Source organism: Paramisgurnus dabryanus, chromosome 15, assembly GCF_030506205.2.
Source record: "Paramisgurnus dabryanus chromosome 15, PD_genome_1.1, whole genome shotgun sequence".
In the NCBI taxonomy this organism is placed as follows: Eukaryota; Metazoa; Chordata; class Actinopteri; order Cypriniformes; family Cobitidae; genus Paramisgurnus; species Paramisgurnus dabryanus.
The window spans coordinates 19,883,563-20,003,800 of NC_133351.1; the positions used below are offsets into that span (position 1 = coordinate 19,883,563).

Sequence of the window (120,238 nt, forward strand, 5' to 3'; positions counted from 1 at the left end):
GATAAAAGCAGTTTAAGGCTCTATATATCAACAGAGCTTGGCTGCAGTTTTATATACATGCACTAGTTTAAATCTCACAGCGATGTTGTGTAGTAGTTAATGCATGCTGCTGTTAACTTGCTTATACAACACTGACTGTTGCACTGTTGAATCTCAGTCATCAGTTTATGCTTTTATACTCCATTTTTTGACATTATTCAGCGACTGCCATCTGGGCAGAATTAGATGTGCGTTACATTTCAATTTAAACAACAATCCCTCAGGATTGAACCCTTACTTTGATCTACTCAACTTGGGATAATAATAAGTTGGGACATCATGTGAAATTGTGTACATGGTGTTTACTAGTCACATGTGATATAGGGCTGAGCGATTTAGCGCATGGGATTGTCATGCGCATCTCGTCAATGAAGCCGGTTCCTTGATCAGTAGTAAATTGCCATCACCTGCTTACAAATGGAGTGCCATTTGCTGTACAGGGGTGCGTTTCCCAAAAGCATCGTTAGCTAACTTTGGTCATTGTCAACATCGAACTCTATTGGTAACGACAGAACTTGCGACCATAGTTTCTTTCGGGAAACGCACCTCAGAGGTATAGTTCACTGACAAGCTAGGCAATGTCTCATTCATTATCGCAGGTGTTATGTCCACGATATTGAATGCGATATTGCCTAGCTTGACAGCAAACTTGGGAAAATTGTATTCCATTATAGTTACAAATTACTTCATAAACAAAGTATTAAGTAACTTAATCCAAGCACCAAAATATAAAGGTTTCCTTCTAAAAGTAACCTTTGTTTCCTTCAAGGGTAGTTCAGGCTGCTTTCCAAAGCTAAGGTAGCTTAATTGTTGCCTCATGAGGCAATGACCTCGGCGACATGAAGGCAGCTCCGGAAAAAACGTTTTCAGACAGACTTCATAGGCACCGTAATGGAATTCAGTTTGAAATATAAACAGAGAGCGCCTATGTGATTTCTAATCCTATATTTGAAAACTACAATACTAATTTCTCACCAGAAATGCAATCAAAAGATGAAAAAAGTGTAAATCAAACTTTATTTACACTAAATTTGTGCTTCAGCATTTTTTTTTTTCGAACTCGACCAGGCTCAACCATTCACATTCAATGAGACAAGATAATGAAAGTATTTCAGGAGTCAGGAAGTAAACCAAACTTTGGATTCGGACGTGCCTTGATGCCTTCCTGCTTTAAAAAGCTGCCTCCGAAAGAGCTGAAAGAGTGAGCAGATTGTAGACGTGTGTTTGCACATACATCAACAGGTGGCTCACGTGAGTCATCACCGGCTTTACTGCGGAGATGCACATAAAAATCCTGTGCCATGTTTGGCCTTCATTATTAAATCCACTTTTAAACATTTTGTTCAATATTCATTTTTAAAGGAACAGTATGTAGGATTGTGGCCAAAACTGGTATTGCAATCACAAAACTTGTGGCTAAAACTGGTACTGCAATCACACAACTGGTGGCCAATACACAAAATGACAACGTAAACATCAGTTGAGGGCTGCAACTCCACTTTTTAAATGACAATATCCTGGCCAGACCACTGTTGTCAGTGATATAAGTATTTGAAATAAAAATGATTTCTTAATGTCTAGTGAAATATCAGGGCCATTTTACGATTAATTGATATAAATTTCTTACATACTGTTCCTTTAAGTGTGTTTTGCTGATTTACATTGTTTTATCCGGTATGTCTTTTTTATCCTGTATAGCTGGTAGAGCCTTGCATTAGCACGCAAAAGGTCATAGGTTTAAACCCAGGAAACACACATGCTGATAAGAATGTATACCTTGTAATACACTCTGGATAACTTTAGGTAAAAAGCATCTGTCAAATGCATCAATGTTTTATTCCACTCAATACAGCAAGTACAGAAATAATTTTATGATGAATCTTTATGCTCACCAAAAATTGTATTTGCTTTTACAAAATGTGAATTTAATAAATGTTATACTCTTAACAGGCACCTTTAAGAAACTTTCAAAAAAGTTAATTTATAACTGTATGTGTTTGTGATGTTTTCTTCAGTGGGTAGCCAAGGATACAAATCAAAAGGGGCGTACATCACCTTCCCTATAAGGGACAGCCATACCAAATACGGCCTTGTGTCTGTTTCTCATTTCTGACTCTCTTTTTTCTCTCTGTGTGTTTCTTCTTCTCTCTTCCCTTCATAGGAAAGTGGGAGGCGTGGAAAAATTTAGATGGCTTTTCTCCAGGAGTCTTGGAGTTGTGTGTTCTGTCCCAGGCTGGAGTGAGTGGTACTGCTCCTCTGGAGAGCACGCAGTCAGTTAAACTAACCAGCGTCTCCAGGACCCGAGTTAATTAGCATCATCCTTGCCTGACGCACCCAGCACAGTTCACTGAGGGGATTACCAGGAAGATAATGACCTAAGAGTTGTCTTTTTGCAGATATTTGAGAGACCGTAGAAAATCAGCACTCGGAATTCTGTATTCCAGAGGTAAGAGATTTTTTTCATATTCTTTATGCATTTGTAAAACGAGCATTTGTGCATGAGTGCAATGGTACCGGATGGTGTTTTTAAGTGTGGTTTGTTAAATGCATTATAAAAATGTTAAAAATGCATTTTACTAAAGCATCCCGCACACACCCTTTTCTCCACTGTAAGTCTTGGTTTGTTTGTATTGTTTGTTCAATGAACATAACATAAGCGGTTTTGCATCATAATTATGGTTTTGTTGTAAAGAATAGACGGGGTATGGCAAATTCCTGTGCTTTGAGAAAAGGAATGAATTTTTAGTTGCAGCACAGGAAGAGGAGTTGGAGAATAAGCAAAGTGCTCTGATAAGAGGGATATATAAGGAGGGGCTCTATTCACCCAAACTTCTCCAGAAAGCTTTGCCGTTACAGTTTGTGATCAAGTGTTTGTTTTTAGCCACAGTATGTGATTTTTTTATGGGCTAAAAGTGATTTTAAAGGTGTTTGTTAAAGGTGTAACATGCATGTTTTTTAAGATGTTAAGCTGAGTTATCATCCTAACAATCTGGTTGGGAAGTTGTGCAGCACTTTGTTTTGATTAAGATGATATCCAAAATTAGATATAAGTGGTTTGTTTAAACAGAAGCAAGAAGCAGAACAAATCTGGAAGCTCCAGTTTAATCATGCACTTTTCTACCAGCGTACAATACAATATATTCAAATCATACCACCTGCCCAGCACTGTAAAGCGCGGGTGATGTGAAACACTTTTTCCACAGTCACTGCCAGATGGACAAAGAGTGCTGGGAGAGTTAGAGCTTAGACATTAAACTAAGGCGAAGCAGTACCAGATGTGGGCCCTTGCAAATACCAGAACCTCAGATACAGCGCAGTCCATTCTCAGACTTGCTGTACATATACATCCATACCCTGTATGAGCAGCGCAACTACAATCACCATATTTGTATGTACTGTGAATGAATTAAACATTGTTGGGTGACTTCAGTCCACCATTCTGAGAGAGACTATTCATGAGAGACTTTACATTACCATTTTTCCAATAAGCCTTTTCTTCACAATCCTGAAACTTTTTTGTCTTGTAATACTGGTCAATTGACATCACACATAACCTTCCGGGGTCTTGGGTTTCCCCTGTTGAGGCAGCTTTGAGCAAGACAGGCAAGGAGAAGAGCTTTTTCCCACTAATATCACTAGAGGACAGTGTTGAGATGCCATGTAAAACTTGTTGGGTTTTTCGGACTGAGTTTAGGTGGATATGCTATGTATATAATAGTACACTAATGCGATTTATATATGAATCTATTATTATATATCACTATTAACTAACTATTAACTACTTTTGCCTTAATATTATCCTAATTACTGCTTTTTTAATGCTTAGTAAAGTAGCTGTTACATTTAAATATTAAGGATTAAGAATATAGTTTTGCAGAATCAGGCATTAATATGTGATTTTCAAGTATTAATAAACAGTCAATTTCTCAGTTATATTAATGCTAATAACCAACCAGTTTATAGTGAGAACTGGAAACTACACTAGAGTGTTACCATTATACTTATAACTCACCAAAATATTTAAAGTGAGAGGAATACAATAAAAAAGCATGCATTTTAATGTTAGACTTTAAATTTTGATTTTAAATCCACTATTGTATTGTATATGATTGTTTTACAGTCCATACACACCATTTAGTTCCAGTAAATCAGCAGTGACTGTAATTAAATTACTGGGAAAAATAATACTATCCATTACTTTACTTTTAAAGGAAAAAGTTATTAAATTGCTGTAACTATTTACTAAGTAACTAGTTACACCCAATACTGAATATATGAGTATCATTAGTGTTCATTAAGTTTCTGAATCTTAAAAGCTTTTAATGAGTAATGCAGCAAATTATGCAGGAAAAACTCATTATTGTTACTGGTTTATGACTCTAAACTTTAATAACGGTTGGCTGCATAATTTTGTTTATAGACCAATTAAATGTTTATAGAAAATAGTAGAATGGGACAAAAAAAGACTAAGCAACTTTGTAATATCAATTTATTTGCAAAACTTTCCACTAATGCCAGTAAAATTAAAATTCTTTACTTTTACTAATTTTATTGATAAAGTTATCTTGTGGTAAGGTTAAGGTTTTGTTTAATCTTCCGGCAGTTTTATGTTAATTGTGCTTGTTCTATGCACAGTTCATTTTGAGTTTTTTCATTCAAAAACGAATCCATCTCTGTGTTCCTATTGCTTAGTTGGTAGATTGTTAGCAGCACAAATGTCATGTTTTTTCCCCAGAAAACACAGACTGACTTATAAAATATCTTGAATGCACTTGTAAGTCAATTTGGCATCCATTTTTTTGAAAATAGTCTCATTTTCCAGCTCCCCTAGAGTTAAATGTTTTTTACCATTTTGGAATCCATTCAGCCGAACTCTTTTAGCATAGCTTAGCATAATCCATTGAATCTGATTAGACCATTTAGCATCACGCTCAAAAATAACCAAAGAGTTTCAATATTTTTCCTATTAAAAACTTAAGAAAGACTCTTCTGTAGTTACATGACTAATGGAAAATTTAAAGTTGTGATTTTCTAGGCTGATATGGTTAGGATCTATACTCTCATTCTAGCGTAATATTCAAGGACTTTGCTGTCGTACCATGGCTGAAGGAAGCGCAATGATATTACGCAGTGCCCAAAAATAGTCCCCTTGGTAACTTTCAATAGCAGGTGTGCCTTTAAAGATCTCTAAAACCAATTACTTATCTTTTACTTATTTTCTCAATGCCTTTTATCAAATCTTGATCAATTTTTAAAAGTTGTGTTTTAAATATTTATTAAATTAGTTAATCTATTTATAATTAAAAGTATGACTTAAAGACATGTTTTATTGGATACTCACTAAAATGTGTCTAGATTGTTTGACTTTGGCCAATAAATAAGTTTTTGCGGATGGTTTTGCTTAGCATAAATCAAAGGGAGCTTTTATGGAGGCCATAGCTATGTCAGTTTATTTAACAGTAATGACACAAATCGAGTATTCTGGCAAAGTTGTCTCTTAAAATAAATATGTAAGAACCCCCAAGATTTTAATATTCGCTAGTATGGTAACATGGCAACCTACCACCAAAACTAATTTAGAATAATTTGTACTGTGACTCAAGGCTTCCTAGTTTAACTCTTGAGCCTGCTGTGATGGTAAGAACGGTATTTTCCTTTACTCACAGTTTTACAATAGACCCTTTCACACCCATAATGAGCTCAGTAGGTGATATTTTGTTTTCTTGTTCCTGTCCTTCAGTGTTCTTTTGCAATGTATTTTTGTTAATGTCCAGTACTCTGCACAGTGGTTTTAACTGGCAAGTGAGATATGTTGATGTGGGAACAAATCATTTTGAACTCCTGAAATCTAACAGCTGTGTGGATTTAGTGCATGGCGTGGAAACAGGTCACAAATCTCAATGTTCTGCCAAAGCTTCCTCTCCTCCTAAAATAAGTGTAAACAGTTATGTGGCTTTCAGAGAATGTTTATGCCATAATTAATGAGTTACGATGAAAACAAAAACAATTCTGTAAACAACTATACAGTAGGTGGCTATATTGATCTTTTTGAAATGTATCTTTCCTCTGTAGTTAAAATTTAATTAGCTAATGATTTTTAAAGTGTATAAAATTAGTTTCTCCACAGAATTGTAAGTAAAGGGTCTTATAAAGGCCTTGTGTGCTCCAGAGGTGTATTAAGTAAACTGTGCATTTCCTCAAAATGTAAAAGTACTTGTGTCTTTTTTCAGCTGTCCATTCCAATGTGGACAATGTGGAAGCAGAGGGTAGCACTATGCGCCCTTGTGGGTGTGATGGTTTTTGGCCTATTCCCAAATCTTGAAGCTCAGGATGGTAAGTTTAATCCATGTATCTTTTTCGGTATTGGTGGCAACACTTAAAGGAACAGTTTGTAAGAAATGTATATCAATTAATCATAAAATGGCCCTGATATGTTTCTAGACATTAAAGGAGACATATCATGCTAAATCCACTTTCTTGGCTCTTAAATGCATTTTGTTGTATATTTGTAGTGTTTATAAGTACATAAAAGTTGAAATTAGTCTCTTCAGGTGCTTTGTTGATATCTTTATATTCTGTTTTGGTCATATTTTCCAACCGGTTCTGATTTTTCTATTATCTATTACGTTTTTTGAACAATTACGTCACAGTATTTGCAGCGGAACTGCTAAATAAGGACATCGACTTCCAGCCCAACACTACGAGCAATCCGCCATTTTATATTTCTCGCTGCGATATTGTAGTCCAAGCTCAAGGATGCAGAAGTTACGAGAGCGTAAGAAATGTACTCACATCTGTGGATAAAGTCATTTTTGTGTGCCCGAGGCACTTTAAGGATAACTACTTCACCAATCTCCGCCAGTATAAAGAAGGATTTACCGATAGACTTCGTCTGATTGAGGGGTCAATTACTTCTTTCTTTGGAGACGACGAGCAGAGCACTTCGGTAAGCAGTTTATAACTTAAAGTAAAAAAGTAAAGTACACGGTGGTCATGGTTTAGCAGTGCTGTTTCTCACTCCGAAGGCTGCAGCCTGCGGAGATCGCTTTTGGGCATCAAGCCTGGTTTAAGTTAACTGAGCATTACATTTGCAAGTCATGAGCATATTACAACAACTTACGATTAACTAAGAATAATAGTAAACTTTATAATTGTTAATATTCTGAAATAAGACCGTCTTGATGACGCATGCAGCCTAGATATGCGACCTCCGGAGGCTGCAGCCTCACACCATTGCGATACCTCAATATGAAGACGTTGTTCTGCAGGTTCGTCGTCTTCATTTTCCTCTCAGTCCGTTTCCGACTCTGGCGCGAACATATAAGGCTGGATGGACAAGTCTTCCGTTGTTGACATTTTGTGAATAACGAGTAAATAAAAAGTTTCTGTGCAGCTAGATAATCGTATCTCTGCTATAAAACTACAAAAATGGCCGAACGGGGTGGAGTTTAACCGAGTGTCACCTCTGCAACCTGGAGAGGGGGCAGGGTATGACGTGCATTTAAAAAGACAGTACCAAAACGAGTTGCTCTCAGATGCACATCAGAAAAGGGGTAGAAAGGGGGCCTGTGGGGCTATAATAATGAGGAATTCAGACCCAAGCATTGCAGTTTCGCTTTACATAGACCACAAATAGATGATTTATATGTAAAAAGGACAGATTTAAAAGCATGATATGTCTGCTTTAAGAAATCATTTTCATTTCAAATACTTATATCACTGACAACAGTGGTCTGGGCAGGATATTGTCATTTAAAAAGTGGAGTTGCAGCCCTCAACTGATGTTGATGTTGTCATGTTGTGTATTAGCCACTAGCTGTGTGATTGCAGTACCAGTTTTAGACACAAGTTTTGTGATTGCAATACCAGTTTTGGCCACAATCCTACATACTGTTCCTTTAAAAGTGGCTTCGTTATTTTTAACCCATAATGGGTAAATATTGGACAGAACACGTGCTGGGTTAAAAATTACCCCATGCTGGGTTAAACATGACCCATAAAAACTGAGCAGTTGGGTTAAAACAACCCAGCATTGGGTCAATTTTAACGGTGTGTTCTGTCCAATATTTACCAATTATGGATTAAAAATAACCCAACCATTTTTAGAGTGAGTGCAAGCAAAAATGTATTCGAATAACTTCCAATACAGAGTGAATATAAAAGAAAGAAAAAAACATAAATGAGGTCATACTTTATTTGCCAAGCGCTATTATTAAACATTTAGGTTCTTTTTTATGCTAGGTTACAACAGCAGCATAAATGGTGATTTTACAAGACACTTATCACATCAGTGCTGGTCACTTTGGTGTAAGATAGCTTTGGTGTGAGATAGCACATCTGTGATGGTAAAAAAAGAAACATTGAGAAATGGGAAACTTGATAAATCAAACACAGCTGGTTACTGATTTAAATACTGTGAAGCCTTTCATTGACAAATACAAAATACCAGTGTTCTTTAAGATCCATTAAACTCTTTATGAATAAAAACATTCAACAAATAACTGAATTTTATGTTTTCATCATTAATCCTGATGGGACTCGAGAGCTACTGTCAGCATCAGGAACGGTCACAGCCAGTTTATATTGACCAAGGGTAATCCATGCAAAACTGTCCCAGAAATAACCCAATTAACTATTCCCCGCACTGTTAACATCACTAGTTTCATCACCAAATCATATTTGCTGCATGTTGTGATTTCTTCTGTTTTCTCAATAAGATAAGACATACTAGATTTACAGTAAGAATAAATTATAACACCCAAGTTCACAACCGTCAACTTCTCTCCAGTTATCTTTCTGTCTCACCATGATCCATTCATTCTTCTATCCATCCATTTCTTCATTACAGTTTTTATTTCTTTTAAGTTAGATTACAGAAGAATAATTCTTTAAAATATGAAGGATAAATGTGTCATTAATTTGTCTTTAAGACATTAGAGATCATCAGCAACTACTGATGATGGCTAACCACCCAACACAGCTTGTGTCTTGAGAGCTCAATGTCTGATTCTTATGTGTTCGTGTTCTGACTGTTTTCACTGTGTAACCATAAAAAAATGTCCCACCAAAATCAATACAGTGATGAACCTGTATGTTCTCATCTTTGTAATGTCCATGCACAAGAACATTATGCATAAATAAATTATAAATGCCAGATGAACTTGTCAGTACATTCTCTGTATTGACGTAACCTTATATTTGTTCTGTGCATACTGAATGTCCAAAGATGAGGCAGAAGGGTCATTACTGGTGCTGTTACCACTGAATACTGTAACATGAGTCTGCATGATCTGACTGAACACAAGAAGATGACAGTTGGCCAAACCGCATATTACAGATACAAAAAAACCTGATTAATTCTTCACAATTTTTTATGAGTATTATATGCAGAAGCAAGCATCTTTCTTGGTTCAGCAGACATGCAGTATATTGTTTTTGTGTTGTGTTTTTATAATGGATTGTAATTATCCATGATAATTGTTTATGCTTGCACCCCCCCCCCCTTTCCCTGCCCTACCCTATATTAACCCACACGTTTTGCATTATGTTTTGTCTCTCTATCCTCTCTCCATTTCTCCTCTCCAAGCCCCTGGGCCAGTCGACCTTGTGCTCTTAATTGATGGATCAGAGAACGTTGGAGCTGACAACTTTCCCTACATCCGCAATATGGCTGTCCAAGTGATAGAGGGGCTTGCCGTGGGCAAGGACGCAATCCGCGTATCCGTTATACTTTACGCTGATGACCCTGAGATTCAGTTCTATCTCAATAGCCATGACAACAAAGAGAGCATTCTCACTTCTATCCGGGGAATTGAGTACCCTGGCGGTATTGAGGCAAATCTCGGGAAAGCCTTGGAAGAGGTGACAAGCAGTCTGTTGGGTCCAGAAGTAGGGGGAAGGGCGGATGAAGGGGTGCCACAGACACTGGTGGTGATCAGTGCTGGGCAGTCCAGTGATGATGTCAGTCAGGGCGATAAGGACCTAGAGCAGGCCAACGTGTACACCTTTGGCATTGCTGTAGGTGGTTTTGATGCTGCCCAATTGGAAGCTATTGCTACAGACAAAAGTTTTGTTCTGTCTGCACCTGATGTCAGAGCGGTGGCAAACGTGGGTAACCAGATGCTTCAATACATTAATGGGGTCGCCCGGCGCACCATTGTGATTGAAACAGAGGTCATAGAAGGTATGTCATTACAGATTGGTGGATTCAAAAGAAAACTGAGGAGCAGGATCCAATAATCAGTAGATTAGCACCATAAAAAAAATTATATAAAGAAAACACAAAACTTTTTATTAAGTGGAAGGTGAAAAAGAAAACTTATATGTATGTATGTATGTATCAAATGTATGTTAAAAACACTTTGGTATAAGGTTCTATTTGTTAATATTAATTATTGTATTAACTAACGTTAACTTACAATTATTTATAGTTCTACAGTATTTATTAACCTTAGTGTCGATTCCAGCATTTACTTTTAACATTATACATTTTAACTCATTCCCCGCCAGCCTTTTTTTTAAAAGTTGCCCGCCAGCATTTTTTTTTTGTGATTTTCACAAAAGTTTAACAAAATGCCTTCCAGGAAACAAACAATAAACAAACAAGCAAATCTTTATTTTTTCTCTGTTTATTATCTCCTAAATGTGGGTAATTTTCTTCAAAAATAAAAAATTTTGAGCTGAAATAATTGCATTTTTGTGAAGGAATTTTGTTAGAGATCAGATTCAGAACGATAATCAAAACATACACAATGTGTAAAATTAACAAATAATTTTTTGCTTCAGTTTTTTTTATAAATTGGGTAAGAGCCCATCAGGAAACTCATCAGGAACACATTTTTTCAGCCAAGTAAATACAATGTAAAAAAGTATAGATTAAACACACTGTGAGACACAGAAATAAAAGTATCTGCCAAATGCATTAATATAAATAAAGACTTATTGGGGTGGTTTCACAGAGATGGCTTATCCTAGTCCCAGACTAAAGCTACCATTGAGCTAAAGTTTGAGCAGCCATTGTTTTGCTTAAAGATGCATGCCAGTATTGTTTTGCTTAAGGTATGTTTGTAAATACAACTTAAATGTCCTGATATAACTAAGGTCTAGTTCTAGACTAATCTAAACCCTGTCTGGGAAACTGTCCCTATATGTTTAAGGGGCGGTTTCACAGACATGGTTTAGATTAATCCAGGCATTAGTTAAATTAGGACAAACATACCTTACAAAAACAATACTGGTGTGCATCCTGAGACAAAATAATGGCACTGATATATGTTAAGATATGTCAGTGCAAGATGTTTTCAAAATAATGCAGCTCAAACATGGAATTTTAGTCTGGGTCTAGAATAAGCCCTGCCCAGAAAACCGCCCCTAAATGTTTAATTGAAACAATTAGAAGTTATGTTGGTACCTATGTTTAGATGGAAATGTTTACTTACAGAATAATCTGAATATTTTTGCATAATTCTAAGCTTTTATATTGTTTTTGGCAAGTATACCTTTACAACTTTCTAATCTAAATTGAGATTTTATAAAACAACAACAAAGATTAACCGTTTCATAACATGATTTTGATTCTTAAATGCAGAACCATTTAACACATTTCTCTTTTTTTTTTAGCTTCGGCTGTTGGACCAAGAGATATTGTTTTCCTCATTGATAGTAGCATGGGTTCCACCCTTATCAATGCAGTGCGAGAATTCATCAATAAGTTTATTGGCACCATGCCAATTGGCCCCAATCAGGTTCAGATCGGAGTAGCCCTGTTTGGCACTACCCCAAAGATGGAGATCAACCTCAACTCATTCAGTTCAAAAGAATCCCTAACCTCTGCCCTTGCCAGAATAAAACCCAGACCTTCCACTGATGTCAACATTGGTGCTGCCCTGGATTTCATAAGGACCGACATGTTTACAGCTGGGAGTGGGAGCCGCATTCAACAAGGAGTGCCACAGCTTGTGTTGCTACTGACTAGTAAAAAATCTAAAGACAGCGTCCAGCAGCCAGCTGAGGCACTTCGTCAGATGGGTGTACTGACTTTGGCTGCAGGGTCTCGAGCCGCTAGTGAGGATGAGCTCAAACAAATAGCTTTTGATGATAGTCTGGTTTTCATGCTCAGGGACTTCAGAGCTTTGATACGCAATCCCAGAGAAATCATCTCCCCTCTCTCTACATTATCTGGTGTTGTTGTGATAGAGACTCCAACTGAAACAGGTAACAATTAGTTCAATCATTGATTTCACTTTAATTTCAATCTTTGACATGGATTATTAAAGAATATTAAAGATATATGTCAATTACATAATGATGTTGTTTATTATGCCTTGTTTAACAAAACTATGGTCTCAAACTTTCAGACCCACTTGTGGAGGTCACTACAATTGAGACCCAAAAAGTTGTCAGAGACATTCTCTTCGTGGTGGATGGATCCGTTCATGTTGGAAATGCCAACCTACCATTTGTTCGAGACTTTATCACTGAGGTGGTGAACAAACTAGACGTACGACCTGAGCGTGTACGCATCGCCCTAATGCAGTTTGCTGAGAAACAGCGTACAGAGTTTTATTTTAACACCCACAACACCAAACAGGATGTGCTCTCTAGCATTGCTCAACTACGTCTAATGGGGGGACGTTCATTAAACACTGGTGCCGCTCTAGAATATGCCCTTAATAACCATTTCCAGGCATCAGCTGGGTCTCGTAGGGGGCAGGGGATCCAGCAGGTACTTGTGCTGCTGACAGGAGGTCCTTCACAAGATGAAGTCAAGAGAATTGCAGACCGTGTAGCTTTAGCTGGAGTTTTGACTTTTGCTGTTGGAGCTGGCCGAGTGGAAGAGAGATTCCTGAAAACAGTTGCTTTCGTAGAAAATTTGGCATACTTCAGAGGAAGGTTTAGCGAATTGTCAAGCGTGGTTGACGAAATAATGACACCTCTGATCACTGTTGTTGGAGAGACTGATACAGTTCCAATAGGTACGTTAAAGCATCTGTGAAAATTCATCAAAGACAGCAGGTGTTACATTAATAGTCATTTAGTTATATTATTAAAGATGCACAAAGTAATTTTCCACTTTTAAAGCAAAACTCAAACAAATTAGCGTCGCACACCTGAAGTCAATAGATAGGTGCGTAGGATAAGACGACAAAAAGTCTCAAAATGTACAAAGAACAATTCCCGCACACTATCTGCTTGCTGAAAAAATGTATTTAATTAAAGTTGCGTTGCAACGTTTCGATCAACTGATGAAGATCAGTTGATCGAAACGTTGCAACGCAACTTTCATTAAATACATTTTTTCAGCAAGCAGATAGTGTGCGGGAATTGTTCTTTGTCCACTTTTAAAGCAACACTATGTAGTTTCCATGTAAAAATGACTTACAGCTCCCCCATGTGGTTGAAAAGCGCAACAGTGCCTGGTATCAGACACTCTTCTGCAGGCAGGGGGAGGGGCGGGGCTGTGTTTCCTACCCTCCACCGCCACTTTCAGAGTGTGCTTGTAGCAGCTAGGAGGCTGCTCAGGTTGCAGCAACAGTACAATTTGTCCAGTTAAAAGTTGTTCTATCACTGAAATAATTTTAAAGACATTATTTAAAGGTAAAAAAACTACATAGTGTTGCTTTAAATGAAAAATTAAAAATGTTATATATACATATATATATATATATATATATATATATATATATATATATATATATATATATATATATATGTATGTATGTGTATATGTATATATATATATATGTATATGTATATGTATATATATATATATATATATGTATATGTATATGTATATATATATATATATATATATATATATATATATATATATATATGTATATGTATATGTATATGTATATGTATATATATATATATATATATATATATATATATATATATATATATATATATATATATATATATATATATGTATGTATATATATATATATATATATGTATATGTATATATATATGTATATATATATATATATATATATATATATATATATATATATATATATGTATGTATATATATATATATATATGTATGTATATGTATATATATATATATATATATATAGGTCATCTTTAACCACAAAACCAAAAACATTTTCTTGTGCTTTAAGTTTTAATTTATATGCTTTATGCTTGCAGATCATTCATTATTTTATAATTTTCAATTTTTTTACAGTGATTGAAACTTCTGGTGGTGAAAGAGATGTTGCATTCCTGATTGACGGCTCTGATGATGTCAGAGGGGACTTTAACCATATCCGTGACTTCATTTCCAAAGTCATTGCGCCTCTTGACATTGGCCCTGATAAAGTACGAGTCGCTGTGGTCCAGCATAGTGAAAGACCAACCCCTAACTTCTACCTGAACACTTATCAAACCAAAGATGAAGTGTTGAGAGCTGTAAATGGACTTTCTCTGGCTGGTGGCAGAAGTTTAAACACTGGTGCTGCCCTGACCTTCATGAAAAACAACATCTTAACACCAGGATATGGGAGTCGAGCAGCCCAAAACGTTCCCCAGTTTTTGATTGTTCTGACTGGGGGAAGATCAAGAGACAGCGTCAGGGAACCTGCAGTTGCTCTAAAGACTGAGGGAGTTGTACCCTTCGGTGTCGGAGTGAAAAATGCAGACCGGAAACAGATTGAGGCCATATCGCACAATCCATCATTTGCTTTCAATGTGAAGGAATTCAGCGAGCTCAGCACTGTTAATGAAAAAATCAAGAACTATGTGACTCTTCCAAAGGCACAACTAGAGGTCGTTCTAGAGGAAGGTAAGAACAATTCGCTTTTAATATTGCTGTGGTTGATGTGCTTGATCAGGCAGCAGTGTACTTGTCTCTTTGTTTTTTTTTGTGGCTGTGCTTCTTTCTGTTTCTATATATTTCTCATGTATGTACTGTGTACTGTGTCATAGCTGATGACAAAGACATAGCAAAAGATGTAGTATTCCTGTTGGATGGGTCTGATGGTACTAGAAATGGATTCCATGCAATGTGTGATTTTCTCCAAAGAGTTGTTGGTAAACTCAATGTGGAGGAGAGCAAATACAGAGTATCTGTGGTTCAGTACAGTGACAACCCAAAGGTTGAGTTTTATCTTAAAACATACTCAACAAAGATGGAGGTTCTAAATGCAATAAAGTTGCTAAAACACAAAGGTGGAAAAGATGCCAACACAGGGGCAGCCATCCAGTTTGTGAGGCACCAGGTTTTCACTTCCTCTTCTGGGAGTAGACGACTTCAAGATATTCCTCAAATGCTAATATTATTGAGTAGCAGACCATCTAGCGATGAAGTAATAGAACCTGCCATGGCCATAAAAGATCTTGAAATAGGAATAATAAGCATTGGTATAGAAAATGCAGATTCAGATGAGCTGAAAGAAGTGTCATTCCAATCCCAATTTGCATATCTTAGTAGATTTGATGACCTCCATTTAATTGAGCCACAACTAGTTTCTGCTATTAAGAACTCCAAACAATTTGAAGAAATTTCAATCACAGGAGTTCCAGAATCAACTGGTAAGATTTTTTAATTATAAGCATTCAATATGCAAACTTAAAAATTAAGTTATTTCTGTTTAAGTTCAGGTATTTTTTATTGGTAGCGGTATAGTGTACCTTTCTACTGTGTTTTAATACTGTATTTAATTGAAATGACTGAATATATTTTCTTATCTTTCTGTCTTCTTGCATCCCTTCCATGTCTTCAGTTAACATCTTTTGTACATAAAAGATGTTCATTCCATGGAAGTTTATGAACTACAATGGACTCGCAGGTGCTTTCGTGTTTTCAACACTATTCACATTCAGACCCACAAAATTATATTTGAAGGGTCAATTTCACTTACATTCTTTGCTTTGCTTGCACATTTCTTTTCAGACACTTTGAAACATGTTTTGGCTCTTGTACACATTGAAAGTCTTTACAATTCAATTTGTACATTGAATGAGAAAGATGTATTCCAATATCCTTTTTCTTTTTTCTTGGAAACTTGCTTGATACAGGAATTAACAAACGGGATATAGTTTTTCTTCTTGATGGCTCCGATGACTCCAAAAATGGACTCCTTGTCATCCGTGAATTTATTCGGCGGATGGTAGATGTTCTTGACATTGACCAGGATATTGTTCGAGTTGCTGTAATACAGTACAGTGAAGATGCTTTGGCCCATTTCCTACTTAATACTTACACAAGTAAGAAGGCTGTAATTTATGCCGTTAATGGCCTCACAGCAAAAGGTGGACGAATCCTAAATACCGGGGCAGCCCTACAGTATGTCAGAGACCATGTTTTTACCACTGCCTTTGGAAGTAGACATCAACTAGGAATCCCTCAGATATTGATTATCATGACTGGTGGAGAGTCCCGTGATGATGTGGCAGGTCCTGCTGAAGATCTCAAAAATTTTGGAGTTCTGTCCATTGCCATTGGATTAAAGAATGCGGTAGAGGCTGAGCTTCAAAGCATAGCATTTTCAGCTAGATTTCTTTTTAACCTTCCAGACATTAATGAACTTTTACTCATACAGCCTGATATCCTCTCCTTTATCAAATCCAAAATGGAAATAGAACCCCCTACTATCATCGGTAAGAATAACCAAACTTGCTTGGCGTTTTTCTCAAATTCATGCTTCTTCATTTGACTTTGATATTTGGATATGAAACATGATGGAAAATCTCCTTTCACTAAATTGCTTGCCTAACCATAAGGCCATTTTTTTGATTCAGCTTTCTTGCTGTTGGTAAAGACTGACAAATAATGGCCTTTGTCTTTGAATAGTTATTATTTTCATGCGCTGTTCATCTTTTGCTGATTCAGAGAACTTCCATGACCGTCCACAGATCCTCTTCACCATGGAAGAGTCTCTGCGCTTGTGAAGATTCCATTTCCACTTTAAGCTCTTGTTTGGGCCAATGATTTCTCAATCATTGTTGGTATTTCATCAATTGAAAACTTCTTGTTCTTTGCTTTTTCTGTTCTTGTTGCGTGATTGATCTTACTCTTCTTTGAACATAAAAATACACAATACAATTATTTTATAATGAAGAATATATGTTTTTTTTTTTCTTAAAAACAGAAAGCATATGTTTCTTTGTTTATATTTGAATTTCATAGTCATGTAGTTGCATAGCAAACAGTGCTTCAGACATTAACATTAATTTTGTGTTGATGATATTTTGTGTATTTCACAAAAGTAAATATTTTTATGAATCCATTCAATTTTTATCCCAGTGGAATTAGATGCAGCACAAAGAGACATTGTCTTTCTCCTGGATGGGTCTGATGATACTAGGGATGCATTTAAACAAATATGTCAGTTTGTTAAAAGAGTGGTTGACAAACTTAATATTGGACCGAGCACAGACAGAGTGTCCGTGGTCCAGTACAGCACAAAGCCACGCATCCAATTTGATTTGAACACATATGCCACAAAGCAAGACGTTTTAAGGTCAATTGAGAGCCTACAACACCTGGGAGGAAGTCCCCTTAACATAGGAGGAGCTCTTGACTTTATAAAAAACATGTTTGTTGCCTCCTCTGGGAGCAGAATAAATGAGGGGGTTCCTCAGATTCTTGTCATTCTTACTGGAGGAAGGTCTCAAGATGATGTTAGAGCACCTGCTGCTGCCCTGAAACAGAACCATATAGTCCCGTTTAGTATAGGCACTCAAAATGCAGATGTTATTCAGCTGCAGACCATGTCATATGATCCTGATCACACCCTTATTGTCCCTCAATTTGATGACCTTCAAACCATCGAGCAAAAACTTGTATCATATGTAAAAAGAGTTCCTCGTCAGCCTAGGAGGCTTCAACCAACAACAGGTAAGAATTAAATTTCCCATTTTGAATGTTTGGAGTTATGCTTTAAATATAATATGTCTGAAATTAGGGTGTTTTCAAAAGTGAAATGAAATAATCATGTGTATATTTATACTGTATGTTGCAGCAGATACCGGAAAGAGAGATATTGTTTTTTTAATTGATGGCTCTGATGACACAAGTGAAAGTTTCTCAGAAGTGCAAAACTTTGTACAGACCCTGGTTAAGCAACTGAACGTAGCACCAGATAAAGATCGTGTTTCAGTGGTCCAGTACAGTGATGACACAGCTGTTGATTTCAAGCTGAATGCCCATTCATCCTTAGATGATGTTTTAAACCATGTGAAACGCCTAAGTCATAAAGGAGGAAAGCTGCGTCACACAGGGGCAGCTTTACAGTATGTTAAGGACAACTTGTTTACTGCTGATGCAGGAAGTAGACAGGTGGAAGGTGTGCCTCAGGTTTTAATTCTGATGAGTTCTGGGAGGTCTAGAGATGATATTCGTGGTCCAGCTAAAGCTTTGAGAGACACTGGTGTCATTTCCTTAAGTATTGGTACCCCAAATGCTGATACGCTTGAGTTACAAACAATATCCCATCAACCAAATTACTTTTTTATTTCTGACTTTGAAAACCTTCATGAAGTTCAAAAGAATATTTTACCATTAATAAAGGGGTTATCTTACCAACAGCCGCCAACAATGAGATTTCGGGTCTCTGGTAAGAAAAAATCATTTTATAATGTATTGTGCATGCAGTGTTTTAAAGCAGTGTACAACCTACTATTTGGTAGCATGAACTAGCATATGTAGGATTTATATGTTCTTGCTAACACTATGTTAACACTATGCAATAGTGTTATTAATTATGAATAAACAAAAGGAGGTAAACCTTTCATCGTGATAATCTTTGACATGCCATTTTTGTTACAGAAACTGTCAAAAGGGATGTTGCATTTCTTATTGATGGATCTGATGATTCTAATAATGGTTTTGAGGCAATTCGCAATTTTATGCAAAGAGTGGTTGAAGGTCTATATGTGGATGAAGACCACGATAGGGTGGCTGTTGTCCAGTACAGTCGAGATTCTACAGCAAATTTTTATCTCAGCTCGTACTCAACTAAAAATGAGGTGCTGAATTCAATACGTTCCATAAGGCACAAAAGTGGAAGGCCACTAAACACTGGAGCTGCTTTGCAGTTTATTAAAGAAAATATATTTACACCATCATCTGGAGGCAGGCATCAAGAGGGTGCAGCTCAGATTCTGTATCTATTTAGTGGTGGTAGATCCAATGATGATGTGAGAACCATTTCACAAGAATTAAGAAAAAGCAACATTAAAGTCTTTACCATTGGCACAAGAAATGCTGACACACTTGAGTTACAGACAGTGTCTTTTACACCAGCATATGCTTTCTTTGTTTCTGACTTTACTTCAATTGACAGCATTTTCCAAAGACTTGATTCTGTTTTGACAAGTGATAATGAAATTCCTGAGCAGTTTCCAACACCTGTGGGTAAGAGCTGTTATAAGCTGTATTTGTCATACTGTTTTGTATTATTACTTTCTATTTTTCTATTATCTGTAGCTACTATTTGCAATTCTGACCAGTGTTTGGGACACTACTGGTAACAACAACCAATTAATGCCCATCTTTCGTTATCCTTTTATTTATTTTAGTAAAGACTTCAAATGGAAAAAGAGATATTGTGTTTCTTATTGATGGATCTGATGATGCTAGTCACAGATTCACAGCTATACGAGATTTTGTAGCCAGTTTGGCAGAAATGTTTGATGTTGGTCCAGGAAAAGATCAAATTGCTGTTGTGCAGTTCAGTAATACTGCAGAAATAAACTTTAATCTCCGTAAGTATTCATCAACTCCTGAGGTGGCAGATGCTATAAGAAAACTTAAATCAAAAGGGGGAAGGCCACAATATATTGGCAGGGCTCTACAATTTGTTAGAGACAATATTTTTTCCTCAAGAGGTGAAGATGGTGTTGCTCAAATGCTTGTGCTTGTGGCTGGTGGCAGATCAAGAGACTCTCCCCGTGGACCAGCTAACTCACTCAAGGGTCTTGGGGTAGTCATTTTTGCCATTGGGTCAAGGCTGACAGATCCCATTGAAATGGATGCCATTTCAACAAGTACAGATTATGCTTTTGCTGTTCCTGATTTTAAAGACTTAAAAAATGTCCACCAAAGTTTCATGTCAAAGCTTACAGGAGTGACACACAAAGAAGACACCACAAAAGAAGTTGATGGTAAGAATTATAAAAAAAAAATGCATGGTTAAATTAACTGTATTTCCTGGAAAATAATTATGTCTATTGATATCTCAGCAAAATTTCAGAAATATGGTGTTTAAGACATCAAGTTTATTTTGGTGCATTTAGCAGATGCTTTAATCCGAAGTGATCTATAGAGCTTTCAAGGGTATAATCATTTTAAAATGTTGGTTCCCTGTGAATGCAACCTTTGCACTGCTAATGCAATTTTCTACCAACTTAGCTAGACAATAATTTAATGCACGGTTCTATAGGTAATGCTATACATTCATTTTCTAAACTAATTCAAAACACAATTGGATAGAAATTATTGCCTGTAATCCTAAAATTATTTCAATTCTATGCACAGGATTTAAAAGGGATATTGCCTTTCTTGTGGATGGTTCTGACAGTACAAGAAGAGGATTTCAAGAAATACGTAATTTTCTGTACAATGTTATCACAAATCTCAATGTGGGAATTGATATGGACAGAATATCAATAATTCAGTACAGCAATGTAGCTGTTGCAAATTTTTATCTAAATTCATTCATAAGAAAAGATGATGTATTGAATCGTGTTAAGGTGTTAAGCCATAAAGGTGGGAGGCCACTTAACACAGGATCTGCCCTTCGATATGTGAAGGATAATATATTTACAAGTTCTTCAGGGAGTAGGCACAAAGAAGGCATTCCTCAAATATTAATTCTGCTGACTAATGGAACATCAAGGGATAACATTTCAGAGGCAGCCTCTTCTCTTAAAGAACATGGAGTACTAATACTTGGAATTGGAGCGAAGGACTCAGACTCTGAAGAACTGCACAAAATATCATCTGAAAATCAAGTGCTGTCATTTACTGAATTCAGTGAATTACCAAAAATCCAGGCACAATTATTGGAAGCAATGAAACCAGATCCTACTAACAGTGAAAAAGTCTTGTTGGGTAAGCATAATAGTAAGATAAGTAGTTTAGAAATGTCCAAGTTCTTAATGGTACTGTGTTTTTTAAAACAAATTAATTAAACAGTAATATACAGTGCTTCTTATTTTTTTGTCAATGAATGATTGTTTCTTAGCTGAGAGTCATAGACCAAAGAGAGACGTTGTCTTCCTGCTGGATGGATCGGATGGCACTATGATTTCTTTCCCAGCAATGCGTGACTTTGTGCAAAGAGTAGTGCAGAAATTAAACATAAAGGAAAACGAAGACCGAGTTTCTGTGGTGCAGTACAGTCGAGACCCAGAGATCCATTTCCATTTAAATGCCTACACAACGAAGGAAGACGTTTTAGACAGTGTGAGAGGTCTGAGACACAAAGGGGGGAGGCCCCTCAATACAGGGGCAGCGCTTCAGCACGTCAAAGACAATGTCTTTACAGCCTCTTCTGGCAGCAGGCGACTGGAGGGTGTGCCGCAAGTGCTGATTTTGCTTAGCGGGGGAAGGTCATATGACAATGTTGACGCAGCAGCATCCTCTCTGAAGGAAATTGGAGTTTTGACATTCGGAATAGGATCAAGGGGCTCTGATAGCAGGGAATTGCAGAGAATTTCAAATGACCCCAAGTATGCTATATCTGTGTCTGACTTTAGTGAGCTTCCAAATGTCCAAGAGCAGTTGCTGGCCTCCGTTGAGACGGTTGCAATACCCATTGCTACAGCTTCACCAACTGTTACTGGTATGTGCATCGCAAAAATTTTCGCTCAGTGGCTTTTTGTCTATTTTTGAAATTGCTGAGTAGTTGTGGGCAGTGGGATGATCACCAACAGCTTAGATAGTGAATGAACAGTTTGAAATTCTGAACGTGTATGAACATTGTCAAAATGACAGTTGACTGTGTGTTGTTGAAGCTGTGTTTTGTTTTTTTCCTATAGCTGACTACACAACACCCAAAAAGGACGTAGTTTTTCTGTTGGACGGTTCAGATGGCACTAGGAGTTCTTTCCCAGCAATGCGTGACTTTGTGCAAAGAGTAATGGAGAAATTAAACATAGAGGAAAACAGAGACCGAGTTTCTGTGGTTCAGTACAGTCGAGACCCAGAGGTCCATTTCCATTTAAATGCATACACAACGAAGGAAGACGTTTTAGAAACTGTGAGAGGTCTGAGACACAAAGGGGGGAGACCCCTCAACACAGGGGCAGCTCTTCAACACGTCAAAGACAATGTCTTTACTGCCTCCTCTGGCAGCAGACGACGGGAGGGTGTGCCGCAAATATTGATTCTCCTAAGTGGGGGAAGGTCATATGACAATGTTGACGCAGCAGCATCCTCTCTGAAGGAAATTGGAGTCTTAACCTTCGGAATAGGATCGAGGGGCTCTGATAGCGGGGAATTGCAGAGAATTTCAAATGACCCCAATTATGCTATATCTGTGTCTGACTTTAGTGAGCTTCCAAATGTCCAAGAGCAGTTGCTGGCCTCCGTACACACGGTTTCAGTACCCATTGCTACAACGTCACCAACTGGTATGTGCATGACAAACATTTACGTGCTGTGCCTTTTCTGTCTAGATGTGAAATCGCTGAGTAGTTGTGGGCTGTGGGATAATCACCAACCGCTTAGATAGTCAATGAACAGTGTGAAATTCTGAAGGTGTATGAACATTGTCAAAATGACAAAAGATTTTTGAATGTTAAGGAAATAGCTTTGTGTTAATGATGTTTTTTTTCTTTAGCTGATTACACCGTGCCCAGAAAGGACGTAGTTTTTCTGCTTGACGGTTCAGATGGCACTAGGAGTTCTTTCCTAGCAATGCGTGACTTTTTGCAAAGAGTAATGGAGAAATTAAACATAGAGGAAAACAGAGACCGAGTTTCTGTGGTTCAGTACAGTCGAGACCCAGAGGTCCATTTCCATTTAAATGCATACACAACGAAGGAAGACGTTTTAGAAAGTGTGAGAGGTCTGAGACACAAAGGGGGGAGACCCCTCAACACAGGGGCAGCTCTTCAACACGTCAAAGACAATGTCTTTACTGCCTCCTCTGGCAGCAGACGACTGGAGGGTGTGCCGCAAATATTGATTCTCCTAAGTGGGGGAAGGTCATATGACAATGTTGATGCAGCAGCATCCTCTCTGAAGGAAATTGGAGTCTTGACATTCGGAATAGGATCGAGGGGCTCTGATAGCGGGGAATTGCAGAGAATTTCAAATGACCCCAAGTATGCTATATCTGTGTCTGACTTTAGTGACCTTCCAAATGTCCAAGAGCAATTGCTGGACTCCGTAGAGACGGTTGCAATACCCATTGCTACAACGTCATCAACTGTTACCGGTATGTGCATTGCAAAAATTTTCGCTCTGTGGCTTTTTGTCTATATTTGAAATTGCTGAGTAGTTGTGGGCAGTGGGATGATCACCAACAGCTTAGATAGTGAATGAACAGTTTGAAATTCTGAACGTGTATGAACATTGTCAAAATGACTTTGTGTTGTTGAAGCTGTGTTTTGTTTTTTCCCATAGCTGACTACACAACACCCAAAAAGGACGTAGTTTTTCTGTTGGATGGTTCAGATGGCACTAGGAATTCTTTCCCAGCAATGCGTGACTTTGTACGAAGAGTAGTGGAGAAATTAAACATAGCGGAAAACAGAGACCGAGTTTCTGTGGTGCAGTACAGTCGAGAACCAGAGGTCAATTTCTATTTAAATGCATACACAACAAAGGAAGACGTTTTAGACAGTGTGAGAGGTCTGAGACACAAAGGAGGGAGGCCCCTCAACACAGGGGCAGCTCTCCAGTACCTCAAAGACAATGTCTTTACTGCCTCCTCTGGCAGCAGACGACTGGAGGGTGTGCCGCAAATATTGATTCTCCTAAGTGGGGGAAGGTCATATGACAATGTTGACGCAGCAGCATCCTCTCTGAAGGAAATTGGAGTCTTGACCTTCGGAATAGGATCGAGGGGCTCTGATAGCGGGGAATTGCAGAGAATTTCAAATGACCCCAAGTATGCTTTATCTGTGTCTGACTTTAGTGAGCTTCCAAATGTCCAAGAGCAGTTGCTGGCCTCCGTACACACGGTTTCAGTACCCATTGCTACAACGTCACCAACTGGTATGTGCATGACAAACATTTACGTGCTGTGCCTTTTCTGTCTAGATGTGAAATCGCTGAGTAGTTGTGGGCTGTGGGATAATCACCAACCGCTTAGATAGTCAATGAACAGTGTGAAATTCTGAAGGTGTATGAACATTGTCATAATGACAAAAGATTTTTGAATGTTAAGGAAATAGCTTTGTGTTAATGATGCTTTTTTTCTTTAGCTGATTACACCGTGCCCAGAAAGGACGTAGTTTTTCTGCTCGACGGTTCAGATGGCACTAGGAGTTCTTTCCTAGCAATGCGTGACTTTGTGCAAAGAGTAATGGAGAAATTAAACATAGAGGAAAACAGAGACCGAGTTTCTGTGGTTCAGTACAGTCGAGACCCAGAGGTCCATTTCCATTTAAATGCATACACAACGAAGGAAGACGTTTTAGAAAGTGTGAGAGGTCTGAGACACAAAGGGGGGAGACCCCTCAACACAGGGGCAGCTCTTCAACACGTCAAAGACAATGTCTTTACTGCCTCCTCTGGCAGCAGACGACTGGAGGGTGTGCCGCAAATATTGATTCTCCTAAGTGGGGGAAGGTCATATGACAATGTTGACGCAGCAGCATCCTCTCTGAAGGAAATTGGAGTCTTGACCTTCGGAATAGGATCGAGGGGCTCTGATAGCGGGGAATTGCAGAGAATTTCAAATGACCCCAATTATGCTATATCTGTGTCTGACTTTAGTGAGCTTCCAAATGTCCAAGAGCAGTTGCTGGCCTCCGTACACACGGTTTCAGTACCCATTGCTACAACGTCACCAACTGGTATGTGCATGACAAACATTTACGTGCTGTGCCTTTTCTGTCTAGATGTGAAATCGCTGAGTAGTTGTGGGCTGTGGGATAATCACCAACAGCTTAGATAGTGAATGAACAGTTTGAAATTCTGAACGTGTATGAACACTGTCAAAATGACTTTGTGTTGTTGAAGCTGTGTTTTGTTTTTTTCCCATAGCTGACTACACAACAGCCAAAAAGGACGTTGTTTTTCTGTTGGACGGTTCAGATGGCACTAGGACTTCTTTCCCAGCAATGCGTGAATTTGTACAAAGAGTAGTGGAGAAATTAAACATAGCAGAAAACAGAGACCGAGTTTCTGTGGTGGAGTACAGTCGAGAACCAGAGGTCAATTTCTATTTAAATGCCTACACAACAAAGGAAGACGTTTTAGACAGTGTGAGAGGTCTGAGACACAAAGGAGGGAGGCCCCTCAACACAGGGGCAGCTCTCCAGTACCTCAAAGACAATGTCTTTACTGCCTCCTCTGGCAGCAGACGACTGGAGGGTGTGCCGCAAATATTGATTCTCCTAAGTGGGGGAAGGTCATATGACAATGTTGACGCAGCAGCATCCTCTCTGAAGGAAATTGGAGTTTTGACATTCGGAATAGGATCGAGGGGCTCTGATAGCGGGGAATTGCAGAGAATTTCAAATGACCCCAAGTATGCTGTATCTGTGTCTGACTTTAGTGAGCTTCCAAATGTCCAAGAGCAGTTGTTGGCCTCCGTAGAGACGGTTGTAATACCCATTACTACATTGTCACCAACTGTTACTGGTATGTGCATTGCAAAAATTTTCGCTCAGTGGCTTTTTGTCTAATTTTGAAATTGCTGAGTAGTTGTGGGCAGTGGGACAATCACCAACCGCTTAGATAGTCAATGAACAGTGTGAAATTCTGAAGGTGTATGAACATTGTCAAAATGACAAAAGATTTTTGAATGTTAAGGAAATAACTTTGTGTTAATGATGCTTTTTTTCTTTAGCTGATTACACCGTGCCCAGAAAGGACGTTGTTTTTCTGCTCGACGGTTCAGATGGCACTAGGAGTTCTTTCCCAGCAATGCGTGACTTTGTGCAAAGAGTAATGGAGAAATTAAACATAGAGGAAAACAGAGACCGAGTTTCTGTGGTGCAGTACAGTCGAGACCCAGAGGTCCATTTCCATTTAAATGCATACACAACAAAGGAAGACGTTTTAGACAGTGTGAGAGGTCTGAGACACAAAGGAGGGAGGCCCCTCAACACAGGGGCAGCTCTCCAGTACCTCAAAAACAATGTCTTTACTGCCTCCTCTGGCAGCAGACGACTGGAGGGTGTGCCGCAAATATTGATTCTCCTAAGTGGGGGAAGGTCATATGACAATGTTGACGCAGCAGCATCCTCTCTGAAGGAAATTGGAGTTTTGACATTCGGAATAGGATCGAGGGGCTCTGATAGCGGGGAATTGCAGAGAATTTCAAATGACCCCAAGTATGCTGTATCTGTGTCTGACTTTAGTGAGCTTCCAAATGTCCAAGAGCAGTTGTTGGCCTCCGTACACACGGTTGCAGTACCCATTGCTACAACGTCACCAACTGGTATGTGCATGACAAACATTTACGTGCTTTGCCTTTTCTGTCTAGATTTGAAATCGCTAAGTAGTTGTGGGCTGTGGGACAATCACCAACAGCTTAGATAGTCAATGAACAGTGTGAAATTCTGAAGGTGTATGAACATTGTAAAAATGACAAAAGATTTTTGAATGTTAAAGAAATAATTTTGTGTTAATGATGCTTTTTTTCCCATAGCTGATTACACCGTGCCCAGAAAGGACGTCGTTTTTCTGCTTGATGGTTCAGATGGCACTATGAGTTCTTTCCCAGCAATGCGTGACTTTGTACAAAGAGTTGTGAAGAAATTAAACATAGCGGAAAACAGAGACCGAGTTTCTGTGGTGCAGTACAGTCGAGACCCAGAGGTCCATTTCCATTTAAATGCCTACACAACGAAGGAAGACGTTTTAGACAGTGTGAGAGGTCTGAGACACAAAGGGGGGAGGCCCCTCAACACAGGGGCAGCTCTTCAACACGTCAAAGACAATGTCTTTACTGCCTCTTCTGGCAGCAGACGACTGGAGGGTGTTCCGCAAGTGCTGATTTTGCTAAGCGGGGGAAGGTCATATGACAATGTTGACGCAGCAGCATCCTCTCTGAAGAAAATTGGAGTCTTGATCTTCGGAATAGGATCGAGGGGCTCTGAAAGCGGGGAATTGCAGAGAATTTCAAATGACCCCAAGTATGCTTTATCTGTGTCTGACTTTAGTGAGCTTCCAAATGTCCAAGAGCAGTTGCTGGCCTCCGTACACACGGTTGTAGTACCCATTGCTACAACTTCACCAACTGGTATGTGCATGACAAACATTTACGTGCTGTGCCTTTTCTGTCTATATTTGAAATTGCTGAGTAGTTGTGGGCAGTGGGATGCTCACCAACAGCTTAGATAGTGAATGAACAGTTTGAAATTCTGAACGTGTATGAACATTGTCAAAATGACTTTGTGTTGTTGAAGCTGTGTTATGTTTTTTCCCATAGCTGACTACACAACAACTAAAAAGGACGTAGTTTTTCTGTTGGACAGTTCAGATGGCACTAGGATTTCTTTCCCAGCAATGCGTGACTTTGTACAAAGGGTAGTGGAGAAATTAAACATAGCGGAAAACAGAGACCGAGTTTCTGTGGTGCAGTACAGTCGAGACCCAGAGGTCCATTTCCACTTAAATGCCTACACAACGAAGGAAGACATTTTAGACAGTGTGAGAGGTCTGAGACACAAAGGAGGGAGGCCCCTCAACACAGGGGCAGCTCTCCAGTACCTCAAAGACAATGTCTTTACTGCCTCCTCTGGCAGCAGACGACTGGAGGGTGTGCCGCAAATATTGATTCTCCTAAGTGGGGGAAGGTCATATGACAATGTTGACGCAGCAGCATCCTCTTTGAAGGAAAATGGAGTCTTGACCTTCGGAATAGGATTGAGGGGCTCTGATAGCAGGGAATTGCAGAGAATTTCAAATGACCCCAAGTATGCTTTATCTGTGTCTGACTTTAGTGAACTTCCAAATGTCCAAGAGCAGTTGCTGGCCATCGTACACACGGTTGTAGTACCCATTGCTACAACATCACCAACTGGTATGTGCATGACAAACATTTACGTGCTGTGCCTTTTCTGTCTAGATTTGAAATTGCTGAGTAGTTGTGGGCAGTGGGATGATCACCAACAGCTTAGATAGTGAATGAACAGTTTGAACTTCTGAAGGTGTATGAACACTGTCAAAATGACAAAAGAATTTTGAATGTTAAAGAAATAGCTTTGTGTTAATGATGCTTTTTTCCCTTAGCTGATTACACCGTGCCCAGAAAGGATGTCGTTTTTCTGCTTGACGGTTCAGATGGCACTAGGAGTTCTTTCCCAGCAATGCGTGACTTTGTGCAAAGAGTAATGGCGAAATTAAACATAGAGGAAAACAGAGACCGAGTTTCTGTGGTGCAGTACAGTCGAGACCCAGAGGTCCTTTTCCATTTAAATGCATACACAACAAAGGAAGACGTTTTAGAAAGTGTGAGAGGTCTGAGACACAAAGGGGGGAGGCCCCTCAACACAGGGGCAGCTCTTCAACACGTCAAAGACAATGTCTTTACTGCCTCTTCTGGCAGCAGACGACTGGAGGGTGTGCCACAAGTGCTGATTTTGCTTAGCGGGGGAAGGTCATATGACAATGTTGACGCAGCAGCATCCTCTCTGAAGGAAATTGGAGTCTTGACCTTCGGAATAGGATCGAGAGGCTCTGATAGCGGGGAATTGCAGAGAATTTCAAATGATCCCAAGTATGCTTTATCTGTGTCTGACTTTAGTGAGCTTCCAAATGTCCAAGAGCAGTTGCTGGCCTCCGTAGAGACGGTTGCAATACCCATTGCTACAACGTCATCAACTGTTACCGGTATGTGCATTGCAATAATTTTCGCTCTGTGGCTTTTTATCTATATTTGAAATTGCTGAGTAGTTGTGGGCAGTGGGATGCTCACCAACAGCTTAGATAGTGAATGAACAGTTTGAAATTCTGAACGTGTATGAACATTGTCAAAATGACTTTGTGTTGCTGAAGCTGTGTTTTGTTTTTTCCCATAGCTGACTACACAACACCCAAAAAGGATGTAGTTTTTCTGTTGGACGGTTCAGATGCCACTAGGAATTCTTTCCCAGCAATGCGTGACTTTGTACAAAGGGTAGTGGAGAAATTAAACATAAAGGAAAACAGAGACCGAGTTTCTGTGGTTCAGTACAGTCGAGACCCAGAGGTCAATTTCTATTTAAATGCATACACAACGAAGGAAGGCGTTTTAGACAGTGTGAGAGATCTGAGACACAAAGGGGGGAGACCCCTCAACACAGGGGCAGCTCTCCAGTACGTCAAAGACAATGTCTTTACTGCCTCCTCTGGCAGCAGACTACTGGAGGGTGTGCCGCAAATATTGATTCTCCTAAGTGGGGGAAGGTCATATGACAATGTTGACGCAGCAGCATCCTCTCTGAAGGAAATTGGAGTCTTGACCTTCGGAATAGGATCGAGAGGCTCTGATAGCGGGGAATTGCAGAGAATTTCAAATGATCCCAAGTATGCTTTATCTGTGTCTGACTTTAGTGAGCTTCCAAATGTCCAAGAGCAGTTGCTGGCCTCCGTACTCACGGTTGTAGTACCCATTGCTACAACGTCACCAACTGGTATGTGCTTGACAAACATTTACGTGCTGTGCCTTTTCTGTCTATATTAGAAATTGCTGAGTAGTTGTGGGCAGTGGGATGCTCACCAACAGCTTAGATAGTGAATTAACAGTTTGAAATTCTGAACGTGTATGAACATTGTCAAAATGACTTTGTGTTGTTGAAGCTGTGTTTTGTTTTTTTCCCATAGCTGACTACACAACACCCAAAAAGGACATAGTTTTTCTGTTGGACGGTTCAGATGGCACTAGGAATTCTTTCCCAGCAATGCGTGACTTTGTACAAAGGGTAGTGGAGAAATTAAACATAGAGGAAAACAGAGACCGAGTTTCTGTGGTGCAGTACAGTCGAGACCCAGAGGTCAATTTCTATTTAAATGCATACACAACGAAGGAAGACGTTTTAGACAGTGTGAGAGGTCTGAGACACAAAGGGGGGAGACCCCTCAACACAGGGGCAGCTCTCCAGTACGTCAAAGACAATGTCTTTACTGCCTCCTCTGGCAGCAGACGACTGGAGGGTGTGCCGCAAATATTGATTCTCCTAAGTGGGGGAAGGTCATATGACAATGTTGACGCAGCAGCATCCTCTCTGAAGGAAATTGGAGTCTTGACCTTCGGAATAGGATCGAGAGGCTCTGATAGCGGGGAATTGCAGAGAATTTCAAATGACCCCAAGTATGCTTTATCTGTGTCTGACTTTAGTGAGCTTCCAAATGTCCAAGAGCAGTTGCTGGCCTCCGTACACACGGTTGTAGTACCCATTGCTACAACGTCACCAACTGGTATGTGCATGACAAACATTTACGTGCTGTGCCTTTTCTGTCTATATTTGAAATTGCTGAGTAGTTGTGGGCAGTGGCATGCTCACCAACAGCTTAGATAGTGAATGAACAGTTTGAATTTCTGAACGTGTATGAACATTGTCAAAATGACTTTGTGTTGTTGAAGCTGTGTTTTGTTTTTTCCCATAGCTGACTACACAACACCAAAAAAGGACGTAGTTTTTCTGTTGGATGGTTCAGATGGCACTAGGAATTCTTTCCCAGCAATGCGTGACTTTGTACAAAGGGTAGTGGAGAAATTAAACATAGAGGAAAACAGAGACCGAGTTTCTGTGGTGCAGTACAGTCGAGACCCAGAGGTCAATTTCTATTTAAATGCCTACACAACGAAGGAAGACGTTTTAGACAGTGTGAGAGGTCTGAGACACAAAGGGGGGAGACCCCTCAACACAGGGGCAGCTCTCCAGTACGTCAAAGACAATGTATTTACTGCCTCCTCTGGCAGCAGACGACTGGAGGGTGTGCCGCAAATATTGATTCTCCTAAGTGGGGGAAGGTCATATGACAATGTTGACGCAGCAGCATCCTCTCTGAAGGAAATTGGAGTCTTGACCTTCGGAATAGGATCGAGAGGCTCTGATAGCGGGGAATTGCAGAGAATTTCAAATGACCCCAAGTATGCTTTATCTGTGTCTGACTTTAGTGAGCTTCCAAATGTCCAAGAGCAGTTGCTGGCCTCCGTACACACGGTTGTAGTACCCATTGCTACAATGTCACCAACTGGTATGTGCATGACAAACATTTACGTGCTGTGCCGTTTCTGTCTAGATTTGAAATCGTTAAGTAGTTGTGGGCTGTTGGACAATCACCAACAGCTTAGATAGTCAATGAACAGTGTGAAATTCTGAAGGTGTATGAACATTGTCAAAATGACAAAAGATTTTTGAATGTTAAAGAAATAGTTTTGTGTTAATGATGCTTTTTTCCCTTAGCTGATTACACCGTGCCCAGAAAGGACGTTGTTTTTCTGCTTGACGGTTCAGATGGCACTAGGAGTTCTTTCCCAGCAATGCGTGACTTTGTACAAAGAGTTGTGAAGAAATTAAACATAGCGGAAAACAGAGACCGAGTTTCTGTGGTGCAGTACAGTCGAGACCCAGAGGTCCTTTTCCATTTAAATGCATACACAACGAAGGAAGAGGTTTTAGACAGTGTAAGAGGTCTGAGACACAAAGGGGGGAGGCCCCTCAACACAGGGGCAGCTCTTCAACACGTCAAAGACAATGTCTTTACTGCCTCTTCTGGCAGCAGGCGACTGGAGGGTGTGCCGCAAGTGCTGATTTTGCTTAGCGGGGGAAGGTCATATGACAATGTTGATGCAGCAGCATCCTCTCTGAAAGAAATTGGAGTCTTGACCTTCGGAATAGGATCGAGGGGCTCTGATAGCGGGGAATTGCAGAGAATTTCAAATGACCCCAAGTATGCTATATCTGTGTCTGACTTTAGTGAGCTTCCAAATGTCCAAGAGCAGTTGCTGGCCTCCGTACACACGGTTGCAATACCCATTGCTACAACGTCATCAACTGTTACCGGTATGTGCATTGCAAAAAATTTCGCTCTGTGGCTTTTTGTCTATATTTGAAATTGCTGAGTAGTTGTGGGCATTGGGATGCTCACCAACAGCTTAGATAGTGAATGAACAGTTTGAAATTCTGAACGTGTATGAACATTGTCAAAATGACTTTGTGTTGTTGAAGCTGTGTTTTGTTTTTTCCCATAGCTGACTACACAACACCCAAAAAGGACGTAGTTTTTCTGTTGGACGGTTCAGATGGCACTAGGAATTCTTTCCCAGCAATGCGTGACTTTGTACAAACGGTAGTGGAGAAATTAAACATAGAGGAAAACAGAGACAGAGTTTCTGTGGTGCAGTACAGTCAAGACCCAGAGGTCAATTTCTATTTAAATGCATACACAACGAAGGAAGACGTTTTGGACAGTGTGAGAGGTCTGAGACACAAAGGGGGGAGACCCCTCAACACAGGGGCAGCTCTCCAGTACGTCAAAGACAATGTATTTACTGCCTCCTCTGGCAGCAGACGACTGGAGGGTGTGCCGCAAATATTGATTCTCCTAAGTGGGGGAAGGTCATATGACAATGTTGACGGAGCAGCATCCTCTCTGAAGGAAATTGGAGTCTTGACCTTCGGAATAGGATCGAGAGGCTCTGATAGCGGGGAATTGCAGAGAATTTCAAATGACCCCAAGTATGCTTTATCTGTGTCTGACTTTAGTGAGCTTCCAAATGTCCAAGAGCAGTTGCTGGCCTCCGTACACACGGTTGTAGTACCCATTGCTACAACGTCACCAACTGGTATGTGCATGACAAACATTTACGTGCTGTGCCTTTTCTGTCTATATTTGAAATTGCTGAGTAGTTGTGGGCAGTGGCATGCTCACCAACAGCTTAGATAGTGAATGAACAGTTTGAATTTCTGAACGTGTATGAACATTGTCAAAATGACTTTGTGTTGTTGAAGCTGTGTTTTGTTTTTTCCCATAGCTGACTACACAACACCCAAAAAGGACGTAGTTTTTCTGTTGGACGGTTCAGATGGCACTAGAAATTCTTTCCCAGCAATGCGTGACTTTGTACAAAGGGTAGTGGAGAAATTAAACATAGAGGAAAACAGAGACCGAGTTTCTGTGGTGCAGTACAGTCGAGACCCAGAGGTCAATTTCTATTTAAATGCATACACAACGAAGGAAGACGTTTTAGACAGTGTGAGAGGTCTGAGACACAAAGGGGGGAGACCCCTCAACACAGGGGCAGCTCTCCAGTATGTCAAAGACAATGTCTTTACTGCCTCCTCTGGCAGCAGACGACTGGAGGGTGTGCCGCAAATATTGATTCTCCTAAGTGGGGGAAGGTCATATGACAATGTTGACGCAGCAGCATCCTCTCTGAAGGAAATTGGAGTCTTGACCTTCGGAATAGGATCGAGAGGCTCTGATAGCGGGGAATTGCAGAGAATTTCAAATGATCCCAAGTATGCTTTATCTGTGTCTGACTTTAGTGAGCTTCCAAATGTCCAAGAGCAGTTGCTGGCCTCCGTACTCACGGTTGTAGTACCCATTGCTACAACGTCACCAACTGGTATGTGCTTGACAAACATTTACGTGCTGTGCCTTTTCTGTCTATATTAGAAATTGCTGAGTAGTTGTGGGCAGTGGGATGCTCACCAACAGCTTAGATAGTGAATTAACAGTTTGAAATTCTGAACGTGTATGAACATTGTCAAAATGACTTTGTGTTGTTGAAGCTGTGTTTTGTTTTTTCCCATAGCTGACTACACAACACCCAAAAAGGACGTAGTTTTTCTGTTGGACGGTTCAGATGGCACTAGGAATTCTTTCCCAGCAATGCGTGACTTTGTACAAAGGGTAGTGGAGAAATTAAACATAGAGGAAAACAGAGACCGAGTTTCTGTGGTGCAGTATAGTCGAGACCCAGAGGTCCATTTCCACTTAAATGCCTACACAACGAAGGAAGACATTTTAGACAGTGTGAGAGGTCTGAGACACAAAGGAGGGAGGCCCCTCAACACAGGGGCAGCTCTCCAGTACGTCAAAGACAATGTATTTACTGCCTCCTCTGGCAGCAGACGACTGGAGGGTGTGCCGCAAATATTGATTCTCCTAAGTGGGGGAAGGTCATATGACAATGTTGACGCAGCAGCATCCTCTCTGAAGGAAATTGGAGTCTTGACCTTCGGAATAGGATCGAGAGGCTCTGATAGCGGGGAATTGCAGAGAATTTCAAATGACCCCAAGTATGCTTTATCTGTGTCTGACTTTAGTGAGCTTCCAAATGTCCAAGAGCAGTTGCTGGCCTCCGTACACACGGTTGTAGTACCCATTGCTACAACGTCACCAACTGGTATGTGCATGACAAACATTTACGTGCTGTGCCTTTTCTGTCTATATTTGAAATTGCTGAGTAGTTGTGGGCAGTGGCATGCTCACCAACAGCTTAGATAGTGAATGAACAGTTTGAAATTCTGAACGTGTATGAACATTGTCAAAATGACTTTGTGTTGTTGAAGCTGTGTTTTTTTTTTTTTTCCCATAGCTGACTACACAACACCCAAAAAGGACGTAGTTTTTCTGTTGGATGGTTCAGATGGCACTAGGAATTCTTTCCCAGCAATGCGTGACTTTGTACAAAGGGTAGTGGAGAAATTAAACATAGAGGAAAACAGAGACCGAGTTTCTGTGGTGCAGTACAGTCGAGACCCAGAGGTCAATTTCTATTTAAATGCATACACAACGAAGGAAGACGTTTTAGACAGTGTGAGAGGTCTGAGACACAAAGGGGGGAGACCCCTCAACACAGGGGCAGCTCTCCAGTACGTCAAAGACAATGTATTTACTGCCTCCTCTGGCAGCAGACGACTGGAGGGTGTGCCGCAAATATTGATTCTCCTAAGTGGGGGAAGGTCATATGACAATGTTGACGCAGCAGCATCCTCTCTGAAGGAAATTGGAGTCTTGACCTTCGGAATAGGATCGAGAGGCTCTGATAGCGGGGAATTGCAGAGAATTTCAAATGACCCCAAGTATGCTTTATCTGTGTCTGACTTTAGTGAGCTTCCAAATGTCCAAGAGCAGTTGCTGGCCTCCGTACACACGGTTGTAGTACCCATTGCTACAACGTCACCAACTGGTATGTGCATGACAAACATTTACGTGCTGTGCCGTTTCTGTCTAGATTTGAAATCGTTAAGTAGTTGTGGGCTGTTGGACAATCACCAACAGCTTAGATAGTCAATGAACAGTGTGAAATTCTGAAGGTGTATGAACATTGTCAAAATGACAAAAGATTTTTGAATGTTAAAGAAATAGCTTTGTGTTAATGATGCTTTTTTCCCTTAGCTGATTACACCGTGCCCAGAAAGGACGTTGTTTTTCTGCTTGACGGTTCAGATGGCACTAGGAGTTCTTTCCCAGCAATGCGTGACTTTGTACAAAGAGTTGTGAAGAAATTAAACATAGCGGAAAACAGAGACCGAGTTTCTGTGGTGCAGTACAGTCGAGACCCAGAGGTCCTTTTCCATTTAAATGCATACACAACGAAGGAAGAGGTTTTAGACAGTGTAAGAGGTCTGAGACACAAAGGGGGGAGGCCCCTCAACACAGGGGCAGCTCTTCAACACGTCAAAGACAATGTCTTTACTGCCTCTTCTGGCAGCAGACGACTGGAGGGTGTGCCGCAAGTGCTGATTTTGCTTAGCGGGGGAAGGTCATATGACAATGTTGATGCAGCAGCATCCTCTCTGAAGGAAATTGGAGTCTTGACCTTCGGAATAGGATCGAGGGGCTCTGATAGCGGGGAATTGCAGAGAATTTCAAATGACCCCAAGTATGCTATATCTGTGTCTGACTTTAGTGAGCTTCCAAATGTCCAAGAGCAGTTGCTGGCCTCCGTACACACGGTTGCAATACCCATTGCTACAACGTCATCAACTGTTACCGGTATGTGCATTGCAAAAAATTTCGCTTTGTGGCTTTTTGTCTATATTTGAAATTGCTGAGTAGTTGTGGGCATTGGGATGCTCACCAACAGCTAAGATAGTGAATGAACAGTTTGAAATTCTGAACGTGTATGAACATTGTCAAAATGACTTTGTGTTGTTGAAGCTGTGTTTTGTTTTTTCCCATAGCTGACTACACAACACCCAAAAAGGACGTAGTTTTTCTGTTGGACGGTTCAGATGGCACTAGGAATTCTTTCCCCGCAATGCGTGACTTTGTACAAACGGTAGTGGAGAAATTAAACATAGAGGAAAACAGAGACAGAGTTTCTGTGGTGCAGTACAGTCAAGACCCAGAGGTCAATTTCTATTTAAATGCATACACAACGAAGGAAGACGTTTTGGACAGTGTGAGAGGTCTGAGACACAAAGGGGGGAGACCCCTCAACACAGGGGCAGCTCTCCAGTATGTCAAAGACAATGTATTTACTGCCTCCTCTGGCAGCAGACGACTGGAGGGTGTGCCGCAAATATTGATTCTCCTAAGTGGGGGAAGGTCATATGACAATGTTGACGGAGCAGCATCCTCTCTGAAGGAAATTGGAGTCTTGACCTTCGGAATAGGATCGAGAGGCTCTGATAGCGGGGAATTGCAGAGAATTTCAAATGACCCCAAGTATGCTTTATCTGTGTCTGACTTTAGTGAGCTTCCAAATGTCCAAGAGCAGTTGCTGGCCTCCGTACACACGGTTGTAGTACCCATTGCTACAACGTCACCAACTGGTATGTGCATGACAAACATTTACGTGCTGTGCCTTTTCTGTCTATATTTGAAATTGCTGAGTAGTTGTGTGCAGTGGCATGCTCACCAACAGCTTAGATAGTGAATGAACAGTTTGAATTTCTGAACGTGTATGAACATTGTCAAAATGACTTTGTGTTGTTGAAGCTGTGTTTTGTTTTTTCCCATAGCTGACTACACAACACCCAAAAAGGACGTAGTTTTTCTGTTGGACGGTTCAGATGGCACTAGGAATTCTTTCCCAGCAATGCGTGACTTTGTACAAAGGGTAGTGGAGAAATTAAACATAGAGGAAAACAGAGACCGAGTTTCTGTGGTGCAGTACAGTCGAGACCCAGAGGTCCATTTCCACTTAAATGCCTACACAACGAAGGAAGACATTTTAGACAGTGTGAGAGGTCTGAGACACAAAGGAGGGAGGCCCCTCAACACAGGGGCAGCTCTCCAGTACGTCAAAGACAATGTATTTACTGCCTCCTCTGGCAGCAGACGACTGGAGGGTGTGCCGCAAATATTGATTCTCCTAAGTGGGGGAAGGTCATATGACAATGTTGACGCAGCAGCATCCTCTCTGAAGGAAATTGGAGTCTTGACCTTCGGAATAGGATCGAGAGGCTCTGATAGCGGGGAATTGCAGAGAATTTCAAATGACCCCAAGTATGCTTTATCTGTGTCTGACTTTAGTGAGCTTCCAAATGTCCAAGAGCAGTTGCTGGCCTCCGTACACACGGTTGTAGTACCCATTGCTACAACGTCACCAACTGGTATGTGCATGACAAACATTTACGTGCTGTGCCTTTTCTGTCTATATTTGAAATTGCTGAGTAGTTGTGGGCAGTGGCATGCTCACCAACAGCTTAGATAGTGAATGAACAGTTTGAATTTCTGAACGTGTATGAACATTGTCAAAATGACTTTGTGTTGTTGAAGCTGTGTTTTGTTTTTTCCCATAGCTGACTACACAACACCAAAAAAGGACGTAGTTTTTCTGTTGGATGGTTCAGATGGCACTAGGAATTCTTTCCCAGCAATGCGTGACTTTGTACAAAGGGTAGTGGAGAAATTAAACATAGAGGAAAACAGAGACCGAGTTTCTGTGGTGCAGTACAGTCGAGACCCAGAGGTCAATTTCTATTTAAATGCATACACAACGAAGGAAGACGTTTTAGACAGTGTGAGAGGTCTGAGACACAAAGGGGGGAGACCCCTCAACACAGGGGCAGCTCTCCAGTACGTCAAAGACAATGTATTTACTGCCTCCTCTGGCAGCAGACGACTGGAGGGTGTGCCGCAAATATTGATTCTCCTAAGTGGGGGAAGGTCATATGACAATGTTGACGCAGCAGCATCCTCTCTGAAGGAAATTGGAGTCTTGACCTTCGGAATAGGATCGAGAGGCTCTGATAGCGGGGAATTGCAGAGAATTTCAAATGACCCCAAGTATGCTTTATCTGTGTCTGACTTTAGTGAGCTTCCAAATGTCCAAGAGCAGTTGCTGGCCTCCGTACACACGGTTGTAGTACCCATTGCTACAACGTCACCAACTGGTATGTGCATGACAAACATTTACGTGCTGTGCCGTTTCTGTCTAGATTTTAAATCGTTAAGTAGTTGTGGGCTGTTGGACAATCACCAACAGCTTAGATAGTCAATGAACAGTGTGAAATTCTGAAGGTGTATGAACATTGTCAAAATGACAAAAGATTTTTGAATGTTAAAGAAATAGCTTTGTGTTAATGATGCTTTTTTCCCTTAGCTGATTACACCGTGCCCAGAAAGGACGTTGTTTTTCTGCTTGACGGTTCAGATGGCACTAGGAGTTCTTTCCCAGCAATGCGTGACTTTGTACAAAGAGTTGTGAAGAAATTAAACATAGCGGAAAACAGAGACCGAGTTTCTGTGGTGCAGTACAGTCGAGACCCAGAGGTCCTTTTCCATTTAAATGCATACACAACGAAGGAAGAGGTTTTAGACAGTGTAAGAGGTCTGAGACACAAAGGGGGGAGGCCCCTCAACACAGGGGCAGCTCTTCAACACGTCAAAGACAATGTCTTTACTGCCTCTTCTGGCAGCAGACGACTGGAGGGTGTGCCGCAAGTGCTGATTTTGCTTAGCGGGGGAAGGTCATATGACAATGTTGATGCAGCAGCATCCTCTCTGAAGGAAATTGGAGTCTTGACCTTCGGAATAGGATCGAGGGGCTCTGATAGCGGGGAATTGCAGAGAATTTCAAATGACCCCAAGTATGCTATATCTGTGTCTGACTTTAGTGAGCTTCCAAATGTCCAAGAGCAGTTGCTGGCCTCCGTACACACGGTTGCAATACCCATTGCTACAACGTCATCAACTGTTACCGGTATGTGCATTGCAAAAAATTTCGCTCTGTGGCTTTTTGTCTATATTTGAAATTGCTGAGTAGTTGTGGGCATTGGGATGCTCACCAACAGCTTAGATAGTGAATGAACAGTTTGAAATTCTGAACGTGTATAAACATTGTCAAAATGACTTTGTGTTGTTGAAGCTGTGTTTTGTTTTTTCCCATAGCTGACTACACAACACCCAAAAAGGACGTAGTTTTTCTGTTGGACGGTTCAGATGGCACTAGGAATTCTTTCCCAGCAATGCGTGACTTTGTACAAACGGTAGTGGAGAAATTAAACATAGAGGAAAACAGAGACAGAGTTTCTGTGGTGCAGTACAGTCAAGACCCAGAGGTCAATTTCTATTTAAATGCATACACAACGAAGGAAGACGTTTTGGACAGTGTGAGAGGTCTGAGACACAAAGGGGGGAGACCCCTCAACACAGGGGCAGCTCTCCAGTATGTCAAAGACAATGTATTTACTGCCTCCTCTGGCAGCAGACGACTGGAGGGTGTGCCGCAAATATTGATTCTCCTAAGTGGGGGAAGGTCATATGACAATGTTGACGGAGCAGCATCCTCTCTGAAGGAAATTGGAGTCTTGACCTTCGGAATAGGATCGAGAGGCTCTGATAGCGGGGAATTGCAGAGAATTTCAAATGACCCCAAGTATGCTTTATCTGTGTCTGACTTTAGTGAGCTTCCAAATGTCCAAGAGCAGTTGCTGGCCTCCGTACACACGGTTGTAGTACCCATTGCTACAACGTCACCAACTGGTATGTGCATGACAAACATTTACGTGCTGTGCCTTTTCTGTCTATATTTGAAATTGCTGAGTAGTTGTGTGCAGTGGCATGCTCACCAACAGCTTAGATAGTGAATGAACAGTTTGAATTTCTGAACGTGTATGAACATTGTCAAAATGACTTTGTGTTGTTGAAGCTGTGTTTTGTTTTTTCCCATAGCTGACTACACAACACCCAAAAAGGACGTAGTTTTTCTGTTGGACGGTTCAGATGGCACTAGGAATTCTTTCCCAGCAATGCGTGACTTTGTACAAAGGGTAGTGGAGAAATTAAACATAGAGGAAAACAGAGACCGAGTTTCTGTGGTGCAGTACAGTCGAGACCCAGAGGTCCATTTCCACTTAAATGCCTACACAACGAAGGAAGACATTTTAGACAGTGTGAGAGGTCTGAGACACAAAGGAGGGAGGCCCCTCAACACAGGGGCAGCTCTCCAGTACGTCAAAGACAATGTATTTACTGCCTCCTCTGGCAGCAGACGACTGGAGGGTGTGCCGCAAATATTGATTCTCCTAAGTGGGGGAAGGTCATATGACAATGTTGACGCAGCAGCATCCTCTCTGAAGGAAATTGGAGTCTTGACCTTCGGAATAGGATCGAGAGGCTCTGATAGCGGGGAATTGCAGAGAATTTCAAATGACCCCAAGTATGCTTTATCTGTGTCTGACTTTAGTGAGCTTCCAAATGTCCAAGAGCAGTTGCTGGCCTCCGTACACACGGTTGTAGTACCCATTGCTACAACGTCACCAACTGGTATGTGCATGACAAACATTTACGTGCTGTGCCGTTTCTGTCTAGATTTTAAATCGTTAAGTAGTTGTGGGCTGTTGGACAATCACCAACAGCTTAGATAGTCAATGAACAGTGTGAAATTCTGAAGGTGTATGAACATTGTCAAAATGACAAAAGATTTTTGAATGTTAAAGAAATAGCTTTGTGTTAATGATGCTTTTTTCCCTTAGCTGATTACACCGTGCCCAGAAAGGACGTTGTTTTTCTGCTTGACGGTTCAGATGGCACTAGGAGTTCTTTCCCAGCAATGCGTGACTTTGTACAAAGAGTTGTGAAGAAATTAAACATAGCGGAAAACAGAGACCGAGTTTCTGTGGTGCAGTACAGTCGAGACCCAGAGGTCCTTTTCCATTTAAATGCATACACAACGAAGGAAGAGGTTTTAGACAGTGTAAGAGGTCTGAGACACAAAGGGGGGAGGCCCCTCAACACAGGGGCAGCTCTTCAACACGTCAAAGACAATGTCTTTACTGCCTCTTCTGGCAGCAGACGACTGGAGGGTGTGCCGCAAGTGCTGATTTTGCTTAGCGGGGGAAGGTCATATGACAATGTTGATGCAGCAGCATCCTCTCTGAAGGAAATTGGAGTCTTGACCTTCGGAATAGGATCGAGGGGCTCTGATAGCGGGGAATTGCAGAGAATTTCAAATGACCCCAAGTATGCTATATCTGTGTCTGACTTTAGTGAGCTTCCAAATGTCCAAGAGCAGTTGCTGGCCTCCGTACACACGGTTGCAATACCCATTGCTACAACGTCATCAACTGTTACCGGTATGTGCATTGCAAAAAATTTCGCTCTGTGGCTTTTTGTCTATATTTGAAATTGCTGAGTAGTTGTGGGCATTGGGATGCTCACCAACAGCTTAGATAGTGAATGAACAGTTTGAAATTCTGAACGTGTATAAACATTGTCAAAATGACTTTGTGTTGTTGAAGCTGTGTTTTGTTTTTTCCCATAGCTGACTACACAACACCCAAAAAGGACGTAGTTTTTCTGTTGGACGGTTCAGATGGCACTAGGAATTCTTTCCCAGCAATGCGTGACTTTGTACAAACGGTAGTGGAGAAATTAAACATAGAGGAAAACAGAGACAGAGTTTCTGTGGTGCAGTACAGTCAAGACCCAGAGGTCAATTTCTATTTAAATGCATACACAACGAAGGAAGACGTTTTGGACAGTGTGAGAGGTCTGAGACACAAAGGGGGGAGACCCCTCAACACAGGGGCAGCTCTCCAGTACGTCAAAGACAATGTATTTACTGCCTCCTCTGGCAGCAGACGACTGGAGGGTGTGCCGCAAATATTGATTCTCCTAAGTGGGGGAAGGTCATATGACAATGTTGACGGAGCAGCATCCTCTCTGAAGGAAATTGGAGTCTTGACCTTCGGAATAGGATCGAGAGGCTCTGATAGCGGGGAATTGCAGAGAATTTCAAATGACCCCAAGTATGCTTTATCTGTGTCTGACTTTAGTGAGCTTCCAAATGTCCAAGAGCAGTTGCTGGCCTCCGTACACACGGTTGTAGTACCCATTGCTACAACGTCACCAACTGGTATGTGCATGACAAACATTTACGTGCTGTGCCTTTTCTGTCTATATTTGAAATTGCTGAGTAGTTGTGGGCAGTGGCATGCTCACCAACAGCTTAGATAGTGAATGAACAGTTTGAATTTCTGAACGTGTATGAACATTGTCAAAATGACTTTGTGTTGTTGAAGCTGTGTTTTGTTTTTTCCCATAGCTGACTACACAACACCCAAAAAGGACGTAGTTTTTCTGTTGGACGGTTCAGATGGCACTAGGAATTTTTTCCCAGCAATGCGTGACTTTGTACAAAGGGTAGTGGAGAAATTAAACATAGAGGAAAACAGAGACCGAGTTTCTGTGGTGCAGTACAGTCGAGACCCAGAGGTCAATTTCTATTTAAATGCATACACAACGAAGGAAGACGTTTTAGAAAGTGTGAGAGGTCTGAGACACAAAGGGGGGAGACCCCTCCACACAGGGGCAGCTCTCCAGTACGTCAAAGACAATGTATTTACTGCCCTCTCTGGCAGCAGACGACTGGAGGGTGTGCCGCAAATATTGATTCTCCTAAGTGGGGGAAGGTCATATGACAATGTTGACGCAGCAGCATCCTCTCTGAAGGAAATTGGAGTCTTGACCTTCGGAATAGGATCGAGGGGCTCTGATAGCGGGGAATTGCAGAGAATTTCAAATGACCCCAAGTATGCTTTATCTGTGTCTGACTTTAGTGAGCTTCCAAATGTCCAAGAGCAGTTGCTGGCCTCAGTACACACGGTTGCAGTACCCATTGCTACAACGTCACCAACTGGTATGTGCATGACAAACATTTACGTGCTGTGCCGTTTCTGTCTAGATTTGAAATCGTTAAGTAGTTGTGGGCTGTTGGACAATCACCAACAGCTTAGATAGTCAATGAACAGTGTGAAATTCTGAAGGTGTATGAACATTGTCAAAATGACAAAAGATTTTTGAATGTTAAAGAAATAGTTTTGTGTTAATGATGCTTTTTTCCCTTAGCTGATTACACCGTGCCCAGAAAGGACGTAGTTTTTCTGTTGGACGGTTCAGATGGCACTAGGAGTTCTTTCCCAGCAATGCGTGACTTTGTACAAAGAGTTGTGAAGAAATTAAACATAGCGGAAAACAGAGACCGAGTTTCTGTGGTGCAGTACAGTCGAGACCCAGAGGTCCTTTTCCATTTAAATGCATACACAACGAAGGAAGACGTTTTAGACAGTGTAAGAGGTCTGAGACACAAACGGGGGAGGCCCCTCAACACAGGGGCAGCTCTTCAACACGTCAAAGACAATGTCTTTACTGCCTCTTCTGGCAGCAGACGACTGGAGGGTGTGCCGCAAGTGCTGATTTTGCTTAGCGGGGGAAGGTCATATGACAATGTTGATGCAGCAGCATCCTCTCTGAAGGAAATTGGAGTCTTGACCTTCGGAATAGGATCGAGGGACTCTGATAGCGGGGAATTGCAGAGAATTTCAAATGACCCCAAGTATGCTATATCTGTGTCTGACTTTAGTGAGCTTCCAAATGTCCAAGAGCAGTTGCTGGCCTCCGTAGAGACGGTTGCAATACCAATTGTTACAACGTCACCAACTGTTACCGGTATGTGCATTGCAAAAAGTTTCGCTCTGTGGCTTTTTGTCTATATTTGAAATTGCTGAGTAGTTGTGGGCAGTGGGATGATCACCAACAGCTTAGATAGTGAATGAACAGTTTGAACTTCTGAAGGTGTATGAACATTGTCAAAATGACAAAAGATTTTTGAATGTTAAAGAAATAGCTTTGTGTTAATGATGCTTTTTTCCCTTAGCTGATTACACCGTGCCCAGAAAGGACGTTGTTTTTCTGCTTGACGGTTCAGATGGCACTAGGAGTTCTTTCCCAGCAATGCGTGACTTTGTGCAAAGAGTAATGGCGAAATTAAACATAGAGGAAAACAGAGACCGAGTTTCTGTGGTGCAGTACAGTCGAGACCCAGAGGTCCATTTCCATTTAAATGCATACACAACGAAGGAAGACGTTTTAGAAAGTGTGAGAGGTCTGAGACACAAAGGGGGGAGGCTCCTCAACACAGGGGCAGCTCTTCAACACGTCAAAGACAATGTCTTTACTGCCTCCTCTGGCAGCAGACGACTGGAGGGTGTTCCGCAAGTGCTGATTTTGCTTAGCGGGGGAAGGTCATATGACAATGTTGATGCAGCAGCCTCTTCTCTGAAGGAAATTGGAGTCTTGACCTTTGGAATAGGATCGAGGGGCTCTGATAGCGGGGAATTGCAGAGAATTTCAAATGACCCCAAGTATGCTATATCTGTGTCTGACTTTAGTGAGCTTCCAAATGTCCAAGAGAAGTTGCTGGCCTCCGTAGAGACGGTTGCAATACCCATTGCTACAACGTCATCAACTGTTACCGGTATGTGCATTGCAAAAATTTTCGCTCCGTGGCTTTTTGTCTATATTTGAAATTGCTGAGTAGTTGTGGGCAGTGGGATGCTCACCAACAGCTTAGATAGTGAATGAACAGTTTGAAATTCTGAACGTGTATGAACATTGTCAAAATGACTTTGTGTTGTTGAAGCTGTGTTTTGTTTTTTCCCATAGCTGACTACACCGCACCCAGAAAGGATGTAGTTTTTCTGTTGGACGGTTCAGATGGCACTAGGAATTCTTTCCCAGCAATGCGTGACCTTGTGCAAAAAGTAGTGGAGAATTTAAACATAGAGGAAAACAGAGACCAGGTTTCTGTGGTGCAGTACAGTGGAGTCCCAGAGGTCCATTTCTATTTAAATTCATACACAACGAAGGAAGATATTTTAGACAGTGTGAGAGGTCTGAGACACAAAGGGGGTAGGCCCCTCAACACAGGGGCAGCTCTTCAGCACGTTAAAGACAGTGTCTTTACCGTGTCTTCTGGCAGCAGACGACTGGAGGGTGTACCGCAAGTGCTGATTTTGCTTACCGCGGGAAGGTCATATGACAATGTTGATGCAGCAGCATCCTCTCTGAAAGAAATTGGAGTCTTGACCTTTGGGATAGGATTGAGGGGCTCTGATAGCAGAGAATTGAGGAGAATTTCAAATGACCCCAACTATGTTATATCCATATCCGACTTCAGGGAGCTTTCAAATGTCCAAGAGCAGCTGCTGGCCTTCGTACAGACGGATGCAGCACCCATCACTCCAACGTCACTGACATTTACTGGTATGTGCATGGCAGAACTAAACAAGACCCTTTAATTTATCTTGCTGGTTCATCTCCCTATTTTGTTGAGTGCAGCACAAACATTTTTGAATGTTAAGGTAATAGCTTTGTGTTAATGATGTTTTTACTTTAGCTGATTACACTGTGCCAAGAAAGGACGGCGTGTTTCTGCTTGATGGTTCAGATGGCACTAGGAATACGTTCACTATGTTCAAATGTTGTATCTATTAGATATATATATTTTGTGCAGCCTGATGTACATTAATAAAGTTTTTACAACAATCTGAACTAAACATGGGCTTTATGTTTGTTCAATTATTGTTCACATGCATGCTTTGAAGAACAACAGACGCTTTGAAATAGTTGTTTCTTTATTGTATATTTATTCTTATATTTCTTTACAATCTGACAGATTGTAAAGAAATATAAGCTGTACCTAATCGACCACACAAACACCCTTGAAAACACATCACAATATGTTGGAATCCACTCTAAAACATGTGTATAACAACGTCAGCATTGTAACATAAGGTTCTTGACATTGACACCATTTTTATTTTGTTAAAATCAACTCTGTTGATGCAGTTTTTCAGTATCTTCAATGTCAGTTGTTTTTTCTCACTGGACTTGCAGCTCATAATAAACCAAAGAATCATTCAGTATCAACCAGCACTCACACAATTTTACTGTTTTCCAAAAATACTAAATCCTAATGTTCTTCTAAAATAGGACAGTCCTTGTATGGGGCAGTTGTAGGCCTAATGGTTAGAAAATTGGGCTTGTAACCCCAAGGTCACCAGTTTGATTCTCACAAATGGCAAGAAGCAATTGAGGTGTACATGAGCAAGGCATCTTTCCACCAGTTGCTTTATGGGCACTGCAGTCAGTGGCAATCCAATTTTTTATATTAAATATTATTGATGTACTGTGCATGAAAATGTTTTTTCATGTATTAACTATTACAGTAGGTTAATGAGGTAATTATGTTTGTGTATCTCTCTTAAACATCTCATACATTGTGTTAGCCCTTGATGCTGCTGTTTTTGTTTTTTGTGTTTGAGTGTCTGTTTGTGCAGTTTTACAGATGGCCTTTCTGCAGTAAGTTGAATTTGATATTACAGTAAATCAGGTCTTTTTTACATTTATTTCAGCTGAATCTCAAGGACCCAAGAAGGACATTGTCTTTGTGGTCGATGGCTCTGATGATGTTGGCAGAGAGTTCCCAATTATCCAAGAGTTTATGCGCAAAGTCGTGGAGAATCTAAATATTGGTGAGAACAAGATCAGAGTCGGTGTGGTGCAGTATGCCGATAATCCATATGCAGACATATATCTTAACTCCCATAAGACCAAAGAAGGTGTTCTAAATGGCATCAAGGAACTCAGACAAAGAGGGGGGAGACAGCGCAACCTTGGTCGAGCCATAGATTTTGTTAGTCGGGAAGTTCTGACCTATGGACGTGGTGGAAGAAAACAGGAGGGAGTTCCACAATTCGTTGTAGTGATTTCAGGTGGAAAAGCAACAGACAATATAAGAACATCTGCAACAGCTCTGAAACAGTCAGGAATTGTCCCATTTGGAATAGGGACAAGGGAAGTTGGCTCTCAGGAATTGCAGGTTATCTCTTATGTTCCCAGATTTGCTTTTTCAGTTGATGACTTGCCTGGTCTTTATACCGTTCAGGACACACTTCTCACTACTCTGACTGAACTATCTAGTGACGAGTTAGCCAGGCTACGCCCTGTTTATCCTACAGTACCAGGTAATTACAATCATCTAATAATTTTTTTTTATATGCTAGAAAAATGTATATATTAAGATTATAATTCATCCATCTTATCGTTGATTGTACTGTATTTTTTATAAATTTTGACACAGTTGCTCTGTGGTTAAAGGAGCATTTCACCCATAGAAACATTAATCTTTATTGAAAGTGTGTCATATTTGTAGTCAAAATGTAACATACATTTAGAATTTGGTGCCTATTTGACCGAGAAAAGGGGTGTTTGTAGTCTCACCCCCTCAACAAAGATATTAGACTTCCTTCTTTCAATGATGCAAAATGATGATTTTTACATCATTGAAAGAAGGAAGTGCAACACTGAAATCTGTATTTCTCCTGTCTCAGCGGCAACTGAGGAAATTATGCATGACCATCCAAAAACATGACTGGGGTTCTTACGATACAAAGCTTAATGCAAATGGGTGAAGTGTCCCTTTAACTATGGTTAACGCAAGTATTAAAAAAGTGTTTATAGTTCACAAGTTTGTTAAGGTAATTCCCACAGCATATTTAGAGTTACAGGTCCAGGAATTTTCAATTGTTGAAGCTACTCAGATGGTGCATTTTATAGTATTGATAATGCAGTTTACGGCAACCCATTTAAAATGTTGTTTATTCCACTATTTGTGAATGTTTCTTTTGTTACATTTTTGCCTCTAATTGTCATCCCATTTTCAACACAGAGGTTGAAATTCCACCAGTGCGTCCTGGAGATAAGAGGGATGTTGTGTTCCTGATTGATGGCACAACAAACAGGCGCAGTGAATTCCCTCTAATAAGAGACATGGTTCAGCAAGTGGTGGAAAAATTAGATGTGGGTCTGAACAATGTGAGGGTCTCAGTTGTGCAGTATAGTGATGATCCAAAGCTAGAGTTTCTCTTAAATCAGCACTCCTCCAAGGAAGAAGTTCGCCAGGCATTACGAGCAATGAGACACAAAGGTGGAAATCAGCTTAATACTGGACAAGCTCTGGAATTTGTCTCGAGGAACATCTTTCAAAGATCTGCTGGTAGTCGTTTAGAGGATGGTGTTCCCCAGTTTCTCATCCTGGTGACCGGAGGAAAGTCAAGTGATGATGTATCTGGTCCTGCCAGACAGCTGAAGTTAAGTCGTGTTGCCCCCTTGGCAGTTGGAGGATATACTGCCGATGCAGAGGAACTAAAACAAATTTCATTCCATCCAGAACTAGCTTTCACAATCAGAAACTTCAATGAGCTTTCTAGAGTAGAGCAACAGCTTTTGAACAAAGTCAGAACCATGACAAGTAAAGAAATTTCTGAACCCCCTCTACCTGCAGGTATCTTAATTTATATTTATAATTATAGAATTACAATTTTTAAATTCTCATTATTACTTCAAAATATTAAACGTTAGCAGAACATTTTATTTCAAACATTAATATCATGTCATGCATATGCAAAGACAAATAAATAGAATTAATTTTATTCTGTTATTTCTCATCAATTCCAGACCTCAGTCTTGGTAAAAAGGACATAATATTCCTCATTGATGGCTCTGACAGTGTTGGACCAGATGGTGTTGCTCACATTCGTGACTTCATCATCAAAGTGGTGGAAAGGCTTAATGTGCATCCTGACCAAGTTCGTGTGGCTTTGGTACAGTATGCACAAAATCCTAAAACTGAATTCTCTTTGATCTCTCACAACAACAAGCAGTCCGTTCTTTCTGCAGTCAAGAGATTACGTCAAATGGGTGGACGTGGCAGCGACCTGGCTGCGGCTATAAATTATGTGATTAACAATGAGCTCAAACCTTCTGCTGGGGTACGCCTAGCAGAGGCTTCCCAGCATTTGGTGGTGCTCACTGGTGGAAGGTCTACCTCTGATGTATCTAGATTTGGTGATCTTCTCAAAAACCAACGGGTCAACTGTATAGGTATTGGATCTCAGAATGCAGATCAAGGACAATTGAGACAGATTACAACAACCACTGATGACGTCCTGCAGGTGGATATTTTACCAAATCTTTCAAACCTACAGAGCCCGTTAATAGCCAGACTTAATGGTTCGATTGCAGCGGTGCCTACCATAGGTATGTGGAGCATTAATGTTAAAGGATGCTATTCTGTTAGCCATATATAAAAATTTAAAAGGCTATATCAAAATGTTTTAATCCTATTTATCTCATATTCCCTAGGTCCGTACTTCCCAGACCTGCCAAAGTCTAAGGCTGCTGACATTGTCTTTTTGATTGATGGTTCAATGAATCTTGGCAAGGCTAATTTCAAAGAGGTCATGGAATTTGTTAGCGGTTTAATTGATACCTTTTGGATGGAGAGAGACAACATTCGAATTGGTCTTGCACATTATGCTGCAGATGTGACAGATGTCTTCTACCTAAATACCTACAAAAATAAGGATGACATCGTAAGCGCCATAACCCGAACAGATTACAAGGGAGGTCGAGAAATTAGAACAGGCAATGCCATCCGCCACGTTCAGCGAGAACACTTTGTCAAAGAAAAAGGCAGCCGGAAAGATGAGGGCATTCCACAGATTCTGATGGTCATCAATGGTGGACGGTCAAAGGATGATGGTCAGTCAGCAGCACTAGCTCTTAAAGGCACTGGTGTGCGCATCTATGCTGTTGGTATAGGTGACATTGAAGACGAGCTCAATAATCTGGCCAGTGAGACAACTACAGTTGCCCGAGCCAGCACTTACCAAGAACTATCTGAGCTGACTGAGCTGATTTTGCAAGCATTTGATGATGAATTGAAAGGAGTGAAACTCTGTGTTACAGCACCGGAAGGTGAAAGAGGTTTGCCTTTATTTATTATAGCTTTTGTTGTATTTTCTTCTTAAAGAAAATAGTGATTCATAGTTAATATTCTTACATATTTCTGTACCCTGGCAGAATGCAAGTTGGAGGTTCTTTTGGGATTTGATGTGGCTTCACAGAATATCTTTGCCGCTCAAAGATCATTAGAGTCTAAGATGACTGCAATTATCCAGCGCATTAGCCAGATGCAATCTGTAAGCTGCAGTTCTGGCCAGGTACCCACAGTACAATTGGGCATACATGCAATGGACTCTGCCTCAGAACCTACTCATCTGGACTTTACTGATAAATACACAGAGCTTATTGAGACCTTTAAGGCCCTCCACAACCGTGGACCTTTTGTTATGAATGCAGCCACAATCAAAGGTTATATTGACAGATTCAAGGGTCGGCCTACAGACAGTGTCAGGGTACGTTTTCCTTCTCATTCAGAAAAAAAAATTCACATCAAAATCTAACTATCAACATACGTATACCCGTTGCATACCATCTCTATGTAATGTATTTAGAAAATTTTTGTTAAAATAATTTTGTGTTTTTTCACTCATAAAGGTTGTAATCCATTTGACTGATGGATTAGATGCCCAGTATAACATTCTGAAAGAGCGAATTGAACAGATGCGTGTAGCTGGTAAGTAAAATCATGATTAAAACATGAAAATGCCTTTTTACTCTACAATTAAAATGTGGCTTTACTTTATTTCTTATTTTTTCCACTGATGTTTTTGCAATGTTTGTTTACTTTAACACTTCACAAAATATGACATCTCACATGATTTTATTCGCTTTTTAAGGTATTAAGGGTTTCATACTTGTTGGTCTGGAGAGAGTTCAACGCTTTGAAGATGCAACTCTTTTGGAATTTGGCCGTGGCTTCAGGAACACACGACCTCTGCGTGTCAACCTCATGGACCTGGATTATGAGCTACTGGAAGAACTGGTAAAACTGTACAAACTTTCTTAGTCAATTACACAACTGTAAACAAAAAGGATGACCTTCCACATGGCCAAAAAGAGACATATATGTTGGTAAATGGTAATCTTTGTTTTGTTTGTTTTGTAAAGGACAACATTGCTGAGAGGGAATGCTGTTCTGTTCCATGCAAGTGTACTGGTCAAAGAGGGGACAGAGGAGTGGTTGGACCTGCTGGACCAAAGGTAAAATTTATTTTACATACTGTAGTAGAAATTTTGCATCTAAAGTCAATGCTGATCCATCTTTATGTTTGATTGTTTATAGGGTATGCCTGGTGGTCAGGGCTTCAGTGGACATCCTGGTGATGAAGGTGGACCAGTGAGTATCAATTATTTACAGTGAAACATAAAAAAATGTTTTTAAAAACTTAAATAAAAGCTTTTTAAAACCCTTCCAAAGTATTCTGGCTGTGACCCTTTTATGTTTTCGCCGTAAATGCTTGTATAATACAGTTTCTGTGCATGTGGTGTTTAAATAGAGAGAAATGTTAATTATTACATCAGTTTTCTTTAGAAAAGTAGTATGCCCCAACTACTGTTCCTACAGTAAATGCAGAAGAGCTACAACAGCAAATATGTGCTGATTAAATGTTTATATACACTCAAATGTTTTCTTCTACAGGGAGAGAGAGGTCCACCTGGTGTAAATGGAACTCAAGGCTTCCAAGGATGTCCAGGCCAAAGAGGCGTTAAGGTAAATGAATTAAATTACTATGTTAAAGGAAATGCTTACCAAATAATAATAGATTGTTTAATTAATGATTTGTGTTTGTTTCACTTTTTATTTAGGGATCTAGGGGATACAATGGTGAAAAGGTATAATCTACAGATAAAATATTAAAATCATTTAATAGAAATTTATCATTGCATTAGTATTATGACCATACTATTTTATACATTTCAGCACATTTCAGAATAAGTTGGAAGTGATAACTGTGTATTTTTTTTAGGGTGAAACTGGAGACATTGGTTTAGATGGAATCAATGGAGAGGAGGTCAGCTATCTCACAAATATGTTTAATGCTACAGACACGCAAAGTAGTTACCTGGCTTTCCTTGGTTTGTGCCTGCTTATAATCTGCTTAAAATTATTTTAGGGAACAAGTGGAGTTGCTGGACCTCCAGGAGACAGAGGAAACCCTGGACAAAGGGTAACGTGTTTGCTTCATAAAGGAGTAGTTGATAATAAAAATCATAATGTAATGCATTTATTAACATCCCTTTTAAATATTTTTAGGGACCTAAAGGAGCCAAAGGCCATGCAGGAGATATTGGTCAGACTGGGATCCATGGTGATCCAGTAAGTGTTACGTTATTAGTCACATTTTATGTCAAGATTACTCATGAATTTGAGTAGCTCCTATATAGAGTGAGTCTGCTTTCAATGATTAATGTGTTTTGTTGTATAGGGAACACCAGGAAGAGATAACACCCAGAGGGGACCAAAAGGGGATCCAGGCGATGCTGGCCCAGCGGTACTTTTTCATGCCAATGTGGCATTTTTGTAAAAAGCATTTGATCAGGACAAGCACCAAAATGTATTTAGCTGAATTCATAATTTTGCTCTGAAGGTCTCTTAAAGGTCATCTAGTTTCTATTATTAGTCATTTCGAGAAAAGATTGTTGTCTGGATATAATCAAGCCCCATGGTCTTGAGTGTGATTAGTAGTTACAAAACATTTTGTAGTCTGTCATATGTGCATTTGTGCTGTTGTAAATATGCACAGTGATGTGTTTTTGGACCTCATTGCTGAGTTTTATCTCTAGGGAGAAGCAGGGGTGGATGGAAATAAAGGAGATCCTGGTGAACCAGGCAGGCGGGTATGTGTGTTTTAACTCTTTCACCTACAGTAGTAACAACATTACAGCTAATTTATTATATTCATCTCTTAAAGATCAGTCAAATGTCTTTGACCCCAAAAAACTAAACAAATTAAAACTGCTTAAAGTGGATTTAAAACAATACATTATAATTTGGGCATCTATAGAAATACATGATTATCAGCTTAATTTAATACATTTAATTAAAAGATTTGATGACAGACCACTTTGTCCATATTTTTTACTTTACTTATACCAGTGTCTTATAATGTTCTGTTTATAATTTATATCTATCTTCTTTCTCTGTCGATAAAGGGCTCTGATGGTAGAAGGGGGTCTCCTGGTCAACCTGTAAGTAGACATTTTTTTAAATCCTGCTGTTTATGCCATTTATCCTCATATATTGTTTAAACATTGTTTACCACTCTACCACATAGAGATCCTTAAAAAACAATGTTGAATTCATAATGTAGTTTAACCTGAGTTTATTTATGGCTCTATTTCATCTTTAGGGTGCTGCTGGAAAGCCTGGTGCTGATGGTTTAGCAGGAGAACCAGGAATTGGAGGATCTCGGGTAAATTCATTTTCTGCATTTGTGGAAAAGAGAAATCAAAATGAATTAACATAAAAAACAAAGGTTGTCTTGTGCTGGTGTTGTAATATAAAATGTGACTCTGCGTGTGAAAACCCAGCCAAAGTCATTTCTGTTTGAATGTACCGTTTTCAACATAAAACCATCCTATATAATGTAAAGAACATTATTTGATTATATAACCTTGATATCTTTATCATAATGACTGACTAAAACCATGCTAAAGCTTTGAAATTAAAGTAAAATCAGTGACTTTTATGCTCCTAATTTATTAATTTAGTTTGGATTTCACAGGCAGAGACTCAAATGTATCACGTTGTAAGAGATTGCTTCTACCTATACTTGTACTTATTATAGGGTCCTGCTGGACCAATTGGAACACCTGGTGCTAGGGGAGAGGATGGAAACCCCGGTCCAAGGGTAAGAGAAGTTGTTCAAGCATGTTTGTTTGTTTGCTTCCTCTTCTACTCAAAAATATGATTGTTTAAAACATAACAAAACCTGATGGGTAAAAACAAAAGTAAACTATATAAGTGAAAATGTTCTTCTCTTAGTTGACAAAAGGATAGAAAATGTATTAGAAAGCTATTCATCTAATTGTACATTTTTAGGGCCCAGGGGGACTGCCAGGATCTGCTGGAGAAAAGGGCAGAAGAGGTGCTCTCGGCCGTAAGGTACTGGATGTCTTCAGCCACATGTACCAAATCCTTGTATTGGCACTTACAGTACTCCACTTACCACTGGCGGGCTTAAGCCAAATTTTAAATAAGAACATCTCAGTGTCAACCTAAAGCAAAGCTTTTGGGGAGTTTGTATTTGTATAATTCAGACAGAGGAAATTAACTCGCATTTTTCTTTAAATGTAAGAGTGTAAAAAAGTTAAGCTCTCTTTTAGCTGTTAAATTTCATTTTGTTAGTACTTTTCTCTCTGTGAAACCTTTTATGACCCTTTATATCTAGCTCAAAACTGTATGTTTTATCTGAAGGGTGAACCAGGGGAGCCAGGACCTAAAGGTGTTGTGGGACCCCTAGGACCCCGTGGGGAGCCTGTAAGTGATGAGTCACATCCTGCACCGGTTAAACTAAATACATTTCATACATTTAAATTCTTAACAAAATGCAGATTGCTGTACATTCTAAACAAAATCAACATTTTAAGATGAAACGTATTTTTAATTATTTTATCTGGTCAATTTCACTATTAAACAATTCAATAAAAAATTCTAATGAGAGTAAAATCATCACTGAGGATTTCATGTTTTACAGGGTGATGATGGACGTGATGGGTTTGGTATACCTGGTCCAAAAGGAAGAAAGGTGAGCTTTCTTATTAAGAAAAAAAGTACATAGGAGATACATTGCAATGTTGTTTTATATCTCAATTGACTGCATACTTGCATGCTTAAATGCATTTCTCAATGTTGTACCATTTTAATGTTGTTTTAGGGTGATGAAGGTTTCCCTGGTTTCCCTGGTCCAAAGGTGAGATTAGTATACTTTACAAACTACCATGTATTTTAAAAGTTCTAGTTCACTTCCTTGTATTTCTGCAGTAGGCCTATTCCACATTGGAAGTTGTTTTATTTTTAATCTGAATTGAAACGTAGGGTGCAGCAGGTGACTCTGGTTCAAAGGGAGGACCTGGACGTAGAGGAAACAATGGCCAACGGGTGAGTACTACACTTAGTTTAAAATGATTCTTATCAAATCCATAATGCAGTTACTAATAATATGGTTGTGATTTGTAGGGTACCTCAGGAGGGCCTGGTGGGCCTGGTCAGGAGGGAGAAATTGGATACCCAGGACCCTATGTAAGCATTTTACTTTGATATAATACTGCTTTTTTTGCTTTACATATGGTAAAGCTTAATGTAAACTCGCATTAGATTCTTAAAACCTCTACATAAAACATCATCTCTGCAAATCATAAGTTTTAACATACACAAGCTGTTAGACTTTGTTAAAAACTAGTGACAAACACATACAATCTGTTTGGCACCCAAAGCTCAGTGAAATAAATCCAGATGGCTTTTTACCCAGATGTTTTCAGCTGTTGAGAAAATCATGTTTTTGTCTGTTGCCCAAAACAGGGCCTGAAAGGACCCAGAGGACCTGGTGTGGTGGTACGTTTTCCCCTCACTGTCTGGGGCCTCCGTTAACGTTCAGTTTTGCCTAAATCTTTGGACGATAAATATATTGTTAACTGTTTTTTTTTGTTTTCTCCTTACAGCAATGTGAACTGGTCAAGAAAATTAGGGATAACTGTCGTAAGTATCTGAAAAATGATACCATTTAAATGTAAAAATTGATAATGTTTTTATTTCTTGTAGTTAAGGATAAAATGTTAAAATCTTTCTTATTTCTTTTTGTTTTTTAGCCTGCTGCTATGGTAAGTAAACGTTAATCAACTTCTGCTGCACTGCATCTGCACTGTTAGGATTTCATAGTAAAAAATAATTGCATAATACTGCCAGTTAAACTTTTGAGTTTTCGATTCCTCAGGGGCTCAGGAATGTCCCCTCTACCCAACTGAGTTGGCCTTTGTCCTGGATGCATCAGATGGTGTAACATATACAATGTTCAACAACACACAGGAGACTGTCCTACGTCTGGTTAATGACATTACTATTTCTGAGAGCAACTGTCCACGAGGGGCGCGTGTTGCTCTAGCACTCTACAACGATAAAGTGACAACTGAGATCCGCTTTGCTGATGCCCTGAAGAAGCGAGCGCTTGTTGACCGACTTCGAGGGCTTCAGTCTCTGCAGAACCGTAGAGAGCGAAAACTGGAGACGGCCATGAACTTTGTTGCACAGAACACATTCAAGAGAGTCCGTAGTGGCTTCCTTGTTCGCAAAGTTGCAGTTTTCTTCGTCGGTGGCGCGATCACTATGACAAAGGAATTTAGTGACGCTGCTCTCCGACTCTATGATGCTGGAATTTCTTCTGTTTTCCTTCTAAACCGTGAAGATCGTCCGCTTATCAGAGCCTTGAATGTAAGAAGTAAAATTTCTTTTGGGTGAAGTGATGTATTGGTTTCTTAGATTTTCTTAAGTTTGTTGCTTTGCAGCATAGCAGAAAAAGTTTTTTTTTTTTGCATGTCACATGCAAGCACATGACCCATGTTTTAGTGTGCTGTCAGCTTAATTTGTAAAGCACCTGCCATAGATCATGTGGCTTCATAAAAAATGTGAATCTTCTTGTTGAATATTTGGCATAAAAGAAACATTTACTTTCTTTCAGCTTAACAACACCGCGCTAGCTCAGGTTATGGTCCTGCCCCAATTTGGAACTGCTGAATACAACAGAGTTATTAAGAAGATCATGACCTGTCATATCTGCCTGGGTAAAATCAGACTTTCTTGTGTAGTGTCATGTTATAAAGCCACCAAACTACCATAATACAACTTAATGACCTACTGTATTTACTCTTTTACATTTGCAAACATTTAACAACAAGCAATATGGTTGAATATCCTTTTTTTTGTATGTCACACTTTCAGACTTCTGTGCCCCGGATGCGAGTTGTGGCAATGTCCCTTCACGTGTGGCCAGAGACCGGAGGGATTCCACCACTGACTTGGACATCGACATGACCTTCATTGTGGATAGTTCTGAAACCACCTGGCCTTCTGTCTTTACAGATATTAAGCAATACGTGGCTCATATGGTAGAGCAGTTGGAGCTGTCCCCTGATCCAGCCATCACTACCCATCACGCTCGAGTGGCACTTGTCCAGCATACTCCTTACGAATACTTGAACAATGGCAGCGGCATTCCCATCAGCGTGGCCTTTGGCCTGACAGACCTTAAGTCTGCAAACAGCATCCGAACCTTCCTGATGGAGAAAGTGCTTCAGCTGGAGGGAGGACGAGCACTTGCAGCCGCACTTGAAGGCACTGTGGAACATGTGCATGAGAAGTCACCAAATCCCCGACACTTGAAGGTATTAGTTCTGATGGTGACCGGTCCAGTAGAAGTGGATGGGCAGAGAATATTACAAGCCTCCGTTGAAGTTAAATGCAAAGGGTACTTCATTGTGGTAATGGCAGTTGGAAAGCGATTTGGGTCAGGTGATGTCAGTGTCCTGGCTCAAGTGGCAAGTGAACCTTCGGATGTGTTCTTTAAGAGAGTGGATGGACCATCAGGCTTCTATGATGACCATATTCAGACTTTTGCCAAACTGTTGCCCAAGTACCTCGGACGTAAGTCAAACAATGAAATTATTTTGATGTTGATTGTCTATTGCTTTCAGTACAGCATTACCTCATCATCTTGTGCCGGTTTTGACAGTGCCAGTTTTCCCTTGTAAAATCCAAAACTGAAACATCTGTTTGGTTTTTTCTGTATATAGTTGAAAATGCTTTCTACCTGTCCCCTGAAGTATCCAAAAAGTGCCAGTGGTATCTGAGTGACCAGCCACACAAAACTCCATTCAATTCACCACAAGTACATGAGTGAGTATATTGGTATTACAAGTGACCATTCATTCATTATTTTATTTACATACGGGTGGTTTCCCTGACCGGTTTTAGATTAATCCAGAACTAGGCCTTTTACAAACATACCTCACAAAAACATTACTGATGTGCATATTGAGACAAAACAATGGCACTGATATATTTTATGATATGTGAACTAGTTTTCCGTTAATACAGCTCAAAAATCCATTTAAAGGGATACTCCACTTTAAAAAAAAAATAGGCTTATTTTTCAGCTCCTTTAAAGTTAAACAATAATTGAGTTTTACCGTTATGGAATCCATTCAGCCGATTTCTGGGTCTGGCAGTATCACTTTTAGCATAGCTTAGCACAGTGGCGGTTCTACACGGAGGCCAAGGGTGGCCCGTGCCTCTGTAGACATGTCCCTGGCCACCCCTGTGGCCACCCCGTGCTGACCAAATAAAAAAGTATAAATTTATTTTGATTTTACACGCGAGCGCCAAAAGCGGAACTAATGCGACGCAACGTTCTACACAGGCAAATTAGAGCGGCGCACCCAACCACTAGCCGGGTGCTGCTCGGCGAGTGTCTCAATTCATTCCCAACCTCCCGATGTTGAGAATGTGTATGCAGGTTTGGGCACTGGTAAGGACTCTTGCTCACTTCACATTGGGACACTGTTCACTTGTTCTCCTGTGACGTTCACTTGTTCTCCTGTGACGTGGCTGCGTGTTGTGATCATTTACAGCTGTTACTCATCAACAACCGGCAAAACCAACATCTCGCTAACTTTTTAAAGTTTACACATTGTAAAAAGCGCTGTAATTATGCTCTTACATATACGTGCATTAAATTGGAGCAATATAATTAAATGTTACATATAAAAATGTTTACAATTTAAAAATAAATATTATTTTAAATGTTGATTAGATTGTGGTCCCTAACTGTCTAGCAATGTGTATTTATATGTAAACTAAAACAAACGTTTGTCTTTATAAAAGTTTGCATTTCATAAAGTTTATTGAGCAGGCTTGCATGCTTTTCGGTTGGGGGGCTTTAGAAAAGAGCCCAGCTCCCCTTTTGCACCTGCACTCACTCTTGTATTAAATAAAAAAGTATATGATTGTAAAGTAAAATAAAGTTTACGGGGTAGTTTCCCGGAAAGGGACTAGTCCTAGACTAAAATAAATGTAAGAGCTGTCCAAACTGAAAACAACTTGCAATGCCATATCTTAAAATACAGCTTTGTTTTGCTTCAAAATGCACACAAGTAATGTATAATGTATGTTAAAACTAGTTATATTTCCTAATTAAACTAAGGCCTAGTCCTATCTTAAACTAATTCCTGTAACCACCCCTATAATCTTTAAATATAATTTCTTGCCATTTTTTTATGTGCCCCTCTGGTAAAATACTGGTCCCTCCTTGGCCCCCCTAGTGAAATTTGTCTAGAACCGCCACTGGCTTAGCATAATTCATTGAATCTGATTAGACCATTAGCATTGCACTTAAATATAACCAAAGAGTTTTTATATATTTCCCATTTAAAACTTGACTCTTCTGTAGTTACATTGTGTACTATAAACAATATTTATATTATGGAAATTTAAATATAAATATGGAAATTTAACTCTTTCCCCGCCAGCGTTTTTTAAAAAAAGTTGCCAGCCAGCGCCAGCTTTTTTCATGATTTTCACAAAAGTTTAATGCCTTCCAGAAAATGTTCTTCTTTAAATATATAAACAAACAATATATCAAATTAAAGAACAGACCCTCTGCTTTCAAACAAAAAACCCCGTTTCATCCTACCTTTATTCTCTTTTTATCAACTCTCAAATATGGGTAGGTTTCTCGTCATTGGCAGGGATGCGTTTTCTCTTAATTGACGAGTTATCTTTTGATTTTCTAGGCCGATATGGCTAGGAACTATACTCTCATTCTGTCGTAATAATCAAGGACTTTGCTGACGTACCATGTTCGCAGCAGGCGCAATGATATTACACAGTGCCCAAAAATAATCCCAGCTATTGAAAGTTACCAAGGGGACTATTTTCGGGTGCTGCGTTATATCATTGCGCTTGCTGCCCACAAGAAGAGTCAAGTTTTAAATTGGAAAAATATCGAAACCCTTTGATTACTTTTGAACGCGGTGCTAATGATCTAATCAGATTCAATGAATTGTGCTAAGCTATGCTAAAAGCGGTACCACCAGACCCGGGAATCGTCTAAATGGATTCCAAAACGGTAAAACTCAATTGTTTAACTGTAAGGGAGCTGGAAAATAAGCCCATTTAAAAAAAAAGTGGAGTATCCCTTTAAGTCTAGGCTAAAGCCTCCTCTTTTTTCATGAAAGAGTTAAAATATGTCACTATTTGGTGAGCTGCTCCTTTGTCCAACAAGTTTGTTTTTTGTTTTTCATTTATATAGATTATCAATAGTTGATTTCAATGATTTTTGATCAATTAAATCTGTGTGAATATGCACATTTAAACACGTCGTTATGAAATCTTTTCCAGCAAACAGCAGAAGCATCATAAAGAGCAGGAGGTTCATGACAGAAAACATAAAGGTATTGACAGTATGAATTGTTTTCGCTTTTAAGCGATGTTTAAAAGCATTGTCAAGATAATGTTTGTGCTTCTGTGTTTGTCCAGAAATGGGTATGGAGGAACTGCATCTGGTTAACGTCACCTCAAGTGGATTCTCCTTACAATGGTTGAGCGGCGATTCGAGGGCCACCCATGACGTTACAGTGACTCGACTGAAAGATCATAGTCTGGTGTTGAAAAAGAACGTGACGGGCAGCCTTCTCTCCGTCAGTGAGCTGGAGGCAGCTCAGACCTATCATGTAATAGTCAACACTCGCGATGTCAGCGGTCATGTCGCCAACACCTACAAAGGCATTGTTCCCACAAGTAAGATCATAATGTGTTAGTAGCTAGCTAGTTTATATAGCAGAATGTCTTGGTTGTTGTTTTCGTGACAATGAAGGTGAATAGGTAATGTCATAGTTTGTCATACATCTAAAATTATAAAAAATTACAATAACAAATTCTTTAAAACTAGTGCACAAAAAATAGTAGCATAACATTTTTTACCTCAATTTCATATCAATTCATCCTTTTCAACAGAATCAGCCGAGAAGAAGGTTCTTGCCGTCAGTGAAAAGCAGATTGCGCCTACTGCACCACCTAGTAAACCAGAAACGAGTAAGTGACAGAAGATTTATTCCACAGTCTGCATCAGTTTAAAGAATTACGCAAGTACAATGTAATAACATGAAAAGCAGAGAGAAAACTGTGTACTTTGATGGCTCTTGTTCCCAAACCGTTTCTGTTATAAGCTTTGCTGTAGTTATTCGCAGGATTGTTTTTTTTAACAGAATCAGCACAAAAGGAAGTCCCTAAAGCCAGTGAATCTACCGCACCCTTGAGTCAACCAGAAATTAGTAAGTGACATCAACCGTCTACATCATAACAGAGGAAACGTTTGCATAGTTTAATTACACAGATGTTGGGGCGGCTCAGTGGGTAGCACTGTTGCCTCACAGCAAGATGGTCTCTGGTTCCAGCCCCAGCTAGGTCAGGTTTGGAGTTTGGGTTTCTCCTTGTGTCATTTTGTGTTTTCTCTCCGATTTCATCCCACTGGCCGAAAACGTGCAGGTTATGTAAATTGGAGATGCCAAATTGCCCCTCCCCCAGCGTGTGTATGAATGAACTTGTGTGTATCAACTTGTGTACGGATTAGCAGTTCTTGCCATTAATATAGCCATAGTTACTGGAATGGTGCTAAGAATAAATAAACAAACAAACACGAATGTTGATAAGTCTGAATGCACTAGGACTGAATCCTACAGTCGTTTGAAATTAGAAAAAACAGAAAATTCTTACGGTACATTCACACGGGGCGCAAGCGTTAACGATTCCCATTCACTTTCAATGGGTGACGTCATGCGTAGCCGAAATGAATTGTGGATCCGTCTACACATTTCTCAACTTTTCAAGATTGCCTTATGCAAATAACCTAGACAGAGGCAGCCAATTACGTTTATGGAAGACCGTAGCATGTATTGTGGCCACTGTGATTGGCTGTTGGCCACGCTTCAGTTAACGCTTTTGCCTGGTGTGAATGTACTACGGCATTACAAAAAAAATTTATGAATCGATTTTTGGAATTCTATCGATTCTGAAGCGCCAAAGCTTGAATCGTGATTCAAATGTGAATCGATTTTTTGCAAACCCCTAGTACTTACTATAGTAATTACTAAGGCTGGGCAAAAAAATAGATTTTTCGATTAATCGTTTTTTAAAACGTGGTCGATTAAAAACCGATTCTCAAAGAGCAGAATTGATTTTTTTCATATTTATTTCCGCAAACATTGAACGGAGGAATGGAAGCATTTTAGATTTCGCAAGCAAGACATGTTGTGGCTTTTAATTTCTTTTTATTAATTACCCACTTGTAAACTGCTGTTCACTGTTCTTTTATCAATATAGTATGTGTATTAAATCTATATTCATTGAGTTGAATCGAGAATCGAGTATAAAAACCTACCTGAGAACCGGAATCGAAAATTTAATCGAGAATCGGAATCGAATCGATTTGATAGCTTATGAATCGAAATCGAATCGATCTGGAACATCTGAATCGATACCCAGCCCTAGTAATTACAGAAAATTATGCAGAATTACATGCAACTAACCCTAATCCTAAACCTACTGTACGTACATGTTTATAAATAGTACTTAGTAATCAAATATATAATTACATTCTAACAATGACAGCTTAAAATTGAGTGTAACCCAAAATTTCATAGTTTGCTAAGCAGTCTGACACTTTTCATGGCCTCAGGTTGCTTAGTTACATAGTTTAGTAATTATGAATGTGTTAATGAAGACTAAAAGTTAACTTTTTATTTTTTGTTACTCTTGTTGTTGTTTTAGCCGATTCAGTAGAACAGAAGATTGTTAATATTAGTGAAATGATGGCAAGTGAGTCCACCGCACCCTTGAGTAAACCAGAAATTAGTAAGTGGAGTTACTTACAATCTGTAATCTAATGTATATGAGCATATATATGAAAAGCAGACAGATAACTTTGATGACTCTTGCTTGCTGAATGCTGCATTACCCCAAGTTTAATTAGTATGATTGCATTAATGATGAATAAAATCTTAGAGCTCTTTGAAATGACATTAACCTCTGACTTGCCCTTTACAACAGAATCGGCAATGAAGGTTGTCACTCGGGGTGAAGTGAGGGGAAGTGTATCCACTGCACCCTTACATAAATCAGAAATTAGTAAGTGGTGTACAGGATTTGTTTTACAATCACTTTATGAAGCTGAGCTGAAGTTAACCTCAAATTTGTCTTCCTATACAGAATCAGCAGACCATAAGAGTCCTGCTCAAAGTAGGGCGATGGGGAGTGTTTCCACCGTGCCTTTAAATAAGCCAGAAATTAGTAAGTGATGCAAAAGATGTGCTCTACAGTCCATATCATCAAATATGTTTTTGCATGTGTTATATTAAGCTCTTTGTGATTTTGAATGTAATTTGTTGACTTGGTTTTGTGAGCTCCCCAGCTCCAGCTGAGATCTATTTGAATTGTTTCTGAAGAACATATTGTTTAAATCATACATGAAAGCAATATTTTTAGTGCTTTGGTATGAAGATCCTGTCATTAGAGATTTCCTGTCTTTCTTGCTTATGAACTGATCCGGTGCTTGAACATGAAGCATAAAATATGTTTCTTCTACTGATTATTCGAAAAAATATATAAGTTTTATCTATTATAGCTGTTTATTCTTTTGAGAAAGTATTGTGTTCTTGTATTTCAAATGTATAATAGCACATAGTGAAGATTGTAGGGGATGAGTTCACGAGAGCATGTTTAAGGTTGTAAATCACATCTGCCTGCATGTTTGTGACAGAACAGCTTTATAAATAACCAGAAATAATTATTCACTTGTAAGTCAGGATTATTTTTAGGTGTTTTTTGTTGGCCATCTGTATGTGATAATTTGTCCATGATGTTCACACTGTTGGGTCTTTGATAATGTTAAATCTGAAACGTTGAGATTTTCCTGTTTCCACTGTGATTAACACTAGACATAACAAAGCAGTGAGGTCATTGTCTCCATAGGCTGGTCGTAAATAATTCTTACTTTACCTTTTTATTCAGTGCAGATTTTACTTTTAACACAAATACAAGAATAATACACTAACCTCAAGTACATTGTACATCTTAAACTGGATTGCATTGCTTACTTAGTTACATATATTTTCTGTGCTAAAGGGCCATGTCTCAAATGTTTGTTCATAACCTCTACACAGAGTGACTGAGATCACATTAATCAAGTGCAGATGGCCAGTGTATTACATATACTTGCCAAATTACTTGAATATCATGTTTTACTTAAATGCAAAATTTTAAAAATTATATGGTCATTAAAGAGATAGTTTACCAAAAAATGTAAATGCTGTCATCATTTACTTAACCTAAATTTCTTCCAAACTTGTATTTCTTTGTTCTGCTAAAAACAAATAAAGATATTTTGAAAAATATTAATAGCCAAACAGATCTGGGACACCATTCACTTGCATAGAATTATTATTTTTCTACTATAGAAGTCGATGGTGCCCCAGATCTGCTTGTTTACAAACATTCTTTAAAATGTCTTTCTTTTTACACTGCCAGAAAAATTGGTAAAAAATGGTCCCTAGCTGTCACTGGAGAAGTCCCCTTTAAAAAAGTGCACCTTTGCACCTAAAGAGTTCATATTAGTACCTATTGGTACCAAAATAGTGCATATTAGCACATCTAAACTGCATATGGTACAAAATGCATACATATCTGCACCTAATATGGTACGTATTAGGACCTTTTGAAGGGTACTGCCCCAGAGCCAGCTTGGGACCATTTTTGACCATTTTTTCTGACAACGTTTTAGCAGAATAAAAAAATGTATACATGTTTGGAACAACTTAAAAGTTGATGACAGATTTTTCATCACAAGGGTAATTTCTCTTTCTTTTAAAAACAAATCATGAAAAAATGGGGACTTAAATAGGATGTATATAAATTTGTAAATGCTTCACTTGTTTTTAATTAAAGATGATTCAATTATTTTTCAAGATTAAGTTTTATTGAATCCACAATATTCCTTAAAATCCACTTATATAATTATATAGTTCCTATATAATTATGACATTTTAGTTACAGAAACCAAATTTATTATGGGTAATTACACAAAAATATGTATTTTGATGGCCCTTGCAATAGTTTAACATAATCACAATTTTATTACCTTGTTTAGTTAATAAATGAAACTATGCATCATGGTTTCACTAACGATGGAGTAACATAAAGCATGCACATGCAAATCATCACTACCAAACCAGCATAAACCAGTCTTGAACCACTTTAGGAATTCATGTATTTAATCCAGCTAACCCTTTGGAAATACTTTGCTGATCTATTTAAATGTTACACAGTGTCCTAGTATTTACTGATAATATGTGCATTTCATCTGACATCATCACTAACTATCACCATCTTTTCCCTTTCATAATAACCTCTCCGTGTTATCTGTCTGTTTGCATGTTTCAGTTAACAAACTTACGGATCCATGCTCACTTGACTTTGACATTGGAGAACAATGCAACAAAGACTTTGAAGCTAAGTGGTACTTTGACAGAAAGAATGGATTCTGTGCACAGTTCTGGTTTGGAGGTTGTGGAGGAAATGAAAATAGGTTTGAGAGCGAGGCAGATTGTCTGAAACGCTGCATGAAGACAGGTGGGTTTGACCTTTCAAGCCCTTCATCAAAGAGATGCAGCTGCTCTGCTAGTTCTGATACACTTTGATTGAGTTATATTAGTGGTCTAGAGACTTTACCAACCGCACAGATACAGGAAATGCAGTAAAATATCAGTCTTGAAAAAAATTAAGTTTTTTTTCTGAATCTCACAGGGGCTGACGAAAAAGTTGGTTCCAGAACTGCCCCGGCTCCAGGTCAGTAATCCATTTATATTTATTTAAAAAAAAAGATTTTATGCATTTATACATTTATTAAAGGGGATCTTATACCTGATTCACTGTGATATCTAATGCATATACTGTGTAGAAATTAACAATATCTGTTTTCACTTCTCTGTATTATAGCTGCCCTGCACTTAAATGTGGATATCTGCAAGCTACCAAAACAAGAAGGCACCTGTGCCAAATTTGTGCTGAAGTGGCATTTTGACCCACTAAGTGGATCTTGTACCCGCTTCTGGTATGGAGGCTGTGGAGGAAACCAGAATCGATTTGATACACAAGTTGATTGTGAAAAGGCCTGTGGAAAACCAGGTGGGTTTCCTTTTAAAATATGTCAAGAACAGCACGTAAAATTATATACAGAAAACATACAGTATATCCATATACATTACCAAGTCACAGCTGCACTACTTCCTGAACTTCAGCCAGCTCCTTGTTTCCTGTCTGCCATTATTGGACAAACTAATTAATCCAGGTGTTCCTGACCTCAGTAGTCACAACAATAATAATCAGACACACCTTGATTAATCAGTTTGTCCAATAATGGCAGACAGGAAACAAGGAGCTGGCTGAAGTTCAGGAAGTAGTGCAGCTGGGCATAAAGCCTATTGTTTTATGTTAAGAAAGCATAACATGCTTATCACTTATTGGTTATTTGCATAACACTGTACTTGATAAAGTCGTCTTGAAATAACTCTTCATGTCCAGACAACATACTCTAAATGCTGGGTTATTTTCATCCCAGCCATGTGTCAACAAGGGATATACCCAACTTGTAGGGTTGCAATTTAACCTATGATGGGTGGTTGCAACCCAAAATGCTGGATTGTATGAACCCATTGTTGGGTCAAATATTAACATTTACAGTTTGGCCCTTTTTGACCCAAAACTGAGTTAATAAAATATTTTGTGTGTAACACTTTTTTTGACATGTGTCTAGCTACTAATTTAACACTTTGGGTTTTTTTAACAGCACCTGTTAAACATGGAGCCATTGCTGCGGTTAAAACATAGAAACTAATAAAGACTGTTAGTTAACTGCTGACAATGCTCAGAGGATACAGCACCTAGAACCAGAAGCTTCACCAAAGCCAAGATGCCTGCACTGGATTCTGCCAAAGGATTTGATCCAAAGAAAACCTTGAAGTAGTATTTTTCACAAAAAAAGTCAAACAAGTTTATATGTTTTGAGCTGGTGCTACAGTCTTTTTGTTTTATTTTTCATGTGTGTAGGGGTTTTGGAGGAAAAACCCAATGTAAATGTCCAGGGCAAAATAGCTTTTTTTTTAAAAAAGTGTTATTCTGTTTTACTCATGTGGTTTTAGTTTCATAGACGAAATGTTGTGGGAATATCTTGATCAAAGCATATCAATAAATCTTTGTAGTTATGAGAGAGAGGTTAATAAGAGTTTTGTTAAATTTAAGTAAAATGTAAAATTACTTCAAGCCCTTTATCAAGCTTTCACTGCTTAGAAGGAAGAATCTTAATTGCTCTTCATGGTCAAACCGCTGGAGCCATCCACCGACAAAAGATGAAGATGAATATAAAAAATCCCATGTTTGCACATCTTAATTAAGCAAAATTACGATCATCTGTTTAGGCAATGAATTTATAATTTTGTTAAACAGATGCACTTGAAACCATTGCCTTATAAGTTTTAGTTTAAAGAAATTGGAATGTACTTGCCTAGCTGTATTTTGAAGGGTTTTTGGGTGGGGGGCATGGATTTTAACATTCTAGGCCATTTGGAAATGGGAAGATATAAATAAATTAGTCTTTATATAAAACCTTGATTTTGAATGTCTTTTCTTTATTCCTTTTTATTTTCCAGTGCATTATTATTAGTAGTAGAAATACTTACAATGTGCTTAAAAGCTACTTTGAGAAAATAATTTTAAGTATTAAAGTATGTTAGTGCAATTTTTCACCTAGAAATGTTTAAGTACACTAAGTAAATGTACTATTTTTATGTACTAATTTTGTACTAAATTAGTCTTAAAATAAATGTATAACATCATACTACTGAAGTAGAATGATACTTTTACATACTTAGTACATTTGTAGTGCACTTTTATTTAGAATAGGGATGGGCACGAGTACTCGATTGCTCGAGTACTCGAACGTGGCATCGATGATCGATCACGAAAACGATGATCATGTGGGTTTATTTATTTATTTATTTTGGAAATGGCGGCATTTGGATGTCTGGTTAGCATTACAAGCGCATGTGGTAGGTCTGGAGATGCGTGTTGACGTCGTGTCAAGCTACGCAGAACGACGTATGACATCAGTAACATTACCATGCGTGATTCAAAAACAAACATAATTCCGCGCGACCGCACCGCAGAAACCCGCTGATCCGCGCAATGCGCGGTAGCCCGCCGATCTCGTGAAGCCAGCCACAACTCACATCACTGAGGCACTATGGTTTAAAAGGATGTCGTGATTTTCGGAAATACAGTCAGTCAGGTGCAAAATGTACAGCGCCGTCAAAAGTTCAATGGATTATCATCTCATATTTAAACATCAAATGTCAAGAGATACCAGAGAGCCATACAAGCATTACCATTACATCTTGACTGAGGTAAGAGGACGACACGACACAGCTAAACGCTAAAATGATAGCAAAACACTTAAAGCTGCTTAATGTTATGAAGCTTGAACTTTGACTGGACGTGTTTAAAAGTTCGCTGTTTTTGATGCACATCCACAAAGGGAGTTAAACTTTCTTTTTTTTTTGATAACTTAATTGAAACCTTAGTTGAAGTCTTGCATTTTATGCAGATAGATGCACGTTGAACATTTATGTTGTATAAAGGCTTAATATTATGCAAAGTGTGTCCAATAGAAAGGGCTTTGGTTTGTGTTTATTAACCCTTTAGTTTCACTTCATCACGCAGCTTTTCCTGTTAGAGGTTTCTGTTAAAAACATTTGATTAATTAGGAATCTAGTATGTGTTCATTGTTCTGTCATAGTTTCTTCAAAATTAAATTTTATTTGAGTGTTTCAATCAAAATATTTTCATTTTCACCATGACGTGTACGCCCCGCCCCTTTGATTGCCCCGCCCCCAGTTAATCGAGTACTCGTTCTTCAGACCTATGGATTAATCGAAATGCAAAAATGACATAAATGCACATCCCTAATTTAGAATAATAAAAATAACAATGTACTAAAAATGTACTTGCTAGTATTTAGTACATTCAAGTGTACTTTATATTCACCTGGGTTTGCCTCAATTTTTTATTAATTTAATACATTTTAGCCTTATTAAAAATAAGGAATTAAATTAAGCCTGACTCCTCTCTAAGTTTGCAGAAGCTTTAAGTGTGCTGTGTATGTAAGCGGCTGACTTCCTCTCCGCTTCAGCCAACGCAGTAATTTCCTCTCTCCTGTGAGCAGTTCCATGTTTTTTCCTCACATTGGAAATCACCCCAAATCAGGAGTGTTTGGGGAGGACAGGCAGCTTGCAATCTCATCAGACATTTTATAAATCAAGCTCTGTGGCAACTGCAGATAACAAACTCTGATAAACATTTCACTGTGAACTCCGTGTTCCCATCAATTAAACACTGAAATGATTGAGAAGCGTAGATTCATAGCAGTGCTCACAGGACCATTAAAATGTCAGAAACAAGTTCCAGTTGTTCAGATTCCTAACACAAAGTTATAAGGGAATTGCTTAAATCTAATATTGAGCACAGCTGAGGCATTATTATATCTTTCTCCAGTTTTTAAATCAACATTTCTTGCATTGCCGTCTGTGTACAAAATGAAACATTTCTTTGTGATTCCCAGCAGTCTGTCATCTAAACGTGCTGTTTGTCTTTGTCATTCTGTTTGTAAATCCATCACAGAAGCATTACACAGCATTAAACATTATTTTAAACTTGGAAATCATGAACTGTTCATGGTCCTGTGAGTTATGCAAAATCCAACTGGCCCCTTCCAAATAAATAAATGCATTGTTGCACAAGTCATATCAATTGTTTTCATCAAAGCATAAGTCAGTTTTACTGTATTGTGCCAAGCTTAAGCTGTAAAACAAGCAAAGATTCATTATGGTGGCCAGATGTCGTTCTCCACATACTTGATATTGTATTGTGTTTCTGCTTTGGCTAACACATTATTAATTCTTATTTGGTTTTACACATACTGACATTTACATAAACTGTTAGTATGCACAATTTGAAAAATAACTTGGGGATTATCCATCAGCTTTCAAGCACTATTTAAACCAGTGGTTCTCAACCTGTGGGGTGGGCGTGAGATTGTGCCAGGGGGGCCTTAGTGTTATGACATTTTACAAAACATCTTAATTTATTATAAATTCTGTGTAATTAAACCTCAGATAAATAAAGATACTAACCAAATTATTCACATTGTTAGTTTGATATTGTTTTATGTCATTCATTTTCTTTTGGGAGGGGTTGCAGGGGCGCAGTTTGAGGACCGCTAATTTAAATGAACCATAAAGAGAAAAGTGGTTGGTAGTGTTGTAGTTCTCGGTCTCAAGACCACTTTTTAAAGGTCTTGGTCTCGTCTTGGAATCAACCACATTTTTACTCCGTCTCGGTCTCAGATAAAGAGGACTCTGAATTTTATTTCAAGACCGGTCAAGACCACAACTGATGTCACACTGCAAAAAACTGATTTTCAAGAAAGAAAATTTGTCTTGTTTTCAGTAAAACTATCTAAAAATTCTTAAATTAAGATGCTTTTTCTTGATGAACAAAACAACCCAAGAAAATAAGTCTAGTTTTTAGAGCAAAAATATAAAAAAAGGTTTAAGATTTTTTTGCTTAACCCATTGGCAGATTTTTTTGCTTGTTTTATGCACAAAATCACTTAAATTTGATATTTTTGGTCTAAAAACTAAACTTATTCTCTTGGGTCTTTGTTCATCAAGAAAAAGCATCTTATTAAGAATTTTTAAATATTTTTACTGAAAACAAGACAAAAATACTAAGAACATTTTTTCTTGAAAATCATTTTTTGCAGTGCACATCACAAATTTATTTTTTATCATTCATTTTATGCAGTTTATTCAGGTCTCGGCCTGTATTGGTCTTGACTCGGTCTCGACCCTTTAAAGTCTTGGTCTTGTCTCGGTCTCGGCCTGTCTTGGTCTTGGTCATGACTTGGTCTCGGTTTAGGTGGTCTTGACTACAACACTAGTGGTTGGTCATGTAAATACGACTGCATTCTGAATGTCAACAATACTGGCATTGTTATGAAATATTAATGCAAATCCCAAAGTCCCTATAGTTAATTTCAATCCAGTTCAGCGGAAAAGTTTTAGCTCCTTCCCTCTTCACGCTTTGCTTTTATCCCAGGCCTTTTCACGATGACTCAGTGTTGTGGCATTTTGGCTTTCCATGGGTGAATAAAAAATAAAACCCACCATATTTCAAATCATGAAAGACTTGCCATATAATCTAATTAATTTATCTGCAGACTGCATCAGAATGGAAAACCATCTCCATTTGCTTGATTATGGCAGCCAAGCATTTTATTACACTGACAGTATCTCTGTCTCCAAGGTCATTGGCAGCACCATAGTGTAACATCTTAAGAGAATAACTCTTGCAGAAAAACATACTCCAACATGAACGGAAATTTCAAGTTGTACAGCCAATTATTATATTTGCTTGTCATAAACATGCATTTACAAAATATTCATTTAAATTCAATAATTTATTTTGGAAATAAAGTTTTGTGGGGGACACAGTGGAGGACAAGTCGAATTTTTCAGCAAGAGTAACAGTACAAATGTGTGTCTATTTGTTTAGTTGTTAGCTCCTTTATGTCCGCTTCAGCACAACCACAGCTGCATCCCACACTCATCTTAAAACTTCAAACCTCAGAAGAGTAATTCACCCTCTACCCACAGACATCCCCTACTCCAAATTAAAGATGGGAAAATGCTCTTTCCATTGGCTAGAAACATTCTGATTCTCTTCATCTGCCTCCATTTTGGGTCTGAAAAAAATGCAAAGAAGGCAGCAATACGAAACCACATGTTCACATTCTCAGATTCAACATGAGAACAGGCTAAAGAAGACTTGATCCTTAGTTATTCCTTGATGTGCAAGTATATACTGCTCTGATCAATCTTTCTAAAATGTCCAGTTCTTTGTGCGAGTGATTATTCAAAATCTCCCACTTCTTTTTCTCAGTGATTGTAATCTAAGATTAGCAAGCATACACTGGAACTAATTTTCTAAAACTTTGGCTGCTTTGCCTCAGTGAGAAGCATTAAATGGGTAGCATTGAAAGCATCTGCCTTTCCATATCCTGACAGACCTCAGCATCTAGGGAGCATTATGTAATTGCTTGGCTTAGACATGTTAACATCGGTCCATGGAAAATTACGCTTAACCTTGAGGAACAGCACCAGGTTGCAAAGGCAAGAGCTTTCTCAGCAATGTTTAATGCTGTGTGAATCATTTTTAGTTAATTAAAGTGACGTTTGTCTTTCATTATAACATGCACGCCCACACCCCTAACCATAATGGTTTGTATACTGTACAAACTGTCTACCAATATTGTAATTTTAATATAATTGTATTTTTTTAAGCCATTTGGTTTATGCGGACACCGGAAATGTACTTATGTTGTTATACACGTCATACACATGTGTATACCTCGTAAACCACATACCAGTCCACACACCCACACCATGAAACTTTTAAAACACTTATAATACAGTGCTGTTGAATTCTTTATTCTGATTGGTTGAGAAATGTTCCATGGGTATGCATTGTTTTTCGATAAACGCACACCTGACCTGTCCAGTGTCTTACAATAACCACCAGAGTAATGTCTGAGGTATCCATTGTATAAGTGGAATAACTGTCACCGATCTCCCTGAACGCTTGTTCGGTAACTGGGATACAAACTCCATCTCCCATAATACCTTGCACAGCCTGATTACAGCACACCTGCACTGTGGACTATTTAATGCTCTCACGCAGTCATTGCAAAGTCTTGTTTTGCCCTGGCTGACTTTTCTAAGTGTATCTCCTGTTATAGCTTGTTTTCCTGTGTTAACCTTGCCTTATCTGACTTACTGATTGTTTGCTGCCTGCCTCGACCATTGCCTGTTTTACCGTTTGTATGCTGGCTGCATCGACCACGGCATGTACTTCACCGTGAGTCTGATTCTACCTGTTTGACTATACTCTTGTGTGTTACTTATAAACTGCTATGCACATGGATCCTTCTTGTCCTGAGTCTATGTCACAATAACTGACTCTACACTCTAAATAGCACTAAAAGTGGTTCCCTGGCACGTAATCATATGGGAACCATTTTAAGTGCCATAAAGGACCTATGTAGCACCTGTGTAGAACCCTATTGTGCTATACAGAACCATATCTGGTGCTATAGTAGTGCTATATCAACCCTGTATGGTTCTTCATAGGTGCTTTATAGGTGCTATATAGCACTAAAAATGGTTCCCCTATGATTATGAGCTTTTAGTGCTATTTACACTTTAAACCTAATAAATGTTGCTAAATGGCACTAAAAGTAGTTCTCTAGCTTGTGATCATAGGGGAACCATTTTATGTGCCATAAAGCACCTATGTAGTACATGTGCAGCACCTGTGTAGAACCCTATTGTGCTATGTAGAACCATATGTGGTGCTATAGTGGTGCTATATGGCACTAAAATGGTTCCCCTATGATTACAAGCTTTAAGTGCTATTTAGCACCAATTTTTGTGTGTGTAGCAACAATTTTTTTTAAGTGTAGTGCTTTGAATTATTTGACCCTCAAATCTGTCTTAAAATACAACTCCAGTGCACTTGGACTCACGTCAAGGGTCCCTAAGGTCTGCACTACATGATGCCATCAAAGTGTGGACTCTGGGGATGTCCACAAGTCCGGAGTGTGCCATTTGGGACAGAGCCTTAATACATACACAAGTTTTCCTCAGACAAGTTGATCCATACACAGGTTGTTGGCATCTCCAATTTGCCTAGCTTGCATGTTTTTGGCCTGTGGGAGAAAACCAGGGTACCCCCACACTGACACAGGGAGAACATGCAAACTCCACACAGAAAGGCCACCTGCCCTAACCGGGGCTTGAACCAGGGACCTTTTTGTTGTGAGGCAACAGTGCTACCCAATGATGTTGGATAGTAGACACGCCCATTACTGCTGATTGGCTACAAGTGTGTTTCGCTCACAATTCAATGCTAACAGGAGTTCATTTACAGGCTGTGAGACTGAAGCGGGAGGAATTATGATAATGTCGGTCTTAAAAAAAAAAGAGGCTACAGAGTTAAAATGAGGAATGGGACATTTTTTTAAAAAGAATTTTAATCTTTTAACTCAAAATGAACAATAGATATTTTTGAACGATGAATTCATCAGAAGTTAATTAAAAACAGTTTCTCTACTGCAGGGTATATTGTGTTAAGACATCAAATTGATATGTGGCGTGCTGGTGGTGTTGTTTGTCTGACCGCTTTTATAGTTTACATTCACAGACACAGTAATGATTCAAAGCAGCGTCATTCACCTCTGTTCTGTCTAACAAGTCATGTGCCATACACACAATCACAATTAAGGATTTCCAGATGGGGAAGATTAAACGATTGTTGTGCAAAACATCATGAAATTGTGCAAGGGTTAAGCACATTTTTGAATCACAGCAGTCAGTCCCCTAAACCATCTGCAATATTTAACAGTAACCATTGTAAAGACGTTGCAATCATAAATCAGTCAGAACAACCTCTCCTTTTCAAAAATAGTATTTCTTTGTCTCAAACACACTCGCACTCATTTAATACTTCATAGCTCGGGTCCCAGCTGACTCATGTGCACATATGGAAACATTTTCTCCTCACATGTGGTGGGATTTTGTTTATATAATTTCAATACATCCATTACTCTTTCTCTCTTTAGACAAATAATGTTTCTTCCTCAATGCTTATGACGCTCTTTACCCATAAACAAAGGGACAAGTTAACAGATTTTTCATTCAGTGCATTCCAAAATATGCACAAAATATTGATATTAAGTGCTGTTTTTCTTTAGAAAAAATTAACTGTTATGAAGAAAAGTCCCTCAGGATTCCTTTCCATACATTAAGGTGCCACATCATTAGGAAACAAAAATATGACCTCAAACCAGCTTGAAGAAACTGAACTTAATTTTTAAGACAATGTTTGCAATCTTTCAAGTTACAATATTTAAGTACATAATTAGGGTTGAACTCGAGGGAAAAGAGGCTTGAGAGATCCTCTCCCACACGTCACCACTATGGCATGTAGCTTGATGGTATACAGACATAACCCTTAACCCTTGGAAAAAGAGACCTCATTACAAACGGCCACCAGCACTTATGAACATCTGTAAGACCTGGCGTTTGTTAACCTACCCTACCTCTGGGGTGTTCATTTTATTTGAAAACACAAACAATGCTGATTTATCATTTGTCAAGGAATAAAGCAACAGAGAAAAGGACCAAAATTTCAAAGCTAAATTGAGAAGTTTGGTTTAGCCTTAACAGAAGTTTTGCACAGACTGATACACACACAAAACACACCATCTGGTCCAGGGAAGCTGTCTGTTATCCCTGACCACTCCTGATGTCAAAGGCTTCAACTCAGCTGGTTTGAATTTATCTCTATTTGATGTTATATAAAGCCAAGATTTGTAATGATGATCTCAGTTCATCTGCAGGTCATAAAAGCATGTACTTTTGAAGTCCACTCAGTACATTTTTGCAGATTAAACAGTAGAAAATAATTGAAAACAAAAGTGCCAGGTTTCACAGTGCTGCAAGTTGCTACCACTGTAGTAAAACAAAATTAAATAAATGCAAAACATCCATAAAATTATTCAATTTTGAATATAAAACTGCGGGTTATTGAAGGTTTGATCAAAGGCACAAACAATAATTTGCTGCTGAGAAAGACACCTAGGGCCAGATTTACTAAAGAGGGCATGCTAATGCACTTTTGTTAGTATAGTGTTAGGGGCGGAGCCATGATGATTTCAAACCTGCACTGTAAAAAAAATCTTTTCTGCCTTAAATTTTTTTGTTGAATCAACTTTACAAGTCATTTCAACTTACTATTATTTATCTTGACTAGAGATGAGTTAATATAACTACAGGTGAGTTGTTATAACTTATAAAATTAAGTTGACTTTTCTCAACTATATTTTATAAGTTGTGACAAGTCATCTTTGTTGACATGGCTTGTAAATCTGAGTTGATTTAACAAAAATGTTTAAGGCATGGTATTTTTTACAGTGAGTGTAATTTGTCACAGCATACACCAAAGATGGTTTGGGCTGGCACAATCTGTTCAATCTGCCCTGAATCACCCTATGCAAAACCCTTCTTGGCACGCTCTCCAAACAAGATCATACAATTTTACATGCAATATTACATACAAAAAATACAAATGATGTAAAATGCATGTGATCATGTAACAATCAAATCCTAAATGCATTAAATTTAATCCATCTCCTATTAAAGTTTTATAAGAGACAAATACATTTGTGTGCTTTTTACTGAACCAATTTTTAATTTACCTTTGAACCCTTTGATCAAATGATGGTGTTGACAGCTGAAAATGCAAACGTATTTAATTAATCATCAGGCAGTAACTAATAGCCCTCTGATCCGATGGCATATAGGCATCAGATTACTCCAGCCTAATGGTGCCAGGAGAACTATGGGGGCAGTCAGCAATGACATTTTAGGGTGGATGTGCCCAGGTTATGCCACCAGTTGGACCAGGGGTAGGCAAATATTTTTGACTCAAGGGCCACATTATGTTTTGAAATACATTTAAAGAGCCAAAAAATTCAGCTTTATTTATTTTAAATCAACAAAACAATTATTACTGTCCTAAAGCTATTGACATTTACCCCACTTTTCAGAAAACACATTTCATACTTTGGAAAAACTGTACCACTGCTTTTGTGCAGATCATATTTACAGTTCTGAAGTTAACATCACAATCAAAGTAATATATTTAGCATAGTAAAACGCAACTCTCATTTCATATCCATTGTGAGCCATTTTTACAGTTATCATCATGAGGAAAATAAACCATGGCTTTATTTTTGTAGTAAGTAACCATGATTTTAGCAGATTATGCCACTGTTATTATGGTGGGAACATAATAACAAATAAAACGATGTTCAATGTAGTTTAATAATGCTTCATTTTCTTAAGGGCAAATAATCAGTGCATTGAGTGATCAATTACATATCAATGCTAGATGTGGCCTTGAAAAAACCCAATACTTTTGGGCAAATCACACATCTTCTGTCTGTGTTAAACCCGCGACATTCAGAATTTATCTTAAATTTTGTTGCAGTGCTAATTTTCACTCATTCAAATCAGTGAAACAGCAATCAAAATGTATATGCACTCTTTGGCGCCCCCTGCACCTGGTAGCCTAGTTTGCCTATGCCTGGAAATAGCCCTGCCCTGGATAATAAACCCTCAGCTAAATGACTTACAATTTTTCTAACTTACTGTTCTACTAGGTTGATGCAATCACAAAGATTTCAACAGAAATTTGCAATCTGGAAGATCGAATTCAAATAAATCAACTACAGATTAATATTCTCAGTACTGTGTGTCCCTGTTGTTCCACCACATAGAAATCATTTTCATGCTGAAAAAATGTGACGATGACCAACAGCTGCTGTTTTCTCTCATTTTTCAAACCCACACTGCTGGAGTATGACTATAAAACATCTGAACAGCAGAAAGAGATGGAAAGAGAGGAAAAAACATCTTAAACATATGGTAAACAATACTTTGCTGAAACATAACAGCTATAAACATAAATTTAGGTTTTCTTATCCTTGAAAGCAGGACTAACATCTAAAGCACTTTTTAGTGCTCTGCTTCATAACACTTATATTGTCATATTCTTATAAATTGATCTATAAACTAAACTATATAAAAAGGTTGCCTTTAAATTAACAATTTATTTTATCATATTTTAATTGTTTAGAAGTTAAATATTTTTACTATTTAGGGCTTTCTTAGAACAGATCATCTCCTCTTCTATGCTATAATTTAAGAAAGTCAAATAAAACCCTCCTAAAATTGTGAAATCATCAAGTTTTCTTTTTTGGTACAAAATTCAAGCATAAAACAGCTTTATGTTGTGTTGCAGAAAGAGTACATGTATGACACTGAGACAACATAAACATCCGTTATCAACACTGAGCCAAAAACAATATGTGTGGATATGGCAAAAGTATTTATGCTGAGAAATAATAATTTACAGTTTTAACATCAGTGTCACAATTCAAAGATGATGTAAAATTTGTAAAACTATTTGGATCTCTTGTCCTATATCACTGTGGAAGTTACAAAAAAAACAGACATTGGTGGGCATGACAGATGAATGTGTCTGAAGGAGTCCTGGGTACCACATGAAAGAAATTATCTTCGGTATAACAGTGTATCGCATAGGTGGTGGGGAAGAGGATGAGAGAGGGTGGGGTGCTTATCAGTTCTCTAGAAAAGCCACGTAGTCTGTGAGTCTGGCCAGCTGTTGTTCGTTTGGAACCAAAGAGACCGGGGGTGGATCTGTGGAAAAAGCAAAGAAGAAACATGAGAGAAGAGGGGGATTCCTTCTTTCACTCCTTCTCTATAATCTGTTTTATAACAGAAAGACGTTCATATGTAAACAAACCCATGATGCCTGACTGAACAAATGCAAAAAAAAAAAACCACTCGATGACAAACATTTGCTGTCTGAGATGTTAGAGATGCAACAAAAAAAGTAAGAAAAACTGAAATCCTTTTAGTGCCAGCTGCAGGTCATCTGAACTGTCAAGTTTCTCAAATGCATTGCTAACATCTGCACTGTCTCACGAGGGACGTACAAAAACCCAGATGCTGTGCATTGCTGCGCCTTTGGAAATAAATGTGTCTCATAAAATGGTGCTCTGCAGTTACTGGCAAACACACTAAAAGTCGTTCGCCATGAAACACAAAACACACAGAGCAGCATCGTTGTCAGCGATGCAGTTAACAAACAATGCAGGACTATGAATAGAAAATAACCAAATAAACAAATGAAACTTGTTTTTCTGCAGAGAACATGAGAGCAGGATAGAAGCGAAATCATGGTGAGGTCACCGCTTCACGTGCCTGCCTGTTATGAAAAAACTGTGCAGAAACATTAACTCAATGGAACAAGCTTCTTGTATAGAAGAGGGGCTGTGAATGAAACCTTATGGAGGAATGAGTCATACACAGAGAAAAAACCTTGCGATTTTTTGTAAAAACAAGTGAAACAGTGCCCCCACCTGGTTTCTGTGGCATGATCATCCTGGTGTTTGGATCTGCCTGCCACCCATGGCTAACAACACCTTCAGTGAAAGAGAAAGATATATTTTTTAATTAAACAGATTTCCTATATGTGAAATACAATAAAGGTTTATATTTGTAGTTTTGGAGAACAGACATAAAAGTGTGGTGGCAGATTGTGAAAGACCTTGAGTAAAAATAAATAATAAAAGATGGATGAATAGTTTGGGAATGGCACAGAAAATAGGGAGCATATGAAAGAGAAAACGCTAAAGAGGAAAAAAGAAATCAAATTGAATACTTTTATGTTAAATCAATCAGACAGAAATGTTGAGAAACTTCACCACACTGGAGCAACTAACATTTAAAGATTGCGTCTCTGCCCATATGTAATAATGTAAGGTACCTTTAACTGCCTCTTCTACAGAATATCCCACGAAGGCAGCAAAGTCCTCGGCACTAATTGAGGTGTAAGCTTGAGCTACAAGCCCATACGCCCTCCTGCGGGTGGACTCTAAATATACAAACAGCAGAGCTTAGTGCAGCCAAAGAATGCACTGACCTATAAAACTAAAAAATAAATCATTGAAAAAAAGAAAACAAATGATGAAAAAAAAAAATTAAATACACATTTTCAAGATCTCACATTGTTGAGAAATGTGACTGGAAACATTGGAGACAAAAGTACCCATTTATTCATGGAAATATACTTTCCAGTAAAATAAAGTTATAATAAATAAAGTAATTAAACTTATAAAAAGAATATAATAAAACCAATATGTAAATATAATGGAAAGGTATTACATTATCAATCAGAAATAATTATTTAATTCTATGAAATAAAATAAAAAATATTTTAACAAAATAATAAATATTATATAAATAGAATTATTAAATGGGTCAGATCATGAGATTTAAAAAAAATTTAAAATAAGCATTTGTGTCCCCAGAGTGCTTATGTGAAGTTTAAAATACGTGACAGATAATTTATTATAGCATGTTAAAATTGCCACCTTGTAGGCCTGAGCAAAAATCCGTTTGGGGGTGTGTCCATAAAAATGCAAATGAGCTGATAAAATGCAAACACTGATTGCAATGATGGTGGTTTGTTGCAATTGAAACTCAATTGTGCTGTCAATTATCTTTTCTCTCTTTCTTTCTCTTTGCACTAAATGGCAGGGCCGTGGTTGGATACTGCAGATAAAGGGGCGGTATTATTGTAATTGGCCTTATCTACCTCACAAAACAGGCAAAATCTAAACAACCTAATTTTTACATGCTTGGAAAGAAAGTCTTACCAAAACTAAGTTACTGGGTTGTTCTTTTTCATGTTCTCTAGGCTGATAGAAGCACTGGGGACCCAATTATAACAATTAAACATGGAAAAATCAGATTTTCACGCTGTGACCCCTTTAAAATCATAATTGTATTAATTAATAATAAAATAATTATTGCTCACGCAAATTTTTGTTCACCCAAAAAAGAAAATTCTGTCATCATTTACTCACACTTGTGTTGTTACAAAAGCTGTATTAAATTCTTTCTTCTGCTGAACACAAAGGAAGATATTTGTAATCAAGCAGAAAACAGAAGCACCATTGACCTAAATAGTAGGAAAAAAAGTTTTGTGTTTAACAGAACAATGAAATTTATACAGGTTTGTAACAACGTGATGGTGAGTAAATGATGACAGAATTATCATTCATGGTTGAAATATCCCTTTAATGTTGAATGATGTTGACAGTCAATATACTGTATTTACCAAACTTTTGACAGCCTATGTTAGCTGTAATGTTGAACCTAAAGGTCAAAGTATAGTCCTTTTTACGTGTACGCAAGGGCCCGCGTTAAGCCGAAAGTATACTAGGGACGTCCGTGTATGCGCACCGTCCGTATGACATCATTTTCGTCATCAGGAGGGTCCGCTGTGTTTGCAATTGTGGATCAGTTACTTTTCTTCACCTATCCTAATGTTTTAATGTACTGTAAATGTCGCCAAATCAGTGCTGCCCTGGCGGCCTGTTAGACTAATAATTTGAAAGAAAGAAAAGAAAGAAATCATTTGTATTACGTATAGTGTCGAACGCAGCCATCCGCGTGTAGCTGCGAAGAGTATACTTGGAAAGCTGCGCGAACGCGTGCGCGCGGGAGCCGGACGCGGAAAAAATGTATACCCCGGCCTTTACGTGTGACGCAAGTCCACAGTGTGCGTGAAGTAGGTTCATTATAAGAAGTGTACTGTATGCGCACCGCCAGATTTTTAAAACCATGTAGTATGTAGCCTTGCATTGCATTTTGTCTAGTGCTGGGCATAGATTAATCTCATACAAAATAAAAGTATTTTTTTTTTGCATAATATATGAGTTTGTGCGCCGTGTAATTATTATGTATATATATAAATACACACACATTCATGTATGTATTTAATAAAATATTAACATGTGTATATATTTATTTAAATTTGTATACATTCTAAATAAAAAATGTTTTAATAATAAACATACACTTAAGTTATATGTTTTATGTATGTATGTGTGTTTAAATATACAAAATATTTACACACAGCACAAACCCATATATTATGCAAAAAATACTTATTTTGTATGAGATTAATCTATGCCCAGCACTAATTTTGTTACAATGCGCAAGCATCAAACGTCTGTCTACATGTACAAGTCAAATAAACTATGCTTTCCAAGGCTGTGCCTTCGACCGTCTCATAAAAAACAGACTACTGTTTTTTTAAACAGGGTTTTAGCATCATTCAATGTTAACAGGTTCATCAGACCCTTTTAGAGTTTGAACTAAATAGCAACGCTTATAGCAACCCTCTCTGTTTACTAACAGCAACTTGAATGCAACCCAAGGTGTCAGCGACGATAACAAGTAAGCAACAAACAGATAAGTACGTCATACAAAGATGACCTCTACACAAAGAAATCTAGGTGTCAAATGTGTTATATCTTTGCACTTCATGATAACTCAAAGATATTTTTTCGAAGGTTGTCTGTTTATTTTTAGCTAGTCCTGCTAGCCAACATGACTGCTTGATTTCTCACTAGCCTTGAGCCTGTATAAGCAACAGCAGACGTTGCTGAGAAAGGCAATGCTGATGGGGGGTGGATGCTCTTTCCATCTGCTCTATTCTGGTATTCCCCCTTCCAACCATATCTTGTCCTCTTACGTTTTAAAAATAGCACGTGCCTTTAACCAGGGATGAATGTTGATCTGAAAGAGTGCTTCGCTCGAGGCACAGAATTTAACAGTTACCATAGAATCAATTCTAGATACCAGATAGGCCTAGATTTGTAAACCATATCCTTAAATGTGTGGATTGAAACAAACAACTTGATTAATCACAATATTTAAAGGGTTTTATTTCATATTAAAGCATAAGTCCACATTTAAGTACACCTTAATCTGATCAGATCTGTATAAAGAAACATAACAGGAGAAACATCGCAATGATGAGCCAAACTTAATTCATCATTCTCTGTGCATTAGTTAACAATTTAAAATAAAGATAACTTCTAAAGTGACAACGGAAGGATATTAACAATTAAAAAAGTATAAAAAAGGCACCTAAATAAGAGATTTTCTTATGATCAAAAGTTGAAATGCCGACACTGCTTAGCAGCGATATCCAAACATATAAACCTCATGAACCCATTTCTCATTGTCACTGTCCTTGCTTGTGCAGCCATCTTGATTTTGCCCTTCCTTGCGTCTCCTTTAATCTTCAATACCATAAGCAGTGCAATCTATTCACTCCTCTTCCTCCTCATCTTCTGCGTCTTCAAATTCCTCATCATCATTATCTCCTCCAAAGTCCATCTTAGACAACAAAGTCTCCACGTGTTCTGTATCCAAAGTAAAATGGTCCATTCTTTCGAATCCTGGCTCGGGTCTTTCTTCGGACAGTGAACTCTTCGCCGCATCTTTCGTTTGGGTAATCAGGTTCTTCGAGGCCTGTAGGAATTCTGCAGCTCCGCTTTGTTCCAGGGCGCGAACCGCCGTGTCTGTTAACTCTGTGGCTGCCTGAAGACGATCCCCGTAACGGCTAGCCAAAGCCCTGAGAGCGGCCACCTTCTCATCTTGCTCTTTACTAATACGTTCCAAGAGGGCGTTTTTGCGCTCTTCCAAGGCGGCGTACAGTGAATCGAATCGTTCGCCCAGCTTTTGCTTAGCCCGTTGAGCGTTATCCTGAACGGCCGTACTGGCCTCCTCCATCTGGTTGAGTAATGCCTGAAGGCGACCATTTCCAGCCACGAGAGTATCAATGGCATTACTCAGCTCTCCTTTTTGAGCCTGGTAGACACTAGCAAGTGGCGACACCTCACAGTCTTTATGTTGGCCGAATACCTTACACATAGAGCAGGTTGGAACTTGGTGGGTCACGCAGTAGATGTTGATCTTTTCATCCTCGTGCTCTTGGCACATCGGCTCCGTGGACTTCTTGGGTTTTATAGATGTTTCCGGGGTGCCACCACCACCACCACCACCAAGACCTTCTTGTTGCTGTTTGTATATGTCAATTATGTTCTCAACTAGAAGATTTCTTTGAAGTCCATGTACACCGTGGCGATCGAGAACCACTTCAAAACGGCAAGTAGGGCACCTGAAGACACCTCCAGAGAAACGGTAAGGATTTCTTGAGTCGTAAAGATCACTAGCACATCCTCGGCATAGGTTATGCTGACAGGGTAAGATCACCACTGGTTTGGTGAACATGTCTAGACAGATCGGGCAGCTCAGCTGTTTCTCAAGGCTCTCCATGGAGCCAGAAGACCCCAACAAGGAGGCAGTTCGCTGTATGTCCATCTCAGCTTGTCTCTTTTGTCTTCTTTTAATGTATCACTGAAGTGTCTGTAACACTTGGTTGTTTAAAAAGAAAAGTTAAATGGTGGCACAGTTGTAACAGTGTCCTTGCAGTTGTCAGACCTATTCTGGTGAGCAGTGGCCCTGGTCTTTATACGGCCTTTGGCCAGATGGTGACATGCTATTCTGCGACCAATCAGAGCTCAAATTCCTATCCACTTGTTTTCCCGATTCCTTTTTAAAGACTGAAAAGCCCCCACCCCTTCAATCTATGTGTTGTGTTATGATGATACCATAACACTGCTGCCCTTGCCTGTACATTGAAAATTTCAATGATGAAATATTTCAGCTGGGACAAACAAGTATCATGTGTTGGTAAATGCAAAGTCTATTCAGAAGAAATAAATCCCTATCTACTTTCTAAGAAGCATATGCTTAAAATCATATACAAATAAACTTAGATAGCTACAATTTCTTTTATATATAAATCATTTACATCTAGCTCGCCCTATCTTTTAATTTTCCTGACATCAACATTTCTTGTTTCATTGTATGTGGTCACCCAGTTATTGACATATATAACAATTTAAAATAAGGTTGTGTTGTTAACATTAGTAAATGCATTAGCTAACATAAACTAACAATGAACAATATAATGATGATTATAACATAAATTAAGATTAATAAAGCTCATTGTAAATCCAAGGCAATGTTTTAACAAAGGTTAACAAATACAACCTTATTGTAAAGTATTATCTTAAATTATTTATTTATTTGTCTATGAAGTATTTTTCTAAACAAAACAAAAAAATCATAACTTATCTTTAAAATTTTAAATTTAAAATATTTTATAAGATAAATCTACTTCTTATTTCTTAATAACCATCAAAAAATTTTAATTTCATAAAGCAATGTGAAAAAAACAAGTATTGATGTGATAAAAACAGTACACAAGGAACACATGGAAAGGGTTATTTTTAACTGGGAGGGTCAGGTGTTGGCACGTGGGGATCAACTGAGTGCTGTTTTTTAGCATGATCAAATAAGTTACTATATTAAACACAAAAATAAGGTTGCAAAAGAACTTTGCACACTTAGTATTTTTCAACGATAAAATATAGAAAAAAACTGTCAGACACTTAAATTAGCCACATTTATCTAAAAGGAGTCATCACTCAAAGGATTCACACTTGGCCTATGAATATGCTGAGTTAATGCCTAAGCTAAGTATAGTCATGAACTACTTGAAATGGAATCTGTGTTCAAGAGACATCCCTCTTCTCAGGGTAAAATTTGCTTCACATTCATCCACATTATAAAGGTACGATAACCATATTTTTGAGCTGTCTTGGTTTAACAAAGAAAACCAGCCATAACTGTGCTTGTATATAACACTGACAAAATCTGATAGCACTGTCTGTGATTAAACTGTAGGTAAGGGTTGTCTCCTTGCACAGTGAATTTCCTTTCATTTTTAATCTTTAAATTGAAATATTGTATCAGAGTCTTTTTGTAAATTACAAAAAAAAGTTGATAACCTCTTGTTGTAACAACTGTATGATCTCTTTAGACAAACAAATAGATTTGAATCTCCTCTTGAGGTTTATCTGAAAAGGACCACACTGTATTTTGACATCCCATATATCCCGCCCCATATCTTTTCACATTCTTGCCTGTATGCAAGTTTTTTTTGCCAGCATGCAAAATTTTGACAATCTATTATATTGACATTTACCATACACTATTAAAAGCAAATTTAATTTGAACCTGATTTTAAATATCAAAAACATCATGGCTGGTTTCACAGACAAGGTTTAGCTAAAGCCAGGACTATGCCTTAGTTAAATTAGTATGTTAAAGCAACACTGTAGTTTTTTTATCTTTAAATAATTTCTCTAAAATTATTTCAGTGATAGAACAAATTTTAACTAGACAAATTGTACTGTTGCTGCAACCTAAGCAGCCTCCTAGCTGCTACAAGCACACTCTGAAAGTGGCGGTGGAGGGTAGGAAACACAGCCCCGCCCCTCCCCCTGCCTGCAGAAGAGTGTCTGATACCAGGCACTGTTGCGCTTTTCAACCACATGGGGGAGCTGTAAGTAATTTTTACATGGAAACTACATAGTGTTGCTTTAAGCATCTTTTATAAACATGCCTTAGAAAAAGACGTTACTGGTGTGTATCTTGAGACAAATAAATGGCACTGGCATATTTTAAGATCTGTCAGTGCCAGTTATTTTCAGTTGAGAAAGCTCAAACATGTGTCCAGGAAGACTAGCCTTAAACCTTTATTGTGAGACCAGAGGTATGTTTAGTATGCAGACAGCATCACTGTATGCTTTTTAACATAAAAATCTACAAATGTCTACATTCATCAAGCTTCATCTTCTTGTTATTAAGTTATTTAAAGATAAACAAATAAAAAAAAAAATATTTAAGTGAAATGCGTTTATCGTCTTTAAAAGGTGGCCAAATTAAGTCCTTATCACTGCATCCACATTCAAAAATAAGTATTGATATATTTATGGTAGGATTTTATTTTCAGTTATTTTTCAGACACTTTATTGTGTTTATTATTTACGAAGAATTTTCAGTTTTTGAAAGATATATTCATTAAATAATTACTTTTAAATATGTGTTATGTGTATAAGTATTTACTGCCAGGTAAACCTTGCGAAATATTAAATTTATACAATCACAACAATGTGTGAAAATTATTTCATGAACAAACAAAATAAAATGGATGAGAATTAAATGTCGAAGCCCTAAAGCAGGCAATTAATCGTCATAACCGTCACAATCTCTTAACATTGACAGCCCTGTGAGGATTTGAAACTATATTTGTAAACTGTATTGTATGTGGGCATGTTTGTAACATGGTGGCATAAATTGCAAACCTCATTTTAATAAGTTGAACATAACATAGGTCATATAATAATTTGTTTGACCAATAGAAGTTGACTGAGGATAAACAACACACTATAACAAAATTACTACACCGTCAAGGCCAATTTTGTAATCGTAATCTGTGTGAACAAATATTATTTAACACATAATTGCAATATACTAGTATACTAGTCAACATTTGAAGTTAATCAACAATGTTCATCAAAGTTGTCCTAAGACGAGAACGGGTATTGGGTATTGGTTTTGAGACAACTTTTAGGAAAAGTTTTGATCGACTTAAAATGTTGACTAGTGTAGTATAATATATTATTTAATGTTGTAATATAATGAATGTTGATATGGTGATAAAGTACATACCACGGACCAGCCTGCAACTTCAACCAGATGCAAAATGATGAATACAACTTAATTAAACAGACTAAAGACTTTCTCCCATAAAAAAGTCTGCATACACTACTAAAAACCCAAGTAACGTGAAAATGTTACCTCTTAAAGCTTCCATTACAGGTAAGATGTTTTCAGACCACTGGTAAGCAGCAATAGCATTGTAGATCCCTGGAAAGTCCCTTTGCCATATCCGTTGTCCTACAGCCCATATAGCTGCCAACTCTGGGTTTGCCTGTAAGATTAAACTATAAGTCAGTCCTGAATTTATGGTTTGATTTCTATGAGACAAGCTGGAAAAAGTACTATGACTCACTGTTTTAATTGCTTGTGGTATCCGTTTCCAAAGATATCTGGCATTGTTCCTGTACAAAAATAAATATTATTACAGAACCAACTAATAATAAATCCACATTTATAAATATTAAGTAAATGCACTTATATTACAGTCAAATAGCCTAAATACACTCACATATCACTATGTAGGAGATATAGGACCAGTAGCTGTGAATACACTTGAGGCGTTGCAATGCCACCAGGAGCCTAAGAAGACATGAAATGCATGTTTAAAACATTTATTTGACATACAGTCTATAAATCATAGAATCATAGATAGACTGATATGGTCGTGGCTGTGTCTGTTCACAGAGATAAACGAACACTGTACTAGTTTATTCAACAGACAGCCCCTAGATACTCGTGTGTGACTTACAGAATACAGAAACATTAAACATCCGCATATAAAATGCACACATAAATCCAACTCTCGCGTGTCTCTCTGCACGTTTTACCTCCAGCTCTTGAGTTTCAAACTGCAACAACAGTTTTTCATCAGGTTCAGCCATCATGACAGACACAGGCATCTTTCACAGGAGCTTCAATGCTAACAGCTAAGGAAAACAAACCGTTGGCTTTACAACACCACACTGCCACCTGCTGGACTGGAGACCATACATGAAATTACCTACAGCTATTATTTATTTGATTTGTATGAATTTTTGTAAAATAACAATAAATTGTAATAAAGATGTTAAGGTTTTAATAATGTGGATTTGTGGTAAGTGAACAAAATAAATTGTGTTTTCGTGAAAAAAAATATTTAATTACTTTTTACATTTTTTTACTTGAATGGATTATTTCAAATAACAATCAAAAAGTAAATATAGATTGACTTTTACTTTAATAAATTGTTTATTGATTCATTACTTTATTTACAATTTTAATGCTTTATTGGTAAACACGTGTGTTTTCACAAAGATCATGGCTCCTGAAACCTCAGTTCTTGAATATATTACTACATATTGTATTGAGACTAGACACAATCCAAAACATGTGAAATTACTATGATTAAATAATAAAATATCAATATCTGGAGTTGTAACACGTAAAAAACGCCACTGTCAAATGTTCTCCTGCAGGGGGCGTACCATGACTATGTTGCTTTTCTTTTTCTTTGAATCTACTTTGTGTCACTTTCCGCTGTATTTGAATGCTGATTTAAAATATTGGGCTGATTTTATTATTGATATTAATTTATAACAAGTGCTTTATTTAATACATTTTTAGTATTTAGCCATTTCAACCAAAGAAATAATTAATGTTACACTTCAAAGCTAGGCCAACTTATGGAGTTACTCTTATTTTTTTAGAGATTATTTCTGTAAAACAGTTCGAACTTAAGGTTTTACAGCAGGTCACTGTTCTTCTCAAAAACTGTAATATTATGTAGTCAGACATGATTGACTGTCCTGTTACTGCTGGCCAGCTGCTCACCAGTTTTATGTCTGGTAGGAAAATAACTGCAGATCCACACTTACTGTCTATAATCCACTGTCACTGTTATAATACACCTCTCATAACACCCCACTGTATTTAGAAACATGTCTCTTAAATCACATCATTACTTTGAAGTCTGGCCCTGTATCTAAAAATCTCATTTTCTAACACATGGATAAGTTTCCTATACAGTAACTCTATAAAGCTGAAACACATATAAACAGGTGATACTAAGAAACTGGGGGAAAGGTTATGGGCTTTGTGTCTTTGGTAAACTTTACACTTTCAGTCCTTTTTTCTTCTTTTATAAAAATCACATCATCTGAGATTTCAGACAGAGTATGCTCACTCCAGTCTTAACATAGATCAACTTACAGTCTGAGCTGTCTATATTTAGACATAACCTCTGAGAACAACAACAGATCGCCAACATATGATTCTTACAGTCTTAGCCTCAGTGTAAAAGAGTGTTATGAAAGAATGTCAGAAGACATTGCATTGGATTACCCTCTGGATTCAGAGTTTGTTCAGTCTCTTAAAGAAGCACAAGGTAAGAAGGACTATCAATGTGTACAGACTCTTCTCAGAGAAGCAAGCAAAGAAAATCCTGATATCATCATCGAGTTGTCAAATGATGATTGGATGAAAGACCCTGATGTTGCGCTCCCCCCAGCTGTGCTCCTGGGTAAGTACAACCCAGACTAAATATATACTAAATATAACCCAACAGGTCATCCTTGAGAATGTACGAAGACATTAAACGGACCTTTGGGTTATTAATGAAATACACAATTTAAGTTACTTTTAGTTTGTACTTTAAACCTATTTTAGACCGAACTGAATTACCAGAACAACATACTGCATAACATATCAAACAATGATTTTGAATTTAATCAACAATTAAAGGTGAGGTGCATGATCTCTGAAAGCCAATGTTGATATTAACACCACCTACCCCAATAGTATCTGGACCTTCTTTTAATAGACCCGCCCCACACATATACAACCCAGGCAATAATGTTGGTTAGTAGACATCCCACTTACTGAAAAAAGATCAACCCAATAACTTAGTTTTGTTAAACCATTCTCTGCAAGCATGTGAAAAAATAGGTCATTTAAATTTGGCTCCTCTTGTGATGTCAGAAGGGGATAATACCGCCCCTTAATCTGCACTATCCAACCACGACACTGCTATTTAGTGCAAAAATCAGCTCATTTGCATTTAAAAGGACACACCCAAAATGGCAAATTTTTGCTTACACCTACAAATTTTAACATGCTATAATTATCTTGAGCTCTTCACATACGTTTCTTAAAAAAGGCTTGTGAAATGTCCCCTGCCAACAAAGCGATATTACTAAATGGCCTGAGGCTGGGATTAAGTGAATTTGAAATCTGAATTTATTTGATTAGTTAATATCATTGTCTCATGCTTGATGGAGGTGTTATTTAGCGGCTTTTACATCTGAGCTCTTCAGTTATGTCTGACTGCAGTCAAAGCTGCAAGTTTTCTTAAAGACTTAAAGGAACAGTATGTAGGATTGTGGCTAAAACTGGTATTGCAATAACAAAACTTGTGGCTAAAACTGGTACTGCAATCACCCAACTAGTGGCCAATACACAAAATGACAACATAAACATCAGTTGAGGGCTGCAACTCCACTTTTTAAATGACAATATCCTGGCTGGACCACTGTTGTCAGTGATATAAGTATTTGAAATGAAAATGATTTCTTAATGTCTAGTGACATATCAGGGCCATTTTATGATTCATTGATATACATTTCTTACATACTGTTCCTTTAAAGTTATTGTGGGACATATTGAGTGGCCCCTCCCCCTTTGCAAAATAGCCAATAGTGTTTAGTTAACCTCACCGCCTGGAATCTCCTGAGTGCCTGAAGTGTAGAATGATGTCATTAAATCATTGAAGAAGTGAGAAACTGGAAGTTTATTATGCATCTTCTAATTCTAAATGACAATTTTGTCAATGTATCGGAACACACAAGTTTAGAAATAGCTTTAGAGCGATATATTCATAAAAGCAAAAAACTTAATTTTTTTCTTTAAATGTTCTTATTTTAGCACCCAGCTGTTTCTCCCAGTAGATATAAAACTAATGTTAAAGCCAGGTAGATTGTCTTCACTGCCATCAATGTTAAAATCCAAATAGAAAACTATTAACATAAAGTTGTCTTTGCTTGGACATCTCACTGTATATCCGAGTCTATCCACATGCCATCAGCTAAAGTTCAAAATAAATTGCAGAGACCTATTTACAGTATATTTCCCTCTGCTAAATTCAGCAGCCTGTGTTTATGTCTACAGTGGTTACAATGTAAGGTCACAATAAAGTGCATCTATTGACAACTTTCACATGTGACAGACACCTACACATCTGCATATGAACTATGCATTTAATGTAAATGAAAACACTACAGCCTTATGCTTATAGGGATAGTTCACACAAAAATTTTAATTCTATCATTATTTTCTCGCTCTCATGTTGTTACAAACCTGTATTCATTCTGTTGTTCTGATAAACATGAGGACAAATATTTTGATGAATGCTGGTAAACAAATTGTTGTTCATGAGCCCATTAACTTCCATAGTATTCTTTTTCCTAAGTGAATGGGGCTCATGATCAGTTTGTTTACAAACATTCCTCAAATTATCTTTCTTTGTGTTCACCAGAATAAATAAATGTATACAGGTTTGTAACGACATGAGAGTAAGAAAATGATGACAGAATTTTTATTTTTGGGTGAACTATCCCTCTAACAAATCACCCTGGCATGTTTCACTATAAGTGAACTGGTTAACCGACTCTTATGCTTGGAAAGCTAAAAGTCTGTATCAAGGAAAGTATGATGCCCTTTCACTTCACACTGTTGACAGTTAGGGCACTTTTGGTATTAAGGTCACGATGTAAATCACCAGCGTGGATCAAATTCCTGGCAAGGCGTGTGGCCGGTCTGATTGGAGGACAATAGAGCCATACCACATGATTTGTTGAAATAGATTGTTTGATTCTATTTCTGGGTAGTGCAGAGGTGATATCATCAGCAGCGCACTCCATTCAGCTGTGCATCTCACATATTTATCAAAATGACCTCTCGGAAGACTTTGTCTCTGGTGTGTTGCCGATATAAACAATGATCAAGGCACTCTTGTCATGCAATTGCCTTTCCATTTGATCACATGTCATTTGTCTAAAAATACATGATGTAAAACAACAGTGATAATATAAACAGCCATCAAAACAGGCAGGTGAGCATCTAGCAGGAAGTCTGTAAGTGTCGTCATTTGTAGTAATGCTCTCCCAAGTCAGCACAACGTGTGTTGTGAGTCGTAAGGCCACGTTGTTGACAGAGAGAAGGCGGTCGTCTTTAAGCGGTGGTCAGGGGGTTGCGAAAGTCAGGGCCAATGGTTATAAACGACCAGGGGTGGACTTCCTTTGTCCCCCTGTTCTGCATGACCTGCTATGTCAACACTGGAGGGACATTCAGGATGGATTCTCTGATGCTGAGGAGCTGAACAAGGTGTTAGAGTTTCAGAGTAATGAACTCCTGTGGACCGCTCAAAAACAAGGTGAGTGAGATATGATGAATAGGGCAGTAACAACATTTATGAGGGTCTAATGTTAGAAAAAGGAGAAAAAAGTGAGTGTTGGTATATTTGAGACTGCATGTATTTAGTATTACTACTTTTTTTCTGAATACACAACAAAAAACTACTGTAACACCAGACCAATAACCAATTAATGAAATGCATGAGATTCACTGGGAGGACCCAAGTTGGGAACATTAACTGTATTAAACCATATGAAGAAGATCCCACTACTTATTAATGTATGAAATCTAACTAGCATTTCACTCTTTAAAATGCTGGGTTATTATCAACATTGGGTCAAAAAAGCCAGAAAATGTTTATATTTGACCCAACGGGAGTGTTGGAGTCTATTACATGCATAAAAATTGAAATCCCCTACATTTTAAACTGGAAGCCCTCCTTGAAATTTACTGCCTGGGCTTAGACCCTTCATCGCCAGCACTGCCAAAACATTTTTATTACAGCCCTGCCCTTACAACACAATGTAGTTTTCATTTACACAAAACATGCTAAATATCAAGTGGCCAATTACCAGTTTTTACTATGCTGGTAATTACCTGCTGTAAATCTGGATGTGTATAAGAAATACAAGTCATAATCCAGGATTATGCAGTGGACAGCATGTCTGCTGGTAAACTCTATTTACATTCCATGCAATCCCCTTTGTAATGAGAGTCAGGCATCTTACATAAGGCATACTAACATATTTGAGCTTATAATGCAAGGATAAAAAATAGGCTAATCATGCCTATCAAGTTTTTTATCGCTTAGAAAGCCTTTAACTCATTGTGCTTTATCCTGTCTAAGAGTGGATATAGTATTACTGGAGAGAGGAATTGTGAGGATTTCTAAGGAATTGTGGTAATCTTCTGCTCAAATGAATGCCATGCAAAGATCAATAATCTTATTCCTGGCACTGTTTGGCTCTGTCTCCATGCAACACTGAGTCACACAACTCAGTCTGCACATTCCAGTAGAGATTTTTTTTGTGTGTTCGTCTGCAGAATGCTAAAATAACTCATACAAAATGAGATTATGTCATTGCATATACAATATCTATTTTAAATATATAACTTGTTATTCTGCAGGCATTTTGGGGCATGTAGCCTATAAAAACTGATCTGTTTATCAATACAGTCTATTTTTTCAAATTAAGCAAATGTTTGCAGCTCAAAGGATTTGGCATCTATTTCATACACCTATGCCTAAGTATGGACCTAGTAAGCTATGCCCAACTGATGGAGAACAATGGCCTACTAAAAATAGATGCAAAATAGTGCTTGAAGTCATAGGAAAAACATGACAAGCTCTATATAAATCAAGTTCTCGAAAGTGTTAGTCATTCGAAAAGGTAGCAGCAGATGCTGAGAACTATGCGCATTGAGAACCTCTGCTCCACCGTGCAGCTGAATGGATGGCAGGCTCTGCTGGATGACAAACCAGAGTCAGGCCAGGATCATTGGGAAAGAGCTCATTTACGTTCCTTACAGCTCTACAGAGCTGTAGTTAAGGGGGACACCAGAGGGCTTCGTACCCTCCTTAAAAGGAATTATATTGATGTTGATGTACTTTACAATGTGAGCCGTGAGGAACTTCAGTGGCAAGCTCATCCAGACACAACTTTTGGACCTTCAGGTAAAACAAGTCACAGGGAGGATAGGAACCTTGTTTTTTTTATCTTGCAGTATTTCTGTACTGTGTTGATGATGGATAATTCTCACAGAAGAGTATTGCATCCTTTGTCTGGTGCATGTTTAACACACAGGCAAATGAAGTTCAATTCAATTAATAAATTACACAATTAATGTAGTAATTCAAGAAAGCATGCATAACAAGGATCTGCAGACATTAAGATGGTTGTAATTCTCAGACAGCATAAAGCGTAAATTAATCAGATTGAAGACTGAAGGTTCATGAGAGCTTGACTGACCTTACATTGTGCTAGATGTAAAGTTACAAATATCAAACACATCAGGTTATATTAGGTGATTTATGTTGTAATGCAACTGTTAATTTTTCACTATTTCCAATCTTCAATTTCCACTTTCATCCCTTTTCACTTTTTTGTTTTAAAGACTTTCAAAGCAGTATTTTTTTGACACAAATAAGTTTGTCAAGAATCCTTGACATGAACATTGTGTTGATCAAATATTTGAGTCATTTCTAAATGGCTGAATGGCTTCAGATCCATAATAGTAATGCTCTTCATTTTTCAACACATAATTAATGATCTGATAATGTTGCCCATTTCAGGTCTTTGGTCTTTGGAATATAAAAGAGAACTCACAAGCCCATTGTGCATTGCTGCTGCACAAGGTTTTACTGAATGTCTGCAATATTTACTGGATCACGGCGCACACCCCAACCTTATCGCAGGAGGAAAGGCTGCACTTCACGAGGCCTGTGCCAATGCCAACACTGAATGTGTGGAGCTACTGCTTGAATACGGAGCTAATGCCAACCAGATGACAGAAGAGGGGCTGACTCCCCTACATTTCTGCAGGACACAACAATCACTACGGTATGAATAAAAAAACCTATGAAAATACTATAGCATCAGTATAATTCAAAAGCAGTGCTGGAAATGGCAGAGAGTCACTGGGGGCTAGTTGGGAAGATATTTTATATTTTTAACCAAAAAAGCAGAAAATGCCACTATTTTGATGTAGGCATTTTGCATAGCATTTGGAGTCATTTAGGAGGTAAAAACTTTACTGCCCCTTGAAATTCACTCCCTTAATTCCCCCCAAGATATTGTAAAATAAAATGTAAAAGGAAATCTGAAGTGCAAATGTCATCAAAATGATTGATTCAATTGGCGGAAGTGAGAGACTGTATGTTTCTAATGCTTTAAAAATTGTAATTCAATGAGAAAAAATCAATCACAATGCAATTCATTTGTACTTTTTTGCAGTTGTGCAAAAGCCTTAGTGCGATATGGCGCCACGGTGAACATACCCAGTGAAGAAGAGGAAGAAATAGCACTGCACGTGGCAGCTAGGCATGGGCTGCCTCAACACGCGCAGCTTTACCTGAGATTTGGTGCCTGTGTGAATTACGTCAGCGCTTCCGGTGACACGCCGCTAGGGGTTGCTTGTGGGGAAGCCCCAGAAAATGCAGCCGAGAGCCAAGATGATCTCTACCTCGAGGTCTGTCGTCTCCTCCTGACCTACGGTGCTAACGTTAACTTGGCTGATAAAGAGCGCCGGGCTCCTCTACACAAGGCGGCCCGTAACGTTCAGCGTAAGATAGTGGAGCTTCTCCTCGATCACGGAGCTGATGTCAATGCCATTGACTATAATGGGTGTACGCCGTTATCTAGTGTGCTACAAAGCTCTGTGGTTCGTCAAGAGTGGTATCCTCACATCCTTGTTCAGACCCTGTTAAATCACGGCTCTATTAAAGTATGGCCACAAGCACTGCTGAAGGTAAGCACTAAGCATTGCAAAAGGGTGACACGATTTACTTATAAAATAAGTAAAAATAAATAGGCTACTTTGCATTACCCAAACTCTTATTTTGTAAAGTTTTCATTACACAAACATATAGCAGATAAAAGAGGTCTTATGTGACCCAGTCTGTGTTTTTTCTATAATAAGAACAATCTGTGAAAACATAACCTTGATATCTTAAATATTGAAGGAGTAAGGCCATGTCAAAGATTAAAATAATAGTGAAATAAATGGTCAAACTTTGAAGATTATTTTAGATTAGACTTTAGCCTGTGTTTCATAGACAGGGTCACATGTTATAAAGTCGATTTATTTTATGATTTTGTTGGTTATTTCTCATGCATCTCATCGATCTTCTGTTCTGATAAGATCAGTATCTGCCGATAAAATTTATGACTGTCATCTTTATTTTAAAGGTATTAACAGCCTGTGCGGAGGCACCTAAAACTGTGGAGATCCTGTTTAACTCATATACACTTGTTCCTGTAACTTACAAATGGGTTGAAGCTATACCCGAGGAAACGTTTCATGTAAGTGTTTCAAAATTGTGTCTTTGTTTTGACTGGATTGAACCCTGTAAATGTCCTGCATGGTTTTACCCAGTAAGGCCCGTTCCTCTGCTCTGCCAGCATCTTTGGTTACTAGAACGACAATCCAAAGAAAAAATATTTCCTAAGCTGTTCTTTAAACAGGGATAACATGCAGTACTCCAGACGGAAATAAATCTAATGTTACTACTATACCAAATAGGGTTAGGCGGTATATTAAGTTTTGGTAATATATCAGTATTTTTTTCCCAGCGGGATATGGGATGACACAATACCGTCTATATCGTTATGGTCTTTTTTTGCAACAGAAGCTCTGCCAGACATGTACACTGAGGTCAGACATAAGCTCAACAATCAGCTCGCATGTTGTATATTTCACATGAGGCTTTTACTTGTATTACATTTATTTCACTTTGTAGAATATACCGGGTTAAAAATTCATCCCAAAATCATTGAGATATGAATTTGGGTCAATATCACCCAGCCCTAATAATAAACACTCAAATTTAATTGTCTGCCAGTAATGTTGTTCTATAAAAATGATGTTGATTCAGGGACATAAGGAACAAGGCAAAAGTTTCACCTTTGACATTAAGTCAATGCATGTTATCTGTTTTTTTTTTGTCACATACATGCAAATCAAACAATTATGCATTAATATACTTTTCTTTAGCTTCACAGATCCTTTTATGAGTCTCTTTTTGCACTGGAGCACAAACCCCGTAGTTTACAGCATCTGTGTCGGTCTGCACTGAGGAAACATTTTGGGAAGAACTGCTACTTACTCATTCCCAGACTCCCTGTGCCAAACTCCCTGAAGCAATATCTGCTACTGGAACCTGAAGGATGTATTGACTAGAGTTAAACTTTGATTTTTTTTTTTAAAGAAGGCATTTAGAAGACATTTTGTGTTGTAATTGACTGTCTTTAGTTTTGCTTTTGAGAGCTCATTCTTGTTTACACTTGCAATGGTTTTATGTTTCTGCTGTTTTATGATGATACTTTTCATTTTTTTGAATGACAGTGTGGTAGATGTGATAAATTAATTTATATAAATGTGCCAGTATGCCTCACTGTCCAAAAATGTGTTTAGGTAACAGTTATTAAATTGTCCTTGTGTGTGAATGCAAATGTGTGTTTGTGGTGCCCTGCGGTGGACTGCCAATTTATTTAGGCTCTACCCTGCCTGCTGTGACCCAAAATGCTGTATAGTCTCCAGCTCTCCCTGCAGAACCAGTGACCCTAAAACGGATGAGCAGTTTTGATGGATGGATGGACAGATGGATACCAATTAAGTTAATTTAATTTAATGTTTACTACATAATTATGCTGTAAATTATTTTTCCTTAAATAAAATCTATTTCATCAAATCTATTTCTATTGTACATGGTTGACACAATTACATAACATAAATGTTTTCATTCATGAGCAAAATTCAGGCAATATGTTGGAGATGACTTTTATGTCTATTAAAGTTTGTTTCTTTGAGAGATAAAAATCACCAAAGAAGGATATTGTGCCAATAAGCCTGTCTTAACTGTATAGCTAATACTTGTAGGCCTTTTGTATTATCGAAATTAGCCTACTACATTTTGTTAATCTAAATTCCATTTATGTAGTTTTCATTTTTATGAATTGTGATGAACTTTACCAAGTGATCTCAGAATCCAATTATGAATTAACGAGAATCAAATTTTGATTTCATATTGATTTTAATCGTTGACATGACCAATATTAAAGATATCAACGTTATATTTTTTTAAGAATGCTCTTTAGCCTACATTTTTTAAGATGATTTTTAACAAAATAATCTTTACTGCAGCTGGGTTTTCAAAGGCCACATGATAAGGCAACTAGGAATTTTATTACTGTTTACTATAGTAAATACTAAAGCATACTACATTTTAATAAAAGAAGTCCCCGATTTGAGTGCGTAATATGTTTGTCTCGTCGTGTTGTCAGAAAGTGCGTACGCGCTTTAACAGCACTGAACCACCTGGGAGCGGTAAACGCAGCGCCACTGAACTGAATGGACTGTGGTGACGCACAAGCTTTCACGAAGCAGACTAGACAGACTCTGTGTCCTGTCATGTTAGCTGTGCACATCACCTTTACCTGAGCCGCTTTTCATTTTGGCTTTAAAAAGATTCTTGGATTCGTTTGTGGAACTGTACGAGGGCGGGAATTGCAGAAGACAACGTAAAGTATGTGAAGTTGCTGTCACTTTGAGAAGAGATGGAGAATTCAGCGGAAGACGAGTGCGCTGATTCCGGAGCGGAGACCGGAGGGTGAGCGATGAAAAACGGAGTGATAGGAAAGTGAATGAATGAATAAACAGGACAGAGACACTGTAGTTATGGTGCATTTATTAAGTTAAACAATTGTAAGGGTGGCGCGTAGAGGAATACAATCTTAAAATGTTCTTTGTCAGGCTGTATGTTTCTTTCTGTTGCACACAGGGGTCTTTGTCGTTTGAACAGACTATAAAAAGGTAAGAAAGAAATGTTTATTTTGCGAACGTTTGACTAACCAAAAATGGTTCTATGACATTACTGAAAAGAACCATTCATAAGCTTTATTTTTTTAAGAGTACATAGAACCTTTCATTGAACACTTCAGTAAATGGTTCTTTCCTATCTTTGTATAGTCTGTATAAACGTTTCTCCACATTAGAGAACCTTTGTAGCAACAAAAAGGTTCTGAGGATGGTAAATGTTAGACTTACACACTGACCAATAACCTTTAAGAAACCTTTATTTTTAAAGGTGTAAACGTCAAGCCTTATAATTTGTCTACGAGAACTCAATAAGAATATGCAGAATATCATATGAATATGAAAAAATAAACACGCAATCATAATAGAAGCATTACTGATAATATTACAGTCATAATATTCATATAAATGTTTCAAAATTGTTTCTACCTCTTTGGCCTGTTTCTTATTTAACCATCTGTTGCTTGGTATTATCACTCAAGACATTTGGTGCAGAGATTTACTACTTAAAGTGTTTGTGGAAAAGAGCTGGAAAAGCCAATGAGTGTCTTATTGAAACACTTGTCCTATTAGCTAAGAAGTCTTAGACGTCTTACAGCAAGAGAGTGACATAAGTAGCCAGTTGAATCATCTGGATATCCGTTTTCTACCTATACAATATTTAACTCTTTTATTTTGAAGTTATGTGATATCTGCAATCATTCTGTGCTTTCAGTGGTGGAAAAGATAAGAAAGGATGCATCCGGGTATGTTTTTAGGTATGTCACATCGTAGTGGCCGCTGTAGGTGTGTTTGTGTATAGCCGGACACTAGACAGACAGTAGGCATTGCACACCACTTAACCCCCCCTTAGAACATGAGACTGGTATATAATTTGCACAAGTTTTGTGTCTGTTTGTATCATGTGTCCCAGTTTGTATCATATATTTGACACAGGAATTAAGATTTAGTAAAAAAAAGATTTGTTCTCCAGAGGGATTCTTAAAGTTTCAATCTAATTACTGACTTGCCAATTAGCTGATACTTTTATCCAAAGCCACTTACAGTACACTTACAGGAGCACCCTGGGGTTTAAGCTCATTCGTTATCGTTTGTTGGATTTGAACCCTTGATTTGAATCTTGGTTAAACACCTAGGACTAAACAGTAGATTAAATAGCATGTGCGATGTGTATAAAAGTATTGTGTCTCTTGTTATGTGTAGGGTTCTTATCATACTGAAGATAAAATCTTACACCGTACAGTACCAAATAGTCAACATGCAGAAAATTTACTTCAACCACTTAAGCTAAAATTAAAACCTTCTGCTCTGTGCAGTACCCATCTGTGCAGCATTAGCAAATGTAAACCATTTAATTCTTTATAATGACATTATTGCCACTTATCATACTTGTGTTGCTTTGCAATTGTAAGTACTAGTTACTAAATTCCAAGTATAGAGTATGTGCATTACACCATTGCAAAAGCTTTTACGGTTACATAGCATTTCAAATCACTGTATTATAATTGTATTGTAATATTATGTTACCCTATTCTAACCACAAGTACAACAGGAAAGAGAGAGACACAAAAAGGAAAGGAATAAAGGGAAAAAGGTTTGACCAGAAAGCAATAAAGGGGGAAAACATGTACAGTACAATGGAAAAAACTACAGGGCCAATTTTTAGACACAAATTTTGGATTAGTCTTATCTGCTTTGTTTGATTTTTACCTTGCTCTGCAACTGTTGAGCCAAAAGGATTCACATCATCATACTGTAGGACGTCAATACACAACTTTTGATCATAACCTGCATGTGTACTGTATATAAATGTGTGCACTGAAGAGGCTTTACACACAAACACTTACTATATACAGTATACCCATATGACACCCAGGATTGTTTATCCAGATGTAGGATTTTCCTTTAAAACCTTGGGATCCTAAAGCTCTAAATCACTCTAACAGTCTCTCCCTCTCTTTCTCTCTTTCTTTCTCTGTCATGCACGCTGTCTCTGTTTTCCCAGGTCTGACTACAGTCTTATGTCATCAGCAAGCAGTGAGTACATGTCATTTGTTTGTTTTTTTCCTATTTTATACAATTTAAATCAACATAACACACTCCCACACATACACATATTTACAATCTAAGTGGACAAATTTTGTATTTTTGACTGATGACCCAAAAGCAGGAGTGGGGAACCCTGGGTCCTGGAGGGCCACTGACCTGCAGAGTTTTGTTCCAACCAAACACACCTGAATTTCATTTCCAAGTAATCCTTAAGACTTGAATTAGATTTTTCAGGTGTGTTTAATTAGGGTTGGAACTAAACTTTGCAGGACAGTGACCCTCCAGGACCAGGGTTCCCCACCCCTGCCCTAAAGTAACAATGAAATGGACGTTCACTATATATGAGTGAATCGACTCCTGAAATGAGATAATAAAATGTAGGCCGGGACTTGAATCCGTCCATCGAGAATTGATTGGATCTTTGGAAGTTGGGTCATGTTGTTATTTGCTAATCGATGCGATCTTTTCCTGACCTTGGCCCTCGTGCCATTCCTTGTGACCGAAAGTAAAGAGAGATCGTTTCGAGGAGGGGAAGAAATTAGCATTTTTTATTAAAGATCATGAGGGAAAATTTTTTTTAAATAATGAAACTCGAGATTATAGTAATTTGTAAAAAACATCACAATATTCCAAAAAATGTGTTTCATTTCAATGCTTTGTGACTTTATAGTAGACTTTTCTGTTTATAGTATGTCGTGCACATAGACATTATATTCGTAGACGCCTCATAGACTGACGCTGCCTGGAGCTGATGTATCAGCACGGCCGCCATCTTAGATGCCTGCCCCGAACTTATTTCTACTGTGGAAGGTGTATCCCCAACTACAATAATCATAACTCCCCAAATTTTTACTTGATTTTCACACATAAGTAATGTTAGTTATGATGACGTAATATTATAAATGGTAAAATAATTGTTCAATCTTGATTCATTCAATTAATTGACTCTGGTGCTATCGTAGAGTGAGGAGACCCAACCAATATGGCGGCAATGCTGGATTACGTTCCAGCACATCATGAGGCGTCGTCTTCGTATATAATGTCTATGGTTGTGCCGGCCAAAACGGCAGTTGTCGGACTTACTGCATACTGAGTGGTCTGGATGCAGTATTACACCACTGTATAACACACCGAGACACAAGAATTCATTCAGCGCAAGCCTTGGTGGACGAGTACCGGCAAGCTATAAGTGCACATTGGTTATACACTCATTATTGCACCATTAAAAATGGCCATTCCCTCAAATACTGCACTACTTTAGGCTATAGAGGGCTATTTCGGACAGGTCATTCTTGCTATCCGTCTTGATTTAATAATTTACAAGCTGAAGCGTGCAGTACCAGGGGAGTTAAGGATGTAAAGTGAGTAGTGTTTGGGTGGTCATGTGATCTTAGCATGTTGGCCTGCATAAAGTGATTCTCTCTGTATAATAAAGGGTCTATTGATATGACTAAAATCTTTATTTATTTTGCGGGTAATAAATACATTTTATTAAGATTTTATAACTGTCTGTACCAAATACTTTTCATTTGTCTTGATTAACATTTCCTTGTTCGTGCCTGTGTGTGCTCACTTACCTTGGATAAGAGCAAAAGTGATGCGAACAACACTCTCCATTTTATAGCCATTACCCAGCAACATGGGTACATTGGTGCAGCTTGGTGATAACACATGTACCACGGTTCGGACCCAAATAACATTGTGAACAGAACCCAGCAGGGAAAGGGGGAGCAATTGAAATCTAGTTAGGGCCAGGCATTCAAACCAAGTGTAAAAGCACCCGTACCTTTTAAACAATATTTAAAAAAAACAAAATATGTATGAAACATGCTTATTTAATGGAAATACTACCAAATATATAATTTAACAGGGATGTCATCATAGAGAACAACAAGGAACATTGTCCTGCTGATGAAGGGGGTTACATTAAGGTTGTGTATATAGCAAAGCCTCATTAGGCCCAGAGGATGAGGGGCCCAACCTAAAATATGTCATCTTGGGACCTGTAAAATTAGAGACGACCCCTATCCTGCATGTTTTTTCTTGTAGATTTTTGCCCTGACAGTTAAATTGCTTATTTCTTGGCATGGCATTGAGATTAGCTTGGTCTTAGATTCACTGATTTGAGACCCCTGACGCCTTCGCTTGTTCATGTTAGAGTAATAGCTAGCGTGATCATGTTCCTCATGGGCTGTGTCAGGCCAAGTCTGTTTCCCTATGGACGGATTATTGTCCAATATTAGCCCATTAATCTGGGCAGCAGGAAACACTCCTGTCAGCGACAGCAGAGGAAACACTCTCTCACTTACACACGTTCACCCACTCACTCACATATAGAAACACTCAACTACACAGGCGCACACACACAACCCCAGAGCCCATCAAGGACACCACATAATAGACTGTGTATAATTTGCTAAAGAAGGGAGAAAAGTGGTTCGATGTGGACCTGGAGACAGAAAATGAAGAAAACAGAATTATCCATTTGTGAGGGTTGAGAAGGGTGGGCGAGAAATGTTTCAGCCTTGTTTAAGCTTTTCTTACAGATAAAAAAATTAATGTCAAATTAGATTGCAAGTGTAATTTGAAAGTGAATTAATATATTATTATATGGATATGTCATCTGGGTGGATGAAAGTTTGATTCTGGTTCTGCCTCATTGCAACTCAAATACTTATATGTTTTCATTGGATCGGCTAATGGATCTTTGGGTATGGAAAGACTGTGAAACCATTCCATGGGTTACATGCATAAAAAATGAAACATTCAAAACATCAAAAGCAAATAAACAGCTTAATAGCTTAAAAAGGTCAAATAAATAGCTTGCTGTTAATGATAGAGACATTAGTTTCTCATGTGCACTAGACTACAAAAAAATGAAAAAATGAAATAAATGAATAATAAGATTAATAGATATTATAGGCGGTGTGCATGATTTTTGAAAAACACTTCTGTCCGAGTACCAAAACACAATTGTAGCCAATCAGCAGTAAGGGGCGTGTCTACTAACCGACATTGTTGCCTGGGTTGCGTATGTGTGGGGCGGGTCTATCAAAAGAAGGTCCAGATTCTATTGGGGTAGGGGTGTGTTTGTTTAGGTGATTTTAAATGTCAACATTGGCTTTCAAAGATCATGCACCCCGCCTTTAATAGAAGTTATTAGAATAGAGGTTAATATGGGAGATGAATTGTCACAGCAGTGATGTAAGCAGTTTATGTGATCTTGTGTTGTGATTGGAAGGATTAGATGAATATGAACACTTTTCTAGTATCTTATTCTTCTCTGGATGGAAAGGGAAAAATTAGTATTTTTCTCATTCTCTTTTTAACATATTTCCTGTTCTTCTTTCTGTATCTGTCATATTTTCAACTGGCTATGACAGCATATTTTTCTAAAATTCTCCTAATGACAACTACATATGGCAGTATCCTGTGACACTGTGTATTGACTTTTTGATCTCATTTTAACACGGGTCCTTGGGCATTCGGTAGAGTACAGCAGTGATAGGCCAGCTGATCCTAGATGTATTTGAACATTTATTTAAAACAAAACATTTAAAAATCTGAAATAAGATAGAGCACCTATAATTAAAAAAAACTTTATCATACAGTTTATATTCTTTTTGTTCCATGAAACATATAAACAATAATAACAGATTTAGAGCTTGTGATTGGTCTAAATTAAACATTTCAATATCTTTGCAGAAAATTTTTATAGGACTTTTTAATCGCCATGTGACAAGAATATAAAGTGCAACACAGGAATGAATGAGGGTTGTACTATATATTAAGGATGTTTCATCTTCTAAATGTTAATTATATAACCTTATTTAATACTGTTGTTTATGTCCATCACAGTAAAACATTACTTTGCACTATGGATTCAGCTGAGATTAGAGATAGTTAAAAATTATCAAGACTTTTTAATGGCAGCCACACAAAGTTTAACAGAACTTTGACTACAGACAGGAAAGAAAAATCCAATGAATGCACATGATAAGCTTTCTATCCTGTGTTTGCACATTTCCTGCTAAAACCTGAAAGTACAGGACATGTCACTGGGTTTATATCTTTTTTTTTTTTAGTTAAACAACTACAAACAGACTTGTTAGTGTATGATATTAGGAGGAGGGACATTATTTTACTGGACAAAATCTTTGTAGTAATGAAGAGAAAGCAGTATATAGATAGCCACAAAGATTCAAGATTTTTATTGTCATGTGTACCTAGGCACAATGAAATTCTTATTTTGCTTAACCCATGAGAACAAGGGTAGAAGGTAAGCAAACAAATACAATTACAATAAAGTAAGTAAAACATGTAAAAGTCAAGAAATTGCAATTAAAAAAGAAAAATCAATGATAAAAGTTCACTTTAGGATAAGTGAGAAGTACAATAAAAAGTACAAATCCTTAAATAGTGCAAACAATTTACAATTTAAAGGAACCCGTGTTAAATGGAGACATTTATGGAACATTTTAGTGGCAACTGTTACATTGTAGTGCAATTGTGCATTTAAAGTGACAGTATTTTTATGTGATAAGTGGAGATAAAGTGACATAGTAGTGAAATGTAATGTACTAAAGCTTAGACCAGCTAATATAATTTTTAAAGTGCAGAGTTTATTGACTGTAGCCCCGGACTGGTGGAAGTAGTAGTCGGTGATGACTGTTAATCAGTCTGATGGCCTGCGGATACAAACTGTTCCGGTGTCTTCTCTTGTTATAGTACTTCGGTACTGCTTGCCAGACTTCTAAGGGTGAAGAAATTGTGAATGGGATGGGTGGGATCGCTGATGATGTTGCTGGCCTTGCTGTTGAAAATGTCTTGTAGTGAGGGGAGATTTGTCCTTGTGATTTTTTGGGCCAGCCTTATCACCCTCTGGAGTGCCTTTCTGTCATGTGCTGTGCTGTGCTGTACCACACAGCAATGCATCAGGTTAAAACACTCTCTACGTTGCATCTTTAAAGGGGACAGAGAATGAAAAACCATTTTTACTTTGTCTTTGTTGAATAATGGTAGTTTACCCGCATTCACAAACATACAAAAAGTGCTAGACATGCTAAACAACTCAGTCTCATAGAAGTTCCTCTTTTAGAAATGTTAGCCAGAAAACGGCCCAATCTGAAAAACTGATGCTAATGACATCACAGGCATCTCGCTGCCCCTCCACTTTAAAATATTTGGCAAAATTTTTTGAGTGGCAGCAAAGTCAGCCAATCAGTAATGAGATTACAAGTTAAGCCAGTAGGGGGAGCCAAATAGGTGCAAAACCACTTGTTTAAAATCCCCCACCCTAATAGAGCTATCTGAGAAAGGTTTTTAGGAAGCTTCTAAGGCATTACAGACCCAAAAAAAAAAATTTGTGTACAGGTCACATCACAGAACAAGGATAAATACCCCGTTCAATCATTCTATGTCACCTTTAAAAGTAATTTATAGTCTATTGAACCTTAATCCATTTTAAAAAAGCATACATTTTCTGCATGTGTTAAAGGTTCTTTATGTAACCATACAGCCAAAAATGGTTCTTCTATGACATATGCATGCATGCATTTATTTAGATTTCAAAAAATAGAGATCCTTTATGATGCTTTATTGTTTGTTGATGCTTTGTGTAGTGAGCATCCTCTCCATTAATAGACAAACAACCTTTCACAGCTCTCAGATGTGCATCAGCTACACCTGGAAGAGTGCAGTGCAACTAGAGATGTGTGTTTACTTGTGTGACTGTGTTATTGTGTGTAAGTGTGTAAGAGCATAGCGTTCCCTCGGCCTTTGGTGCCCCCAACCTTAAACAACAAACAAAGTGGGACGTGTCCCCTGAGTCAAGAGAGTTTGGGGGAAAACAGCATAGGAAAAAGAAATAGGCAGCTGTCCATGTGCTGACCACTTTCTGCTTTATACTGGGAAATTTGGGGTTGTTTCAGTATGCAGCATTTTTTCATTTGGTGCCAATATGTTCCTTGGAGGTACTAATGTGCATGCTCGGGTACCAATATGTATCTCTGATGTAGTGAAAGAGTACCGTCCCAGTGACAGCTATAGGGACAATTTTTTGACTCTTTTTTTTGACAGTGTATTTATTACATGATGCAACCACAAACATGCCCGTTCTCATAAAATCACATAATCCTTCATTAGGTTACTAACAGGGCCTTAAATGTACTCTACCTGTGTGTGTTCTTAGGACTTTGTCTTGTCAAAAGTTCAGTAGAAGGGCAAACTTTATTCAGATGCCCTACAGGGAGCCAAAGCTTTTCTCCAGGGTTACTAGCCATCCACTAATGCAATAAATGAGGCTATGGTGTTCAGTATACAGCCATGCATGAAAAGATTTCATTCAGTCTTGAGATCCCATTCATTTTTCACTTTCTCCAGTTCTTTCTTTCAGCATTTTGCTTTTTAGAGTTTTAGGGCAGTACAGGTAGATAGAGAGTGAAAGGGGAGCATGACTGAGGTCAAACTTAAACCTGGATCCACATACAGTAAGCCAACAGCATTTACATCAGAGCCAGATGTGCTACATTCAGCACCACTGCACCAAATCTACCTTATACATTTTTTTAAGCATCATGTGTAAAATAAATTGGTTTAATACAGTTGAATATATCAATGGATAATTTTTTATGTATTTTTCTGATAGGTGATATGTCCATGGGAGACGTACAAGACCCATTCCTCGTTTCTATCCACATCATCACTGACCCAGGTCAGGCCAAAACTCTTCAGAAAGCTGCTGATCAGGTCCTCTCTTGGCTTCACCCTGATCTAACCCTCTTTAGGGTGTCAGAGCGTGCATCCGGTCTGTCTCGAAAGCCCAAAGTCCACCTGCAGCGCTCCACCGAGCCACCGCAGCAGCCGGCCTTAGCCGTTATCCTCTTTCTACAAGAGGAGTATGGAGGTGAGGAGAGTCTTGAACGTCTCCACGGTCAGTTAAGATGCCCACCGTGGAGATACCACCACACAGAGAGGGTTAATGGACGGGGTCTGTTACCCCTTTCACCGGCCAGCCAAGACTTTGTTACACTGACACCGGGCACGCCACTATGGGCGCTTCGCCAAGTGCATTACGGCAAAGAGATTGTGCGTTTTACCATCTACTGTCGTTACGAGACCTATACAGAACAGGTGCGTCTGTACAGACTGCTTCTACGTCGCAGGCTGGCGCAGAAGAAAGACGATTTCTGCTTCTGTGTGGTCTACTCCAACCCTGATACAGAAATCCAGCTGTCATTTAAGCGGTTGCCCCGTGGCCAGAGCCCCATCCCAACAGAAAATGCAGTGATGGAGATACGAGTAAGGGACATTGGGGAACTCGTGCCGCTTTTGCCACGCCCCTGCACACCCATCAGTGATGTCCGATGGCAAACGAACGATTATGACGGGAACAAAATATTGTTACAGGTAAGAGAGTGTAAATGTGTTTTCCGTTATGTGTCAGCATTTATAGAGAAATAAAGTTTTAAATAAAGTTTTAAAATAAAATGAAGAAAGAAAAGCCAAAATATGTTAACGACAAATCTGCCGACTTTTTGGATAACTGTGTTGCTAGTCCTGCCCCTCATGTGTGACGTACAAAAACGCGTTTCCAAGGACCAGTCACTTATCCTTATAAGTGCAAACATGATGTGATTATGTCATAAATACGCAAATTATTGCATGACATCATCTAGCAATATTAAGTGACTGTACAAGCAGGCTTCTTTTATTAATGTCTTAATCACATTTAAAAAATGTATGTAGGTTAAATCCTAATCCTAAATTAACGATTGTAACAAATGCAACAAATCTAATTACAATCACAAAAATTAGAGGTTCATTCTGTTTGACCTGGATTAGCGAAAATCAAAGCAGGGTTTGGCTGCCTGTCACAATTCAGCCTCATTACTTGCACCCCTGCTGGTGCCAAACGGCCCCGTGAGGATTTCACACATAAAACACACTATCGGTCTCGCTGGAATAAGCACAATTTATACCGAATTGTATAGACAAACTGTCTCAGATCAATGACGTCTCTTCAGAATTTACACCGCAACCAACGTCCCCAGTTTCATGTTTAGAGAATAACCAGAGACAGGAAACTATGAAGAAACTTCTGACATGGTGACAGACAAATATATTTATCTATAATATGTTTAAGTAAGATATAGCACATGAAAAATGAAAAGAACTATGTGGGAAACAAGAGAAATGCATGAATGTGTGGGAAATATGTATGAGTGGAAGAGCGAGGCACAAAGATAGAAGTATGGAAAAGCTGGAGAGGAAAATGATAGAGGGAGAACTGGAAGGATAGAGGGAATGTGCAGTGAGGTGTAAAGGAGGGAAACAGTGAAACTTTGTTACTCCTCGGACACACAGACACTCAACAATGCTTGCTAAGGTTAAAAAGAAATTTTCCTCTTTCTTTCTCTCTCTCTTTCACACACACACATACACACACAGGTATACAGTTACCTTATCAAAGCCACATTCCCACATCGTGTTTTGTTTGGAAGTTATAGGAACGGGGCTGGTTTTCCCAAACTGTTATTGTCAAATCTCAAATTTAGTCTGACGGCTCACAGTAGACCCTGCTGAAAAAACAATAAAACCATTAGAGAAAATTCTAATGCTTTCCATTAAAATAGGAACTATTAGCTTTTACCATTAAAACCACTACACTCCAGTGTGTTTGGGGCCATATTCCATTAGATCCAATACATAGAACTAGGGCTGGGCCGATCCACTTTTTCCATTACCGATACGATTTCGATACCTGTATTCTGAGTATCCGATACCGATCCCGATCCAATACTATAGTATTTTTCTTGATCCATTTAGAATTGTGTGTTTATAAACACATAAATATATATACGCACTAGGGCTGGGCAAAAAAAAAAAAAGATTTTTAGATTAATAGTTTTTTTAAACGTGGTCGATTCAGAATCGATTCTCAAAGAGCAGAATTGATTTTTTTCATATTTTTTCTGCAAACATTGAACGTAAGATTAACGTTAATCAAATTACTAGTCTTCTTCACTAGATGTCACATCGGATTTGAATCGGCCTTGTTTTTCCGATACCCGATCCAGCAAAAAAGCTCCGGATTGACCCGATATCCGATCCAAAGTACTGGATCGGGCCACCCCTACATAGAACCAATACATACCATTAGAGACCAACAAAGACCAATACACTGTAGTGTGTTTTGGGCCATATTCCATTAGAACCAATAAAATTCCCAATAAAAATCAATAGAATTTCTGTGATGGTGTCTATTGTTTTTTTAGCAGGGGAATTATCCTCTACAGAGACTTTATGCTGTTTCTCCTATTTATATGTCTGTGTTATGGAAATAGTGTTTTGTACAGTGATGAGTTTTTGAGCTGTGTCTTGTATGAATCTCTGCATTTTTAAGCAAAGATTAGCAGACCATTGTTTTGGCCATTCAAAAGATCATGGTTCTGATCCCAGTGTGCACACATACTGATAAAATGCACTGCTTTTAACTCTTTCCCCACCATTGACGAGATAACTTGTTAATTAAGAGGAAACGCTTCCCTGCCAATGACGAGAATTACTTTCCGCAATACTGCTATTATCCACCATCCACTTCCGCAAATTATACAACCCGGAAGTAGCGCCTCACGTGAAAGAGAAAGAACTCAGTGTATGTTTTAAAGATCGCTCTGTATCTGATCTCTATCAAAAGTCCTTCACAAAAATTGAATTATCTCAGCTTTTTGCCCAAAATTTGGTGTTTTTTAAGAAACCTACCGATAATTTAGAGGTGATAAAAAGAGAACTAATGATGGTAGGATGAAACGTTTTTAATTTGTTTTGTTTTGTTTTGTTTGAAAGCAGATCGAGGGTCTGTTCTTTCATTTGATATATTGTTTGTTTATATATTTAAAGAAGAACATTTTCTGGAAGGCATTAAACTTTTGTGAAAATCATGAAAAATGGCTGGCAACTGGCGGGGAAAGAGTTAAAGTGGACAAATCTGACTTTTTACATGTGCTTTAATTGAGTCCTCAGTGTTTGTTTCAACCTAGAAAATGTGAAAAAGATCAAATAACCTAGTTTTGGTAAACCATTCTCTGCAAGCATGTGAAAATAGGTCACTGAAATTTGGCTCCCCTTGTGATGTCAGCAGGGGATAATACCGCCCTTTAATCTGCACTATCCAACCACAGCGCTGCCATTTAGTGCAGAGATCAGGTAAAGGGCACACCAAAAACTGCACATTTTTACTCACAACTACAAAGAAGCAATTTTAACATGCTATAATAAATTATCTATATGATATTTGAGCTAAAACTTCACAAATGTACCCTGGAGACACCAACGTTTTATTGGACATCTTTAAAAGTGTTTTGAAATGTCCCCTTTAATCCACTGATAGTCACTTTTGGGTTAAAGCAGCTGCCAAATGTACTTTATAAATGTAGATGAATGCTGGACCCTATTTTTTAGAAATATGTTCATGCAATATAACTAGCTAATTTTCAGGATGCATGTTTTCATGGATGACACATTTTAAAATGTATTATAGCCAGAGTTGGGGGCCTCTACTTGGGGACATTTTATATTTTTACACCATAGATAAAGAAAATCACTTAAAAATCTATTTATGAAATTTGCTTAGCATCTGAAGGCTGTTATTTAGATAAATATGAAAATTCTCTACTTTTTTTAAACAGAAACTCTGTCCCCCCCGAAAATCACTCCTTGGTCTCAGTCCTCCCGAGACCCCCCATTCCAGCCCTGGATATAGTTACCCCATCATGATGTGTCTTATTACACAACTATTGTGTCCCCCTGCTTTGTTTAAGTAAGCTCATACAAGAAAAATGATCCTGAATGTGTGTGGGGGTCAGGTTTTGACTACATGCGGGGGTCAAACACACAGTCTTCACAGGGAAAATGTCTTAATTAACGTGTGAAGGTTAAATTTATGTGCTCATGGTTAGAACATTGGCGGTGCAAAACGTTATGGGTTCAATTGCAGTGCACTTGCTTTGGATAAAAAACGTCTGCCAAATGCATAAATGTAAATGATTTCTGTCAGATTTTATGTACTAACTTGATTATGTTTCTCCATTACTTACTCAGTGCTTACTTCTCATTCTGTTTTTCAGGTCCAGGGATCATATTTTCATCGAAAACACACCATTGCGAAGTTCTGTCATATTTCTCCTGATGATCCTCTGATGGCCCCACCTCCACCAGAGCCGGCCCCTCCACCCCCGCCATACGGCCGTGGCCCTGCCTCTTACCGGAACCGACGTTACCACCGCAACTCCTCACGTTCGCGGGCCCAGACCCTTTCACCCCTGGTTGCACATGCCTCCAATACGTCCCTGTGCGATCAAGAGGTCCGCATGGAGCGGCTCCAGAAGGACGTGGAACTCTTACGTGCCGGATGGGCGGGTCACCGCACGCAGTCCCTCTTTTCCCTGCCTACAGATGACTCCCGCTCCACGTGTGCGTCCCCCGCTAGCTTCCGTCCCCGCTGCTTTTCCTCCATGTCTTCTCCGATCTTCCGCGTCAACGTCGACACGCTAGTGGGAGCCGAAGAGACAGATGTGGACACAGGACAAACTGTCAGCGGGAGCTCTGTTGACCTGTCTGTGGTCTCAGGTTATTCCCACCCTCAGTCGAGGTTTCATACAAATGCCTCACCTCCTCGGCCCAAGTCTGCTCCTCCATCAGATAGAGGTTGTGACCTTGCTGAACTGGCCAGTAATAATAACTCTTCCCAAAGACAGACTCCTGTACTAACTAGAGCACAGAGTATCTCTGCAAAGTCCACATCCTGCATAGTACACAAGCCACAGCTGAAAAATGTGTGCCGGCTACAGGCAGATGCACAGCAGGATAGGGGACAACAGAACAGCAATGGCATTGCAACAGTTAATGACTGTATTCAGGAAGGTACAGTGGAAGATGAACAAGAGTTTTATATCTGATAGACTGTAGGATTTTATCAATATTATGCACAGCAGACTTTGAGCTGAATGCATTTTTAGGAGGTGTCACAAGAAATTTTGATGCCTTCTTAGCTATCATTTTTAGCAGCAACATTTTCATTTATTACAAAACCCTTAAGCTTTGTGGTTCTATAGTAAATGTGTTTCTATTAGGTTGTATTAAAAATACATTCATACTTAATGATTCTGAGATTTAAATTAATTTTATATACATATTATTTGTTGTGTTACATTGTGATGTTCTGCTACATAGTTGTTTATAGTAATTCTAGTTGAAGGAACAAAAGCATTCACTGATTTGACGTCAGAGGATTTGTTATTAAAGAGTAAAACTCTGCCACCTAGTGACTGAATTTGGTACAACCGGTGAGTCCAAGGCATGTACAGTGTCATGTATGGGTTAATAAATGTCAGAACTTTAATAGGAAAACTGTTCCCTTTTATTTGTTTGTCTCAACAGGTTTATATATGGGTTTAAGAGAATAGTTCTTACTGATATTCTTACCTTTAGAAATATTAGAAAACATTTTAAATTGTATATTAAGGATTTTTAAAAAAAACTTTATACCACTGACAGATCTTTACATTTTGTGATTTCATTAGAATCTCATCAAAACTAAAATATAAAAATATAATTGGTTATCAACAGAGAAAAACACCTTCAGCGTATTGTTTATAGAATTTACTTTTCTATTTTATAATTAACTTTCCAATTTTCTTTTCTAATCTAAATACAAATTTGCTGTGTGGTTATTTTATAATTTTATACTGATTAAAATTATTCTGCACAGCTAAATTCAAGCTGAATTATGTCACAGATAGATGGTCCCCATTATATCACACATTTGGTCACAAATTCATGTAGCAGAGAAAGGGATGTGCAGCTGCATTTGTACACTGTAAAAACTCGGATTAACTAGTCATTTCAACTAACTATTATTTATCTTGACAAGAGATAAGTTGTTATAACTTATTAAGTTGACTTTTCTCAACTATATTTTATAAGTTGTAATAACTCATCTCTGTTGACATTACTTGTAAATCTAAGTTGATTTAACAAAAAAAAATTAAGGCAGCAAAGTATTTTTCACAGTGTAATAGTGATATATACACTGTAAAAAATCCTTTGCTGCCTTAAAATTTTTTGTTGAATCAACTCGGATTTACAAGACATTTCAACTTACTATTATTTATCTTGACTAGAGATGAGTTGTTATAACTACAGGTGAGTTGTTATAACTTATAAAATTAAGTTGACTTTTCTCAACTATATTTTATAAGTTGTGACAACTCATCTCTGTTGACATGACTTGTAAATCTGAGTTGATTTAACAAAAAATTTTAAGGCAGCAAAGGATTTTTTACAGTGTATATATATAAATTTCTGTAGAAATTACAGTATTACTGGCAGCTGGTTTACATTTATGTTATTTACTGTCAACAGATTGTTCAAAGTTAAATGAACATGAAACATGTGGTGGATGATCAGTTCTCCAATGATTTGTTTAATATTTTTAAACATTGGCATTAAACAACATTTTACATATTTAAAGAAATATAACAATTACCTAGACATTAAAATTAATCTGAGTTTTGTGTGTAGATGCAGTTTACTAAACTGGTCTTCACATTTAACTGCAAGGTCATTTCTTAAAGTCAGATCTTCACAATAATTGGCATTTCCATTACATGAATAATAACCTTAAAGGATCGAAGACAGGTTTTCTCATGTTAATGGGAAATGATCAGTAAGCATTAAGTATTTGGACTGTGCCCATCTGAAGGCATGTTAATTAAGAGCCAACTTGGCAGCATTCAGTGGGACAGAGAGATTCCAATTTCAACGTTTCATCCATGGAATTTGAGTTTTTTAAGGAATGATGGGAAAGTCACGGTAACTTGAGCAATGACAATGCGGCCAAAGGAAGGGAAGCCAAAGGAAACAATTTCCATTTTTTTTCTGTAAATGTAATAAAGATCTTGTTTGGTGTAATTATATTTATTATATTTAAAATGATCATGACAGTCTTTTAAGAAAAACGGTTATAACGTAATTTCAAAGCAGAAGTGGCCTTTCATGATCAATGTATGTGAAGGTCCCAGCATTGAACTTACAGATTTAAAGGAGTAGTTCTTTAAATTAAAGTGAACACAAGAAAATATATATATATTTTTAAAGTTGACAGTCAGTAAATACAGTAAAAAGGAAATGTTTAGTAAATTAAACAATGCTGGGTTGTGGTCAGATAGGGAAATTGTCTAGGTTACTTTTACCTAGCTGTTGGGTTTGTCCAAATTAGGTCGCCAGTGCTTTATCTTCTTCAGTAAGTTACTGGCAACCAGCTGCATAATTACAGCAACATTTTTTACAGTAGTTACATCAAAAGTTGTTTCCTGTGGTATCCCTGTTATTTCATCCACCCCATGTATGGTTTTTAGCTTCTTTGAACAGAAGCATAAATATCTGTTAGCTAAGGGCATGACTTTTCATCTCTTTCGTCTTTTTAAAACTTGCTTTACTGCATGGTTATTTCTAAACTTGACTGATGCTCATATACATACACACAGGACATGTATGTTCTATCCTTGTGAGTTTTCACTGTCTAAATGCCAGTACCCCCCCAACTAATCCCATGAGGCGTACCTGGCACATCGCTACGGCGATACCGGCTCTCAGTGCTACTGTGCTCCGGCACTCAACTGGGATTCTGTTAATCCGGCCCAGCAACCTCAGAACTATAGAAATAGGGCACTAGAGGTGAACGACAGAAAGCACTTTATGAATATCCACAGCAAGAGCAACAAAGCCCTTAAAGCTGCAGAATACTACACGACCTTTAAAATCCGAACAGATTTACTAAACATCACACCTTTGCTAATTTTACAAATGCTACACTCTAAAAATGCTTGTTTTTAAGGGGACATTTCACAAGACTTTTTTAAGATGTAAAATACATTTTTGGTGTCTCCAGAGTACGTAAGTGAAGTTTTAGCTCAAAATACTATATATAATCATATCATGTTAAAATTGCCACTTTGTAGGTGTGAGCAAAAATGTGCCGTTTTGGGTGTGTCCTTTAAAATGCAAATGAGTTGATATCTGCACTAAATGGCAGTGCTGTGGTTGGATAGTGCAGATTAAGGGGCGGTATTATCCCCTTCTGACATCACAAGGGGAGCCAAATTTCAGTGACCTATCTTTTCACACGCTTGCAGAGAATGGTTTACCAAAACTAAGTTTGCTTTTATTTCATGTTTTGGGGCCCAATTATAGAATTTAAACATAAAAAGTCAGATTTTCATGGTATGTCCCCTTTGGTTGAGTCAAATATGGACAAACCCAATGGCTAGGTAAAATTAACTTAGAAATGTCCCTATCTGACCACAACCCAGCATTGTTTAGTGTACTGAACAATTTCTTTTTACTGTAATTACTATCAACATTTTTAAAAAATCTTGTCTTGTGTTCACATTAATTTAATGAACTACTCCTTTAAATCTGTAAGTTCAATGAGACCTGGTCATACATTGATCATGAAAGGCCACTTCTGCTTTGAAATTACTTTGTAACCATTTTTCTTAAAAGACTGTCACGATCATTTTAAATATAATAAATAAATATAATAACACCAAACAAGATCTTTATTACATTTACAGAAAAAAACTCAAGATGAAAGGGAAATTGTTTACTTTGGCTTCCCTTCCTTTGGGTGCATTGTCATTGCTCAAGTTACCGTGACTTTCCCATCATTCCTTAAAAAACTCAAATTCCATGGATGAAACATTAGAATTGGAATCTCTCTTCCCCACTGAATGCTGCCAAGTTGGCTCTTAATTAACATGCCTTCAGATGGGCACAGTCCAAATACTTAATGCTTACTAATCATTTCCCATTAACATGAGAAAATGTGTCTTCGATCCTTTAAGGTCATTATTCATATAATGGAAATGCCAATTATTGTGAAGATCTGACTTTTCTTACACTAAGAAATGACCTTGCAGTTAAATTTCAAGATCAGTTTAGGAAACTGCATCTACACACAAAACACAGATTTATTGTCTAGTTTGTTTTATTTATTTGTCTAGTTAATTGTTATAATTCTTTAACTATGTAAAATGTTGTTTAATACCAATGTTTACAAATACTAAACAAATCATTAGACAACTGATAAACAAAATGCACAGCATGGATGTTTAAAACATTTTTGGCATGCACAATACGAGAACATCTATTAAAAAAAATCAGCGCGGCTTTAATTGCATCTCATGCAGAAATGCTGATGCAGCAAGATTCCTGTGTGATATTTGAGATGGCAGTTGATCACCACATCAATAGGACAGGCTGCTTGTGTAATGAAGCGACTTCTTCATTATGTGTATGCACGCATTTTCTCAATTCGAGTGGGGATTTGCTGCTTGGGGCTTGCCTCTCTCTGCCTGGCTCCTTATAGTGGCTGAGTGGTACGGACATCGCCGCCAGAGACCACAAATACGCAGCTCTCCCTTTAAACAAGGTCCCATGATCGACAACTCTTTCAATCAGTTGTCCAGTCGTGGAGGATCAAGGCAAACACACGTCCTTCATCACTTTAAGCAAGAGCTCACGGGGTCATATTGGGGATGCAGGTGAACATTACTGGACTAAAGATATCTCACTGAGCAAGACAACCGGTAAGACATGATGATGATGATGTGTGAATTTGGCAAACACTTTGGCAAAGCAAATATCAGTGCATCAAGGGGGATTTGTATTAGTAAGTGCATGTGTAGCCTGAGAATCAGACCCATGACATTCACATTGTTAACAAAGTGATGTAATTGACCTACAGGTAAAGTTATTGTGAATTTATTAACTAATTTAATAAATAGAATAATGCAATATAATAATGCAAAAGTATTCTTGTATTATTATTATAATAGTTTATTGTATACTAGAATATATAATAATACATTTATTTAGGTTATTCAGAATATTTAGAATAAAATATCAAATATGTAATAATTTTAGATAAAAAACAAATTAATAGAATCCTGAAAAATTTTTGAACCACTGACTTAAATAGAAAGCTTACAAAAATGAAAATTCTGTCATCATTTTCTCACTCTCATGTTGTTACAATCCTGTATAAATTTCTTTGTTCCGATGAACAAGAAGGAAGATATGTAGAATGTTTGTAACCAAACCGATGAAAGTATTATGAAAGTGAATTGGGCTCATGAAGCGTTTGTTTACAAACAATCCTCAAAATATCTTCCTTCAAATTTTTTTTTTTAGGTGAACTATCCCTTTAATCTTTTCAGAGTTTTCAGACACTTCAATCTGACATCATGCATCAGCTGTTTGTGACTTCCCTCTTGGTCTGTCTGTGGCTGATGGAGCGCTGCCATGGCAACAGTCGCTTGAGCAGCAGCCTCAGTGATCTACACAAACAGTTTGGTGTTGGCCTCTACCAAACACTCACAGAGACAGATAACAACTCCAACCTGATTGTGTCTCCAGCCAGCATCTCGTTGTGCCTTGGCCTTCTGCAGCTCGGGGCCAGGGGAAACACTCGAGCACAGCTTGAAGTAGCTCTTGGCTATGACGCGAATGGTAAGAGCTTGATTTTTCTTGGTAATTTTCTTTGAGTAAACACTTTAAAGATGTAAGAAATTGAACTTAGATTAAGAGCCACTCAGACAAGAAAAGTTAGATTACTTGATTTTTAGGCCTTAAAGGGGACATATCATGACTTTTTCCATGTTTAAGTGCTATTATTGGGTCCCCAGTGCTTCTATCAACCTAGAAAATGTGTAAAAGAACAACCTAGTAACTTAGTTTTGGTAAACTATTCTCTGCAAGCATGTAAAAACAAATTCTCCCCTTGTGATGTCAGAAGGGGATAATACTGTCCCTTAATCTGCACTCTCCAACCACAGCACTGCCATTTAGTGCAAAAATCAGCTCATTTACAGAGACACACCCAAAATTGCCACATTTTTGCTCACACCTACAAAGTGGCAATTTTAACACGCTATAATAAATGATCTTTAATGGTATTTTGAGCTAAAACTTCACATATACTCTGGGGACACCAAAGTTTTATTTGACATCTTAAAAAAAGATGTGAAATGTCCCGTTTTAATACATAAAGATGTCTGTTAGTAACATTTGCATATACAGTTTAAAAATGATGGCTTGTTTCAGTCCATGGTTGGGTTAAACATGGACATGTTTAAGTTCATTTAAGCCAACAGTTCCCAACTATGGGTTACGAATTCCTGAAAAAAGGCTTAAAAGAATTTGTGCCTAAAAAGGACAGAAATTATACCTGCTGTGTTGATTGTATCTTAAAACAGTTTACATCATTCGAATCACAAGCATTTCAGCTTTCCAAAGATATGTGACATGTTTAGCTTTTTGTTTTTGAGTTGTTGTATTTGTCATATGGATGCATTTTGTCTTTAAATGAGTGTATGTGTCTTTAAATATGTCGATATATGACTGCACGATACAACCAACACAATGTTTTGTGCATGTTGGCATAGGCTACTGAACATGAACAATGCAAAATATAAATCAGCAGTGTCTTGGTATTTTCAAGTACTTGACGAGTAAACATTATATTTATAATTAAAAAACTTGTTTATACAATGCTCTCCACACAGACATTCATGTGCAGGACATACTTTCTCATTCACAAGAAAACCTGGGGAATTCCAGTAAGGGAGTGTGGCTTCAGTTTGCCAATGCCTTATTTGTCCAAAGTGGTGTAAAACTCCTGCCAGAATTTACCCAGCATGCACTGGAATGGGGTAACAGTAGTCTACTGAGTGTAAACTTCAGCGAATCAAACCACACGCA

At 38.4% G+C, this 120,238-nt stretch overlaps 10 protein-coding genes across 14 annotated transcripts in view; 9 read left to right on the forward strand and 1 right to left on the reverse strand.

The window, feature by feature from the left end:
• The first annotated feature begins 2,258 nt into the window (after positions 1-2,258).
• Positions 2,259-67,218, forward strand: LOC135733123 (uncharacterized). The gene is made up of 67 exons (XM_073812017.1): positions 2,259-2,485; positions 6,270-6,372; positions 9,626-10,222; positions 11,659-12,252; positions 12,396-13,013; positions 14,231-14,827; positions 14,971-15,576; positions 17,291-17,884; positions 24,424-25,017; positions 25,208-25,807; positions 26,016-26,609; positions 26,820-27,413; positions 27,603-28,196; positions 28,406-29,005; positions 29,194-29,826; positions 33,135-33,728; positions 33,918-34,511; positions 34,704-35,297; positions 35,507-36,106; positions 36,295-36,888; positions 42,609-43,202; positions 43,412-44,011; positions 44,220-44,819; positions 45,008-45,607; positions 46,759-47,370; positions 48,075-48,689; positions 48,863-49,444; positions 49,550-50,173; positions 50,270-50,604; positions 50,747-50,825; positions 50,989-51,134; positions 51,260-51,352; positions 51,435-51,488; positions 51,792-51,863; positions 51,959-51,985; positions 52,120-52,164; positions 52,267-52,320; positions 52,407-52,469; positions 52,579-52,644; positions 52,937-52,990; positions 53,306-53,341; positions 53,503-53,565; positions 53,941-54,003; positions 54,195-54,257; positions 54,570-54,632; positions 54,850-54,900; positions 55,030-55,065; positions 55,191-55,253; positions 55,332-55,394; positions 55,674-55,706; positions 55,814-55,850; positions 55,961-55,972; positions 56,086-56,579; positions 56,827-56,929; positions 57,087-57,788; positions 57,938-58,040; positions 60,543-60,595; positions 60,681-60,941; positions 61,158-61,235; positions 61,409-61,474; positions 62,961-63,053; positions 63,249-63,326; positions 63,408-63,488; positions 65,637-65,825; positions 66,000-66,041; positions 66,192-66,380; positions 67,124-67,218. The coding sequence occupies exons 2-67, from the start codon at positions 6,282-6,284 to the stop codon at positions 67,216-67,218; spliced, it is 20,007 nt and encodes a 6,668-aa protein (XP_073668118.1). The 5' UTR covers positions 2,259-2,485; positions 6,270-6,281.
• LOC141280832 (collagen alpha-3(VI) chain-like) lies at positions 17,960-22,726 on the forward strand. The gene is made up of 6 exons (XM_073811917.1): positions 17,960-18,602; positions 18,815-19,402; positions 19,567-20,151; positions 20,525-21,100; positions 21,234-21,833; positions 22,030-22,726. The coding sequence occupies exons 1-6, from the start codon at positions 17,981-17,983 to the stop codon at positions 22,722-22,724; spliced, it is 3,666 nt and encodes a 1,221-aa protein (XP_073668018.1). The 5' UTR covers positions 17,960-17,980; the 3' UTR covers positions 22,725-22,726.
• On the forward strand, positions 22,910-25,020 carry LOC135733195 (collagen alpha-3(VI) chain-like). The gene is made up of 2 exons (XM_065251545.2): positions 22,910-23,432; positions 23,621-25,020. Exons 1-2 carry the CDS (start codon positions 22,910-22,912, stop codon positions 24,313-24,315), a joined length of 1,218 nt encoding a protein of 405 aa, XP_065107617.1. The 3' UTR covers positions 24,316-25,020.
• Positions 29,852-33,248, forward strand: LOC135733191 (collagen alpha-3(VI) chain-like). The gene is made up of 4 exons (XM_065251542.2): positions 29,852-30,571; positions 30,761-31,354; positions 31,564-32,163; positions 32,352-33,248. The coding sequence occupies exons 1-4, from the start codon at positions 30,055-30,057 to the stop codon at positions 33,044-33,046; spliced, it is 2,406 nt and encodes an 801-aa protein (XP_065107614.1). The 5' UTR covers positions 29,852-30,054; the 3' UTR covers positions 33,047-33,248.
• Positions 36,972-40,282, forward strand: LOC135733190 (collagen alpha-3(VI) chain-like). The gene is made up of 4 exons (XM_073811918.1): positions 36,972-37,671; positions 37,861-38,088; positions 38,892-39,263; positions 39,452-40,282. Exons 1-4 carry the CDS (start codon positions 37,155-37,157, stop codon positions 40,144-40,146), a joined length of 1,812 nt encoding a protein of 603 aa, XP_073668019.1. The 5' UTR covers positions 36,972-37,154; the 3' UTR covers positions 40,147-40,282.
• On the forward strand, positions 40,214-42,760 carry LOC135733192 (collagen alpha-3(VI) chain-like). The gene is made up of 3 exons (XM_065251543.2): positions 40,214-40,828; positions 41,038-41,637; positions 41,826-42,760. Exons 1-3 carry the CDS (start codon positions 40,312-40,314, stop codon positions 42,518-42,520), a joined length of 1,812 nt encoding a protein of 603 aa, XP_065107615.1. The 5' UTR covers positions 40,214-40,311; the 3' UTR covers positions 42,521-42,760.
• Positions 67,219-78,037: 10,819 nt separating the features above from the next.
• cops8 (COP9 signalosome subunit 8) lies at positions 78,038-88,402 on the reverse strand. Of its 2 annotated transcripts, XM_065251539.1 has the most exons (7): positions 88,276-88,402; positions 87,957-88,027; positions 87,801-87,849; positions 87,587-87,719; positions 79,782-79,889; positions 79,375-79,437; positions 78,038-78,649 (listed from the first exon to the last, which is right to left on the reverse strand). In XM_065251539.1, the coding sequence occupies exons 1-7, from the start codon at positions 88,345-88,347 to the stop codon at positions 78,570-78,572; spliced, it is 576 nt and encodes a 191-aa protein (XP_065107611.1). In that variant the 5' UTR covers positions 88,348-88,402; the 3' UTR covers positions 78,038-78,569. The 2 variants fall into 2 exon arrangements, with proteins under 2 accessions (XP_065107611.1, XP_065107612.1); XM_065251540.2 differs by lacking the exons at positions 78,038-78,649; positions 79,375-79,437; positions 79,782-79,889 and adding an exon at positions 82,728-84,201.
• A 1,292-nt stretch (positions 88,403-89,694) lies between these two features.
• On the forward strand, positions 89,695-98,247 carry asb18 (ankyrin repeat and SOCS box containing 18). Of its 3 annotated transcripts, none has more exons than XM_065251538.2 (5): positions 89,695-89,945; positions 95,127-95,394; positions 95,788-96,301; positions 96,742-96,855; positions 97,547-98,247. In XM_065251538.2, exons 1-5 carry the CDS (start codon positions 89,741-89,743, stop codon positions 97,730-97,732), a joined length of 1,287 nt encoding a protein of 428 aa, XP_065107610.1. In that variant the 5' UTR covers positions 89,695-89,740; the 3' UTR covers positions 97,733-98,247. The 3 variants fall into 3 exon arrangements, with proteins under 3 accessions (XP_065107610.1, XP_065107608.1, XP_065107609.1); XM_065251536.2 differs by lacking the exon at positions 89,695-89,945 and adding an exon at positions 92,463-92,852; XM_065251537.2 differs by lacking the exon at positions 89,695-89,945 and adding an exon at positions 94,182-94,508.
• Positions 98,248-98,893: 646 nt separating this feature from the next.
• On the forward strand, positions 98,894-113,798 carry LOC135782352 (protein FAM124A). 2 transcript variants are annotated; one of them, XM_065292609.2, is made up of 5 exons: positions 98,894-99,161; positions 100,083-100,125; positions 101,373-101,404; positions 108,063-108,823; positions 112,543-113,798. In XM_065292609.2, the coding sequence occupies exons 3-5, from the start codon at positions 101,389-101,391 to the stop codon at positions 113,371-113,373; spliced, it is 1,608 nt and encodes a 535-aa protein (XP_065148681.2). In that variant the 5' UTR covers positions 98,894-99,161; positions 100,083-100,125; positions 101,373-101,388; the 3' UTR covers positions 113,374-113,798. The 2 variants fall into 2 exon arrangements, with proteins under 2 accessions (XP_065148681.2, XP_065148680.2); XM_065292608.2 differs by lacking the exon at positions 100,083-100,125.
• A 3,958-nt stretch (positions 113,799-117,756) lies between these two features.
• Positions 117,757-120,238, forward strand: part of serpine3 (serpin peptidase inhibitor, clade E (nexin, plasminogen activator inhibitor type 1), member 3) — a 5,739-nt gene continuing 3,257 nt past the window's right edge. Inside the window, exons 1-3 of the mRNA XM_065293288.2 lie at positions 117,757-118,065; positions 118,696-118,987; positions 120,043-120,238. Of these exons, the coding sequence (XP_065149360.2) occupies positions 118,723-118,987; positions 120,043-120,238 (461 nt within the window). The 5' untranslated portion in view covers positions 117,757-118,065; positions 118,696-118,722. The remainder of the gene's footprint in view (positions 118,066-118,695; positions 118,988-120,042) is intronic.

Excerpts from the sequence above, each read along its gene's own strand:
- LOC135733192 (XM_065251543.2), top strand. The coding sequence starts at position 40,312 with ATGCGTGACTTTGTACAAAGGGTAGTGGAGAAATTAAACATAGAGGAA. Across the intron at positions 40,829-41,037 it reads TGCTACAACGTCACCAACTG|CTGATTACACCGTGCCCAGA; the intron begins GTATGTGCATGA and ends TTTTTCCCTTAG. Across the intron at positions 41,638-41,825 it reads AACGTCATCAACTGTTACCG|CTGACTACACAACACCCAAA; the intron begins GTATGTGCATTG and ends TTTTTCCCATAG.
- LOC141280832 (XM_073811917.1), top strand. The coding sequence starts at position 17,981 with ATGTGTATATTTATACTGTATGTTGCAGCAGATACCGGAAAGAGAGAT. Across the intron at positions 19,403-19,566 it reads GCAGTTTCCAACACCTGTGG|TAAAGACTTCAAATGGAAAA; the intron begins GTAAGAGCTGTT and ends TATTTATTTTAG. Across the intron at positions 20,152-20,524 it reads CACCACAAAAGAAGTTGATG|GATTTAAAAGGGATATTGCC; the intron begins GTAAGAATTATA and ends TTCTATGCACAG.
- asb18 (XM_065251536.2), top strand. The coding sequence starts at position 92,576 with ATGCTCTCCCAAGTCAGCACAACGTGTGTTGTGAGTCGTAAGGCCACG. Across the intron at positions 92,853-95,126 it reads GTGGACCGCTCAAAAACAAG|GTCTTTGGTCTTTGGAATAT; the intron begins GTGAGTGAGATA and ends TGCCCATTTCAG. Across the intron at positions 96,302-96,741 it reads GGCCACAAGCACTGCTGAAG|GTATTAACAGCCTGTGCGGA; the intron begins GTAAGCACTAAG and ends TTTATTTTAAAG.
- LOC135733123 (XM_073812017.1), top strand. The coding sequence starts at position 6,282 with ATGTGGACAATGTGGAAGCAGAGGGTAGCACTATGCGCCCTTGTGGGT. Across the intron at positions 27,414-27,602 it reads TGCTACAACTTCACCAACTG|CTGACTACACAACAACTAAA; the intron begins GTATGTGCATGA and ends TTTTTCCCATAG. Across the intron at positions 63,489-65,636 it reads TTTAAATAAGCCAGAAATTA|TTAACAAACTTACGGATCCA; the intron begins GTAAGTGATGCA and ends TGCATGTTTCAG.
- cops8 (XM_065251540.2), bottom strand. The coding sequence starts at position 88,347 with ATGCCTGTGTCTGTCATGATGGCTGAACCTGATGAAAAACTGTTGTTG. Across the intron at positions 88,028-88,275 it reads TTGAAACTCAAGAGCTGGAG|GCTCCTGGTGGCATTGCAAC; the intron begins GTAAAACGTGCA and ends ATGTCTTCTTAG. Across the intron at positions 87,720-87,800 it reads TACCACAAGCAATTAAAACA|GCAAACCCAGAGTTGGCAGC; the intron begins GTGAGTCATAGT and ends TTAATCTTACAG.
- LOC135733195 (XM_065251545.2), top strand. The coding sequence starts at position 22,910 with ATGCGTGACTTTTTGCAAAGAGTAATGGAGAAATTAAACATAGAGGAA. Across the intron at positions 23,433-23,620 it reads AACGTCATCAACTGTTACCG|CTGACTACACAACACCCAAA; the intron begins GTATGTGCATTG and ends TTTTTCCCATAG.
- LOC135782352 (XM_065292608.2), top strand. The coding sequence starts at position 99,109 with ATGGAGAATTCAGCGGAAGACGAGTGCGCTGATTCCGGAGCGGAGACC. Across the intron at positions 99,162-101,372 it reads TCCGGAGCGGAGACCGGAGG|GTCTGACTACAGTCTTATGT; the intron begins GTGAGCGATGAA and ends CTGTTTTCCCAG. Across the intron at positions 108,824-112,542 it reads GGAACAAAATATTGTTACAG|GTCCAGGGATCATATTTTCA; the intron begins GTAAGAGAGTGT and ends TCTGTTTTTCAG.
- LOC135733191 (XM_065251542.2), top strand. The coding sequence starts at position 30,055 with ATGCGTGACTTTGTACAAAGGGTAGTGGAGAAATTAAACATAGAGGAA. Across the intron at positions 31,355-31,563 it reads TGCTACAATGTCACCAACTG|CTGATTACACCGTGCCCAGA; the intron begins GTATGTGCATGA and ends TTTTTCCCTTAG. Across the intron at positions 32,164-32,351 it reads AACGTCATCAACTGTTACCG|CTGACTACACAACACCCAAA; the intron begins GTATGTGCATTG and ends TTTTTCCCATAG.
- LOC135733190 (XM_073811918.1), top strand. The coding sequence starts at position 37,155 with ATGCGTGACTTTGTACAAAGGGTAGTGGAGAAATTAAACATAGAGGAA. Across the intron at positions 37,672-37,860 it reads TGCTACAACGTCACCAACTG|CTGACTACACAACACCAAAA; the intron begins GTATGTGCATGA and ends TTTTTCCCATAG. Across the intron at positions 39,264-39,451 it reads AACGTCATCAACTGTTACCG|CTGACTACACAACACCCAAA; the intron begins GTATGTGCATTG and ends TTTTTCCCATAG.